Source organism: Anabrus simplex, chromosome 6 (assembly GCF_040414725.1).
Source record: "Anabrus simplex isolate iqAnaSimp1 chromosome 6, ASM4041472v1, whole genome shotgun sequence".
Classification (NCBI taxonomy): domain Eukaryota; kingdom Metazoa; phylum Arthropoda; class Insecta; order Orthoptera; family Tettigoniidae; genus Anabrus; species Anabrus simplex.
In genome coordinates, this window is record NC_090270.1 from 62,532,654 (window position 1) to 62,676,832 (window position 144,179).

Genomic DNA, 144,179 nt, shown 5'->3' on the forward strand with positions numbered 1-144,179 from the left:
TTGTGCTAACCATTATGCTGGTGGACATTCTTAACTATGAAACACAGACATATCGCACATCTGACATATGCTTGCAATGCACAGGTCATACAACAAAACTGTTTACCTATTTGCACAACATGATCGGAGCTGCAGTACGCTACGGAAGTGGACATGTCGTAACTATGAAACACAGACGTGACTTTGATGCAGGTTTTCATTGCGCAGGTTGGACGGACAAAACTATTCACAAATTTGTTACATTGTCAGAGCTGCAGTATGGCCTGTACCCACTTCAAAGCAGAATCGTTCTTCTCTGATGAATTACGTTGGAGGGATCTTATATGTGAGCCTCTTTGGTTTCATTTTCTTTGTCTCTAAAAACCAAGGGTGTCTAATACGTGAGGGGATCTAATACACGAGAAAATACGGTATAATACTTTGGTCAAGAAATTACCTAGGTTTCTGCATGAAAATGTCTGCGTGTTTGTACAATAACTGCTACCTTTTGCATAACATCTTACATTGCAGTGTGCATAGCATAGCTAGCACTGCTCTGCAGCAGAAACACTGAAACAGGTGAAGTGAGCACACTTTTTCTTTTCTGTATGCTTAAACAATTGGGTGGAGGGCTACCAGTGAAAACTAAAAATGTCAGTCCTTTAATGATGATCCCCATTGCATAATATGATAAGAATTTTACAGAATTGACCCAACTTAACTGTTTACTTCTTTTTGATAAATGTAAATGAATTATTTCTTTGGTCATGAAGCTACTGAATGTTTGTTTCCCCTTTATGAATCTTGTCACAACTTTGTAGATTGAAGTCAAGACCACACATACTGAGAGACCATAAGATAAGATAAATCATTTGGGTGAAATGGAAATATTACACACTGTAATATTCTGAGAATCTTATAATGACTGGGCGAGTTGGCCGTGTGGTTAGGGGCACTCGGCTCTGAGCTTCCATCTGGGAGATAGTGGTTCGAACCCCACTGTTGGAAGCCCTGAAGATGGTTTTCCATGGTTTGCCATTTTCACACCATGCAAATGCTGGGTTTGTGCCTTAATTAAGGCCACGACTGCTTTCCTCCCACTCCTAGGCCTTTCCTATCCCATCATCACCATAAGACCTATCTGTGATGTTGCGACGTAAAGAAAATTGTAATCTTATAATGTGTTTGATAATGATTTGAAAAGTTTCAGAAGTGCAATTTCAAAATAGTATTAGTTTATATTTTTATTGTTCTTCCTCTTCTGTGTCTTTTTTTTACCATTCAGGTGAGATTGATGTTTCCAGCAAGTCTTTTCAACCTGCCTGTCTCAAATATTGTTCCCTGTTAACTTCTTCTCCCTCAAATTTTCATGCTCACACACCAAGCAGATTGGCTGTACGGTTTGGGTCACATAGCTGTGAGCTTGGATTCAGGAGATAATGGGTTTAAATCTCATAGTTTTCTGTGGTTTCCCCATTTTCACACAAGGCAAATGCTGAAGCTGTACCTTAATTGAGGCCACAGTTGCTTCCCTTCCAGTCTTGTCCTATCCCATCATCAGCATAAGACCTTTCTACACCAGTCCAATGTAAAGCAAATAGCAAAGAGAGAAAAATCTGCATGCACACAATCCCTCAATCTTCCTCTCACTCTTCTACCTTCAGTCCAATTTGTTCTCTTCTCCACATGGTTGTCTTTTCTATGCATAATCTGACCATACCAGAGAGTTCTTCGCTCTTAAAATAACACAAAATAATTGTAATCACTATAACACTGCCTCTTATGATGTTCTTGATCAATCAATCCTCAAAACACCACTCATCCAGCACAGCACTTTCATATTGGTATCTTCACTGTTGCCCACGTCTTTGCTCCTTATATCACTGTGGGTCTCATAGTGCACTTACAGGCCCTTCCCTGTAGTTAAACATTAATTGTTCTATCACAGAAGATACCTTCAGCCAGCACTCTCCGAGTTATCTTTAAGACCTCTGATTTCTAGGGCATACAACCTCAACTCAAGGAAAAGCAGTCAGAGGGCAAGGTCAGCACATTCTGTGCTAGTGAGCAGATATCTAGAGACAGTTGTATACTAGCACTGCCTTCGTAATATACAGGCCGTACTGTAGAAAGCGTGCCAAGCCAATCAGCTGATCAATTGAGGCGAGCTAGCGAATGTTACAAATTGTACGTGTGAATGTAATACATAAGGATTGGTGGCATTCTTAGGATAATTGTGACCGTTGAGATACAAATATTTATATTTAACTATATTGCATGTTTTTTCTTTAAATTTATCACAGCAGGATATACATAAACAGCTGTTATGAAGATAATGAGACCTCATAGTTTAGGTTAGGCATGGTACCTTCACGTGTTGAGTAATGTAAAGTCAAGGGACGTAATACTTCTCGTGTAAATTAACTCTTATACGCTCAGCGAGCCGATCTATCGGCTTGGGTAGGGTATTGCTTAAAACACTCAGCGTGCCGATCTATCGGCTTTGTGTTCGGATGGCTGTATAAGTACCTTAATGGACCCCCAGATGTCAGGAAAATACATCAATAGTAGCTTTTGGATTTAGTTTACACTTTTCTCGAGAGATAGAGACACTAAGCTCACCTGTTTGGAACAAATGAAGTTATCAAACCGAGTATGTTCACCGCATGGCGAGTTGAAGTGTGCTGCTTGCGAGTACAGTCTCATTTAAGCTTCAAAATACGTGTTTTCCTTCGTTTTATTGTTTCCATTTTAATAATAGATTATTCTTGATTATATTTTGTTTATATTCTACATTTATCGGTGTTCTCAAGTGAATTTTAGTTTAACATTTCGTGTTATTAGATTTTCGTGCCACGAGTAGGCCTAATTTTTTTACATGGCTGGGCCAAGTTCAAGGCTAAATAATTCTGATGTTTTGAATTATTTAGATGCTTTAGACAATGACGGTGACGTTATAGCCAATGTTGATTCGTATTTCAGTCCGACTCATTGGCTGAATGATCAGCATTGAGGTCTTCGGTTCAGAGGGCCCGGGTTTGATTCGCGGCCAGGTCGGGAATTTTAATCGCCATTGATTAATTCTTCTGACCCGGGGCCTGTGTGTTTGTGTTTGTCCCAACACTTTCTTCTTCATATTCAGACAACACACTACACTACAAACTACCACGGTAACACGCGATAGAGATTACCCCCCCCCCATATAGGGTTGGCGTCAGCAAGGGCATCCGGCCATAAAACACGAGCCAAATCCACATGTGCGACACAGTTCGCAACCGCGACCCCACAGGTGTGGGAAAAGCTGTAGATAAAGAAGAAGTGATTCGGATTTTACAGGTACTGATGATAGGAGAATGTTTTCCAAAACACAAATGCTGACTCCGGAAGGTACGTGTACAGTTCTTTACGTCAGGGGCTATAACTCATGACTAAATAAGAATACAAAAAACAAAATTATAGCATGTTATAAAGAATTAAATGCTCTTATTTTCAGAATGTCTGAACAACAATATCACTAAAGAACATATTACTCTTTTAGTATTTAAAAACCGATTTTTATTTTTTGTAATATATTTTCAAATTTCAAAATTTATTTTGTAGTAAAATATGCCATGAACAATTTTGGGATATTTTTTTCCTAAAACTATATTAAATAGTATACTACTGTGATTCTTTTGTAACTGGGGATTTCTTTATACGGCAGTTTTTTTACATTTTAACATGCATAATCATGAAAAATGGCCTGAGTGTTTTGGGCTAGACTGGTGAAAATAGCCTGAGAGCAAAAGGGTTAATCATTTAATTGTCATCGTATAACACATTTTCGTGGAAATATAATGTGCTACAAATTTAAATACAGTGTGTGAAAATACGAATTTGCCACAATGCTAAGTACTTGTGCGTACCATGGTGAAAATACAACTATACAAGTAAACAGACATTAATATGGGAGTAAGTTACCTTTATGAAAAATGAAAATCCCAACCGAAAAAATACCTGTTACAAAGAATAAAGGTGTATGTTTCACTCATTTTCCAGAGCTGATGAGGAGTTCTGCTTTTGACATTTTTGTTACACATATTTACAGCAGAGTGTTTTATTGTTGACACAGAACATGTATAAAAGTGGACAATAACCAATGGAACGTACATATGGTATTTCTTGGGTCCGTAATGTTGAGTACACGCTGCCTTTTCTCTCCAAAATTGAGAGTAAAAACTGTTCCTCAGCAGTTTCCGTGAATGTGGGAAGTAACTAATAGATCTGGCCGATGAGTGCATTAATATTTGGGAAGACATGGGCTATTCTTAAACAAAAGTAATACAAATATTTGTATAGAAGAAAGGGTCTCATGAAAGTCTTTGAAGGATAGTGACAGAAGTCGCAACAACAATAATAAAAAGCCAAGAAAGCTATTGTATGTATGGCCATCTATAGGTATGGAAGTAAATTTTATTATTGCACGTTTGTTGTCTCTATATTTGTATTAAAACATAATAATTATTTGTTGGGTACATTGGTGAGCAAAACCCTCAAGCTTTGACTGCATAGATCGAACTTCAAACCTACTTCTCCTAAAATTACATAGACCTGACTTACGAGTTATGATGTGATTACAGATTTTAGTGATCCTACGTGTAATATTAATACAACATTTGTAAATATTTCATAATTACAAAATGTACAGATGCATCATGTCCTTGCATTACACGCATCGGACGGAGGAAACAGTTCGCCTCTTTGTGTGACGTCATCGGAGGTACAGTACGGCCTGTACATCACAAAGGCAGTGATACTAGAGTGCGGCAGCAGCAACTAGTGTGGTGTCACTTTGTGTATTATAATATGAAATAAAGAAGTGGAGTTCTAAAATTTACTACTTCACTGTATTCTGTTTTTCTTTTCCCCTTAATTTTAGAAACAAAAGATAGGTGGCTAGTATAATTGTAAGAATAAGAGTTGGGTAATTTAAAAGTTTAATAAGAGGTAAGAATGTTGAATTGTTAATGATGAAAATTTATATGTATATGTATATATATATATATATATATATACTAACACAAATGGCCAAAGACTCATAGAAATTTGCACAACCCATGGACTAATATCCAAACTTACATATTTTAAAAGAAAACCACGCAACTTGGAAACATCCCGATTGGACAAAAGGAGAATGGTAGCTAGACCATGTATGTATGGACAAATTCTTTCACAAGGAAATCCACAGTGTCGAAGTTCTAAGGAGAACTGACACTTGTTCAGATTAAATTTACTCCATTAAGAAGAAAAAGACAAAATAGAGTTGGAGAGAAAAGGACATACGACCCCTCATCAGTTAATCCAGAATGCCCAGTATTGGCAAAGAGCAGGAACTACAACACTAACAAACAATTTAGATGACCTAATACCAATTCTTAACAGAATGCAGAAGATCTAACTCCATTAAATCCAAGGAAAATACATGCCTGGTGGACCTCAGATTGTGATAGAATGCATAAAGAAAGACATCAAGCTTGGTTGAAATTTCAAGCCCACAAAACAAGAAAACGCCATGAACCTCAAGAATGTTAGAAAAGAATTCACCCAAACTATTAGAAGAATTCAGAGAAAATAACAAAAAGATTTTATAAACTCTATTGAGGAAAATTGTTACAAATCCAAGCCTTTGGTAAACAATTGCAAAAATACAACCCCCCCCACATTATTGTTGAAAAATAATTGAAAAATAGCTCATAACAATAAGGAAAACACAGAGATCATGGTGGAAGCATTTAAAAACTCTTGAACAGTGATGAACCTGAAAAGCTCTTATTAATTGATACACATACCCCAATAAAAACTAAACCAGAAAATATAAACCCACCTACAGCAAAAGAAGTTGAAACAGTGCTTAAAGAAATGAAGAACTACAAAGCGTGTGGAGAAGACCAGGTTTTTGCAAAGCTGTAGAAATATACTGGCTGTGCAACTCAGACATTCCTCCATGTGATATTACAGAAGATTTGGATATCAGAAAAATTCCCAGAACAATGAACAACAGCTATAATTAATCCATTTCATAAGAAAGGTGAAAGAAGTAATCCAGACAACTATAGAGGTATTTCCATCCTTGACTGCACGTGTAAGATTTTCTCTAAGATACTATATAATTGGATTAAAGAACAACTTGATCAAGAGTTACGTGACTGAATACCAGGGAGGCTTCAGACTTTGGAGAAGCTGCTCTGAACAAATAATAACTTTGAAGCTAGTCATGGCATATTACAGAAAATGAAACAAGCCCCTTTCAGTAACGTTTAAGATTTCAAGAAAGCTTACGACTCCATTCACAGACCATATTTATTAAAAATTGTAAGACATTTCGGACTTCACCCAAAGCTAATCAAATTGATTGAACGTACTCTAACTAATACAATTTCTAAAATTAAGTTCAGAGGAGAAATTTCTGAACCATTCTTGGTAACAACTGGTTTAAGACAAGGTGATGGATTGTCACCACTTCTTTTTAACTGTGCACTAGAGTACGTTAAGAGGGAATGGTACAAGAACAACTCAAAAAATATAAAAATTGGAGCCCAGAAAGATAACATACATTTGAATTGTCTAGGATTTGCTGCTGATCTAGCTCTTCTGGCCAATGATATTCAGGAAACAAAACAACAAATAAAATCTTTACAGGAAGTAGCTCAAAATATTGGTTTGAAAATTTCATTTGAAAAAACAGAAATTATGCTAACTCAACTTCCGCTTGCAAACAAAATTAAGCTGAGAGACCAAGAAATAAAACTTGTAGAAAAATTTTAATATTTAGGTGAAATAATCACATATAACCTGAACGAGAAACCAGCATGGCAAAATAGAATAGATAAACTGGTTACAGCACAACATGTTACCAAGAATACATATAATAAAAAGTGTCTCTCAATAGCAACCAAATTGAAACACTACAAAACAGTCACCCAGCTACAATTTACACATGCAAGTGAAACAATTCAAAACAACAAACACAGTTGCAATAGATAGAAGTTATAAAGGAGAATAGTGAGAACCTGTTTAAATAAAAATTATCAAGTAAACGGAGTCTGGAGACTAGCTTCCACTGAGACAGTTTATAAAGAAATAGAAGCTGTGACTAGCACAATGAAAAAGAAACAAATATCATTCTTAGGCCATCTAATATGGTCACCAGAAAATAAAATCAGTAGAAAAATAATAGAAAAATTATGGAAGAGTAAGAGTAAGAATAATATTAGATGGATCACAGAACTTAAAGAAAACATGAGAGAGTTGCATATTACAATAGAAGATTTAAAATACAAAACAAATCCACTCAACATATTGAAAGATAAACACACTAAACTACAGACAAAAATCAACAAGCAGAGAATAGGAAGAGTGATTCCAGAAACAGAAAGAAAATTACGTTCAGAAAGAATGAAACAGTATATTGCTGACAAAAAGAAGAAAAACCTTCATAAACCTGATCAAGTAGTCCTGTGTTGGCTAAAAAATTAAAATAAATAAATATTTTTTTTAAAGTATGTACCGGTATAAAAATAGTTGAATATGTTCTAAATACAGGGAGTATAATTTAAGACTTCGTAGAAGAGTACCGAGGCATAGAAGCGCAGATAAGTGATGACAGCGAGCACAGTGTCTGCAATGGTGAGCAGACATAATCGTCTCAAAGAAGTGGCATTGTTACTCCTATGGACACTAAACAAAACTGAACTCATCAGCTTATACATGCTCAGTACAAATAAATAAATTAAATAAATAAATAAATAAATAAATAAATAAATCTAACTCTAGCCTTCGATATCCCTTAAGGGCATTGGCCTCCTGCTAATCAGGGCTTCGCTTGGATAAACTTGTTAGGTGAGCAGTCCTAAAGAGTGTGAAAGCATCATGTGGTGCACTTTTCTTGCCTGTTAGTGACACATACATTTCTAACCTATACATCTTGTCTATTATTTATTCTTGTTCATATATCTAAGCACATACAAAATTTTAATTTACATATATACACTTAGAGGAGTTCTTCAAGGGTCTTCCATTCTTCTCTGTCTCTTGCTCTTCTTATCCATTGTGCACCAGCCATTTTCTTGAACGAATCAGCCCATCGGATCCTCTGCCTTCGTAGGTTTCTCTTGCCGATTCTAGGATCCCACAATGTTAGTCTGTGGTCCACCTCTTGTGCTCCATTCTTTCTATGTGGCCTCCCCATTTCCACTTCAATCTGTCTGCTATGTTAAGTACGTCTCTTACATAAATAATTAAATAAAACTAGTAAATAAAACTGAACTCATCATTGAATAAGTCTGGTAAAATAGTAAATGTAATAATTTTGTTGCAATACGAATGTGAAATACCAGTTTCCTGAGCTACTGTCCGAAGTGACTTATGTGGACTGACTTGCAGTCTTGCCTGTATATCTTCACACCTCTCCTGTGTGAGAGCTGTTCTCCTTACTAGTTACAGAATTAGCACTACACCACTTGTGAATGAGTTGTTGCACGTAATGTTTTGATGGTATTGGAGAACCGGGGAAACTGTCTACAGAATTTTCGAAGGCACCTTTTAACTGGTTTCTTCTTTCATGCAAATAACACTTGGCCAAAAATATTCTCTGCACTCTAGTGTACTTGACCATCATGATAATAACCTTATAACACACCTTAAAACTCTAGTAGTTACTAGCGAACTGCTGCGTCAGCTTTCAAGACTTCTTATCACGCCAACCTTGACACAAGCCATACGGCACTCGCAGCCTGTGAGCAGAAGTGTGAAGTCTTAAATTATACCCCCTGTATAATTGGTATAAAAGCAGTTATAAAATAATTAATTTGATTGATATTGAAAATATTTTGCTTGCAATCAATTTCATATATATGCTTCCAATATCCATGCATTAATTTAATAACTTAACCACCTTGAATAAATTTAATAGGGTTCTTTTTTTTTTAATAGGAAGTACACATCAGTTTATTCAAGGGAGAAGTTCAAAACCACTGCTGATTGAATTTTATGTACCACCTGTAAATTGACATGTTTTTTTTTTTTCTAAACAAGAACCATTAAACCATTAAATTCCAGGTGGGATATTTTGAAATGAATGTATGGTATACATACCTGCCAACCCTTCCGATTTACCTGGAAACTTTCTGTTTTTTAACTCTTCTTCCGATTTTCCAATTTATGTTTAGTTCTTCCTATTTTTGACCAATATAACTTCCAGTACGGTCAATACTCTTCCCCTAGGATGTAGGATAAATTCTTATGTGCTTGTGTAATTGACCCAATCTTATTTTTAAGCATATTTATTTGATGCTTTATTGCGATCGTCCATTGCATTCGTGTATTGTGTTTTCTACGTGCTTGAGAGGCTAGCACGCACTAGCGAATCAGTTAATTGGGATGAAAGAATGAGTTTCTTATCGTGTGGTTCGTGCACCATTAACATCGTTTCTGTGCGTAATTTCATTGGAGTTGTAGGCCACGTGTTTTTTCTAGCGGCTCTGTGCTTTTACCCGTGTCAAAGTTGTATTTTAATAATGTATGAGACATACTGATCTGTTTTATATGTGGTAGCTTCGCGTATTTCAGTACAGTTTTGTTCATTCCTACTTCATAATTGAGTTGAATGTATTTCAGGGAGTTGTGTCGGTGACAGTTTCTGGTATTTTCTCTTCACGTTATGGCCAAAAAATATAACAAACGTTATCTTCATGTGTTCAGAGATACCTATAAAATTAAATTTCTGTTCATTTTACAGTCTAATAAAGGAAACTATTATGCGCTTTGTTGCGTGTCGGTGTTACATAAATACAGTGGAACCTCGATATCTCAAATCACCTCGGGAGATAAATTTTGAGTTATCGAAATTTCGAGATATAGAGAATATCATATTTGAGCATGTATATCACATAATTGAATCATATGTATCTACAGGCTTTTACTGAATACGTTATTTTTAACAGTACTTAAAAATATACAAAGAAACTTATTTTACGGCATCACTTTACTTATAACACTTATTATAGTCACTTTTTAGAAGACGGGATACAGTACATACAGTAGTGAAACAAGAAACAGCTCCGTTTAACACCTTTGGAAAAAATCCGTTAGTTTCTTCTATTTGTTGTGGTTAACCTTTCCTCCACATTGAAACTTCTTGTCAATACTATGTAGCCAAGTTTCGTAAATGGAGCTTGTCATCCGCGACTTCTGGGCTTGCTTTCGTACGTGACCAGTAATTGACACCCGAGAAACAGCGAGCCTTTGCCGATTTTCCGATCACTAGAAGTTCGAGTTTTTCGGTTCTCGTCATATTAGTTCCCAGCTTCACTGCAACCCTTTCTTTACTTGTTAACTGTTCCTCATAAACCGCAAATGCCATTTTGCACAGTTAATGTTGCACAAAATTCGAGTTACAGAGTATATTTTGCTTCAAGGGAGGAAATGTTTGTTTCGAGAAATCGAGAAATGCGTGTAACCGAACTTCGAGTAATAGAGAATTAAATACATGTGAAGAATAGGACAAACAGCCGGAAAATTTAAGTTGCTTCAAGATACTGAAAATTTTAGTAATGGAGGTTCAAGATATCAAGGTTCGACTGTATTATTATTATTATTATTATTCGTATGTATCATAAATGAGAGTGATATAGGTGCATTTTCTTGTAATCATTTTTATGTTTTTTTAGTTTTAAGATTTTAAGTTTAATGGCCAATTCGCATCGTAACCGTATATATGTATACCTTTTATCCTGTCCTTTTTTCACTTAGACCATGGTGCTATGTATGTAGCGAAAGCTAAGAATTAAAAAATCTTCCGATTTTTTATTTCTAAAAGTTGGCAGCTGTGGGTATATTAATGTTAACATTAGTGTAAGGTTAATATGCTCTAATACGTACAACAATTATTGCAAATGCAATGGGTCAGTATGGAAGACTCTGTGGCTCAAGCGGCAACGCGCCAGCCTCTCACTGCTGGGTTCCGTGGTTCAAATCCTGGTCACTCCATGTGAGATTTGTGCTAGACAAAACAGAGGCGGGACAGGTTTTTCTCTGGGTACTTCGGTTTTCCCTGTCATCTTTCATTCCAACAACACTCTCATATTTCATTTCATCTGTCAGTCATTAATCATTGCCCCAGAAGAGTGCAACAAGCTTCGGCAGCCGGTACAGTTCATATCCTCGCCGCTAGATGAGGGCCGGTCAGATGACTAGAAACAGGCTGTGGATTTTCATTTCAGTGGGTCAGTACTACTAATGTTCTCATCCAAGCAGTGCCCGCTCCAGAATACCGGGCAGCAGGGCACTCTGTTATGACATCATAAGGCATTGAGTTGAGTGTGCCTGTTTGAGGGTTTTTTAAATACATTTTAATTTCTCTGATGAGTATGAAAAGTTAATGATGTGAAACTTCATACATTAAGTGGTAATGTGTGTGTACTAAATATTACAATCCCTTTACCAAGTATCTTGAATATGTGTGGGTCTGATGTTCTGTGTAATTGTGTGTTGTTTGTCAAGAGAATTAATTTTAATTTGTTTATTTTCAGATTGCGGTATCAATTTTGAAACTCCGCAGGATGTACTGCAGCACCGCAAACTGGAGCACTCAGGTCGGAGCGAGGCAGTCAAGGATAAGTTAGGGACTCAAGAACTTGCCACAGACCAGGGTTCTGTAGAACCTATAAAAAATATTGAAGATTCAATCCATCTTGGAAGATTTCATAAAATGAGCCAGATTCTTAGCAGTGTTACCAAGCATCTCTCTGAAGCAAATGAGGCCAAGCTGAAGAATGTTGAAGCTGGGAATGATAGTGGTACATCTTCGTTGAGTAACGAAGAATCAAGTATTCAAACAGCTGAAAGGTGTAGCAGCCAGGACCAGCCATTGCAAAACAACAAAACAGCAAATGTGGATGTTTCTGCACAGCTGATAAAAGACCTGTCCACTTCAAAAGAAAGTGTTTCAGATAGTGGGAAAGATCTGTCCACAGTTAGTGATGATCATCTGTCAAACCTAGTAGAAAGTTCCAAAAATGATAGCAATTTAAAAGATAAGGACGGTATTTGTGAAGGGAAAGTTATTGAACTAAGCAGTAGTGTTGAAATTCCTATCTTGGGTCATCCATCTGAATCCATATCAGCAGAAAAGAATGCTGCAGCAGTAAACGAGAAACTTGACAAAGATGCTGATGTTATGGCCTCTAGGGTAGAGAAGTCTCTTCCAACCTCCACCATGAAAGATAACTCTGCACCAAAGGGCACAGCAGCTGAAAGGACAACCAAAGGAACCGGCAGGGTAGGAAGGGGAAGATCAAGTGCTAGAAGCTTGGAAAAACAAATGGAATTGTGTGAAGATGGCACCACCATTCGTGCCAAGGCTGAAGCTGCATTGCGAGAACTTAACAGTCGAAAGAATCGGAGTAACACAAACCCAGCAAGCAAGTGGGGTCTCAAGTTTACTGTCTCTGATTCACCAAAAGAAAAACCCCCCAAAAAAGATGGTGAAGGGGCTCAGACTGATTATCCTAAGAAATCTGCCACAACTGATAGGTTCAACTTTCCTCTAGTTAGAAAACTACCCATTGGATCTACTAGGTTTGCATCTCTTGCAGAAAAGAAGAAGAAAGTGACTAACGTATCTACTGTTAAAAAGGTAATACCTGTAGCTGAAGAAGACAAAATGTTAGGAGTGGGTCTTGAATCTGAAGTGACAAAGCCACAAGCAGCAATGGCCTTTGATGTTTACGAATTTGAAGACGAGGACTCAGTACCAGTGGGAGAGCTTGGATTCAGACCACTGCACCAGCGGTCTTCAGATGAAAGACCAAAGGGCATTGAGGGGACAGATAAATCTGGAGAAAGTGATCCAAAGTCAGTCATGTTAGACCACACTGGTGAACAGCAGGAGAATAGCCAGGATAAAATGTTAAAGAATAATGAAGAACTTGCTACTGAAATTGCTGCCGAGATTCTTGAACACAGATGTGATCAAAGCAAATCTGATAAGCAGGCTGTACCAGCTGAAGATAGTCATCACAATCAAGAACCAAGCCATGATGTTGAGAAGAAAGAAGGCAAGCATGAAAAGTCAAAGGAATCATCAAAACATAAGAGAAGCAAAAAATCTAGCCATGAGAAAATTCGCAGACAATCTTGTCACGATGAATATCTGTTTGGAGAGCACAAAATTAAGTCTAATGAAGAAAGTCATAAGTCTCAATTTGTGCCGAGTGATTATATAAATAGTGAGGAAGACAATGATACTACTATTAAAAAATCTAGAAAGGAACGTGGCAAGAAAGAACACAGGAAGAAGAAGTCCCATAAGAGAAGTGAAGAGCACGTTCATTTGTCAACGGATCATTCTCAGAAACGGAAGTGTGAAAAGGACGGTAGTGTTAAGAAGCAAAGTAAGTTCAAAAAATCAAGTGAGAGCAATGATTTGGAGGGAACAATACACAGTGAAAGTGTGCCAGTGGAGGGTGGGGACAGTGTTAGCAAGAAAGAAAGTAGGAAGCATTCGAAAAAGAGACGATTACCTAGTGAAAACTCGAGTGACGAAATGAGTGACGTTGCACTGCATGAAAGTCGGAGAAGAACTTCTTCCAAACATGAACATTTAAAAAAGAGACATAAAAAGAGGAAACATCGGTATTCTATGTCATCAGTGAGTGGATTTATTGAAAAGCATAAAACCAACTATGACAGTGATGACGACAATAGCTTAATTCTTAGTGCTAAAGAGGTTAGCAGTGGTAGGAGGTATTTTGTCGATGATGACGATGATGAGACCACAATTTGTAGCAGTGATAAAGGTGAGGACTCAAGCGAACAGACCAAACGAGCCGCTGCTCGGAGACGAAGGACTAAATCTGATTTGTTGATTTCTGTTTTTGCCAAATCAAAACGTAATTGTCTCATAAATAACAGTGCTTTAAGGTCCAAAAGTTTCTTAACTATATCTTCGAAAGATCGTGATCAGACCTTATCAAGTAGTGATGAAAGTGATGTATGTGATAAACGGAGGTCTTTAAATTCGTCGGGACACAAAAATAGAACAGTTTCGTCATCTGAAGTAATTTGATGCTCTGCTTAGTGTGTAGATATTTTTGTTAAAGCAATTAATTTTACTGGCGGTATTGTTCAATTTGTCGTTTAGTTAATTATTTGTACGATTTATAGAGGAAACTTGAGAATTTTAATTGCTCAGTCGGTGAGTAATTATCACGTTTGTCAGACAGATTATTCAGTTATGTTCTATCGAAATGTTGCAGAAATTTGAACATACCCAAATAATTTTTCTGACAGAAGTTAAAGAATTACTGTATTGGCCCAAATATAAGACGACCCTGAATTTTTGGATAGTATTTACTAGAAAAATAATGAATATAATTACAACATATTCAAGCTCTCCTATAACTAAAATATTTAATATTATGCCCTAAAGTATATCTAAGAAAAAATATGAATATAAAATATTGTGTATTTTCCTAAGTTTTGTTATGAAACTCTGATAGGCGACGAAATTTATCGGTGTAATCTGTCAGTAGGCATTGTGCAATAGTAGTATGACATTGTAAATACAGTCCAAAACACTGCGTTATCTATTTGCATGACCCCAGGCTTGTCTTAAATTCATTTACTGGAACTTTTAACTCGCGTGCCATAGCTTCGCGATTAATGGGATAAACCTGATTTCATTTCTCATGTATGAATCCAGCAACAAGCCTATAAATTTCATTACATTTTCCAGTCTTTGATCCTTTGAATACTTCTTCTGATGTGCTGGTGCTCCTAAACTTTTCTTCACCTTTCCACCACCATCATATGTTACTCTTGGAAACACCCAACTTTTTCACAATTTGTGTTTTTTTTTAAAATTATTATTATTTACATTTTATGGCCTTCATTGGACCACTCTAGCCAACTTTATACAAAGAAATTTTCAGTTTCCTGTCAGCCCAGTACTTCTTCATTCTGATGTTATCCTTCTTTCTTCATCGGAAATCACCCTTCCTATTGTCTGTTTGTTGATTCTGATTTGCAGTCTGGTTTACTTGTCTGTGAGTTTCTTGATTTTGTCGGTTTTGTTTCTTAGGTCTTCCACTGTAATTTGTAGTCCATCCATATCTTCCTTGATTTCTGTAATCCACTTAATCTTACTATTCCATAATTTTTCTATTATTCTCCTGATCATCCTGTTCTCTGGTGTCCTGATTAGATGTCCAAAAAATGAAATGTGTTTCTTCCTGATTGTGCTCATTACTGGCTGAAGCTACTCTCCAGTGTCCATCATTTTGGTATGATTTGTTGATGCACGTTCTTATGATTCTTTTCTCTATCTTGAGTATTTTGTCTGTTTGTGCATTGTTAGTTGTTTTGAAGATGGTTTTGCTTGCGTATTTCTGGTTGAGTGACTGTTTTGTAATGTTTTAATTTTGTTGCGTTTATTAGTGTTTATTAGTACTTTTTACCTTGTGTAAAATGCACAGTTTGAAATTTGTATTAACCTCACTCTTCTTTATTTAACTGGAGTGACAAATATACACTCTTTTCCACGCGATCTGCCATTACTGGAATAGTGACCATGCATGCATTAACGTAATGATGTCAACCTAAACAACAACAGATCACAAGCCACAAATTGGAAAAATTGACAAAACTCGAGAAATTTTGATTTATTCATGACCTTAAGCTCAGCTGTGGTTCCCATCGCGCAAGACAGTTTAGTTGGGGAACATTAAACTACTGTGTTTTTTATTGGTACATTTTAACGTAAAAGGCAATGCCTGATATTGAGGCCAATACAGTACATTCTCAAGTTTCAGGATATATTGAAAATTCCTAAACTATTTGTTCAGTTCGAGCTGCATTGTGATTTTGAGTTTTTTAGTATGCATGAGTGAGTATGAGTAAGAAAGAAATCTTTATTCAGAATAGTTATCAATTTTCTTAAAAAGTATATATAGATATAAATATATAAATATTTAGAAGTAAGAGAACACGTTATTGTATCATGTTATATATGTTGTCTTTTGTATCATTTTACTGCCCTTCCAAAAGATATTTTAAACCTTACATATATTATTTTTCTATGTACAGATTAGTGTAATTTTCGTTGTTGATTAGTTTTCTGTGACAGCTTTACATGGACGTGTGGAGAAGTACAAGGTCTGCGAGATTAAGATCATTAAAGAGTTTCGATTGTATAAATATAATGGTGTATATTAGATAGATCTACTATCTGAAATAGACAAGGTTGTGTCTATAATGCAAAGCAACTTAACTGCCAAAATGTGCCTTTTTTCATATAGAGATTAATAATAAATACCATAAGTGATAGCATTGCACCACATAATGGGCTGTTTTCTTGAATTCTGCCAGTTATGACATTTGAGAGATCAAATGTATTTGTAATTTAAAAATTGATTTTCCTTGTATTTGCTGTCCATATTGACTGAATACATATATATATATTTGAAAATGTGAATAGGGGATATTACTTCACATGTAAAGTAAATATGTATTAATATATAAATATTGAAGAAGCAATTGTGTTTGTATCATTCAATGCCCAAGACCTGTGAAACTGATGAATTTTCCTTCTTAAATGTAAGCACATTTTTGATTTCTCAGTTTCTTTTGAACAGCTTTAACAAAATAAACAAGGAGTTTGACCTTAAAATAAACATTGGAAAAACAAAATTCACCAACACAAGAATGAGATCTGGATGTGAAAATCAGAACCAGAATCAACAAGAAGTGTCTCTGAAATGAAAACGTATTGTGGAAAACCGTGACTTCCAATTAGAAACTTGACGTATGTCCAGCACATATTCAGAAACAGTACGTAATTTTCTGAACGGCAGTATGTTTCTTTTAAGTGACTTACATTTTACTTCTTCTGAATTTTACAGTGTCTACCCGCGTCATTTTTATATTGCCTCTTGTACTGATCCGGAGTGAACTTGATCTTTTATTTTCTTTTTCCTATGCATTGTTTTTCATGTTTTAATCGGCTGATGATGACCTGGACTAGGGTCAAAACTGGTACCACTTCTACTTATTATTAAATAAGAATGTAATCACTGCATTTCTTATTCTTTTGTATTGAATAGGTTGAACCTCTTTATTTATTATTTCAATTTTAACTGTGTTACTTTTCAATATGGAACAATGAAATTTTTATCTTTAATTTAAAATTTATTCAGAAAAATGTGCGTAATTAAACTAAACAATAAAATAAGTATCCCAAATTTCACCTCCTTAGGCTACAAGGTCCCCTAAACTTGACGAATTCATTTTGTTTTACTTCCTCATCTGAAGGAAATCTAAATGAGGTAACATAACCATCCTTTTTGATGTCATAGTTGCTACGACACATAGGAACACAACATTTTCTGGGCATCTGCAAATGCACTAAATGTGTTATTAACAACCCAAATTCAGGCACGCCTTCACGTATTTCAATAATAGGTTCTACGTATGTTATTCAGTCACCTATCTTGTTATATTTACTCGAACATATCCATGAAAAATACAAACAAACACATCACAAAGTTCACTACACATCAACATGCACAGATAGCTCCCACACTTTTTGCCTTGGCCTCCACTGGATGTTGCCAAACTTACATGACTTCAGCTTGTAAAATGTAGACGGCTCTGAAGTAAATTCATAATTCCAATATAATTGGTCCGTTATTGGAAATAATACATTTTCCAGCTAACTCATTCTTGGCTGCCACTATTTCACCCCAGTGTGCTAATTTGGGCTCATCGGTTGGTAATTAGCATATCTACAAGATGCTAATGCATGTAGTGGCCTCTACTTTTTCTCCATTATGGTTGAGCTCTGTAGGCCAAGGCCTAATGGGAAATATGGGTCTGGTTCTAGGTGATTTCCGACAAAGGAGTAGTCTTACAAAATTATTGCAAACTTTGGGCTGAGAAGACTTGGGAGTAAGGAGACGAGTTGCTCGACCGAGCAGTCAATGGAGGGATGATGTGGCATGACATTAATAGACAAAGATTTGGTGGAGGTTTTAAAGTTGGGAAGATAAAATTGGAATTCAAGTGAATTGCAGCAATTTATCAAGGGAAATGTTCAATAAATTTCTAACTAATTTTGAAATTATTGAAGAAAAGACTAGGTAGCTACCTGAAGTACCAGTAAAATTGTATAAAAAACAAATGAAACCAAAAGACAAATAAAAACACAAAACAACGTGAAAGAGAACATGCCAGTAGAACTTAACTTGAAGATTATCACAGAGGAAAACATCACCAGCAATAATGTCAAATTAGAATTAACTAAAGTACAAAACGCCGTTCAGCAAATAAAAGAGAAGTACATGAAACCAGAGGAGAAAAAGAGAAAGTCATGGATGACAGATGAAATACTGAACCTAATGGAGAAAAGAAGAGTCAATAAAGGAAAACCTGCAGAATACAGAAAGATAAATGCAGACATCAGAAGAAAGATCAGGGAGGCAAAAGAAAAAGTGGAGCAATGTGAAGAGATTGAGTTATATCAAAGTAGGTATGACAGCTTCAATGTACACAGGAAAGTAAGAGAAGTAACAGGGAAATACAGGAATGGCACTGGTGGAAAGTTAATAGATGAAGCCGGGAACTTGATGGTGGATTTAGAAGACAAGAAAAAGATCTGGAAAAAATATATAGAAGATTTATTTTATGATAAGAGATGTGGTTTTACACAAAATACAAATGAAATAAGTGGCACAGATATATTAGAAGAAGAAGTTCAAACAGCCATCAATCAGATGAAGGACGAAAAGGCAGTGGGACCAGATAAAGTAGAAGCAGAGTTCTTAAAACTGATGGATGAACATCATGTAAAATGGTTGACCAAAATTTTCAATTGAATTTATGTATCCGGGAATATTCCATCGGAATGGCTCAAATCAGAGTTCATCACCTTGCCAAAAAAGCAAAACGCAAACCAATGTGGAGATTACCGCACAATAAGCTTGATGAGTCATCTCTTGAAAGTGTTCTTGAGAGTGATACACAGAAGAATATACAGACTGTGTGAAGATCAGATAGCCCCTAATTAATTTGGGTTTATTAAAGCAGTAGGTACGAGAGAAGCCTTGTTCAGTGTGCAGGTCCTCTTTCAGAGATGTAGAGATGTAAATAAGAATGTATTTGCTTGTTTAATAGACTACCAGAAAGCCTTTGACTGTGTAAAACATGAAAAATTGATGGATATTTTGAGAAATATTGGAATGGAGGAAAGAGATCAGCGAATCATCAAGACGCTGTAATGGAATCAAACAGCGGTGTTGCGTGTTGAAGGAGAACACACCGAAGCAGTCAAAATCCTGAGAGGAGTGAGGCAAGGATGTATCTTGTCACCTATACTATTTAATTTGTATTCAGAATACATATTTAGAGAAGCCTTGGAAGATATAGAAGAAGGAATTTTGATAAATGGAGTGAGATTAAACAACATCCGGTATGCTGATTATACAATTGTATTTGCTGATACTATCCAAGTGCTACAATCACTAATGGATAGAATTGTAAGAGTCAGCAGCCAATACGGGCTTGAAATAAACACCGCAAAGACAAAACTCATGGTTATAAGTAAGGAAAATATTTCCGGAATAAACTTGGTTATAAATCAAAAGAGTATAGAAAGGGTGAAACAATATACATACCTTGGAACCATAATAAATGAAGACGGGGATTGCTCACAAGAAGTCAAGGTACGCATTGGAAAAGCAAGAAGTGTGTTCCAGAAAATGAGTAATGTGTTTAAAAGCCACAATCTAACTTTAGGGACTAAAATCAGACTTCTGCACTGTTATGTATTTTCTGTTCTTTTATATGGTGTAGAGACATGGACCTTAAATAAAAACACAGAGAAGAAGCTGGAGGCTTTTGAAACATGGCTTTATAGGCGGATCCTGAGAATATCTTGGACCCAGAGAATTACAAACGTGGAAGTAATGAGAAGGATGAACACAACACCTCAGTTGATCAAGATAGTGAAATGCCGAAAGCTGCAGTATCTGGGACATATAATGCGCAACACAGATAGATACAACCTACTCCAAAAAATACTCCAGGGGAAAATCAACAGCAAAAGAGGTCCTGGAAGAAGAAGAATATCTTGGCTTGACAATCTTAGAGGCTGGTGCAATATGTCATCAGTTGAACTGTTCCGCTCTGCCACAAACAAGACGAAAATAGCCATCATGATCGCCAACATCCGAAACGGATAGGCACCGAAAGAAGAAGAATGGAAAAACATCCCATTAAAAAAATTGGCGGGTCTATATGACACACAAAAGGGGACAGTCCCATTAAAAATGGAACGTCTGGTGGAAAAGGAAAAGGCAACACTCCAAAGGACGTAAGCTGGAAACTCCATAATGGAAGAGGTCAAAGGAAATGTCCGTACAAGTGAAGGATTACAGCAACAATGTCATACTAGTTCAGAATTCTGCCACAAGATGGAAGCATAATGATAGGGAGAACTTCAAAGTTCAACAGGTCTGGCTGGTGTTAAGGAAACAATTGGAGCTTGGAAGTTTGGATATTCTGTACACAGTAGTGTGCCATGCAATGACAAGGAACTCATAATGAATGTGTGCAGCTAAATGACTGCGAGAGGTTCTGCATAGGGGGCCTCTGAGAAGAAGGTTGGTAATATAGGCAAACTGCCGAAAGATTGGGGTGACAGTACATCAATGTTCTCTGTGAAGGAAGAACAAAGGCACAGACCAGGTACAGAACAGCTCCTCGAATAGCGACTAGCCAATGCTTGACTGCCTTGGAATGTCTCATGGCTCTTCAAACGGCAAATCATGTCTATGTTTTTCTGCTTTTGAAACAAATACAGCCAATGGCCGTAGCCATGTTGAAACACTGGATCCCGTGAGATCTCCGAAGTTAAGCAACATTGGGCGTGGTCAGGAGTTGGATGGGTTGCCACACGCTGTTGGTGGGGGGTAAGGGAATGGAGGAGCGGAAAGAAACTGGCCACTCTACCGCACATAAACTCCGGCTCATGAACACCTCTGCAGAGGTTCAGACCTGCCTTCGGGCCGAATAACCCTTACCTTAAACAAATACACTGGGAACATATTATATAACATTACACTATATTTTCTGGGACTCCAGCAAATTACTCCTGGGCTTATGATATTCTTTTGATAGTAGATATCTGTGTGTGCTAAAAATTCTACACTCAATGAATTATGAACAGAAGAGCACAGATCTTTCTCATCCACCATAAATCGAAGGCTCAAATAAAATGATACATTCTGCAACCCTCCTTGTGGGCTGAGGTGAATCAGACCTCCTACCAATTTTCTTTCTGCTTGTACGTAGGTACAGACATCTTAGCTATTTCCAACGAATGGAAGACTGAACCACTTCTTGACTTGTACAGTATAGTTGACTGAGATGTCACAGTGTGTTACCATACTTAAGAAGCATGCTTACTCTTCTCGAGAAGATCATTGGGATGTTGAGAAGTTCTTAAGACATGCACTCTCATTGCCCGTCCTTACTTGATAGTATTCCCTCGTCCCATGCTGACATGTCGTTCTTTTGATCCTATTTATATGACTATTCGTAACCATTAAAGGCCAATTCATACATCACCGGGATGTGACAGTGTCATCCGTGACATGACGGCTGACAAATAAAATATCGTCGCCTTGTAAACAAAGTGAAGAGTTCCAACACTTTCCACGGCAGTATTCTCTGTCACGTTCAGTGCTTCTCCATGATCCGTGCTGGCAAAATGTTTTTGCTTGCTCATGATATTTTCTTGTTTACACAGATGTGGTATATCTCATCCTACTTCTCTGTTTCCTTCGTATGCTGCAATATTTGTGTGTATTTGTCACAAGAATTTGGGTGATAAATCAGTATAGGAAAATTACAGCTTCTTCAACATACAAGAACATTCATGATTTTGATTTCATTTTCCGTTCTTGTTTAACATATTTTTTCAATTTATCTCATTAATTTTGCATTTACCCTTTTTTTTTTTTTTTTTACAAAATATTGTACTTGTGTACATTCATGTTGCAATAAAAACTTATCGCGAACATGAATGTCATCGGCTGCTATTCATTTCCGAGAATACGTTTTTCTCCAGCAATTCTTCTTAAAGTCTGTTGGTTCAGTGCAGATGTTGCTGATGACTGATCAAGTTATTGTCCACATGAAATATGCGGCCACACAGGTCACATCTAAAGGTGAGTGGAAGACACGGTTGGATCTGACCTAGTAGGTATACTGCCATTCTTTCCATCGCCACAGTTGCAGGTCTCTGGAAGGTGTCTTTCTTTGCAACTTAACGTTCCATTTTCTTCAACAGCACACTGAATGTATTTCTGCTCATTTTATTTGACATACTTCAAACCTTTAAAGATAAAAATTTCATTGTTCCGTATTGAAAGTATTAACGTTAAAAATTAAATAATTGAAAAAGGGGTTCAACCTATTCAATACATAAGAGAAAGAAATGTAGTGATTATATTCTTATTTAATAGTAATTAGAAATGGGACCGGTTTCGACCTTAGTCCAGGTCATCGTCAGCCGTTCAAAACATAAAAAACATGAAAAACAATGCATATGAAAAAGATTAAATGAACTCTGGATCGGTAAAAGATGAAATATAAATTGATGATGGGGGTACAAATTGTGAGTCACTTAAAAGAAAACAGTACGTAATATTATGAATGGTAGTACGGCACACGCAATGATAGGTAAAGTTTCACAATGTTTATGAATAGTGGAGAATAGTCAAATGGGTCAGTTTTTACACTCTGTCAGGTACAAAGTCACAACACTATCGAACAACATATGAAGATCCATAAATATGTTGAAGTCACAGACGAATAGATTTATAGAAGCAAACTGCCAGCTCCCGGTGATCAGCGCGGTACGTTCAAGGTCATGCACTGTGGTCTCGAACGCCAAAGTAGAATGGAGAATATCCTGAAGATCCAGTATTTGCCTCGGTTGCGGGAAGTTAAGTACGTATATATAGAAATATACAACGCAATTCAGTATAATTGAATGAGTAATTGTGCTCCTGCTGAGTTCTTGGAAAACAGTTGACTTGAAAAAACAATTGTAAAGAGAAAAAAATATAGTAAAAAGCGCAATATCAGAAAACAAATGAAAGCATATATGCACAGTACGCTATTTTTTTAAATTGAAAAAATTTAGGTCATGATTGAAGTAGTCTAAGTTGGCGCAATACAAGAGTTATAATTTGAATAAGGAGAACCGAAATGAGGTAGGTTTTTTTTTTTTTTTTTAAGAGGAAGAGTGATAGTGAAATAAAAGAAGAATAAAAGAAATTGAAGTTAAATGGTGTTGAGGAAGGATAAGATAGGGAAAATGAAGGAGGGGTAGTTTAGGGTGGGTTATTGGAGGTATATTTTCATATAAATTGAACCTAGTGTTTCTTTTTTTCTTCATTCTCTTCATTCAGTATTATAGCTGTCCATGACAGTTTGTCAGGGAACAATTAACTACTGAGTTTTCTGAAGTATGAGAACAGACGTGGAAAATTCATGTCGGAAAGAAGGGCTACGGAAACAACACCAACACGTCCTGGGGATGTGTGAATCGACCTTAAGAATAGGGAAAATCCTAATGGAGCTGCGTCAGGATCATGGCCACAACTTTCGACATGGAATATCTACTGGGTGATAGGTACTGTCAAGGATCTGGTCAGTGTAGTTTTGAAATTTTATTGCTCTCATTTCTTTATACATTGAGTTGAGCCTCTATGGACTGCGTGGTAACAACCAACTTCATTTTAGTGTCTAGGTCTTGTTCTTGTTCTGGCTTTGACTTCCTACCAGTATCTTCTGAGCCCAGTGATGAGTGCCTGTTCATGCTCTTCAGACAAAGGTCCTTTCTGTCTTCTGGAAATTTATGCCATTTTGAAACCTTGATAGTTGTTCACCAATCTTCTGAAAGCGTTCCTGTCATGAATTTCTTGGTCTGAAATACCAATCTGCCTCAGATCTTTTTCGTGTTCCTGGAACCATTTCGGCCTTGTTGCCTTAGATTGAATAAAATTCCATATTCTTTTTGTTAGTCGATCATCAGTCTTCCTCAAGAGATGACCATAAAATAATAGCCGTCTCTTCTTAATTGACGCTGTGAGAGGTTCTGTCTTGCTGTACAAGTCCTCATTTGGTCTCATTCGCCATGATCCATCAACCCACCTATTACCTAGGATTTTTCTTAGTATCCTGCGCTCTCTTTTTTTCCAGCTCATTTTATTTATTTATTGTAAACAAATTTACACACCTTCAACACGAGTATCAAATCATTTTCCACCACTAGGCCAGTAGATGTGCTCGGCTAGGACTCCAGCAGCACAGATCTTACCTCACAACCCTCAGCCAACTTAACTTTGAGATACTCCTCATAAGCTTTTTGACACTTTACATTGGTGGATTTTGTTTTGTTTTGGAATCCTGATAAACTGCTCTATTTTCGATAATCTTTAAGTCATTTTATCCATACATCACAATATTTTATGAAAGAAGAACTTTTCTCTCACTTCTTCACACCACAATTTTCTCAAATGTTCACCGTTTCATTTTTCCATAAACTTGTAGACTCCACTGAGAGAAATCAAACGCCACTTCACACGATGTGTTACCACATCGGACTCCGTAGCTATGCTAAAATTTAGCCATAAGACGTGGCAATTTTGTACCTTAAGATGGCTGCACTATTGTATCACTGTCTGGCTCCATGGCCAAATGGTTAGCGTGCTGGCCTTCGGTCCAGGGGGTCCCAGGTTTGATTCCCGGCCAAGTTGAGGAGTCGGGGATTTTAACCTTCATTGATTAATTGAAATGGCTCAGAGGTTGGGTGTATGTGCCTTCTTCATCATTAGAATACATCCTCAGATGTGCAGGTCGCTTATATGGTGTCAACTCGAAAGACCTACACCTAGCCTCTTCGGAGACAACACGCCCTTATTTATTGTATCACCCAATGATGCCACACTGAGGTCAGACTCAGACTTGTTGCTAGATACAGTGGTCCTTCCTTTCTAAAATGAGATATGGAATACTGTTATTACACATGTGATCTAGAAGTTATTTTGATTTTAAAACTTTCATGTTTTCGTAACAACAACTGAAGTGTATGTCCGATCCCTGTACCATTTCTCTACGGAGTCAGGTATGAAGTGAGATGAATCTGCGTAGTGAGCTTTTGTACCTTAAGATAGCTGCACTATTGTATCACTGTCCGGCTCCATGGCCAAATGGTTAGCGTGCCCTTCCTGATGTCAACTTCATCAGAGGAGTTAATGAGATGAAATGAATGACGTGATGTACAGTGTGATAGTAGGACGGGAGAGGGTGAAACCTGGTGCTGGCGCATAGCCTACTCCTGTTGAATAGCACCAAGGGGTCTGCTCAAGGCTTTACGTCTCCATCGATGGACGAATCACTATCAACAGCATCATGCGCCCTCACTCCATATGAGCACTGTGGAGAGGTTTGAAATTTAATTCAGGCTTTTGCCACTCAATCTAGTGATTAAAGATTTTATACCCCCCCTACTCTGCCAGCCAATATTCTGATGGTAAAATGTGTTTCGACCAACAGGACTAGAACTGGCTAACCACGGTGTCAGACCATTTATAGACTTCATGCCTAAAAGAACATGGCCATCAGTCTGACTTGCTTATCAGTGCTTACCAGCTAAGTACTGTTCAGAAAATGCAGATGTATTCTATGTTAAAGAAGTTAAATTTGTATGACATTGTAAACTGGATACAGCAGATGAAATATGTCATAGTTAAAGAAAGAAAAGAAAAAAGAAAACATGTTGAGTGAAATTATAATCCAGTCAATAAATGAAGACCTTGCACTTAGGGAAAATATAAAAGACTGAGACGTGAAGCATGACATTTCTTTTCAGTTATCAAACTTTTATTTATCTTTGGACACTACCAGATGTAATCCATTTGTTCCCACTGTCAGCCATGCATATTCGAAGTGCCTCTTGGCACAGATGAAGATCCTTGTGAGGAGGACTGCCTATGGCATGCATCCTGTCAATGTAGGAAGAGAAGAGAGGAATGGCTGTTGTCGTATCTCCCTCGTCCATGGCATCCAGCCCTCTAGCATAGTCTTCTTCACACTCCTTCATGATTGCCAGTTGTTCTTCCACAGATATTTGCTTTTTACAAGATCTACACTTCACCATTAGTGTTGGCTTCTGCTTTCCTTTAGGTGGATTTTGATGTGGAATTGGTAACAGCTGTTTGCATCCAGCTGTAGTACACCTGAAACAAATTATATATTGTATGTTAACAATTCTGGGGAACGTGATTAGCTCAGCGGCTTAGCTGCTGGCTTCCCACCTGGGAGGCTGAGGTTCGAATTCCGGTCGATCTTTGGTTGAAATTTCATCTCTGAAATCACGTGGTGTCATGTGGCCTTAAAACCCAGCTAAAGCAAAATGAGCCTGGGTGGCTTCAGTGACCTCAGAAATATGAGGTAAGCAGAAAACAAATATTTTTCAAATATTAACATTTGAGGGGCATTTTTTCAAAACTCGACATTTGCAGCAAATATCGTTTTTCAGGAAATGTGTTTTTTTTTATTTTCACTTGGAAGCATATGCATGAAACATTTCAAATTTTCATCAATATTAGTTCCAATAGAGACAAGCACAGTACCTGAATAGAACTTGTTGAAACTTAAGGTGGATGAGGTAAGATTAGAAGATAATTTTCTCAAGTTTTTCAAAAGTCAATATATGCAAATATTCTGGTAAAATGAAACTTCACATTAATAATATAACTGAACGATATACTTTTGTTTATGGAATTATTTACTTATTTTTATTTTTGTTATTTTGTGAATAATATTTTTTAAAATATTTATTGATTTTGAGCTCCATTGTCATACATTTTATAATATAAGCTACTTTTTATTGCAAGATTACATATTATTAGATTCTAATATGCTTAGCATCAAGCAATGTAATATAAAACAAAATCAGGTATTAACCTATATTATCAATCCTATTGTAATGAATGAACACACATCACACAGGTTAAATTAAAATTAAGTCTTACAAAATAAAGTCTACTCAATTAATATTTAAGTACTCATCAAAACACATAGCCATCAGAAGGCTGTTACTTGTCTTCTAACACGACCCTGTAGAAATCCACAGTATCATCCGGTATTTCAAAAAATTTCACCATTCTTTGTTTTTTGCTCACCAGATTTTTCTTTGGTAAAACAGAAGATTTTAGCCATGCTTCATAGCTGGATTTCATTTTCTGAACTTCATCTTCCACTGGGTATGCAAAGTAGGTATCCTGTACTGATACGGAGACTCTCTTATGTCTCTTATTACATGTGATAACACGTTGACTATTCATTTTAAATGGCAACCTAGTTCGTAGTACCTTCTGTGAACTCTATTTTAGATCTTTGATTTCTCAGTCGCTGCTCAGAATTTTAAGGGTGCCATGCTTCTCTAAGATATCATAATATTGTTTGGGAGACAATATGTCTTCCCGTCTTCTGTAAGATTTCTCAGTACTACCGAACACTCTGTCTGGAGCCATGTAGCTGTGTTCCCGAATAGGGAAGAAATGGAAAATATTATTGGATAATGTGCTTTTTTCCAAGAAAGCAGAAAGTGTGGCCAGGATGACACTGTTTTTGTTTTGGCTGCTACAAGAGTCTGAGAATAAATGTATCGTGGTAGAGACATCTTTGTGCAGTTTCTTTTCTAGGTTAAAAAGAAAGTCCAATGAAGCCGAAGCAACTTGGTTGCAACCTCTTGAGGATTCTGTTTCTAGCCAAGTATAGAAAAATGTGTCTTCCTTTCTTTGCTCCTTTGAGTGAATCATGATGCAGAGCTTGTATAACCACACTTGTCTGGCATAGAAAACCTCACTCACTGATAACTTCGGAATTGGTTGATTCTGTTGCATGTCGAAACATATCTTGATGACACCTGGGTTTTCTTCTTTCATTATTTGATAAAACTGCTTTGCACAAAGTTTATGCAATCTATAACTTGTCCTTAATTCATTCTTCTTCTCGAGGCATGTTCCTGTCTTTATTTTCATCAGACTACTTGTAATTTTAAAGTGGAGCAGGTATCAGTGTGAGGAGTTTTGAACATATCGAAACACTTATAGAATATATACTTGTATTTTGACAGCGAGCACAGTTTCAATCCAGAACTTTTCCTTTCTTCACAGAATGTCTTCCACATCCTATTGACTGAGAGATATGATGGTAAATATCTCTTAGACTTTCCTCTGCCATGATGGCTCTCTCTGCATTTATACTTTTTGATGTGATTCTTAATGGCAACCGTTATGTCCTTGTGTTCCTTGCCTGTTCTGTCACCACCTCGATTTTCCTTAGGTAACTTCCCAGTATGATGAAACCTACTAGCCAGATAAGATAATGTGTCCTTTGACATGCCAGAAATTCCTTGAAAAGTTGCAGCACAGACAGGAAGTATTTTACCAGTTTTCGTCCTAATGCTGTATTTCACAGAAACATTTTTCTTCTTCCTAGCACTTTCAGTGTTCACTACCCTGCGCTGAGGTGTGGAAATGTGCATATACTTCAATAGAAACTTGTCTTGATCGATCTTGTTTAAAGAAGTCACATGGTGATGGAATTCGGTGATATCTTCATAGCAGAGTTCAGCAGCTTTGCATTGTATCATCATTTTAGTTTCTGTATTTGTGGGCAAGTGTTTGAGTCCATGAATGCATTAAATATTAGGTTCATTTTTAGTTCTAGCCAGCTTTCCAGGTACTCTCTTCTTCCACAGACACATTCACCGGCACGCCAGTTTCAGAATCATCAGATTCATTATTCATACTGTTGTAGAGTGAAATAGTTCCTCACACACTAACTTGTTTAAAACTTCTCAAGAAGTGAGTTTCATTTTGTCTACGACAATGAGACTCGATAGACTTGATCACGCGAACGAGACCGTTACTTTGAGAAAGCCAGGCCACTAGAGAGGACAACCACCTACTGCACACCATTAGAACTTCATTGACGGTTTCCACTAGATTACTACAATTTACTATGCATCTGTCTTCTACCTAACACAGCTTCTCATATTTTTATATGCGACCCTTCCGACCCCTCTATAATAAGGCAAAACACCAGCCAACATTATGAAACAATAATGAAGAAAGGGACCGCTAGATTGAGAAGATATTGAGAATGCTGCTATTTCTAAAGCCTTAAATTTCATGGTGTTTTTTCTCCTTGTCACAGGCTTTTCGCCTGCAGGTTAATTCAGGCTTGGTTTCTCTCAAAAATGTTTGCTCCCGCTCTCCTCCTGACCAATTTGATGTGATGGGTTTCCACTAGGATGATTTTGACAGCAATTTCAAACTGTCTTGTCATTTTTAAACCAATAATTTGTAAACTATGAGGTCCACAACCTCACCATGCGCTACTATTATTTGTTTCCATCTGCATCATTTGTTTTCTCATTCCCTTGTTTCTTAGGTTAACGCAGTTTTTAGTATCAATTATTATTTCAAATTAACACCTGTTTCACTGAATTTTGTCGCAGTAAGTTTTTTGCTCTGCATATTGATGTAAATATTGTATATTTGTGCTAATTTTGTTTTCCGTCTAAGCTCTCTTTTGTTTTTTTGTTTACTCTTTCATTATGTTTTTTAGCATTTTTTCAACTTATATTATGTAAATTATTCCAACCCGCCTAATTTTTTTCACTGAAGATGGCTCAAGCGAGCCGAAACATGTCTGAATCTGTTTGCTCCGTCTAATGACGGAATATATGATGTATTGAACAGGAGGATACCCTCATTTTTCGCCATTGTAAAATGAGGGCTAATCGCGGGAACATGTGGCATGCAGTTCCAAGAATACATCCTTTCAGTAACTGAGTCCGACATTCCATTGTTCCACAGAATAACACTTCTGATTATCCATGAGAATGCCACGTGATTAATAGTTAACTGCATTTATCGAGTTTTGCTTTAACTTTCCGAGAGCATATATCGACTTTTGCAAAACCCTAGTGATTTCAACCACTTCGATATATGGCAAATATCGACTTGTGCAAAAGATGATTGCGCACGATGGTGAGCAAGGACAAACTGATAACATTAGCGTGCATAACTCAATTTCAATTTTTTTTGGTATTTTATCGAGTTTTGAGAAAAACACTCCTCAATTCTAAACAAACATTTACATTTTTCTCCATTAGCCAACAGACTCCTGAATTTTAAAACAATATATTCCTTTCCTTTCCTTTTGTTTTTTACTGTGCTATAGTATTTATTTTCTTTACCTTGCTATACAGAATTTTGAGTTAATATTTTCCAATACATTCCATGAAACTTCTTATGGTACCACATCATGCACGCTAATTAAAAGGTAAGTTCTAAATAAACTCCTAATTTACTCAATTTACCTACCCTAATCAACATTTCCCTTTCCTCATAATTAGGAAATGATTTTCACTTAAATTCCAAATAGTCCAAAACACATTCCACGTTTCTCACAAATTGTGGGGCAGATGACCTAGAGGTTAGGCCCCTTTTAAACAACAAGCAAATTGTGTATTAGAGTTTGTAGTCTTATGGTGAGGCACACTTTGTAGTCACCTTCGTGGGACTTCACCAAGTGAAAGGGAATGTTGTATCCAAGGCATACGTGAAAATCATTTTCATTTTTTCATATTAGTATTTACCACAATTTTGTACAGAAATATGGAAGGTCTAGTGAAAAAGGCAAGCCGTATATACCTAAAAAGTTTTGTAATGTAGGTACAGTAATGCTATGTTATAAAAATAATACTTTTATATTAGGTAATACACTAGGTAAGAACACATGCCACAGTACAGTGGCTTGCTTCTGTATGCTGTGAGTCACTCCAGTCACAAGAGCAAGCTACCTGTTGTGACAAACACAGCACACCTGAACGAAGATCAGAGTAGTATAATGAATCACAACAAGCACGCAAACTGGTTACAGCATGTAACTTAAGAGTAATATTTACAAACACTTCCTGTGTGTCATATACACAGACACCAGTGCCATGGTCATTTTTTGGACTGTCACCCATGTGCAGCGAGTACATATGTGTTTGCAAACACTCGCCTCATGTAGGACGTAAAGCAAAAGGGAGAACATTCACTTTTGTCCTTCCGTACAATAACAGCTGTATAATATTGTAGCATATACACTTCCTATACACCCTTCACATTTTTGGTATAAGTTTACCTACAATATGAAAATGAACACATCATAGGATAAAAACAATAAGAGGTCAGTACCAAAACAGGGAGCAACAGAAAGAGGAGACAGGGACAAACAATGAAACCCAAAAGAAATGCATGCCGTCTTCAAATAGACAGGCTCTTTCTTCATTGTTCCCAGTTCTTCTATGTCTGTTTCTTCTCAGCCCTCATTTCTGCTTCTGCTCTGGCCTTCTGACCCCAACGTGGCAGGTTCGATCCTGGCTCAGTCCGGTGGTATTTGAAGGTGCTCAAATACGTCAGCCTCGTGTCGGTAGATTTACTGGCACGTAAGAGAACTCTGCAGGACTAAATTCCGGCACCTTGGCGTCTCCGAAAACCGAAAAAGTAGTTAGTGGGACGTAAAGCAAATAACATTATTATTATTCATTTCTGCTTTTCATCTTCATCAGGAGGGCAGGCATCAACACTCACTGAGGGGCTGACTTGACATATCTTCAGGCTTGATGTGGGATAAGATGAAAGTCAAATAAATCGAGGAATAGGATTTGTCACTGGTTTGTTCCTTTCCATTACTTATTTGACCTACTGGGATCCTTTTCTCCTTCTATGTTTGTCTTATGTTCCCATTCTGTTACCACTTGTATTCATCTTTACCTTCTTGTCCCTTTTTGTTTTCCTATCATCATCATCATCATCATCATCATCATCATCATCATCATCATCATCATCATCCATTTCTCTTGTCCACCTTTCACCAGGTTGGGATGTTTATGGCAACTTTCCGTCTTCTTCTATCCAACCACCATTGTCCCAGTTGCTGCACACCCTTCCCACCATTCATAGCGGAGAGTTTCAACAATACTTTCTCGCAGTCCACCAGTACACTCACTGTTCCACGTTAAATCCAATTACATGTGATTTATTTCAGACCTGCTCTTTTTCACTGCACGTGACCTGTCAAATTTTCCATTTTATGATGGATCCTGAAGAAGAGGACAGAATTAGGAAGCTCTTAGAAGGTGTAAAGAATGAAGAACACTACAGAAACAAAGTGCTTAGAGCTCAATAAGATGAAGTACAAGAAACAATTTATTACTGATAATAATCGTATGGCCTCAGCTACTGTGTGTAGACTTTTTAATTTGATGCCATCTGGCTGTCTGCTCATCAATTTCAATGTTCTGTTTTACTTTAGGCCTACTAGATGGTAGACAGAGTAAAATGGAACTCTCTTGGGTGCCTGTGGCTGAGATTTAATGAATTTTGACGGGTAAACACCAAATGTATCACCAGAGATCTTTCACATGCCGACATCATACAACATGGAATGTCAAATGGACTTTTTTTTGTCCTTCGAAAATCCCACTACCTCTGCGGGGTTTGAACCCACTATCTTGGGGTCCGGAGATCGACACTCTACCACTGATCCAAAGAGGCATTGATCCACTGATCCAAGGATATGAAGATGAGGATATGTAACATCAGGAAACGTGACCACCTAAGGTGGAATGTGAACAGCCTGCACCATCGAGGTGGAAAATGGGGCCTGGTCGTTGGTGTAAACACAGAAAGACCAAGACACAGTGCAGCACATGTCAGTCGTACATCTGGAAGGAGTGCACAGCTAAAACTCACGTTCCATATGTGACAAGGCTGAATGAGTAGGCCTATGCAGAACTGAAGTCTTCACAATATTGACATACCTTTTGTGTTATATTGTTATTACAGTTATCATTGTTATTAGATGTAGGTAATAAATTATCAGTACAATGAATATCCAGTGATTGAACTGAGATTTTCAGTCAGTTTTGCAATGTGTGAATTTTTATATTAGCAAAAACCAGAAGATTTCCATGTAAAATAACATTTAAAAATAAATCCTGGAGCAAAAAATACATTAGAAACAATAAAGAACTAGTAAAAAGTAGTACAATACAATATAGTAATGCATCATTTGAAACAACCTGGTCTATAAAAACCCAGTGCGACCTCTCACGTCCAAGGAGTGAATGCGAACTTTCCCGGGTTAACTGTGTTCCAATCCAGGTTTCATCTAATTATATCATTCTTGATCATTATCAGCCACCTTAGTCTAGATCTCCCTCTTGCCCTCCCTCCTCATATATGGGTTTTCATCATCCGCTTTAGCATCTTTCTCTCTTCTATCCATGTCCAAACAATCAAGTTTATGCCTCTCTGTTCCGTGGTAAAGCTTTTCCACTCTGATTTAATTTCTGACAACCTCATCCCTTACTCTGTCCTTTCTTGTCTTTCCTATCAGACTTCTTACAAATTTAATTTCACTGACCTGATTTTATTGTCCTTTCATTTAGTCAGTGTCCAGGTCTCTACTCCATAATGGTGGGCAGTATTACATCTTATACTGAACTCTTGAACTTATCGTTCCATCGTTGGTCGTTTGCCTCGGCTGCTTCAGTACAACAATATCATACTCTTGGATCTTGGGGTTGTTACGAGTTTTCTTCTGTCACTACATCGACCACCCAATGATAGGATTCAGAAAAGATCATAACTACTTGAAATGAGGAGCAAAAATGTGCTTACTAAAATACCTATTCAATTAAAATCATGATAAAAATATTTATTAATTTAGCCAGAAAAATAACTTAAAATTTTTACAACATGTTTCAACGCAGTCACAATACATAACATGAGTCTTATCTTTTTATTATCATTTAACATTACACTACGTTTTCATTCTTTGAAATATAAAGTTCGTGGACAGCAAAAATCAGAAAACAAGAATAAAACCTAAAAATCGGGCACCATTGATAAAAACGATAACTGAGAGTTAATCCACATGATCCGTGGAAAATCTGACCTTCAACAAGTAGAATCCTAGATTTAGATTTAATTAGGGTTATCCACCAGTCTACTATCCTATCGGATATTGGAACATCCCCCGAATGGACCCTTAATCGAACCAAATCGACTATCAGTTGCTTTGGATAGGTTGTGAAATATTACTAGAAAGTATGATGTTCATTACAAATTAACATCAATTATCACAATCAAAAATAAAATTCCACCGTGTATTATCATCACGTGACACCCTTAAGTTACAGAAAAATCCCAGTGCTGAAACATACATCACCCCAAACAGATGTTCAGAAGGAACCAACAACACTTGATCCGATGGGATCGTATGTTACGTCGTCCTGAAGAAACACAACTGCGAAATGCAGTAAAACATTAATTCATTATGCATTTAGAAGAAATGCCAAACATTGAAGTTAAAGAAAAGTGATAAATCACTTGAAAATGTTCTTACTAAACCAGCTTTCACGTTATAAAACAATTACGTCGTTAAGTTTGTTCAATTACAAGTCCGCAATGTAACACAAATATTCTATGACTATGACTACCATTACCAATCCGTCTATCTACACTTGTCCCATTAAACTACAAGTGATCGGTAGATCAACGTCTCACATAAAATAAAGTGAATAATAAAAAATGAAAATAAAATATATATATTAACAGCTGACAAATCGAAACTGCATTCGCAGTGTAAATCCTACATAAATCAACTAAGTGTCAACACATGACACTATCATAATATACCGGACATCCGACCAATAAATCTAAAAGTAAAGAAAAAATAAACAGAAAACAAAAGTTCATCGAACTTGAACACATGCGGCTAAGCAGTAATGATCAGTCTCCATTAGCTAAGGTTTCCATGTGGGACAACCCTTACATTCATGCTACTACGGATGCAAAGCTATTATGGAAGCACCTTTTGGCTAGTAAGAATTATGCTGAAACATGGCCTGAATAATACATGCTAATGCTTCTCACATTCATATCCACTACTGCAAAACTAACATTGTTCAAGTCGATTTGCAAAACTGACTAACCTATGTCTTGACTATATACAGACTACGCCCTAATCCTGTCGTTGAGCCCACGTTACAGTGCCTAATCATCCTTAAGTTATATAATACGCTTGACATCCTAAATCTATCGTTGGCATCTACATATTATTTATACTGTCAGGCAAAATCAAAACTTTATACACAATGCCCAGATATTTCAACCTAATCCTCATTAAAACTCTAACACAATGAAGTGAAATTCGCCACAGAATGAACTTGAACCTGGAAATATTACTGTCTATTTCCTACAATAAAGCGTGAAATCGAAATTAAACAACATGTCCAAATAGTTGAATCTATTCTTTAATACAATCTCAACACATGCAGTGAAGTTTTGCTAAATAAAAAGAAACTCAACTCTCCTTTAATATTACATAATATCACTGAAAACAATAGTCACTACTATCCCAATATTCACGATATAACTCGCATGTCGAACACTTTTCAAACAGGTACCACCGTAAGCTATCCAGTGAAGTCACATTTCATCAATCTACTCGAGCTAAAGTATCATTCTAATAAAATTCATTTTTCACACCCACAATGTCTTTAGTCAGCGATAATTTTATCTCATAAAGATACAGAATGGAATTCAATTTATTCCATTGAAGCTCAACTTGTAGGATTCCAGCAAGATATAGCAGATATCTTGGATTCAGGAGATCAAATGGACTGTGTCGCGATTGACCTGTCTAAAGCATTTGATAGGGTGGATCATGGGAGACTACTGGCAAAAATGAGTGCAGTTGGACTAGACAAAAGAGTGACTGAATGGGTTGCTATATTTCTAGAAAACAGATCTCAGAGAATTAGAGTAGGTGAAGCTTTATCTGACCCTGTAATAATTAAGAGGGGAATTCCTCAAGGCAGTATTATTGGACCTTTTCTTCTTCTTCTTGTCCGTTTCACCCTCTTTGGGGTACGATAGATCAATCAATGGTTAGTGAGTCGTGTTTTCCTATCCTCCCAGTACTTTTTCATTCTTTCAGATCTTGCCTTCCTCTCTTCTTCAGAAATTCTGTATAGTCGCTTGGGCTTCACCCTGTCCTGAAACCTCATTTTATCTTTGGTTGTTTTCTTTGCAGATCCATCTACAAGCATCTCTTCTGTAATTTGGAATTCTTGTAGGTCCTTCTCAGTTTCCTTAAACCAGTTCGGCTTGGTTTTCTTATAACGGAAATAGTCGAAGATTCTTTTAGTTATCCTTTTCGGATCCATTCTTAGGATGTGGCCATAGAAGTCAATTCTCCTTTTCCTTATTGTGTCGGAAATCCTTTCTGATTTCCTATACAGAGTTTCATTGCGGATGTGTGAAAGTTCGTTATTATGAAATTTGGGGCCTAGAATTTTTCGTAGAATTTTCCTTTCCTTTATCTCTAACTTTTCCATTGGACCATGCATAGTTATAGATAGAGTTTCTGCAGCATACAGGGCTTCAGGCTTGACTACTGTATTATAATGTCTGATCTTGGAATTCCAGGAGAGGAATTTTTTGTTGTAGGTGTCTTTCGTAAGCTGGAAGGCTGTTTCTAATTTGGTTCGCCGAGATTCCATTGCTTTCTTCTCAAGACCATTCCAACTGATCCATTCACCAAGGTATTTGAAATCTGTGATGATCTCTATTTTTTGTTCCCCCACTTTCAAATATTTTGGAGGATTCTTAATGTTGGTCATTATTTTGGTCTTTCCAAAGGCGATTTTGAGACCTATCTTCTCTGCTTGCTTCAGCAGTTCGAAGGACTGCTCCTTGGCTTCCTCCCACGTCTCAGCTAGTAAGGCCATGTCATCTGCGAAAGCTAAACATTTGATCTTGATACCCTTGTTTACCGATCCTTATTTTTTTTTTTATTTTTTTTGCTAGTTGCTTTACGTCGCATCGACACAGATAAGTCTTATGGCGACGATAGGACAGGAAAGGGCTAGGAGTGGGGAAGGAAGTGTCCGTGGCCTTAATTAAGGTATGCCCCAGCATTTGCCTGGTGTGAAAATGGGAAACCACGGAAAACTTCTTCAGGACTGCTGACAGTGGGGTTCGAACCCACTATCTCTCGAATACTGGATACTGGCCACACTTAAGTGACTGCAGCTATCGAGCTCGGTATATTGGACCTTTATGTATATATAAAAATGATATGAGAAAACAAGTGGAATCAGAGGTAAGGCTTTTTGCAGATGATGTTATTCTGTATAGAGTAATAAATAAGTTACAAGATAGTGATCAACTGCGAAATGACCTCAATAATATTGTGAGCTGGACAGTAGGCAATTGTATGTTGATAAACGGGGTTAAAAGTCAGGTTGTGAGTTTCACAAATAGGAAAAGTCCTCTCAGTTTTAATTACTGCGTTGATGGGGTGAAAGTTCCTTTTGAGGATCATTGTAAGTATCTAGGTGTTAATATAAGGAAAGATCTTCATTGGGGTAATCACATAAATGGGATTGTAAATAAAGGGTACAGATCTCTGCACATGGTTATGAGGGTGTTTAGGCGTTGTAGTAAGGATGTAAAGGAGAGGGCATGTAATTCTCTGGTAAGACCCCAACTAGAGTATGGTTCCAGCGTATGGGACCCTCACCAGGATTATCTGATTCAAGAACTGGAAAAAATCCTAAGAAAAGCAGCTTGATTTGTTCTGGGTATTTCTGACATAAGAGTAGCATTACAAAAATGTTGCAAAGTTTGGGCTGGGAAGAATTGGAAGAAAGAAGACGAGCTGCTTGACTAAGTGGTATGTTACATGTTGTAAATCTCATTATGATAACCGAATGTACAGAATGTAAAAAAGTTTCAAACACATTTATTAAAAACCACCATTCCAATAAAATGGGAATGTTTTGCTTAAGGTTTGTAAGCATCTTCAGCCACACTTAATCTAAAGCTAAGTCAGGGCCCTGAACTGGGTTCCTCATTAAAGTATAATACATGCATTAATACAAGATAAAACAGTCATAAAAATCTAGTCTGTAAAGAAAGCGATGCTTAAATGTAACTAAAATTCAATAATAAACTTGTCATAATATTATATGTACATGGAATGGATATTAGTGTTTGTCTAAAAATAGTATAAGTTGATTATTTGTAGAATGAGACATAGTCAGATTTTCTGAGCTGTCAGCGGAGAGATGGCATGGAATGACATTAGTAGACGAATAAGTTTGAGTGGCGTCTTTAAACAAGGAAAGGTCACGATATGAAGATAAAGTTGGAATTCAAGAGGACAAATTGGGGCAAATATTCATTTATAAATATGGGAGTTAAGTGTTGGAATAACTTACCAAGAGAGATGTTCAATAAATTTCCAATTTCTTTGAAATCATTTAAGAAAAGGCTAGAAAAACAACAGATAGGGAATTTTCCACCTGGGCGACTGCCCTAAATGCAGATCAATATTGATTGATTGATTGACTGAATAATCAAGTATTATCTTGACTAGGTGTCAGAATGTATTTCGTTCGTGAGGTCGGCTATCCCAAAATGCACTTTGCTGGTATCAAATAGAACCGTCACTTAACTGCCGTGGCCTACAGTCTCATATAAAATAGTAATCATGGGAGAACATCTACTTGTCCTTAAAATAGGCATTACAACATGCTCACTTAGTTTTTACAACCTTTACATTCATCATTCATCTTACACAGCCTGTCTCAGATATTACATCTTAACATACACCATGTCACAAAAACTCCTCTCCGTCAGAAACAGGGCCTCTTATTCTCAACCGCCTGCTCATTATACATCACTCAGAAAATACAGGCTTACTCTGCCTTTAACATCTTCCTAACTATTCTCATAATATTTCATTTCCATTACAATCCATTTCTTCTTGTTTGAAACTTTTTCAAATACAAGCAATCCCATGACCAAACAACTTTATAATAATTTCACAATTAACTTCTCTAAATTTTCCTGATCTCAAGAGCAAATTAGCATAGCATGATTTTCTTTATCACAAATACACGGCGTCAAAGAATTTAAATTTCCCAAAAATAAATGCCAACTTTATCAAACTTCACTGGATTTCAATATAAACTGCAAATATCGCTTGACATTACTGCTGAACACATAATTTATCATCTCAAATTTATCCTGACGTGAATATTATTATTATTGGACTAGCTGTTACCCACTGCTTCACTAGGATTTTGCAAGTTGATAAAAAAAAATTGTTCCTCGGTACTGCTCTAAGAACATTATCTGAAAATCCCTATAGTATGAAAACTTGCCAAAAACTTGCATTTCATTTATCCCAGGACCACTTTGTAACCCACGTTTGTGGCATTGCCTTTTAGGGCAAAGACGACCAAGCTACTGGTAGAGCTAAAGCTAGAACATGCGATATGTGAGAAACAGTCCTCTTTTAAGAGAGAGAAAAAAAAGTTTCTTTATTTCCAAAGGATATTCCAAATACCAATTTTCACATCTGTAACATGTTAGCTTTTGAGATATAAGTATCCACATAAAGAGAATTCAAATCCTTCTTCACTTATTTTCGATCTCCAGCTTAAGTTGATTTTCCAAAAACAGAAAAGGGCTTCTAGGTCAGAGAGGATGAGAAAGTTCTGGGAGAAGAAAAAGAAGAAATTAACTCAAATGTATTGATTTAAGTGCTCCAATGAGGGCATAAAATATGTAAATAATAAATAATTATGTTAGGCAAGGATAGCCTATAGGACTGCACAATGTATTAAACATTAAAATGAGTGCGGTCGCTTCCACCTTGAAAATAAGTGAATTGGGGGGGTCCAGAATATCCATGTATAATAGAAAGCTTAGTGAACACACCATTTTCACTAAGAACTTTTCAAGAAAAGAAAAACATAATTGAAAAAGGTAGTCAAGGAATAAAAAAGAACAGTACGATATTTTCATGACTCATGGTACATAAATCTGGAATGGTTATGTGGTTGTGCAAAAATGAATAAACTGTACTGTTGACCATGTATTCTATTTTCCTAAAAAGACAATTCTTGGAATAAAGACGGTGTGTACAATTTAGATAGTTTCAGAGTTTTAAAGAGATGCCGATATGATTGAGTTCGGAAGGTCCAGAATAGTGTTCTGTTTGAGTACAGCTTACAGAAAGAAAATTGACAAGCATAATGAGTTATTTAAAAATAACAGATATATTGTCAGCTCTTTTATAGTTACTGTGTGTTTTCTTTCAAAGCAAGGCTTACTTTTCAGGGGTCATCGAGAAACTGAAGAATCTAATATAGGGAGTTGTATGTGTGTATGTTGGGTATTAAGCCCAAAGACTGGTTTGCTCCTCCACAGTTCTACTAACAGTTGTCACTGATAGCCTGGGCGTCACTGAAGAGGCATACTAGGAAAATGAAGAGTGAGGTAGTTTCATGTTGCTTTCCTCGCTGAGCAAGACGTTGCTATTACATATCAGTCTGCCAAGCCCACCGAAATGCATGCACCAACTGACCCTATGAGTGATATTTTCACACCATTCATAACAGAGACTGGCTGCATAAGGAATGGTATTACTAGCATCGCCCATACCTTGGTGACCTTCATACTGTCAAAGCCAAGGATGAGACTGAGACAGGTCAATGAAAGTGACAAAGTTATTCCATCCCATACTAGAAGACATAGTGCACTGTAAACACTACATCTCGCTAGCAAAGGCATTACAGGGAGTTACTAGCATTAATTGCTAAGAAAGATGACGTATTTTGGCACCACTTACAAGGAAACGTCGGCAATGGTTAAATCGCCGATTGCGATGAAACTTGGAAAACACATTGAGCTACACGTAAAAATGATGTCGGCATCAATTTTGGGTGCCAACATTCATTAGGGCATTAACTACAGGGCCTAAAAGTTGCGACATTTCAAGTTCCGTGCGGTCAGCGATGAATACCTGCTGGCTAATGCTAAGCTGGCACACTCTGCGTGCCTGGAGCCACGCCTCTGCACCTCCTCTCCTCGCCGCTCCAACTGGTTCACCACAGCACATTTCCCTTCTCCCCGCACTTGCTGGCTGCTTAGCTGTTCAACGGGACCGGCTCTATACTTCGCTTCTTTTCGTACTATAATTATTGAAATCCATAATAATAATATTATTCGCTTTACGTCTCACTAACTACTCTTTTACGGTTTTTGGAGATGCCGAGGTGCCAGAATTTAGTCCCGCAGCAGTTCTTTTATGTGCCAGTAAATCTACCGACACGAGGCTGACGTATTTGAGCACCTTCAAATACCACCGGACTGAGCCAGGATCGAACCTGCCATGTTGGGGTCAGAAGGCCAGCACCTCAACCGTCTGAGCCACTCAGCCTGGCAGAAAAACTTTAAATAACGTTCCGTTTCACACAAAATGGTAATAAATAATCTACACTAATATACCCGTATTTTATTCAAATGTTATACCGTATTTTCATTCCTGCTAATTCCGGTGAGTTGTCACATTCGTGGGATGGGGTACCGCGTCCTATTATTTACTTCTAAAATGCCTTAAAGCTGTCGGTAGTGTCCTTTAGAGTGGACATACATATGGAATTAATTAAATTAAATCACCCACCACTAAATAAACCTCCTACCTTTAAACAACATTAAATACCTTTTTTTTTATGTAAAGAAATTACGAGCCCGTGTAGAGGATCTCAATGAATGTAATGAGATTCGGTACCTCGGGATATCAAAACCTGGTCATAGGTCCATATCTTCTTTTTATGTCCCCTTCCCCCCACCCATTTTGTGTATGCTATCAGTTGTGTCATAACGAAATGACATCACGGACGACAACAACAACAATTATAAACTCCGAGTTTGAAACTACTGGTATTTTCCGTATTGCATACTCTGGTATAAGGAATAGGCCTATAGGTAGAATGTTTTTATTTGTGCTTGTACTGAACGATTTATTTATGTTTTGCAGTGACAGGCACAACACATTTCAAGTGCAGAAATGGTTGTCGAATATAAATAAATGTAATGCATAGGCAACTTTGATATGGGTTTGACATGGAATGTAGTAACGTTTAATGTAATAAGAAAAGCCTTAAAAAATAAAAACGATGTGCATTTATATATGCAGTTGATATACAGTAATCACAGGCAGACCTATAGTCTTACTGTACCGGTACTTTTGCGTTATAGCTGACGAAGGTCTATGTATTCAACAAGTATTGATATTAAAGTATCACACTACAGTCTTCTGGGTATAATGGCAGTAAAATACGCAAAAAGTTAAATGGCTGTTGTACGAACTGGTACAACAACAAACAATAAAGAGGCAGCACAATAAATGACACCGTGTACATTACATCGGGCAAACTCCCCGTCAATAACCGATAGTAAACAAAAACGATCTTTGGTCTATTCGAAACATTAAAAAATAGTGAAAAGAAAACCGAAACAAAACACAATTAACAACAGGCACCATACTTTTTTTGCTAATTGCTTTACGTCGCACCGACACAGATAGGTCTTATGGCGACGATGGGATAGGAAAGGCCTAGGAGTTGGAAGGAATTGGCCGTGGCCTTAATTAAGGTACAACCCTGGTGTGAAAATGGGAAACCACGGAAAACCATCTTCAGGGTTGCCGGCAGTGGGAGTCGAACCCACTATCTCCCGGATGCCTCTAACCGCACAGCCAACTCGCTCGGTGCAAACGTTATCATAAACATTTCAGAAAACGTAAACTGACTAATACAATGTGGAAATCACAAAGGAGAGATATGAGGAAGGCTGATAGAGTACGCAAAGTGTAGCACAGGTTCTCTTCGACAGCTAAGGAGCCAGCAAGCGCGGGGAGAAGGGAAACGTGCTGCGGCGAACCAATTGGAGTGGGGAGGGGAGGAGGTGCAGAGTCGTGTCTCCTGCCACGCAGTGTGCCGGCTTAGCATTGTCCAGGAGGTATTCATCGCTGATCGCGCGGAATTTGAAATGTCGCAACTTTTAGGCCCCGTAGTTAACACCCTAATGAATGTTGGCTCCTAAAATTGATGCCGACATCTTTTTTACGTGTACCTCAATGTGTTTTCCAAGTTTCATTGCAATCGGCGACTTAACCATTGCCAATGTTCCCTTGTTAGAAACATCTACAGTTTTCTCAGGACTTGGACTTTCATCTGATATAAAAAATGATATTATTGAAGCGATAGCTACTTTTATGACCAGCGAAATTAAGGGCGAGATTAAGAAAGCAAACTTTATTTCCGTTATTTTGGATGAAAGTACAGACATTTCTAACAGAGCACAACTCTCGACTGTATTTAGATATGTTAGTCCCGAAGGTTAAATTCGAGAGGGATTTTTGAGGTTCAGTGATATACGCGGTGACCATTCTGCTGTTTCTCTCTCTAAACATCTCTTTGGAGTGTTACAAGAATTTCAGTGTGCTGAAAAGTTAGTAGCAGAAACATTTGATGGCACAGCAGTGATGGCAGGACAGCACAGTGGGTTGCAGAAGTTAATCATGGATAAATATGATCAGACTATATTTGTTCACTGCTATGATCATAGGCTCAACTTGGTATTACAGCAATCTTTTAACCACATCAAGGAATGTAAAGTATTTTTCAGACCTTGTCTGGGTTAGCAGGGTTTTTTTCAACATCCCCTAAAAGGGCCGCTGCTCTTGACAAAGTAATACAGAGACGATTACCAACAGTACCGCCTACCCGATGGATATATGCTGTTAGGCTGGTTGAAGTCTGTCCATACAGATCTCCTTGAATTCTTCAGAGAAATGAAAGACAAATGGGACGGTGGAACGAGAATTCAAGCTAAGGGTTACTGTGTTACCCTGCAAGACTTTGATTTCTAATTCCTATTAAATTTATTTGCTGAAGTGCTCCCTCAATCTGATATTCTGTATCAGATCCTTCAGAAGAAAATATGTAATGTTGCCTTCTGCTCCAAAGAGATCCAGCAGTTTAAAGCGTTTTTGCAGACAACCAGAAATAATTTTGAAACTATGTGGTCAAAGTTGCAAGACAATGGAGAGAGGCAAGATTACCCTCAAAAGCTCCAGAGAATTGCTTTACGTCACACTGACACAGATAGGTCTCATGGCGACGATGGGACAGGAAAGGGCTAGGAATGAGAAGGAAGTGGCCGTGGCCTTAATTAAGGTAGAGCCCCGGCATTTGCCTGATGTGAAAATGGGAAACCACAGAAAACCATCTTCAGGGCTGCCGACAGTGGGGTTCGAACCCACTATCTCCCGAATACTGGATAATGGCCGCACTTAAGCGGCTGCAGCTATCAAGCTCGGTGATTTTCTGATATTAACAAGCTGGAGTTCCTTCAGTTAATTGATACTGACCAGTTTAACAATTTCACTAAGAAGTTCCCGAACAGTGCCTATTTGTTAGTGAAGACCTATGGACGAAATTTTGACTGTATAAAGCTTAAAAGTGAACTGTCTGTCCTCTACATGAAGCCAGACCTTGTGAAAAATAATGCATATGACCTCTACCAATATTTGCACACCAGTGGTCTTAAAAAAAGCATATCCAGAAGCAACGAAATTGATTGACCTCATTCTCACCATCCCGGCAACTAGCGCTTCCGCTGAAAGAAGCTTCTCGGCCTTAGAAGGGATACACACCTTCCAAAGAAATTTTCAAGTACAGGACAGGCTCTCTGCACATTCTTTGATTGTGATTGAGAAGAAATTTCTGAGTGACTTATTGAAGAGGCCTAATTTCTACAATGCTGTGATAGACATTTTTGATGCCACAACATGCCGTCGTATCGACCTGAAGTACAAATAGGAAATACTGAGGTAAGACTTAAAGCTCCGTTAGACATTAATTTTAAACTTTATGTTTATAAGTGCATGAGTAGCCTGCCATACGTTTTGCATTATGTGAACTATTTTCAATTAGTGCATGATCGAGACTGCTAATTTCTATGATATTGATGCTCACGAGTGTTCAATATATTATGTACCATTTCATCATTTTCAAATGATGTTATCTTATACAAAAGTAATATCAATTATCCAGTCTTTCACTTTTACAATATGACATCTGTACTGCTCCTAAAAATGCTGTGGTGCAAGGAGTGTGGTAACACTTTTCAAAACATCATGCGTCGCCACAAGTACATCCAATATTCAAGGTAAGTCATTAATATTACACATATATACATGTTTATAGCTAGTGTTCGATAATTCTGGATAAGTTTTAGTTTGCCATATTTTCAGTCCACGTACAGACATACTGTAAAACACTTCCGCCCTCATAGGGTTAAGATACTTTAGCTATTTCTCAAGAAGGAAGGAAGCAATGGAGAAGATCACGGTAGAAGGGAAGGTAACAAGAGGGAGACCTCAAGGATGAGCGCCTACGAGAAGGGTTGATTGTACAAGGACACTTGTTGGAAAGTCCTTATTCTAGGCTTCACAGCTGGCCAAAACTTTCTAACTACTCCCGATGGATCACCACATGCTGCCAAGGGTAATAAAGGAAAAAGAGAGGGAGAGGAGAGGCTTATCAACAGTACTCAGAAAACTGGAACTGTAAACTGATGATCATGATAATGATGATGTTATAAAAGTAATCATAATTAAAATTCTACTAACTTCAGTCTGAAGCTGCTGTTGGTTTGGTTCTCAAACATCGGCCACTCCTCTCTGCATGCTTGACAGTCACAGTGGAACCAGTATCGTGAAAGCAGAGTCCTTTGTCTTGCTGCACGGGGTCGCTTCACGAATATTGGACCGTAATTTTCAGCTACAACTTGTCCTTGTTCGAGTGGCCTCAGAGCTCTGATTACAATACTTTTGCCCACAAAGTACCTGTACATACAAAAGAATAAGGATAGGATAGAATTATAATTAGTAGATTAGAATATCGATTATCAGAGTTAATGTAGATCAATACTACCTCAGATAGACAAAATCTCAGATCAAAATGGATGGTTACTGTAAAACTTGTTTTCAGTAGAAATTAGACAAACTATTTTCTCATTGGTCGAAATAGAATATAAACAAATCAGGTTAATATGAACTTTCACATTTTCTTTTTCTACTTGTCTGACCAACTGCTGACATAGTATTTACAATAATGACAAATCAAGCCATAAAACAGCAATTGGATGGTGGTCAGTGATACATAACTCATGCTGCAAAACAGTGGAGTCGTTAACGTTGTGCTTTCAATCTGATACTGATTAGAAGAGAGCAGTTAGACTCAAGCCATGAAACAATTTAATTATTTGGCATTGATGGAAATGCAATCTATATAACTTTATTTTTCTTTGACTGGGCTCAGATAACACAGAAGTTCAGTTAGTTGAGACTCAGATAATTGAGACTTTACTGTACATAGAGATGATTGATTTTAAGTCCTAGGAGATTCTGAACTCTTTATACTGTACACCAAAGATCTGTTATTATTATTACTATTATTAATATATTATTATTATTATTACTATTATTATTATTATTATTATTATTATTATTATTATTATTATTATTATTATTATTATTATTATTATTATTATTATTATTATTATTATTATTATTATTATTATTATTGAATTAAGGAGTCACTTGTAAGATATTATTTTTAAAGAAAATGCACAAAAATATCTAGAGGGGCTAAGACACTGCATAAATTTAGAGAATTTACTACAAATAAGAATATCCTAACCTACTTTCCAGACTTTTAAGTCAGAGTAACCTCCAGAGGGATTCATTAAGCGCTAATGCAAAAAGTGTGAAATGTTGTTCAGAAATTAAGTAGTGCAAATAGGGGGGAATATTTAAAAATTATGTGTGGTCATTAAAGTTGGGTTGGTTAGCTTTTTTTATAATGTGAATTTCAATAGCTTCCTTGATGTTCAATGATTCACTTTTATTTTTGATGTGTAAAATTTTTAGATCTGTGTTGATGTCTGTGAAATGCTATGACTTGCCATATACAGGCTCTCCGAAGGCTGAATATTGATTGTAACTGATCACATTTTTGTGCTCTTTGTATCTGGTGTGGAAATTCTGTTTTGTTTGGCCTATATATGTGGTGTTGCAGTTTGGTTCTTGACATTTAAGTTCATAAATTCCTGACTTGGAGAAAGGGTCTTTTATTATTTCTCTTTGTGGTGGGGCTATGTTTTTGCAAGCAATTTCTATGTTGGTGATTAGTTGCTTTAGGTTGTTTTTGGTATGACGTTCATGGTAGTTGAACTTGAAACTTTTTTTAGTAGATTTATTTCCTTAATTGAAAATGTAGTGTTTGATCTATTAATCATCTTGGTAAAAGTTAGTGAGTTTGTTGTGGTTATTTTTTTCTGGTTTAGTCTCTATATGTCTAAGTTTCTGATTTTGTTGTCAATGATGTTTTGTTTTTTGAATGCTTCTTTTTTAATAAAATAATCATGTAAAAAAGAAATCAGTACAGAAGAATATCCATTGAGTAGCGTGCCAAAAGTTGCTTAGGTTTAAATGGACGCATATAATTTGTTTGTTTGTTGATTTCAGGAAATTCAAAATAAGAATATCCTAACCCACATTCCAGACTTTTAAGTGTAAATGACAAATACACCTCCACTATTGATGTTGATGTCACCGAAAACATGCACAAGAAAATGACATAAGGAAAATTACCGGTCAACTAGCCATCCCATTAAATGTTCATTAAACAACCCCAATATATTTTCCAAAATAATAATAATAATAATAATAATAATAATAATAATAATTTGGCGTAGGGACGTGGCGCCCCCATCGCCCAGTGGGAAACCACTGCAATCAGCCACCCGAGTACCGGCGGGAGAACCGAGGCATGGGGTATGGAGGAAATGCCATCCCGAGTCGAACACCAGGCTCTCTCCAAGGCTTACAACCTTGGAAGTAACTTGGTCGATGTAAAACTACACCGACCCCAAACTACAAGTTTTCAGCTGCAAAGCATGGAGGAAAATTCAACAGGAAATTGTACCCCAGGTGGTAACCAATCCACCGTCACCTTGAGTGACGCAAGCAGGCCTTCGGATTCTGGGGAGCCTGCACCTACATGCAAGGAGGTATCGGAGACTCCTAGGAACAAAATCAGCCACAAACACCGAAATTTTTTTGCTACCTTCAATGCCAGCTCCCTCTTGAAAGTTGGTAAACTCAAACATCTTACGGATGTCCTCTCCCATCATGAAATCCTAATTACAGCAATTCAAGAGTCAAGGTTTACTGATGAACATGCGTTTGAATCACAAGGTTATAGAATCTTCAAAGGGAAAACTGGCAAACGTGTGATGAAAACTGTTCCGCACCTTGACACAGAATTTATTGTCAGCAGGAAAATTATTGATTCAGTCACTGATTTCAGCTCTCCTAACAGCAGGGTCTCAATGCTTAGCTTTCGGAGTATGAACAACGTACACACGCTTGTGAACGTATATGCGCCAATCAACCAGGCAAACAAGAAAGACCCAGAAGGAACAGACAAATTCTGGGAGGACCTGGAAGATGTTATATCAAAAATTCCTGACAAACACACAATCATTTTGCTTGGAGACTTCAATGCCCAGATTGGCAAAGAAAGGAAATTCCAAAATATCGCTGGAAACTATCCAGCCCACAGATGAACCAACCGAAATAGGGAAAGGCTTATATAGCTTTGTAAGGCATTCAATCTTGTTCTTAAGTCAACAGCCTTCAAACATCTACCGAGAAAACAAAAGATATGGATATCACCAAATCCTCACTCAGGAGAATTTCAAATAGATCATGTTGCCATTGCACGAAAAGCAACACAAGAGATCCAAAATGTTAAAGTCCTGAGAAGTGCTAACCTTGACTCAGATCACTATCTATCCAAGATCAAAATTAAGCTTCATCTAAGAAACACCAAAAGAGTTAAGATAAAGAAAACTAGTAAATTTTTATACAGAAAAGCTGAAAACCAGCGAAGAATTCACTCAGAAACTTCAGTCTTTGGACACAGAAAATTGGGAACAACTGAAAAATGCCATTGTTGAAACTGCTGAGGAGACAGTATTGCTAAAGAAACCAAAGAAGCATCCGTGGTGGACTCAAGAATGTGATGAAGCCATAACACAAAGACAAATCGCTTGGCAAAGATGGAATTCCCTGAAGAATCCAGAAAGATATGAAGACTTTCTGGAGGCTAGGAAACATGCAGCGAAAGTGATCCGCCAAGTAAAGCGCGCATTTGACAAAAACCAACTGACACAGATCAAACAGGACTTCAATAAGAATAATACTAGGGATTTCTATAGAACCTTCAAACGCAACCTCACCAAGTACACCCCACCAAGTCTACATTTCCGAGATCACAACGGAAAAGTTGCTTACAATGACAAGGATAACTGCCAAATCTTGGCTAAATATTTTGAATCTCTTCTTAACTGCGAAGTACCAGAATCAGAATTCACCTTTAAAGAATCCAGACATCCCAACCCAGACTCTTCTCCCCCCAAAAAAGAGGAAATCAAACAGATAATTACATCATTAAAGAACAAAAAAGCACCTGGAGAAGATGCGATAATTGCTGAACTCTGGAAGTCTGCAGGTGAAAAGGCGATTGATAAACTAACTGAGACCATTCGCGAGATCTGGGAAACAGAGAAGATCCCAAATGATTGGACAGCAGCCCTGATTCATCCCCTACATAATGAAGGTGACAAAACAGATGTAAACAACTATCGCGGCATCTCCCTTCTCTAGGTAACATACAAAATTCTCTCCAAAGCCCTTCAAACTCGGGCAGAAGAGCAACTTAATTTACAGTTGAGTGAATACCAACGAGGCTTTAGAAAAGGACGATCTTGTGCAGAGCAGATCATGAACCTTAAGTCTGTCCTGTCGTACCTAAAATCCAGGAATAAGAATTTTGTAGTTACTTTTGTTGACTTCCAAAAAGCCTACGATTCCATAGATCGACACACACTCCTCCGCATTCTGAAGGAAATGGGCTTAGACAACAAAACGAGAGCTATCATTCAACAGACCTTAACCAGCACTATGTCCAGGGTGAAATTCAGGGGAGAAATTTCGAACGTCTTCGAAATCAAGACTGGTGTTAGGCAAGGGGATGGAATATCACCGCTTCTCTTCAACTGCGTTCTGGAGAAAATCATTCGGGAATGGCGCAAGGAGATGTGCAAGGAAGAGGTTGAGAATGGCCTTAGAATAGGACATAAGAAAGATGATCTTATCATAGACTGCCTAGCTTTTGCAGATGACCTAGCGATCTTTTCTGACTCCCTAGATACTGCTGAAAAACAAATTAACCAACTGAGAATCCAAGCAGCAAAAGCTGGCCTCCAAATCTCGTTCCAAAAAACAGAGTTTATAACCAACATCAAGCCAGCTCCCAGAGAGCTCATTGTGGAACAGGGAAAAATCAAGCAGGTGGAAAAGTTTAAGTACTTAGGTGAGTGGATAGTACCTAACAACTCTGAGAAAGAAGCAATCATGTGCAGAATCAACAGGATGGAGGTGGCATATCAGCTGACTAGGAATGTCTACAACAAAAGATCAGTGTCCATCAACGCCAAGCTTAGGCATTATTGTTCAGTTGTACACCCGGAAGCACTGTTCACAGCAATGAACAGAAAAGGTCTGATGGAGAAGCTAGAAGCTAAAGAAAGAAAAATCCTGAGAAAGATTCTTGGACCAATCAAAGAAAATGGTGAGTACAGGAGACGACACAACAGCGATCTGTACCAGCATATGGAGAGGATAACGGACATGATTCGGAAAAGGAGGATTAATTTTTATGGCCATATAGCACGCATGAGCACACAGAGACGGACCATTAGGATCTTTTCCTACTTTCTTAACAAGAAAACCAAGGGACCCTGGTTTATCGAAGTTGAAAAAGACCTTCAAGAAATAGGAATCACACTCAAAGACATCCAGAAATGTGCTTCTCTCCAGAAAAAGGTCCAGGGAAACAAGAGGTTCCAAGAAAGGCCAAAGTTAAAAACAGGCAAGAAGTGGAGTGATGAAAGAAAGGAGGCTCACAGAACAAGAATGCGTGAGTACTGGGGAAGAATTAAAGCTCAAGGATGCAAACGGTTGAAATAACGTGGTCCACAGCAGGCCGAAATGAAGAAAGAATAATAATAATAATAATAATAATAATAATAATAATAATAATAATAATAATAATAATAATAATAATAATAATAATAATAAAGCTGAAAGTACAGTTCAAAGTAACCACCGAGTTCACTGCAGCATTACGTAATGGAAAGGTACCGTTAAGGTAGCCAGCTGGCCTCAAGCCAAGGACAGAGTAATGACCACCCACATTCCTGGTTAAACCGACAAGGAGATTGGATATACCACTGAGCACTTTACTAAGATAGGTGCTGAGCTCGATAGCTGAAGTTGCTTAAGTGCGGCCAGTATCCAGTATCTAGTATTCGGGAGATAGTGGGTTCAAACCCCACTGTTGGCAGCCCTGAAGATGGTTTTCCGTGGTTTCCCATTTTCACACCAGGCAAATGCTGGGGCTGTACCTTAATTAAGGCCATGGCTGCTTCCTTCCCACTCCTAGCCCTTTCCTGTCCCTTCATCGCCATAAGACCTATCTGTGTCAGTGTGATGTAAAAGCAAATTGTAAAAATAAAAAAAATAAAAAAAACTAAGATAGGTTATAATTTTCAATTTTCAGTGACTTTCTTAAGCAACCTTTTTCCTACATTTTTGTACCTTGCTTCCTGTACCCTACAAAATGATTTACAAGTTTTCTTCACTACCATTAAATTTTCTTCCTTGGTTTCTCCAATACTGATTCATTTATGGTTGCATGTCGTAATTGCAACTTATTGCACTTCCGCTGTTTTCTTTTGCAAATTCTATAACACTCAGCTTGAATAAGGCCATACAATGCGATTGTTCACTAATTTTCGCACAGCTGTAACTTTTGGCTTCTGCACTACGAAGGCCATCCGGAAAGTGGTAACCGTTTGCACAATAAAGACACGGGAGTAAATATTAACAAATATACGCATTTTTATTGGAAAGAGCATACTTTACTCTACTTCTCCACATAATCTCCAAGCAAATTTAAGCATTTGTCATAACGTGGGATGAGTTTTTGTATTCCAGCGTCATAGTCCTCCGCCGCCAGCATATTGAAATACGTAGTCACGGCTCGTTTAAGTTCTTCATCGCTGTCAAATCTTTTTCCCGCCAGAAAGTTTTTAAGCTTTGTAAAGAGATGAAAGTCCGGGCTATACGGGGGATGGACAAAGGTTTCCCACTTCAATTGTTGCAAAAGTTCTTGTGTTGCCGCAGCTGCATGAGGCCTGGCATTGTCATGAAGGAGAATGATGCCTGTATACAATAGACCTCGCCGTCGATTTTGTATTGCCCGCCGTAATTTCTTTAATGTTTCACAATACGCATTAGCATTAATTGTGTCACCACGGGCCATAAAATCAATGAGCAGTACACCTCAACGATCCCAGAAAATGCTTGCCATGAGTTTCCTGGTGGACAGAACTGTCTTGAATTTTTTTGGTTTGGTTGGTGAATGAGCATGATGCCGCTCCATTGACTGTCGTTTACTCTCAGGTGATGCATAACAAACCCATGTTTTGTCCCCAGTAATGATGCGAGTCAGGAAAGAGTCTCCTTCATCAGAATAACGTCCCAGAAACGTCAGTGCTGCAGCCATACGCTTGGTTTTGTGTTCCTCTGTAAGCATGCGAGGGACCCACCTTGCACAGATTTTTGAATAATGCAGATGGTCTTTGATAATTTCATGAACAATTATTCGAGACACATTAAGAAAATGTTCACAGAGTTCATCAATTGTGATGCGCTGATAGTTCCTCACGCATTCGTTTACTGCGCTCAGCAGTTGGTCTGTAATGACAGATGGTCTCCCTGAACGCTCCTCGTTGTGTGTATTTCCCCTCCCCAGGTTGAAGTTGCGACACCAGCGCCGAACAGACGACTTGTCCATGACATTGCCTCCAAACATCTCCGTTAATTGGCGATGAATATCACAAGGTCGAACGTTTCGTGCATTAAGAAATTTAATCACGGCCCTCACTTCACAACTGGCGGGGTTCTTAATTTGTTTAAACATTTTAAACGATCACAGACACAACACAGGCAATGCCAGCATCACGCAACCTTGCACAGAGCAGGCAGACAAGCCACTAACGCGGTCTGACCTTGCCCAGCGGCTACCCGAGTCATCAGTGCTTCATGCGGCGCTAACGGATACTACTTTCCGGATGGCCCTCGTACATGCGGCACTTCCGAATCATGCTCGCACACTATAGTTACTAATAGAAAATTCAGAAAACGACGGACGGTACATGGAGGAAAAGGAGAAATGAGGATCTCTACAAGTATTCCGAAAAGATCACGGACACAATGCGAAAACGAAGACTGAAATTTTATGGACATCTCTTCAGAATGAATGACACCCGCCTGACTAAAAGGATATTTAAATATATAATTGGATTGAGGAGAACAATGAAATGGGTGGAGGAGGTTAAGAAGGACGCAGAGGAAATTAAAATAACACCAGAATTGATCCTCAACAGAAAGAAGTTCAGAACTCGAGTAGATGACCACAAATTTCATGAAGAGCAGCGGAAGAACAGGCCCAAATTTGTAATATCTGAGGAGCAGAGAAAAATAAGGAGTGAACGAATGAAGAAGTTCTGGGAAGAGAAAAGAAGAAGATTGGCCGGAAAGCATTAAGTTTCACGCGGTCCACAGTTGGCCAAATTCGGAAGCAAGCAGAAGAAGACACATTTTTGCAGGCATGCAGTGATGATGGACGGGTAGGGTGGAAGAGGGAGAAGGAACACTGTTAACTGTGAATATGTTGTGATATAGGTGTAATGGACACTTGCATTTGTGGCCAATTTTATTCAAAGTTAAGGAAAAATATTTCAGGTACAAGTGAAAATGTTCTTCTTATATATCCCAAAAATTAAGCAGGGGTGTGTAATACTGCAGGTGATAGAGTTTTGTAGATGAGTAAATACAGTATCTCAAACAAACTTCTCTGATCCTTTGTTAAATACAATGGATTGGACATTTGAGGCATAGGAGTTGGTTTAATGTGCTGTATATCTTCATATTTCCTATGGTGGGAAAAAAAAAAAAAAAAAAAAAAAAAAACTTCAGTGTAGAATCTTGTTGATTAGGTCACCCCCTAGATTCGCTCTTACCTTGACATAAAAATTAACTTGATGTAACAAATGCTGGTGCTGATGATCTAGATGTTAGGCACTTTAATCTCAGGCATAATTCAAACCAACAAAAACAAAAAGTGAACTGATGATATAATTGCTAATGGTACAGTACCTAGAAACTGCAGGGTAACAGTCATGATTGAAGAGAGCAACCGTTGGATAGATTCCTACTCCAATATAGAGTGTACGAGCTCCTCGGAACTTCCCCGGTGCCTCCATCTTAGTCTCAAATATCTCGTGAGCATTGAACTGCAACAACTGTAAGTGGCGTAGCAGTAGAGATCCAATGAATGTCTCCTCATCGGTGAGTGAAGCTGTCAAAATAAGTATTATTATTATTATTATTATTATTATTATTATTATTATTATTATTAATCAAGTAACACAGTGTCACATTGCCTTTCTATAATAAAAAATACTCACTTTGATTATCAGACGTTGTTTTAAAAAATTTGGAACTTTTAAGTATCTTGAGCAAGAAGATGGCCATCAACGTCCTGTGGAGGAAATCTTCTGCAGGTCTTTTATCTGAGTGTGTAACAAGGTTGTATACAGCAGAGTAGCTGTCGCGAGATGGTGTCTTTCCTAGAAACAGTAAATCAGGTATAACTAATGCTTCTGATCAACATATGCTATAAAGATTCTGCAATTGAAACATAGACTGGTCTATAATTGTGAAGATTTTTCAGTCTGCCAAAACTAAATCAGGATAAATAAAATACCAGAAAAAGAAATTATTTAATAACAGATTATACCTGAAAAAGATATGATTACATGCTATGATATACATGAATTAGTTTTTTACAGACTGAAAAACCTCACAGTTATAGATTAAATATGTCATTTGGCTTCAACTATAACAAAAACCATTGACTGGCGTTGAGGAAATTGCATTATATGTACTACTATTACTACTAAAATTATTTTACTTCTGTACCCTGAAGGGGTATAGCAGGCCTCTTAGAAGGTGACTCCTTCACTCAGGCCAAGGAGATTTGAACTGGTGAAGGAAATGTACCATGAAGCTGAAGGGGTTAACAGCTATGGCGTATACTAGAAACTGTCTCGGCATTCCCTTTAGTGCAAGAGAATGGAAAACCTTTCTCGGGACAGCCGAGGGTGAGGATCAGCCCCTCTCCATCTCCTGAATGCAAAGGCGTAGAGCCACAGTAGATCCGTGGCCACAGGTCCTCTGTTCGGTTGGTCGATCAGAGTGCAGAGGTGTCAATCTACAAACCAGCCTTGACCACTTGTAGGCTGAAGCCTACTCTGTATCCACCAACCTTGTATGTATTGATCAGCATAAACTACATCACAACATACTGATATAATCATCCCCACAGCTTGGCCAGAGTTGCAACACTTTTTTCTTCAGGGCCTTCTTCAGTGGACTAAAGATGTTATAGTTGGATCTAAGGTAGGTAATCTGATAGACAGGGTGCAAAATCAGAAAGAAATGGTGGGGGGGGCAGTACCTGGTGGGGAAGGGGTATATAATTCCCCTGTAACTAAATCACCCCTCCCCCAGAAAAATGTAAATTTTAAATCTTTTTGTTTGAATTCTGTTGTTATAACAAGAATGATAAATATTGGAAAGTTATTTCTGTGTTTTAGATGGACTTGCCAGACTGAAACATGAAAATAGGCTGCATGTGCAGAGTTACCTCCACTACGTTGCTTTATTGCTCAAGTTCTGGCAGTCATTCTGTTATTCTATGCTATGTATATTTTGTGAGTTTCACAAATAGGAAAAATCCTCTGTTTTAATTACTGCATTGATGGGGTGAAAGTTCCCTTTGGGGATCACTGTAAGTACCTAGGTATTAATATAAGGAAAGATCTTCATTGGGGTAATCACATAAATATGATTGTAAATAAAGGGTACAGATCTCTGCACATGGTTATGAGAGTATTTAGGGGTTGTAGTAAGGATGTAAAGGAGAGAGCATATTTGTCTCTGGTGAGACAGTGGTTCCAGTGTATGGGACCCTTACCAGGATTACTTGATTCAGGAACTGGAAAAAATCCAAAGAAAAGCAGCTCGATTTGTTCTGGGCGATTTCCGACAAAAGAGTAGCGTTACAAAAATGTTGCAAAGTTTGGGCTGGGAAGACTTGGGAGAAAAGAGACGAGCTGCTCGATTAAGTGGTATGTTCCGAGCTGTCAGTGGAGAGATGGCGTGGGAGGACATCAGTAGACGAATAAGTTTGGATGGTGTCTTTAAAAGTAGGAAAGATCACAATTTGAAGATAAAGTTGGAATTCAAGAGGACAAATTGGGGCAAAAATTCGTTTATAGGAAGGGGAGTTAGGGATAGGAATAATTTACCAAGGGAGATGTTCAATAAATTTCCAATTTCTTTGCAATCATTTAATAAAGGCTAGGAAAACAACAGACAGGGAATCTGCCACCTGGGCGACTGCCCTAAATGCAGATCAGTAGTGATTGATTGATTGATTGATTGATTGATTGATTGATTGATTGATTGATTGATTGATTGATTGATTGATTGCTGATGTTATTAAAATATGCACAGTAAAATGCATTAATTTCAGTAAAATATGTGTTCTTTATTTTCCTCATTATTTCATAATGAAAGAATCCCCACCCCCTCCCTGGGCAATTTTAATGGGGAGGAACCTCTGCTCCCCGCGATTTCACACCTCGCTGGTAAACCCTGGAGAAAGCATCGCTGAGTGCCCATTGATGTGTTGATAAGGTGGGCAGCACAAGCACACCTCGTGACAGTTCTCCTAGCTGAAGCACCTTCTTTGTACTCGTTTGGACATATCCAATACACATGAATGTTGCTTCAAGGTTTCCCTCTACTCAGCAGACGCATGTCTCACACTGACCACGTTCTGAGCTGTTACTACAAACAGTGCTGCCGTGTCTTACGTGTATTGTCAATTATATGCATCTACATTTTAAGTGAACTATCCATGGGTGGCTCATGGATTTCCCTTTTGGTAGGGCTGCAGCTAACTTCACAATATGATTAATCTAAAGAATACACTTAAATTATCCTTATTATTTATTAAGCGTTTGATGAATCAAACACCACCGATTTCTAGTTTTCAAGTCTACAATAAATTGTAACATTATTTAATGCACAGAAATGATATACACTTAACTTAACAAAGCTGTTTCTTTATTCACTTTCACATTTACTTATACACAAAATCCATTCTCCTTTCTTTACATCAAGTGAATTTGTCAATCACTATGTTGTCGAAATTGATAATATTGTCCATCAGTTTCTTTTCTACACTAATAATTGCCAATGCTGAAAGTCATTCTTCTGACATTGTACTCCTTACAAACGTTTTCACTTGTTTTAAAATAGAGAAGCACCTTTCAGATTCAGCCGTTGCCATGGGTGTGGTCAGTATTGTTCGCAGCAGAGCGAATACTTCTGTGCAGCATTCATTAAGTCCAGTACTCAACATTGTCTCATACACCTTCATAAGTATGGAGATACTTTGGAACTCCTGTCCTTGATATAAAACAGTCAGTTCGGTCACCAGTCGCTCTTTGCAAAAAAACGGGTAGGCTTCAATAGTGACATCGAGCTCGCTGGATGGATTGTGTGAGTCAGGAGATCCTTCAAAAGGAGATGTACTGAACAACTTCACAGCAGACAAATGCTTAGTTAAAGCGTCGCAAATCTTTCTTTTGCCTGGGGGAAAATAGTGCCACGCTCCTCATTTACAACTATGTCCTCATTGTTTCCTTTCCTATTCCTCACGGGAGGAGGGTTTTCTTCAGGTTGATTGACTAATAATTCGATTTTGTTTCTCTCTATATTGATAGCGTGGAGAAATTCATTCACTGCCTTATGAATATTCAATGAGTTAGCAAAACGATGCTGTAGCTGGTTATACAATATGTCCACATGAGGCATGATACGGTGGAAAAGTGTAAGCCAGAAAATGAAGTCATGATCATTTATCATGCGTAAAAGCCCTGTGGCTGCTTGTACAGTTGCTTAATTCCTGTCATTTTGAAGTTCCTAGAAACACTCTTGAAGACACTCTTCATTTTCGCAGACTGTGTTAACGAGTCGGGCTATTAAAATTCCACCTGGTATTACATATGCATGGGATCGTTTAAGTTATTCCGTTCAACACGGCTAACCATGAAGGTGATGTGGAAAATAATGCTGCTATCGCGGCTAGACAGCTGAAGAAAATTCGGGCTTGTCGACTCTGTGATGTGGCTTTATCCATAATTTAAAATAATTGGTGTGCATGGCAATGCACAAAATGTGCATGTTGGTAAGACTTTTTCATTATTGTCTGTACACAACCTTTATCACCAGTCATTACCCCCACCCTGTCATATGTTTGCATGATAATTTTATCAGTTTTGCCATTCAAAACAATCCCTAACTGTTCTAAAATACACTGTGCAAGTCCTTCTGTATTCTGAGTTTCAGGATTAAAAAATCCCCAGAATCTCTTGTACACAGCACTATCTACTTCATACCGGAAAACCTGTTGAGTAAGTTCAGAAATATCCATCGTATAATCTGACATTAGAGCTAAAAATTTTGATCGTAAAATTTCATTTCGTATTTCTTCTTTACACACCTCAAGAACATGTACATTCTAGAAACTCATTCTGGATAACCTTGGATGTTTCCCTAAAGACGGTGGACTTTAATAAATGAGCTTTGAGAGAATAATCTAACTTTCCAGCAAATTCTAATAATCCTCGGAAAATGCCGGGAATTGATGAATGATCACTTTCATCATGGCCTCGTAGTGGAAGTTCAAATTTACCATACAATTTTATACAGTCAATTATTCTTGAGAGTATTTCTCAGCTTTTAAGCACTTTCTCATTATATCTGTTTGTTTCTTGTCTGTAGGCCACTTCCACTTATTATACACTGAAGAATTACACTTTCTCATGTAAGTTTGTTGTCTGCTTGACGATGGTTGACACAGAGACAAATCAGATGTAGGAAGACTGGCAATCTTCATCTCATTGTTCTTAACGAGCATTAATGGTGAAAATGAAATGTCTTGTAAATACCTAACAGTATTCTTTTCCATGCCTATTCATAAAATTTTAACTACAATTAACTGTCTTTTTGAGGCATTGAAACAGGTAAATGCACACTGTACAGTTTAAAATAAGTGACACTTTATAAATATTGATTGTTAGAAGGCGCAACGAACACGACACACTAGTTGCACTTCGAGAATGGCTGGAGGTTGGTCAGGCTGCATTCCGGCTGGCAGGCATCAATTTTTGGTAATGAGACAAAGTCTCTCATTGTGCATCGGCACTGCCGATGGCTCCAAATAGCCTACACATTGGCCTCCACGGTATGCACTAGCCATGCGTCTTGGTGGGTGTGCTAAGTACGAACTGATGAGCCCAACTTAGCACAAGGGGGCGAAACGCTGGCAACCAGGAATGAGTTAGCTGGAATATTTATAATGTCCAATAACGCACCATTTGTATTGGTATTATAAATTTACTCATTCGGGACAAATATTTCAGGTTCCCTATGGAATTAACATCTATATCATCTAATGGCCAAGCAGGCATCAATTTTGGTAATAAGACAAAGTCTGTCATTGTGCATCGGCACTGCCGGTGGCTCCAAATAGCCTACGCATTGGCCTCCACGGTATGCACTAGCCATGCGTCTTGGTGGGTGAGCTAAGTACCAACTGATGAGCCCAACTTAGCACACGGGGGCGAAATGTTGGAAACCAGGGTTGAGTTAGCTGGAAAATTTATAATGTCCAATAACGGACGATTTATATTGGTAATATAGAAACATATACGATTATTTCTGTTTAAAACCTTAAAAACTTGAAATTTGGAAATTATCTTAATGATGTCCTCACTTCTCTCTACTCTTGCATAGTAATTGTAAAAAGAAAACAAGGTCCATCAGCCCATTATAATTTATATACGTATCCCGCAGTTTATAGACAACCTAAAAATAGGCTTTGCTTTAATTAGCATAAATGAATTGCATAGTTATTAAAATGTAGATTTATTATGGAGAATGATGCAATATGAGATATGAAAACAGAATGTACAATATTACATCACACATTACACAATGGCCCAAAAATGATCATTCCTAGGTGATGGTTTTTACCAATAGGGTGTACTTTTTAAACATACATATTATACGGAAGGAGCAAATCATGAGGAAACATCACAGAACATATCTGTTTGTAACTTTATACAGGTCCTTAACCTATCGACGCCATCTTGAGAAGTTGGCTGCTAAGCTTAAAAGACTGACTGGTACCTCATGAGGCGCAGATGCGTGTACACTACGAACAACTGCTCTAGAAATAGTATATTCACCAGCTGAATATTGCTCTTCTGTATGGCTCAATAGCTCCCACACTAGTCTGGTTAATGTTCAGCTGCACCCCACAATGAGAATTATATCTGGTACATTGCGCTCCACTCCTTTTCAATGGTTACCGTTACTGAGCAACATTCAGCCTCCTCACATCAGATGGCAAAGTACCCTTGTTAGACTGTGGATCAGGATACTGAAGAACATTTACCTCCCAGGACATCAGGATGCAGATGAAAATGCGCTATTGAGACTGAAATCATGGAAACCTGCCTGGAAGACGGCAAAGGAATTACTTAATTCACATTTTAAACCTGATGAAACATGGAAACATGAATGGTCTTAATCACATCCTCACGCTATTGTCAACATCAGGGATCCAACTACAAAGTTGCCTGGATTCAACCTTCCTCATTCCATTTGGACCACGCTTAACAGGATATGGTGCGGAGTCAGAAGAAGTGCTTCTGCTCTGTGTCAGGGGGATGGAAAGATTCTCCAGCTTGTGACTGTGGTGCTGAAGTGCAAACCATCATGCACATTCTGAAGGACTGCCTTCTGTGAGCTTTTGTTGGTTCAATTGAGGACATACATCGTGTGAGCCCTGAGGCACTCTCTTGGTTGGAAGAGCTGGACATTCGTCTATAAGAGACTGAAATCCCTCCATATTAACTTTTTTAACAGAGAGTTAATTGTATATCTTTTATTTGTGCACGTCAAGAACTTGCACACAGAGTCGATTATCAACTGTAGCATCATACGCTAAATAATAATAAATAAATAATAATCACAGAACAACAAATTTAAGTTTTCTTCCTCAACAGTTATAGAACCCATGATAGCAGGTTCAAACCCAGCAGAGGTACTTGGACTTTTGAAGGGTGGAAAAAAAATCATCCATTTGGCACTCTACATCGTACAATGCCGACATGTAAGAGATCCCTGGTTACACATTCAGTATTTACCTAACAAAATTCATCAAAACTAAGCAATAGATCAATTTCTCTGTGATCTGGTAGAGTAAAACGTAATTGTAAAACTGACCCGCAGGCAGCCTACACAGCATCAAATAAAAAATGCTTGCACAGAATATTATATAATTATTAAGTTAAATTTCAGCCTGTTAAACTGTCTTTCTCTTCTCATCTGGTGACATTGATGGTAGCAGTTGACAACATGTTTTTTATTTATTTCTTTTTATTGTTTTTCAGTTTGCTTTAAATCGCACCGGCATAGATAGGTCTTAAGAGACCAAAGGGCTAGGAGCAGGAAGGAAGTGAATATGGCCTTAATTAAGGTGTGAAAATGGAAAATCACGGAAAAACCATTCAGGGCTACGAACAGTGAGGTTCGAACGCACTATCTCCCAAATACAAGCTGACAACTACATGACCCAAACCTCATAGCCACTTGCTCAGTACGTTGGTTTTTTTTTTAAATGCTGTTTATTTGGGGCGTCGACCTAAGCAGATCTTTTGCCCCTACTTTGCACCATATGTTGTGAACCTGCATGTATTTGGAAATGGTGGAATTGTAAAGTATTGAATGTGAAGAAAGGAACATTAAGGACGACACTAACACCCAGTCCCCAGGCCAGGGATATTCATAATTTACAATTAAAAACCCCTGACCCAGCCGGGAATCAAACCCAGCGCCACCAGGTGACAGGCGGACGCGTTCTCCCCTACACCGCGGGGCCGGACCTCAGTACAGTTATTCAGAACACGGACTTATATCACCAGACCTACCCTAGAGTGTAACTTTATTACCCACATGAAGCACACTCACCTGTTGTAGCAAGTGAATCCTTTATCTTCAGGAAATGTTCCAGGCCTGACTGAGTCACCATCCTGAGAGCCACATGACAGAGGATGCTCATTCCCGACCCAATGAGCATATCCATGTAATGACACTCATACTTGTGGTAGGATGCACAGGCCTCATCTCTGCAGGCTGGGCTGCAGAATGCGAGACTGCTGCAGTCAGGACAAGCGACAGGAGCCTTTACCCTGGAATATGAAACATCGAAACTTTTTCAAAAATGCATTCTTCCGCTGTGGGCGAAGCTCGTGTATTACGCACTTCTGTCATGAGGCGTGTATAGCGCAACTCATTGCCAGTTCAGTGTCACCTGTGTTGTCGACCTGGCTTCTTCTGTTCATCTGCAGTGATTGTTTTTGCTAGCGCTGTTTTGTTCTTGTTTTGGTTTGTTATGATGGCAAGTTTAAGAGAACAACGTGCAAACCTTTTATTGGGAAGTTTTAAGAAGATTGCACAACAGTGTTTGTCAAGAAAGACCCGATTTGTGGCAGACAGGAGACTGGTTCATCCACCACAACAACGCACCTGCACACACAGCCATCTCTGTTAGACAGTTTTTGGCTAAAAATGGCATGGTTCTGCTGCCCCACGCACCTTACCTGACCTGGCTCCGTGCAATTTTTTCTTATTTCCACACATGAAAAGGTGCATGAAAGGACGACGATTTGAAATCCTTGAAGAAACTGAGGGAGGAGTGTCAGCCATTTTTAAAGATGACTACAAAAAATGTTTCGAACAGTGGAAGCACCGGTGGGACAAATGTATTAGTTGTAATGGAAAGTATTTTCAAGGCGATAAGGTTGTTTTGTAAAAAATTTGAAAATATATAGCTTTTAAAAAATAATTCCCATCTTTTTAGGGTACCATCTCATATCTCATTTATGTGCGCTGTTCATCCATTCTGACTAAAAAAGGCATTCGACTGAGTCCAGCAAGAGAACATGATGACCACACTGAAAGTGACAGGTATAGATGGCAAATATAACTGCATAATTATAAACCTGTATCAGGGTGACCAGAATTTCAGACATAGAAACCAGGACCTATTCCTGAAAGTGGTCAAGAAAAACGTGCCATTTGCATTGTTATTATTCATACAGTAATAATTAGTATGACCGGGCGAGTTGGCCGTGCGCGTAGAGGCGCGCGGCTGTGAGCTTGCATCCGGGAGATAGTAGGTTCGAATCCCATTATCGGCAGCCCTGAAAATGGTTTTCCGTGGTTTCCCATTTTCACACCAGGGAAATGCTGGGGCTGTACCTTAATTAAGGCCACGGCCGCTTCCTTCCAACTCCTAGACCTTTCCTATCCCATCGTCGCCATAAGACCTATCTATGCCGATGCAACGTAAAGCCCCTAGCAAAAAAAAAAAAATAATAATAATAATCAGTATGAACACAAGGCAACTTTACAAATACAGTGTGTAATTTAAAAAATGAATGTATGCCTAACTATTAATAATAAGAAATAATGGAATCACATTATAAAAGAGTGTAAACATATTTATTATTCAAGTTCACAATTTTTGTAAGTGACACTACAGAAACACAGTAGAGCATGATTATTCCTCAATAATCAGTGAACCAATTTCATCTTGTTCCATCACATTTGTATACGGAGTTTCTGGGTCAGGCAGTGTATCACTCACCTTCATTTTGCCCTTTTTAATGTATTGCTTCCAAGGAAGTTGCAAAATTAAGTATTGTTATAATTCAAATTACATTTTGTGATCAATGTATCAGAATTGAGAATACATTTGCCTTCAAATTTTAGCATAGTCATGATCACTCTCAGATCACACCAGATTTACTCTCTACTCTGTCATGGCTTGCAAATAGATGATTTTAATGAAAATCAAAATAAGAAATATTTCATATTCCATCTTCACCATAGAGAATACATAAAATGGTAGTTCATGGTTTTGATACTTTATTAAATTTCATGGAGGTCAAGAGAATTCCCAGGACTTTTAACAGGATATTAAAGTTGTTCAATACTTTACGCAGACTGTAGGTTAGGCATTTAAAAAAAGGAGTATGCTGCGTAAAGCAGAACATTTGGTCATCCTAACCTGTATTGGAAATAGAAGGCCTGTATTTTAGTGGGACAGCGACTCACAGATGAAGTCATAATCAAGTGAGGCAAGGCTGTTCTCTAACCCTGTCCTGTTCAACTTGTACTTGAAGACCTGCTTTAGGGATACGGATGGTGGTATCAAAGTAAATTTGTCACCTTGTACCTGACACCGCAGCAGATGCTGCAAAGCAATGACCATGAAATTACTATTTTTACAGTCATCAAGGATATGGAGAAGGAACAGATTTTATAGTATTGCAACTTGCTGGGCATGTGACAAATTGGACCCTGATATCATCATCATCATCATCTTCCTTCCAAGTATTGGGCCATGTGTCCCGTTACGGTCTTGCATTTTTCTTTTTGCAAGACTTGAAAGCAATCAAATGTCCTTCCGACGGGTTGTTAGCCTGAAGGAAGTAAGACCATTGGTGGGGCTGCCACCTATCAGCTAATGGACTAGCTGAAATTACAGCATTTCCTCCGTAATTGATGTGACGGTTATACCGTCGTGACTCGGTCGACAGGGCCTCGTCTGTAGGAACAGGTTTGTTCATCCCAGGAAGGTGAGGTTGGCATTTGGGCAGGAGAGGTTATATCATCATCTCATCATCATCACCTTTCCAAGTATTTGGCCACGTGGCCCATTACGATTTTGCATTTTCTTTCCACCGCTTCATTGGACGTCCTATAGATCTCTGACCTCTTGGTTGATAGCGTAGGATCTCCTTTAGTAGTCTTCCAGATTCCATCCTTTGAACATGATGTTTCCAGTTTTCTTGGTAATCATAGATGTAATTGATTACTGGTTTCACATTCAGTCCCTTAAGCACATCTTCATTTCTTATACAATCCCATTTTATACAGCCTGATGTTCTTGGTAATCATAGATGTAATTGATTACTGGTTTCACATTCAGTCCCTTAAGCACATCTTCATTTCTTATACAATCCCATTTTATACAGCCTGCTGTTCTGTGCCTGAATGTCATTTCACGTGCTGTAATTCTGGAAATGTCTTGAGTTCATATTGTCCATGCCTCACTGCCGTAGCAAAGAGTTGGTCTGGCTAAAGTGTTATAAAGGCGTAAGCAAGTGTGTTTTTGGACAAGAGATGGCTTCATGATATGATTTATGATCCCTGTTGTTCTGGTAAATTTGGTTATTTTTGCAGAGATATCAATTTCCCCTTGGTAAGAAAAATTGTATCTCAGATAATTGAATTTGTTGACTCTTTCCAAAATTTTATTATCTAAACAGATTTTACTGGGGATAGGGTCCTTCCCCTTAAAGGTCATTTTGTTTTTCTGTGGTGAAATGATCATGTCGAATTTTGAAGAGACTTTCTGGAGATTAAATACTGACCACTGAAGATCATCTTCTGATGATGCTACCAATGCAACATAATCAGCAAAGAGTATGACATCTAGATGTGTGAGATATCTGCTGACTGGGATTGATCCATGCCTTTCAAACCTAACTCTGCAATGTCATCAACAGTGAGACGCCACTTGCCTCGATTCAACTCATCCTCAAGGACTACAACAATGTCTCTCACTTTGCGTGGTTGTTGTCCTGGATGTTCTTTGACACTAAGGGAAGAGCATCCCTCAAGGAAATGTTCTCACCCTACGTGCACTTGTGCCAGGCTTTCATCTCTGTATGCATCCGCTTGCATCCAACACCTTTCTTCGTCAAAAATACTGTGCGGGCAGGCTACTTGGTTTGGGTCCCATACCATGAGCTTGAATTTGGGAGATAGTGGGTTTGAATCCCATTATCGAGCCATGAAGATGGTTTCCGTGGTTTTCCCTTTTCAAATCAGGTACATGCTGGGTTGTACCTTAACCCTTTGAGTGCCAAGGAGTGCATATGCTGACTCTTGTTAAAATTACAAGGAGCTTGATTGTGCTTGATTGTGTTTGATTGTGTTGTGAGAAAAAGGAGTGTGCCGGAGGGACTGGTGAGGAAAGTTCAGATGCTGTATGAGAACTGTACCAGCTGTATGCGATTGGGTGACGGACATTCATCCTGGTTCCAGACCAAACGTGGAGTCCAGCAAGGCAGTGCACTATCCCCATTATTGTTTATCACCATCATGGATGACATAATGAAGAACATCAAGAAAACCTCTGGTGAACTAAATGAAATGGCTTTTGTTGATGATGTTATCATCTCGATAGAAACTGAGGAACAAGTACAATTGAGACTCAATGAATGGAAAGTTAAGTTCCAGGAGTTCAATCTCAAATTAAGTGAACCCAAAACAGTAGCAATGGCAATAAACTGAGAGGGACAACCAGCGAACATCATGCTAGGAAACCATCCACTAGAAAGTGTGGAAAGCTTTACATATCTCGACAGTGTAATATCCCGAGATACACTAGCGACGAAGGAGGTGGCAAATAGGGTGCAGAAGAGCTCTCACTTTTACCAGCAAGTACTAACACTCCTCTGGGATCCCAAAGTACAAACAAAATCAAAGCTGTCGCTAAGGAGGACTCATGAAGGTTTGAAGCATCTGAGATGAAGTTCCTTAGGTTCACAATTCAAAAAACCAAACTGGACAAGTTAAGGAATGATGTGGTTAAGAAGGAAGCTGGGATTGTTATATCATTGTTAGATCGGGTCAGCATGTCTAGATTGAAGTGGTTTGGGCATGTAATGAGGATGGAGCCAACAAGGACAGCATATGTTATCCTGGAGAGACATGTGGCAGGAAAACGGATTGTGGGAAGACCAAGAACCCACTGGATGGACACTGCAGATCAGGGAAGGATACCAGAGGATGTTATTAACAACAGAACCTATCTCGATAAGACAGAATGGAAGAAGCTTGCCAACAGTACCCAGGAAACTGGAACTGTAAAATGATGATGATTTTTGATTGTGTTTCTACTGCAGGTGCCTAATTAAGCACTGATTACCGAGTATTGTTTTGTTAATGGGAGTCCAAGCTGGTTGTTGCAGGTCAAGAAAGATGGTTGATTTCCATCATTGCCTATAGCTTGTCACTACACATTGTTATTCTGGAGTATCCAATGCCTGAATGCGGTGTACAACTGGTGTATCTGATTGTTATGAAAGGTGTGACTTATAGGGTCAGTCATCCTGCAATAGCACTTTTTGGCCCAGTGAGGAAGACATATGTCTCACTGGCAGTTTTTGCGGTTTCACTATAACTGCTATGCTGCTTGCTCCTTATCCTCTATCAAGACTGAAGATAAAGAACAGATTCCTCTGATGTGGCTGGGAAACAGAAAAAAGATCACTGAGGTTTGAGAGGAGATGGCTCTGGATGAGAGTGGACTGATAAGAAGATAGACAACATTATGTGAAGGGGTAGATTCGTCCCTCTCATTGTGTGTTATTCCTCTCATAGTTACTAACCTCTTGAAGCAGTGATGACAGTGAGAACCAAAATACTCTGTAAGAAGACAGGCTGCATATGGACCTTCCACAACGATAGTGTCTCCACTCTTGATGGTAGTACTGGCCACAGCAAACCTGCCAGCTCCCTCAGAACTTTCTATCTTCACTCTGCTAGAGGCTGCAGGTAGCTCTGGGTTGGATACTCCTGTCACTTCAGGTAGCACAGCTGGAAAATACAAATTAAGTCTAGAACAGTCAAAATTATTTTATGGGGATTATAAAAGGTGGTATTGGTAAAAAAAAAAATAATATATATATATATATATATATATATATATATATATATATATATATATATATATTCTACTGATTAATTATTACTTGGAGTTTCCTCTTTAATTTGATGTATGCTTCATTGATTTTGGATCACTACAAGTATTCATAAATTTAAAAAATATATGTTACTGCACAAGGTATTTCTCCAGGTTTTGTGAGCAGTTGTTCAGTTAAGAAAAGATATACCCCCTGTGGGTGGGGGACGCAGATGAAGAATACACCCACGGTATCCCCGGCCTGTCGTAAGAGGTGACGAAAAGGGGCAACCAAGGGATGATTGAACTGGAACCATGAAACTACTTGTGATTAGTACCATCACGCAGGGAACACCATGGGTCACCTTCACTTGCGAGTAGTACCACTATGTTAGGTATACAATAGGTTTGTGATTAGTAGCAACAGAGGGTGAATCAGTATGGGTTTTACAGTACCTATGATTAGTATCATTGTGAGAAACACCATGGGTCTGGGCATTGCCTGTGGTTAGTACCACTATATGAGCGACACTGTGGGTCTGCGTTGCCTGTGATTGGTACCCACTATGTGAGGTACACCACTGGAATACCAGCGCCTGTGATTAGTACACCTAGGTGAGGAACACCAGTCCCTCACCTGTACCCACCTGTATTTTTTTAAATGTTATTGGCCAGTGAAAAATGTGAGAAACACCATAGGTCTGTGTTACCTGTGCGATGTTCAATATTTGTGAGTAGTACCATAATATGTGGAACACCATGAGTCTATGCTACTTTTGATTAGTAGTGCAACATGACAAATACCATGGTTCTACTTTACTAGTGATGTGGTGCCGTTGACCTGGATTTTGGATTTCTTTAGACAACAAGCATCCTCGATGCAGGATTGTGCTTTAGAAGCAGTCCCTTGATCAGTAATACTATTGTTTATAATAGTTTCTGAAAAAAGTGGGGCACTGCTGGTCGGATCCACTGATTGTTTTAAATTCATATCCATCCATTTATTTTTCATCATCATGTTGTTTATTCTGGTCAGTGGATGATTTTGAACTTTTAAACTGTCATTACATTTTGTCCCATTTCGTACCATTAGGGGCCGATGACCTAGATGTTAGGCCCCATTAAACAACAAGCATCATCATCATCAAAGAATACCTATATTTTTAAAATTTCTATTTCAAGTTGGATGGACATGTTGAGACAATAGCGGTCTCGAACTGAAGAGTAAAGATGGGAGTTCTTTAAAACTGCTGCTAGCAGCTTTGCTTGACTTTGACCGGGTGATTTAACCCTCACTAGCTCATCTACATGTGTACTGTGTAGCCATGTCGGTAAACTGTGGACCGCCCAACAGAAAGCTGAATGTGTGATTTGTTTTTCCTCAGATACAATGAATCAAACAAGAAACCAGTGTCAGTATATTATTTTCATGCATGATGGGGTGCTGCCGCATTTCAAGCCAAATGTATGCAATGCACTAAATCTGAATCATTGGACTGGTAGAGGTGGTCATATTCCCTGGGCGTGTAGATACCTCGATGACACTCCAATGGATTTTTTCTTCTTCTGGGGATACATTAAGAACATTGATTACGGTGAGAATATACATGACTTAGTGCATCATAGACAAAGGATCACTGCTGTCATTGCAATTGCCAATCCATACTTGCTCCAGTGTAAGAGGCAAGAAACTAATTATCAATTTGATGTCTGCCATGCCACTAAAGGGGATGTATAGAAATTTATTATGGTATTTAAAAGAACTCCCATCTTTCCTCTTCAGTTTAAGAGCGTAATCATCCCAATATATTTATCGTACTTCAAGCAGCAATATTTTTAAATGTGTTTCCTTCTTGATGGCCATGTATTGAAGTTTTAGTTTGGTAAAGTGTGAACTCATGTTGCTGTCCGGCCATGAATACAGGCTGCAGAGACTTGCAGCCACTACTGTGTCCATGGGAAATCAAAACCTGTATACCGTACCCTATATAACCTTTCTTTAAAATTGTAACTGGATTAGATCATGAAAGGTACTTTATACAGTTACTCACGGTCTGCTTTCTGTGGATCTTTATAAGGTTCTTTGATCTCTTCACTAGCTGAGATGTTGGACAACTCCTGGTTGAGTGTTATGGCGTAAGACGTACTATCTTTACCGATTTCAACTTGATACTGCGCTATGATCTTTAATGCTACCTGAAATGAAACACGGGCTTTAGCAACCTGACCCATGTTTCTGTAGCATCGTCCCATGCGCCAGTATAACTGGAACCTGGAAAAAGGAATAATAAATGATAGAATTTGGAATGAAATGGAAAATCAGTTTTTTTTTCATGACTGATATTCCAGGAGCTCAAAGAGAATTGCATCACAATCTGACAAGAACATTTGGATCATACTAGTGAGAATGACATATTACTTAAAACAAAACCAGTGTCAAAAGGTTGGTGTACAAGTAAGATGCTGAAACCAAAGTTCAAGTAATACGGTATACATAGAGACAGGAACTGGAGAAAGAACACATAATACAGTGAAAACTCATTAGTCCCTTCCAAATTAACATGTTTTCTCGCTTAACACGTCATAAATTTGAAGTCCCGATTCCCATACTATTAAATCCATATATAAATACCTCACTGAATGTTCTTTGTCATCCCTGTGAAAGGAACATGATTTCCACCACACATAAGAGCCCTCGCCAGAGGAGACAGGTAGAGGAAAATTGCGCAATAACGGGAAAAGGTCTTGAATTTCTGAAGTTCACAGGTTAAGTTGTACCTTTGGGAGCAAGCCGTTAACCTCAGGAATGTACAGTTTTGCTTGCAGGTTAGCAGTGAGATTGCTGAATGATCCAGTGAGCCTGTTTGTGCTTGTATTTTGCATTCCATTCAGAAGTTGGAAATTTATTCTGTGTTGAGTGGCAAAGTGAAGGGTAACAAATATTTGTCACATGACAGCTTGCCTAAGGATTAGGAATATAAGGCTTCAAATAACATTTGTTATAGAAAGAGTGAACTCTGCAATAATACCTTGCATGGTGCATAGGTATTTATCTCATGATAGCCTCTTTATGGATGTGGGCAAAGTTGTGAAATTGCTTACTTCTGAAGACAAGATTAAATCCTTCAGTAAATGAACTTGCATCTACATGTGTAACCACATAGAGGTAGCACGAATGTTGAAACTCACACCTTTGATTTTCGACTCAAGTCGGTCAAAGTTTGGCCACATCCAAACTGGCAGCCTAACTATAATTATATATATAGTAGTTGGTCTTGGTCAAGTGTAACCTCAGAATAATTCATGGTCGAAGAGTGTAACCAGAAAACAATATTTTCTGTAACCCGAAATATAGGGCTTCAAATAACATTTGTTATAGAAAGTGTGTACCCTGCAATAATACGTTTTCTGCAAAAGCTTTCATTTTTGTTGACTGGTGTTTTTCACACCTTTTAATACTCATTGCTCATCTGTAGAAATGGCAGATATAGCTTACACTGTACCCGCACATATATGATGTAAAATTCACTGATGTTGAAAAAAATAATCGGGTGTTTCCATATCCCTGTTGGATAAGTTTCTATTTGTGTATTCAATAGTATGTTTTCTCACTTAACACATTCTCTTTCCTCGTCCCCTGCAGAAATGTATTAACAAGGTTTTACTGTAGGACAAACAAAATGGCAAATCAGTGTGGGCGAAGGAAGCAGCAGATAGAGGAGACAAAGTACAAACACAAAAACACAAAGGACAAGGACAAGCTCACATCTTCATATGCTCCCGTTTTCGACTAGATAGGTTTTTCCCACATCAATCCGAGTTCTTCTACGTCCACCTCTTCTTAGCTCCTGACAAGCTTGTTTCTGATTCACAGCTTCATCAGGAAGGCAGCCATCAACACTCGTTGACTTGACGGATCTTCAGTCCTTGATGCAGGAAGTGTAGGGTGAGAAGAAAGCCAGATAAGTACAGTTGTTTGTTCTTTTACAATACTTGTATTATCCCGTCAGAACCCTCTCCTCTTCTTATGTTTGTCTTGCATTCACAATCTTTTTACACCTGTATTTACCATTATCTTAGACTTCTTCCCTTTTCCTGAAACCGAAGGTCAGTGGTCATATTAGGCACGAAAATATCTCAGTAATCTGATGTCAAAGGCTGTTTGGGTGGTCAGATCGAATTTGAAAGTCATGATCTTTTATTTTATTCTACATTCAAGAGGTTCTTTATTCACTATTGTATGCCCAAGGAACAAACTGATAATCAATGGCAGTATCTGAATGTGTTGCAATGTCTCAGAGAAAATATGAGGAGGAAATGGTCTGTACTCTGAAGAAATAACAGGTAATGACTCGACCTCAGATATTTAGGTTCTAAAAATGTTATTTTAGGTGCCTAAAATAGGCTCTCAAATATGAAAAAAATAGGTTCTAAAAATATGTTTTAGACAGCTTCGATTTTATATATTTTATTAATATTCATCAATCAAAATACCATATTTCTTTTGCTAAATTGATAACAACTCTTTAGGGGAAATACAAAAGCAAATTTCACTCAACTCTTTTCTGCAAACGTCACTTCTGTTTTTCTTTAATTACTGGTATCCTTTTCAGGTATAATCTGTCAATAAATGTTTTTTTTTTTTTTTTTTTTTTGTTAGTGGCTTTACGTCGCAACGACACAGCTAAGTCTTATGGCGACGATGGGATAGGAAAAGCTTAGGAGTTGGAAGGAAGGTGCCAACAGTGGTATTCGAACCCACTATCTCCCGGATGCAAGCTCACAGCTGCGCGCCCCTAACCGCATGGCCAGCTCGCCCAGTAAATAATAAACGTTTATTGTTGAGGTACTGTATTTCCTAAATTTATGTTATACCAAATTAGTTTTGACAGACTGAAGAAAGTCACAGTTATAAATTCATTATAGTGCTGCAAAGTGCACAGAGTACACACAATCAAGAAAATTAAGCTTAAGGCCCGGCAAGGAGAGGTTGCATCATTGTGTTAAATTTATCGTTGTGAAATTTAGCTGAGGCCTTGAAGACTTGGGAGAAAGAAGACGAGCTGCTCGACTAAGTGGTATGTTACACGTTATAATTCTCATGTTAGGTCCGTATTGAAATGTACATAAATACAAAGTATGTTACAAGTGTTATTATTTCTTAATATCCACCTATTCAATACAAAGAGATCTTGTTTAGAAATTAAATATTATTATAAAATGTTAAGGGACATGTTTTACCCATATTAAGGGCATCATCAGCCTCAAACTCAAACCTGTATGGTGAAAAATCAGGAGCCCAAATTGGCATCTTTAACAGTCTATCAGCTTTGCTTTTTCTTATCCTCTAACAGGAGTATTCAAGGAGGCACAAGTTTTTTGGGCGCATTTACTCAACGCTCTGGAAAGTATAATCGTGTGAACTTTTGACACGCAGCTTGATACTGCGATTTTAGCCAAGGACATTCTAATAATTTTTATGTTTGGACAGACACCTACATTGATATCCTCTTTTTATAACTTGTAAGAGCAATCAGGATCCTGATTTTTTGGTATGTTCCGAGTTGTCAGCGGAGAGACATAGCGTGGAATGGCATTAGTAGATGAATAAGTTTGAGTGGTGTCTTTAAAAGTAGGAAAGATCAGAATATGAAGATAAAGTTGGAATTTGAGAGGACAAATTGGGGCAAATATCCGTTTGTACGAAGGGGAGTTAGTTATTGGAATAACTTACCAAGGGAGATGTTCAATAAATTTCCAATTTCTTTGAAATCATTTAAGAAAAGGCTAGGAAAACAACAGATAGGGAATCTGCCACCTGGGTGACTGCCCTAAATGCAGATCAGTATTGATTGATTTTTGATATTTACCTAGTGATACTGAAATTGTCAATTAGGCCTGTCTTCACAAATGTCAGTTGTTTATTGCTGTTATCTTATGCCAGAAACAGGCTCATTTTTCTAATGCCAACTGCCCATGCATGCAGGCCTGTGGAGCGAGAAACTGCCACATTGAAAATTAAATTCTGTAAACTTTTGAACGGGTTTATACAAAATGCTAGTATTCCAAATAGACCAATTTCTTCAAAATTTTCTCCTTATTTATATCCTCTCAAACGTTTTATCCATACAATTTCTTCTAAGACATACCTGCGTTGTTCAGGAAAGCCTTCCTTCATAGCAAGTTGAATATCTGCTATGCAGAGTTCATATTCCCGTAGCTCCAACAGCACTTCTGATCTTGCAGCTAGTCCAAGTGGCAAGCTCAAGCCATCATCCACAGTCTTGTCAACTCCTGGAAAGAATAGTTGTACAAATGACTGAATACCACAATTGGTCATACACCCACTTCTTTCTGCTTGAGGTTTAAATCTACTCCCAGTTCATTCTGTTGTCATTTAAGAATGTTTAAATAAGTAACCACTTTGACTATCACAGTTGGAATCTAACTTGTGAACTTTGGACCAGGAGTCGGACACACTACTAAAAATCCACCGTGGCAACCGATAAGGAAATGAAATTTAACAGTTTTGACAAAAGTTTGTGCCATGAAAAACTTTTACTCTCCCCTGCCATCGTTTGTTTGTTCCATGTGCCTTATAATGCTTGCAAGTTGTCTTGTGTATTGTGAACTTGTTGGATGTATTTTAAATGTATTCTTTATTTTCCTATGGGTTTTCCCTTAAAATAACAAATCATTGCCCTTGTTCCCCTGCATGGCTTCAGAGAAATTGAGAATGTTCTCACTCTAAAGCGCCGCCCCTTGGATTGAGGTCCCCCTCTCTTCGCTTCACGGCCCTTCCCCTTCCTCCTCGCCCCTCTGGGCGAGTTGCGTCAGACTTGACCTTGGTCGCTGCTTGCGGTGGTTTCTCTGCCTGGTGCGAATTGCCTGCTGACACTTGGGCTGTGAGCTCCCTTGTCGGGCTCTTTTCCCTGGCCCTTCGTCCCCGGTCACGAAGCATGAAGGTAAGAGAGTGGAACTTTGTTCCTTTTCTTGGAATGTCACCGTATGGGATAGGCCTGAGGTATTAGAAAATGCCTTTTATTAACATGTATCCATTGTAAACTTGTAATGTTTTAGCTTCTCTTTGAGAGCTCTAAGGGTGTAGACCTGCTGGTGTTTAGAAATAGCTTGAATTATTTTGTCATGATGTTTTCCCCTTCAGGGAAGTGCCTGTACTCTGGGCGATCTGAAACCTCCGTATGTAGAGGAATAAGCTTCTGCCAAGTCGTGCAAATATTTGAAGGTTGTATCTAGCATTGCATGTTAATGGTGCTGTAAATTTATTTGTGGGCATTTCTTAACATGTCTTTGAGAATTGATTTTGAAATACGGAGGCCATTAACTAATTCGGTGCAAACTCTGGTTTCCCTTTGGTATTAGATTTGTTTAAGTGTTCTCTGCTTATTCTGGAGAGTGTTTAAATTTAAATTTTAATGTTTATTGTGGGCAGGTAGCCTGGTTTTGCTCTAGGTGTTTGGAGTAAGAAACTTGTTCTATTTGTAAAATGAAGTTTTGGGCATATTTTAATTTAAGGTGCCTTATTATCCAGCCCCTAGGCCTACCACTTTTTATAACACTGCTATTGGACGAATATTTGCTGGAACAACGTTCATTTGGAGTACATTACTACAAGGAAGTGAGAGTTGGAAAATTGCTGAAAAGGAAAGAAAACAACTAGAAAAAGTTGTAAATATGGATATGGCAGAGGATGATACAAAAAAGAAGTAATAAAGGAGGTTATACAGAGAAAATTACTGGACATAATCCACCTCTGTAGTGTAATGGTTAGCGCTTATTAGCTGCCATCCTCACAGGGTCTCTGAGCGTTTGATTCCTGGTACTGGCAGAAATTTAAGATTGACAGGAGGGCTAGAATGTAGTTAGAAAGAAAGGTGTATGATCACTAAGTCGTCAAGTCTTTAGCGTCTGACACTAGGTCCTGCCTTTGGAACAATAATTCCAAGAAAGGCTAAAACATGGGTGTCCCCAAACCCAATGTTAGGTGAGTTTCATTGGAGCATGTAGCTATTTCTCAAAAAAGTATTAAGGAAATTATGAATGTTAAAGTAATAAGAAGTGGGGAGTTTGACTCTGATCACTACCTCTCTAAAATTAAGCTAAAGCTTCTATCTTGCAGGAATCAAAGAAGGCTGAGAAAATTAATGAAATACAACATAGATAGGCTCAACATTACACAAGCAACTATAGAAAACTTTCAGGAAGAAATTAAAATAACTCAGCATGGCAAATGGCCAGAATTATCTAAATAGATTAATAGTGAAGCAAAGAAAGTATTTTGATCAGTTAAAACTAAAAAGAAAGTATGGTGGAATGACGTATGTGAGGAAGCACTAATCGAAAGAACGAAAAAGTGGGAAAAAATGGAAATGTTCCAGAAAGAATGAACACTACGAGCTATTTAAACTACAAAGAAAAGAAAAAACAATAATAATAAGGCAGGTTAAAAAAATCTTTTGAAAAATCGCAGCTAGTAGAAATTGAGAATAATTTTGTAAGAAATAACTCCCAAAATTTCTATCAGACCTTTAAGAATAACCTGAAAGGTTATCAATCCCCAAGTATTTGCTTCAGAGATGAAAATGGTAAATTTGGCCTTAACAGTACCAAGAATTGTGAGATTCTAGCAAAACATTTCGAACACCTGCTGAACTGCTCTGAGCCAAATCATAAATTAAATTTTCAGAAATTCACGAAAATCAAGAAGCTGATTCACCTCCAACAGCAGAAGAAATTAAGGAAGCATTAAAAAATCTTAAAAATAACAAAGCTAGTGGGGAAGACTCCATAACAGCTGAACTTTTAAAATGGGCTGAACCAAAAATTGGATGGAGACGTTATGCACTGAGCAAACTCCTTGGTGCTATTCAACACACTCTCGCTACCACAACAGTAAAGATCCCAGAGGATTGGAAAGTGGCTCTAATACACCCATTACACAAGAAGGGTAACAAGCAAGATGTCAACAACTACAGAGGTATATCTCTCTTGCTAGTTGCTTACAAGATATTCTCAACAATACTACTAAACAAAGCAAAATCGACACTGGACAGTCAATTGGGTGAATATCAAGGTGGATTTAGAGAGGGAAGATCTTGCTCCGAACAGATTTTCAACCTGAAATCTATAATTCGACACAGATTAATAAACTCCAAAGACATAGTTGTAACATTTATTGACTGTAAAAAAGCGTTTGACTCTGCTGATAGAGAAACCCTAGATAAAGTAATCCGTGAATTTGGAGTTTAAACTAAATTGGCAAACCTAATTCGTGAAACCCTTACAGACACTATCTCAAAAGTAAAATTTATGGGTGAAATATCTCGACCTTTCAAAATAAATACAGGTGTCAGGCAGGGTGATGGTTTACCTCCACTCCTTTTCAATTGTGTCATGGAAAAAATTGTAAGAATTTGGAATGAAAAACTGAAAGAATCCAAAATATTGCCACTCGTGCTGGGGAAAAAGAACAAAGGTGTTGCAATAAATTGCCTAGCATTTGCAGATGACTTTGCCTTACTTTCAGAAAGCCTTATAGATGCAGCAATGCAAGTCAATCTCCTTGAAAAGACAGCCAACTTGACAGGCTCCCCCCTCCCGCCGCCATTGCTAACCGCATGTGCGTATTACCGACTGAGCCTCCTTCATAGTCCACCAATACTCATCAACAATTACCTCTCAGCGACACATCAGATAACTTCCACTTCATACAATACAACTTTCAACAACACGCCGGAACCCAGTGCACATCGGCACGAATATGGCGTGCCACTACGGCTCCTCTTCGCAGTCAGAATGAGAAGATGCCTCACCCCAGCTACAACGCTCTGACTCTGCAGTTGCCGTACACATTCTAATCTCTCCACCGCAGTTCACAACACAAGCAACTCTATTCTATCTCACCAGACCAGTAAAAAACAATAACTTCATCCTGAAGTCCGCCATACTTTATTCCACGGAACAATATCAATTTGTCTCACCGGCATCTCACACCGATGTCTTCACATCACATTCGATGCTACAGAAGTCAACTAAAAGAATAAGCGAAAGTTTCAACCCGCAACATTTTCCTAATTAGCAATTACCCACTAATAACTGTCACCATTGTTGCCATTCAAACGCACAGAATACCCATGAATCTCCATCCACACTGACCAGTCTCCGTACCGATCTCGGTGCTACAACCAGACAACTTTCAACTTGATGCCTATAAAACCTCATTTGGCTATGAAATATTTCCCTACCCCCGGTGATTTTATCTAAAATAAACCGCTCTACATATTTCTGAAATGTCAATGCTAATTCCTTCTTCCAACCTCTAAAACATCAGGACGCACTTGGTACTAGAATTTATTATCCTTGCGCACCAAGCTGCTCTTGTGTAATTATATATATAATTGTAAATTCTCAACTGTTCAATTAGATAATGTAATTACTATATAGTTACCAACCATTGACATTATTTTTTATTACAAACATTTACGCTGAATGTTATAATGTAAATATTTTTTAAAACTTTATCTCAACTGTTCAATTGAACAACGTAAATACTGTATAGTTACCAACCTTTGACATTAATTTTGGTTACAAACATTGACGCAGAACACTACACCTTTTCTCCCTTAATTGTTATAATGTATATTTTTAAACTTTATATTTTCCAATGATAGCGTCAACTGTTCTCCAGAGCACCACTGCTGAACTCTACTTTTTTAATTTTACGCATTGGTGCTGACTTTTCATCTATAAACCTATATGTTCAACCATCACTTTTGTACAACTATTTCCCATACTTAATTTTTGTATGTGTATTAATAATATGTATTAATTTGTGCATGTCAACTACTAACCAGGTACCTGATTTTTTGCCTTGAGGTGATACTTTGACTGATGATGCCCTCAATGAAGGGCGAAACATGTCTCAAGTGGAATCAATAATAAATTCCTAATTTATAAAATTTATATGAATTGAATAGGTGATAAAACAAACCTTTTAGCATCCTACATTGAGAATCTCTGCCGAGAAAACAAAATTTTTGATGAATATAAAATGTTCCCTGAAGATTTTAGTAACGGATATTGGTCAAATAGAAAAAGTAAAGAAATTCAAATATTTGGGTGAGACAATTCAAGAAAATGGTTTAGAAAAATCTGCTATAGAGGAGAGGATACAAAAGATGGAAAGAGCTTACGGTATAATTAAGAATACTTACAACAAAAAGTGCTTATCAACAAAACTTAAAATAAAGCACTACAACACAGTAGTGAAACCAGACTGCCTGTATGCCAGCGAATGTCGAGCACTGAACTACAAGCTTGATAAATTAGAAATATTAGAAAGAAGAATTATAAGGAAAATATTAGGTCCTCTAAGAATTGCAGAGTTTGGGAAATTAAGAAGTAACAATGAAATTTACCAGAACATAGAAAACATATCAGAAACAATAAGAAAAAGGAGATTGCTATTTCTTGGACACATTTATAGAATGGATGACAATAGACTAACTAAACGAATCCTCAAGTACCTTTGGGAAAATAAATCAACCACCACCTGGATTCAAGAAGTCAAGAAAGACCTGGAAAGGAACAACATTCGAGAAAGAAGAATTATTGGAAAGAAAGATTTTTAGGAAGAAAGTCTTACAAATGGAAGGATTCCAAGGGAGGAAGGAAAAGAAAACAGGCACAAAGTGGACTGAAGACAGGAAAAAGAAGCACAGTGAAACAATGAAAGAATACTGGAAGAAAAGGAAAGAACAACTAAGAAGGAAGAATTGAAATTGTAACGTGGTCCTTAGAAGGCCGGAACGCAAGAAGAAGAACCAAGTAACTATCATCGCATCGGTCTCCCTCTGTTACTCTTACTCCCTCATGGCTGAGACCATTATGCCCCTAGGTAACCTATTCTCCTCAATTCACCTCCCACAACCTCATTGAGGAAGCGGGTTTATGTATACAGCTTAATCTATCACATTTGTTCCTAACTTAGCCATTATCTCCTCATTTTGACTATCCTCCTGGCATTGTTCCCACCTATTTGTAACAGCAATCATTCTCACTACTATCTTCTAACTTACCAGTACCCAGCTTCTACTCCTGTACAGAAATGTAAGATTAATAGGAGGGCTGGTATGTGGTGAAAAGGGAACACACATCTCACCTCCACTGCAGATGTGCCTAAAAAGTGATGCACCATTTTGCATGCTCCAAGATATCAGATTGCAGCCTTTCAGCAATGTTATGCATTACGTATCTAAATTTAAAGTAGTTCCAAAACAACATTCAAATTTCTGACATTGCCAGGAAGAGCCTTAAATTCATAGAATACCTTATAGAATACATACCTTTTGTAGGTGCTCGTATAATGCTCTGACTAGAAAGCACCAGTGCTTGTTGCAGTCTTCCTGCGTCTAACTCCCGTCTTGCCTCCAGCCGCTTCTGCCGAGAGACCGCTGCAGACTTTTGTCTGTACAATTCTTGAATGTGCTGTAGTGTGCCATGGACAGCTTCATATACCTTATGTAACAGAAAACAGAGAATTCTTTTAAGGAACACAATGCTATTTGTTGTGAATATTGGGATTTAGGGGGATGTCTGGAAAAGGTTACCTACCAACAACTCAATGCTGAGTAAAGGGCAGTGGTAAATAACCTGACTGGTCTAAAGGGGCCAACAAATTCAGACGGAGGAGCTCCTTTGGTTGGGTGATGGAATCCCTGTAGAGGAAATCCCTCTGAAATCCAGTAGTCAGCATATGTTCTCCAAGTAAGAGGTGGCCGGAAAGGCAAAATGGAGGCCAGTGATCCAGAGGGAAAACAGGAAAACAGATTAAAATGTGGAAAGCATCTGGCGCACTTCCTGACACCTTAAATACTTGTGTAACCACCCTCAGTGGGCATACAAGCTGCTAATATGGCTGGTAACCTTTAATACAAATGCCAAATATCTGTCTGCAACATGTTATCTAACACTTGTACATTGTGGCATATCTGGGCGATGATCATTGCTAGAGCTGGAAAAGATATATATACATTTTTTTTTCAGATGAGGCCTTAGTTAAAGTACAGGCCCAGCATTTGCCTGGTGTGAAAATGCAAAACCATGGAAAACTGTCTTCAGGGCTGCCGATGGTGGAATTTGAACCCACCATCTCCCAAATGCAGGCTCACAGCTATGCCATCCTAACCTCAGCTGGAAAAGAGGTGCAGTACTTCCCATTGCATCCCACACATGTTCTGCAGAGCTGAGGATGGCAAATTACCACTACTAAGGACCAAGAATCATTGGCAACAACTTCAGATTGTGATGTCATGGAGGTACTTCAAAATAATGCCTGGATTTGTTCACAGCCTGATGCACTTCATACTTGGGTAAAATGGCCATCAATATCCTGGTGAAACCCTGAGATTTTAGCCTTCACGCTGCATTTGAGTTCCCTCATTTTCTGACTGTTCTCAATATTCTCATATTATACTGGCAGAACAGTTCAGGTAGCAGCCAATTTGCCAAAATGACCATCCTTCCCTGTGCAGCCGAATGACTCTTTCATTTTCTCAGATACTGTCTTCGATAACAACTGTTTTATTGGAAGTTACCCCTTGACACCTTTCCTTAAGATGTAACATATTAATTCACTCTCTCACTCACTCTCACTCACTCTGTATGTTGTCAATTAGATTCAAAGTAATTTTGACCATGCCTGGCAGATGTCTCCATATTTCATATTCAGTGAGTGGTTGTCTCATGTGTTGACTGTCCTAGTTAAGACATGTGTCCAGAAAGCAAGACATGGGATTTTGACAAGTTCCAAAGATTCAGTTGTAATTGAAATTTATGTTCTCATTCCAAGGTGATGCACATCCTCATTGGAGGCAGACTGCGTCCACCTTCTTAAGTAAATACCAGTCTTCCTGACAAAGGGTCGGCTGATGCACAGTGTGTTTCGGCCCACATGTACCCATGGCTGGTCCGTGGTCTGACAGCTCTGCAAGCCATTCGGCCAACCGAGCAGAAGAAGAGTGGCCACAGCTCCACTGTGGCTCTATGCCTCTGTATTTGAGAGACGGAGAGGGGCTGGACCCCACCATCGGCTGTTCTGAGAATGGTTTTCCATGGTTTTCCATTCTCCTGTGCTAAGGCGAATGTCGGGACAGTTCCTAGTATAGGCCAAGGCCGCCAACCCTCTCGCCTTCTCTGCACACCTCCTTCTCCGATACAAATCCCCTGGCCTGAGAGACGGCTTCACGGTCTAGGAGGCCCGCCCCCCTTCACGGAAGGAATAAAAACATTGAGTAGTAGTAGTAGTTCCCGACAATCTGAAATTTCTGACAATACTGGGAATCAAACTCAGGCTTATGAGGATGGTAGGTAATTGCGGCAACCATTAAACTGTGGGGGATGACACATTTTCAATTATTTCATCTTAGATAAACCAACAGTAGTTGTGATTTGCTTTTTGTACTGACCAGCAATCCATTGCTTAATAAGATAAAGCCTTTTATTCATATCTGATTGTTTTTTCTGCTTTCTCTTAATAACACTGTGGTGATTAATTATCTTCATAGCTACTAACATATTTTACAGTAATACAGTGTTGACTTTTTTAGTTGAACTTCATAACTAATGAGGACATTACCGAAGAAGGAATGTAATTTCATCAAGAATTTTATATCATAGTTTTTGTGTTGTGTGTAAAGTTTTTAAGTTGACACCAGTATTGTAGCTGAGGATGGTACAATAGTGGATGGAAACTAGTCCTACTTTTAATGAGGTAGAATAAAAATTCAATCATATTTGTACAATGTGGATTAGGTGGAAAGTCCTAATAAAGTTCTGGTTACTGAAACTGGGAAATCAACACAGAAAATGAAAATCATAAATTATGATGCCTGAACTCCTGTGGGAGTTGATCATACACACTTTTTCTTTTGTATACATGCAGGGAAATAATTAAATGTGTTTCAATGGATATGCAGCTATCTATTGAAAACATATTAATACATATAATGTGCCAACAAACCACTACTTACTTATTTATTTATCCTAGCCCTAAACATCAAAGTATCATTTTGATATTATAAGGCTGTTTACTTCTGTTTTAATAAATGTTTCTTGACATAAAATATATTCTTTTCAAATGGTAAAATTCCAGCATAAATGACATAATAGCAAAAAATAAATTATGCAAATCTTACCTCATATTACTTCTACTTGCACCATGTGATATGAGAGTGAGGTATTCATTATGAATACCAGGAACACACCAACCCGCCCTTAGAAATACATTTGCTGTTATAACCTAATATTGTAAATCGCACAGTATTTTCCATACCTCCTGCGGCTAACACTCCTAAAGAATGTCTTTGATGCTAGGCCAATGGTCACTCCCTTCAAGAGCCTCTATGCCGTGCAACCTAAGTTTGTTACATCAATGGGTTTTGTCGCTAGCCATGACATGTGCAGACCAATGAAGACAGAGCACTTGAATAGCTTAGAACAATTGGCAACAATTTGTAGGAAGTAAACTAAGCCACCAGAAACAAAATATAATCATAATGTAATGGGATCATCTATCAACTAGCCTGTGGAGACGATAATTGAAATTACTCATACCTTGGGACTGCTATAGCAGGCTCTGATTCTCTCCTCATCAGTTTTCAACTTCGCAAACACATTGTTGAGCCACTTGGTGCCAAGTGTCTCCAATACGTGTTCAGCATAAGCTAAGAAGAAGCCTTGCTTGTTGGACTGTAACGTGACAGAACTGCACAGTGATGTGTAGAATGGGTCAGGATCTTCTTCATTCATTTTGTCTTATTTGCTGAGACAAAGAAACAAACTAAAATATTAGTACAGTAATTTAAGTTGTATATAGAAAGATATGAACACATGACAAGATAAACACACTGACAGGTCAGTGTAAAAAGAGTGAGAAATAGAAAGAAAGAAAGAAAGAAAGAAAGAAAGAAAACACAAAAGGAGAAAGACAATCTCCACATCTTCATACACCAACTAACCAAATCCCATAATGCTGTAGTCTAATGGGCTGTGGCCTACCAAGCAACCGCTACTCAGTCTAAAGGCCTGCAGATTACGAGATGATGCTTCAATGGGAAGGTGGGCTTCAACACTCATTGTGGATCTATCTTGACAGGTCTTAAGTACTGGGAATCATGGGATAAGAAGAAACCTGGGAAAAGGATAAACAAAAAAAGATAAAGATGAATACAGTTGATAAAAGATTAGGAACACAGGGCAAACACTTACAATCACAGGCCAGTGTAGGAAGATGGAGCAAAAGAAGGGGAAGACAAGGACAAACATGAAAACAGAAAAAGAAAAGACATGATATAGGCTTTTTGGGCATATACCGTGTCAAGAAAATAAGGTGAAATTCTTTATGTTTCACAGAGAACTTTGCTCTGCATCTTCAGAAGAAAATCTTGACTGTTCATGAGGAAGACTTCTCCAAGAATGAAAGATTGAATTTAGACGTTAGTAACAGAAGTAGAAGTGCAATATGCCAGTCCATTGGTACTCATATCAAGGAACACAAACAAAATATTCGTCTCAACCAGCCAGACAAATCACTAATCAGCAATAGCTGAGTACACTCTATCGTCAGGTCATGATGTCGTATTCCAATATGCTCTTACTCACACTAGACACTACAGGTCCAGGATTATTTGGGAAGTTGTGGAAATATGTAGAAATCCTAACAGTTTCAACAAGGACACTGGCCATCAATTAAGAAATACATTGTTGCCAGCCATTGAGGATTTACATAGGTCCCTTCACTACTGTTATTTTGTTTCGGAGTTTTCCAAATTCGTACGTTCCTCATCACCAAATGTTTCATTCCAGGCTTGTGTCAGTGTCATACTTTCATATGTGTGTACACCCATTATGTAATGTGACCCTCTCAGACTCTGTCTGATGGTGCTGTCAGCTTCCACTTCGAATGCTAGCGCTGTACTGTGCACCATCTGTGAGCCATCTGGTGATGAATGAACTTACCACTTCCACTTCTATTAGTAATGTATAAATTCAAACTTTCATTTTTGGAGACATCTTCCTCGTGAACAGTCGATATTTTCTTCTGAAGACACAGAGCAAAGTTCTCTGCGAAACGTAAAGAATTTCACCTTATTTTCTTGACATGGCATAAGCCCAAAAAGCCTATATCTTGTCTATAAGTACGGGCCGTGAAAGCATCAATGGTAACAGAGAAAATGACATAGACAATTTCCAGATAGTAATACCATGACGAATATAAGAACCAAGTGTGATGACTCAACTGTTACAGCGTGGTAGTTTGTGGATCCGCCACTGCAAGCACTGCAAACGTCGGTGTCCAACACGTACTTCAATAGACCGGCAAACCATGTGTTGGAAAAGGGCAGGAGATGTTATCATACGAGATATTTCAAGTCAACAAGTTGAATTTCCTTTGCTTTCAGTTCCTAAACTCAGTTCATTGTGTGTTGTGCACTTAAAGCACGTGTGTTAGTGGCCTGATTAAATTAATAGTTCAACATGCCGTACTGTTTTGTGCTTGGCTGTAAGTCGGGCTATGGTAGAGTAGTTAATGGTATAAAATTATTTTCACCACCGAAGGATAGAAATAAATTTGAAAAATGGGCCAGAGCTGTTCCACGAAAGGATATTGTGTTAACGCGTAATAGTAGAATTTGTCAAGTTCATTTCTCTGATGATTTGAGAGTAAAATCAGATAACTTTATAGTGAATGGTGAAAAAGTGGTTATGCCTCACGAGAGATGGAAATTACGTCCAGGAGCAGTTTTTTTTAAATTTCGTGTGGCTATTTCTAGCCGAGTGCAGCCCTTGTAAGGCAGACCCTCCGATGAGGGTGGGCGGCATCTGCCATATGTAGGTAACTGCGTGTTATTGTGGTGGAGGATAGTGTTATGTGTGGTGTGTGAGTTGCAGGGATGTTGGAGACAGCACAAACGCCCGTCTCCCGGGCCACTGGAATTAACCAATTAAGGTTAAAATCCCCGACCTGGCCGGGAATCAAACCCGGGACCCTCTGAACCGAAGGCCAGTACGCTGATCATTCAGCCAACGAGTCGGACTCCAGGAGCAGTGCCTCACATTTTCCCTAATTTGCCAAAATACCTTTCAAGTGAGATTAAGTCCCGTGAAACTCCCAACAAGAAAAAAGAATCTAGACACCACTAGGAGACGAAGAAAGACGGGAGTGTAGCAGCAAATAGAGAATTAAAAGGTCAGTCTAATGTTGATAAAAATTTGGGTTATTCTAGTGTGCTTTCTGATGCTGAAAAGACAATATTATCGCTCAAAAGGCGCCTAAAAATGCTAATCGAAATTTAATTCGAGCTAGATCCAGTCTAAACTCAGCAAAATCGAGAATTAATTTATTGGAGAAGCAGGTTAGAAATACACAGTTCGAAACTCTTCGATTGAGAAGTGTTTAGTGAACCATTTGGCTGGGTACGTTCTTAAGCACTCTTCTAAATTTATTAAGTGTTCGCCCTGTGCCCATTCTCTACGTGATAATAATCATAGTACATTTTCAGTTCTCTCCGAAATAAAAGACTACGGTTCAAGCAATAATGAAGTGTTTTTAACACGCCCTTCAAAAAGTATAAGTGACATTCTTTTCCAGGCCGAGAAAGTATTTAGTGAAAAACTGAACTCAAAATCGATGTGGAACGAAATATTTTTTGATTTTATCAATTCTATAGACAAAATTTCAGTTGATCTCTCAGGTGCTGGCTGTTGTCTTCAACATGTTATGGATATAATCCCCAGCCTTGTTTATCATTATCTGAAGTGCCGATTTTTCTTCAGAGTGAAAGAAATCCGGCGAGATTTACAATCTCGAACATCCGCCAAATCTTCACGCAAGCTTTCGAAAGTCCAGTAACCGACAAACTGAGATGGTAAGTAGAGTATTAAATACTTCATGGGTGTTTTTTTAATATGCTGGGAGTTTTGTCATTTATGTATATGTACACTCGAGTACCTTGTGCTTTTCGCAACATGTGATGAAAGTCGTAGCTCTTATTTCCGTGTATGATATTTTTCCATTGTTCTCTGCCATGGTATTTTAATTGTAATCTCTCTTTTTTTATATATATATAAAAGATAGTGTATTATACTGATCAGTTATGGAGTAATACATTTCCTGTGTCACCATTCCTAAGACCAGCTGATAGGTATTGTGGAGCTACCAAACTCTAGCGCTGCCTGGCGGGGCGCGCCTGAACTCGATGAGTCATCACACTTGGTTCTTATATTTGTCATGGTAATACACTGCCTTCTGCACATAGCTAGGTTCTCTCCTTTGCCAATTCCAGTTCTTCAATCTTGCGGTTACACCGTGTAGCTATGAACTTGCAATTGGGAGATGGGTTCGGATTGCACCATTGGCAGTCCTGAAGATGGTTTTTCGTGGTTTCATACCAGGAAAATGCTGGGGTTGTACCTTAATTAAAGCCATGGCCGCTACCTTCCCTATCCTAGCCCTTTCCTATCCTTGGGTGGCTGAAAACCTTGGGCATGTTAATGCGACGTTAAACCACTAGCCACAAAGATAAATCACTTTCTCAACATTCATTTCTTCTTAGCCTCTGACATGACTTTGTTTTTAATGTTATTTTTTCGGGGCATCGACCTATAGAGATCCTTTGCCCCTACTTGCACCATGTGATATGAACCTGCGTGTAATTGGAATGGAGGAAGTGTAGAGTGTTGAATGTGAGGAAAGGAATGTTAAGGACGACACAAACACCCAGTCCCCAGACCAGGGATATTAATCATGTACAACTAAAAAACCCTGACCCAGCCGGGAAACGAACCCGGGGCTGCCATGTGACAGGCAGACGCGTTGCCCCCTACACCACAGGGCCGGACTGACATGATTTGATACTGCACTTATTCTTTCTATTACTTATATTGGCCCAATGGCAGCCTTCTCTCCTTTTGTGTTTGTTCCATATCTACCAGTTGTACGGATCTTATATTGTTTCTCTTCCCTTCTCCTGTCAATTACTGGTTCTCTTCTTATCCTACACTTTCAACATTAAGAATGGAGATCTTTCGAGTCAATCCCTTGATGAGTGTCAACGCCCATCCTCCTGATGAAATTGGAATTAGAAATGAGCTCCTCTGGGTCTGAGAATAACTAGATACAGGAGAATTGTGCTTGATAAGGAGAATACCCATCTACATAAAGATGGCAGTGTATGAAGATGTAAAGAATGTCCATGTCCTTTCATTTTTTCATGTTTGTCCTTGTGTCTTCTTTCTGCTACTCCTCCTTTCCACACTTAATAATGGCATGTGGCCTCCAAAGAGGCCTGGTACAGGTCTTTTGAGTTGATGCCATATAGGCCTGCCCTTGTGTTTTTTCCTGTTGCGTGTTTATATATATATGATTTGATTTGTCACTTCCTTGTTCCTTTCCGTTATTAGTATACCAATTTATACAGAATGTCCCAGGAGGAATAGTCAATATTCAGGGATATGACAGAAACGATCATTTGAAGCAAAAATCTTCATATGGATACATGTCCTATTCCAAATGGTTTTTGAGATAGAACACATTTAATGTATGTTTATTTTTGGGCTAGCGGTGCGCACGTTTGTGTCTTTCCCACCCAACCTCTTTGATGTTTTGAAATGGATACAAGTTTTCCGCATGTAATGTTCACCATACCCATGTTGTGGGACATTAATACGTGCAGAAAGTTGCCGTTCTCTGGTAGTAGGACTATGCTGCAGCATTTCAACAATGTGTTACTGTTCCTGCACAGGTTACTGAACTATACGTTCAGAAGAAAAATGGGTGCTTGGAAGAATACCTGTTTCACGGAATGTGCTGAAAACTCTGGTAAACACTCTACGATTAGGAATTTGACGTGTTGGAAAGTGCCAACAGTATTCCTCTACAGCAGCAGGAGCATTACCTTCGCAGAAGCTGTAAACATACATCATATCTGCGTTATTCTTCATTAGTGTAGATGTGTGGCAGTTTAGCCAGCACGTGTACAAACACAGAAATGATTATTTTCACCATGTTGGTTAATCCTGTCTGTATTGACTTATATTCAAATTTCTTTATAACCCTTTTCCCGCCTTGTCAAAACTTTACATATTTTATTATACCAAACTACCATACATGTTTCAAGAGCTAACTACTCTCTTTTCAGCGGTGCCAAAACTTCAATAATCTTTGGACTTGGTACATTGGTACAAATATACTTATCAACAATTTATATATATCTTAAAATTGTTAAAATCTTTCTTTGTGTTTCAATTTTTACTTACTATATCATTTATTACAGACTTTAAAATATAAATTTTCAAATCATAAATGAATAAAATCTATTAAATTAGTCACTATATATGCTAAAATTTTAAATCTGCTCTGCTCTTGAAACTTACGTCCTTATTTACATCTAAAAAAGAAATAAAATATTTCTTTCTGTCTAAATTTACATTTACTTTGTAATTTTATAAAACACTTGAAATAGAATAATTTTTGATTCATAAATAAATAAATAACACCTATTAAGTTAGTCACTATGTTGAACTTAAAATATTTTCTGCTCTCTTCTTGAAATTTCTCCTCTCCTTAAGTCTGCATATTTCTGCGACCTCTCATATAAATCGGAATTTCCTCCTTTTAATCCCATCCGATGATGCTAGCCATTTTAACTGCCAATTCTTCAGTTTCAGCTAGATTTATCCACAAATTCAAATGACATAACACTGCTCTGAACCAAACAATATGTCCTCATATAGTGACTAATTTAATAGATTTTATTCATTCATGATTTGAAAATTTCTATTTTAAAGTCTGTAATAAATGACATACACTAGTAAGTAAAAGTTGAAACACAAAGAAAGATTTTAACAATTTCAAGATTTATATATAATTGTTGATAAGTATATTTGTACCAATGTCATCATCATCATCATTGACCAACTCCAGTTTCCCAGATGTGGTGCACGAGCCCCTTCCATTTTGTTCTGTCCATGAATCATTCTTCGTTCATAATCCGCTCCCAATCCTGACCTCTCTCCTCTACATCCTTCTTCACTAAGTCTGTCCATTTTTCTCTAGGTCTGCCCACTGGTCTCTTTCCCCTGATTTCTCTTTCATACTCCTTTCTTGCAGACCTGTTGGCACTCATTCTTTTCACATGACCAAACCACTTCAGTCTTGCCTTTTGGATCTTCTGGAGTAAGGAGTCTTCTAGTCCTGCGTCTTCTCTGACTTTTTCATTCCTGATTTTATCCCTCCTGGTCTTCTGGATCATGGTGTGTAGGAACTTCATTTCTGCTGCTTGGGGTTTAAAGTTGTCCTTTCTTGTTAATGTAGCGGTTTCCAGGCTGTATGTGAGGATAGGGGTGTAGTGTCATTTATACAGTGTCATCTTGTTTTTGAGTGGTACTTGTTTATCCTATAGTAGCTGTCTTACTTGGAGGTAAAAATGTATTGCTTTGCTGATTCAACTATTTACTTCATATTTAGCTAAGTTATCCTTGGACATTATACTACCCAAGTACTTAAATTCTGTGACAAACACTGTCCAGCTTAATGCCATTTAGTATGATTGGCTGATTGTCACCCTTCTGTACCTTCAACACCACCGTTTTAGCCTTGTTGATGTTTAATCCATATCTCTTAAAATCCTGACTCCACCCCTGCAGTCTCTCTTTTACATCTTTCTCTGAGTTACCCCAAATTACTACATCATCTGCAAATGCAAAAGCTTTTAAGTCTTGTTGCCCCTTTTCTTTTAGCGCCTTTAATATGGTATCCACTACAATGATAAATAATAGGGGTGACAAAGCACTACCTTGTTGTACTCCTCTTTTTGTCTCAAACCAGTCTGACAGTTCAGAACTGACTTGTACACAGCTTCTGGTTTTCTCGTAAAGCACGTTAACTTTTGAAATTAGACTGGTACCAATGTACCAAGTCCAAAGATTATTGATGTTTTGGCATTGCTGAAGAAGAGAGCAGTTAGCTCTCGAAACATGTACGGTAATTAGGTATAATAAAATAGGTAAAGTATTGACAAGGCGGGAAAGTGTTATATAGAAATGTATACAAACACAATTACCTAACCAATGCTTCTATCTGATAACACTCTCAATCCCTCGGACTACTTCACTCACAATACACCATGGACAACTGCAAGTTCAATGGGCTATTTTAATGGCAGGAAAATATCCCGAGCAAAGAGGTTGAAAGCAACGAGGTAGGTTGGACTACGAGGATGGTTTGAAAAGTTCTCGGAATCACCGCTAGATGTCAGTGCTAGAGCAACGAGGTTCCCGCGTAATAATCACATATCCTTTGTGAGAGAACACGTGGCGTGTCAGTGCTCTAGCTGCAGCAGTGTAGTAGTGACGACTCTTTGTTGTTGTTCCCGCGTAGTGATTTGTGACAATGGAAAAAACTGAAATTCGAGCAGTGATTAAATACTTTGTAAAGAAAGGTATGAAAGCAAAGGAATTTCATGCTGACTTTCAGAACACACTAGGGGACTCTGCTCCTTCATTTTCAACTGTTGCCAAGTGGACCAGCGAATTTAAATTTGGTCGGGAGAGCTTGGATGATGATCCGCGTAGTGGACGGCCAAAAAGTGTTACGACCCCAGATTTTATCGCAAAAGTGCATAAAATGGTCATGGAGGATCATCGACTGAAATTGCGGGAGATTGCTGAAGCTGTAGGGATGTCTTCTGAATGGGTATATTATATTTTAACCGAATAATTGGGTATGAAAAAATTTTTCGCAAGATGGGTGCCGCGGCTCTTGACATTGGACAATAAACGCACCAGATTGGAAATGTCCGAACAAAGTGCAACCAACAAGATTTTTTGTGCCGGTTTGTGAGTACAGATGAAACTTGGGTCCACTACTATACCCCAGAGACAAAACAGAAGTCAAAGCAGTGGTAACATGCTGATTCACCACCACCAAAGAAAGCAAAGGCAGTGCGTTCGGCCGGAAAGGTCATGGCCTCAGTTTTCTGGGATGCAAAAGGCATTCTGCTGATAGATTATCTTCCTACTGGCCAAACAATTACGGGGAAATACTATGCAAACCTCCTAGACCAACTACAGGAAAAGATACACGAAACAAGGCCTGGTTTGGCAAGGAAAAAGATCATCTTTCATCAGGACAATGCTCCGCCGCACACAAGTGTTATTGCCATGGCAAAACTTCATGAACTGGGGTACGGATTGTTGCCACATCCACCTTATTCACCTGATTTGGCACCATCAGACTTTCATCTATTCCCCAAGCTGAAAATTTTCCTCGGTGGACGGAGATTTTCTACAAGGGAAGAACTGACAGCCGAATTGGAGAGGTATTTTGCAGGCCTGGAGGAATCTCATTTTCGAGATGGGATCAAGGCATTGGAACATCACTGGACCAAATGCATTAGTCTACAGGGAGACTATGTTGAAAAATAAAGGCAGTTTCACCGAGGTAAGATAATTCTAGTACATTCTGAGAACTTTTCAAACCACCTACGTACAATAAAATGTCAAAGATGTTGGGTGGGTAAGACACACACGTAAACGCCACTAGCGCAAAAACAAAAACAAAAACAAAAACAAATGTAGGGGTTGATGACCTTTGGTGTTAGTCACCTTTAAACAACAAGCATCATCATCATCAAAACAAATGTACATTAAATGTGTTCTATCTCGGAAACCATTCAGAATAGGGCATATGTTCAAATGAAGATTCTTGCTCCAAATGACCATTCGTGTCATACCCCTGAATATTGACCATTCCTCCTGGGATACCCTATATAATTACTACTTCTTGTGGGGTCAGACATAGAGTTTTTTAATATTTAAAAAATTGAACATTGGTGTGGTTACTGCACGGTAATAGCAAGGCTGAAAGAAATCAGGTCTGCACAACTATAACAATGAAATCAAAAAAATTAAGAGGTTGAAAATAATAAATAAGCGTGTACAGGAAGGGTTTGTGCAGGAATTGAAACAATGAATACTAAGATTAGAGACTGGTAATATTGAAGAGGAATGAGAGGACATTGGAGTCCATTTGTTAACACTGAAAAAGGATTATGTGGTCGAGCATCAGGAGAATTAAGACAGAAAGTGATACCATGGCAGAATGACAGATTGAAAAACAAAAAGTATTATGGAAAAGAAGACATGTGGAGAGAATGAAAAGGAAAAAAAAAAAAAAAACAAGGAAAGAAGAAATTAATTAGGAGTTAAAACAATATGTAAAAATGTGATTGCTACAGAAAATAAGAGGTGAAATTTATTCAAAAATATAACAAATGATCTGAATAGGAAAACAAACTATTATATGCAACTATTAAAAACAGAGAATGCGAATTGGGTTATTACTATATTTGTTCAAGACAAAGGTGGAGAAATATTAATAAGCCCAGAAAAAATGTAAAGCAGATAGAAAGAGCATTTTTGTGACTTGCTTAATATAGAGGCATGCAGAATATAAAGGAGGATATCAAACTGATAGAATTGAAAATAGACCAGATGAACGTGGAGAAATCTTTGGGAACAGATGAAGATGCAGTAGAAATGATAAATGCACCTGGACCTTTGGAATGCAGTGAACATACAGACTGCTCAATAGTATGTAAAATGAGATACAAATTCCAAAAAATTGGCAAAATTAATTATAATAGAGATGGACCACAGTAACAGTGCAACTTGTGATCGTTATTGTGCAAAGGAGACATCTGGTAAAAGAAAGAGACATGCTGTGTGGAATAGCCAAGCCTGTGCCTTACTGTGCCTTTGAGTGATCACTCTGCAGGCCTCTGTCATCGTTCTCATTACAGTGGGGCACAGAAAGTGCAGAAATGCTATGCAAAGCTAGATAGCAGCCAACTGAGAGTCCTGACATGTACCAGCTCGCTGAAATCTGAACTGATATTTTTGCGATTAGTTGTAGCGGTGGCCTCCAATGTAACATGATTACACAGTTACTGTGCCCATCTCTACCTATTTTAAAGGAAGAGATATAAAGGTAAGCAATAATAAGATTAACAATATATGGCAAATTCTGGCCCCATAGCTGAATGGTCAACATCATGGCATTTGGTTACAGGGCTCCAGGTTTGATTCCCAGCCAGGCTGGGGTTTTAACTGGGTGTGGTTAATTCATCTGTATCAAGCCCTGGGTGTTTGTGTTCATCTTAATACACTTCTTTTTATCCACATACAACACACTACACTATTAACCGCTACAAAAAAGGAAATAATGAATATATCCCTCCACACAGGGCCAAATCTTCTTGAAGTGCAAACCAGTACTGGGTAAAAGACCAGGAAGAAGAAGAAGAAATCTTATTGTGTAAAGAATTAGAATGAAGGATTACAGAAAAGGTGGAAATATAAATTCAGAAGCCCAATTTGATTTCAATCAATCAATCAATCAATCAATCAATCAATCAATCAATCAATCAATCAATCAATCAATCAATCAATCAATCAATCAATCAATCAATCAATCACTTATCTGAATTTAGGGCTGTTGCCCAATTGGTGGATTGCTTGTTTTGAAGCGGAAAGCCACAAATGAAATCTACATAAAATATGGAAGTGTATTGAGCGGGTTAAGGATATGATAATAAAATGTGGCGTTTAAAGAAGGGATTATGATAGAAACAAAGATGGGAAAATCTGGCTAAAAAGTTATTAGAAAAGAAAAAATTAAGATTGGTAGAACAATACACTTAAAACGCTGCTGTTGTGGATAAAACAGGATGTTTGGAAATAAAATCAAGATAGGGAAGTGTACCAGAACCATTTATATTTATGATGAAAATCATGTGGGAAACAAAAGTCATTTTATTATTATTATTAAAATGAGTAATTTAAAATTTCCACTTCTGAAATAGTATGTGTATCATTCATGAATGGAGAAAGAGGATGAATTATAAAAGAAATTTTATTAAATCCTGTTACAGTTCTGAAGTAGTTTCCAGCAGAGTCTTAGAATACATCACCTTGGTATATGGTACTCTTCAGATAGTTATTCCACATGGACAGACACAAAAATAACACATTACATTGTTTGCAGCCTCTGTTCCAAGTGGCAGCATGTGGGACACTAAATATAGCAGAGTCTTCTTACTTCTTTTAATAGAATCAGCCAGTTGTAGAGATTGTTCAAACTGCCTGATCAGTGACAGAATATTCTTAAGTATAGTAACTGCCTTGTAAACTCATACACAACTACAAAGTTTGTGCAAGAGGTTACTATAGCAGTAATGTACTGCAATTTAAAAACAACGAAAGAGTTTGCTAAATCTGTCATTTGGAGTGTAGGCCTACTCTTGCAGTAAAATGATTGTTGAACTCAAGGAAATGAAGGAGGAAACTGCACTAAAGTCACAGATGTAATACAACTTGAAGAATGTTGAAGATATAATAGAAATTTAACATAAAAATGTTGAAGGTGATTGACTGATGGTCGCTCTGTAGATAATTGACCTAAAGTCACTGATATAAATAAAATTATAATTTAGTCTATATACTTCAATGTTTTGCCTCACACTACCTACATTTTTATCTCTGATTCATCATCATCATCAATTAATCCCTCTTATAGCTCTGCAGTAGTTTCCATCAGTACCGTACCTTAAAATGAGTACCAGAAAACCTTGAACAAAATAATGTGACAGCGTGGAGAACTTATCATATCATTTGGAATTATGTAATGTAATAGTACAATGTGGCCCCGTGGTGTAGGGGTAGTGTGCCTGCCTCTTACCCAGAGGCCCCGGGTTCGATTCCCGGCCAGGTCAGGGATTTTTACCTGCATCTGAGGGCTGGTTCGAGGTTCACTCAGCCTACGTTATTAAAATTGAGGAGCTATCTGACAGTGAGATGGCAGCCCCCATCTTGAAAGCGAAGAATAACGACCGAGAGGATTCGTCGTGCTGACCACACGACACCTCATAATATGCAGGCCTTCAGGCTGAGCAGCGGTCGCTTGGTAGGTCATGGCCCTTCGGGGCTGTTGTGCCATGGGGTTTGGTCTGGTTTTTAATTATACAATGTACTGAAACAACCCATAATCACATAAGCAATGATATAGTTACAATTATAGTCAATTAATAAGAAAGCGATGCAGGACCATGGTGGAAAATGCTTATATTCCTTAAATAATTATACTGTAATCATCATCAGTCATTTTATTCATTCTGGAGTGTCATAACCCCATCATATTACATGTTTTGTTATTTTCTGCCACCCTTGATGGTTTTTAGCTTTTCTAAAAAGCCTCTGAAAAGGCAGACGTGATAATTTTTATTTCATCTAACCATTTGCTGGCTATCCTTCCAAGTGGCCTTTTACTGTTAACTTTTCCCTTTGACTTTTCCTTGTATCACCATTTGTATCTCTTTTAACAACAGGGCCAAAAACCTAAAGGGTCCTCTGGTTGACGTGAGAAGATAGGCGTCTGGAGATGTTGAGGTCTGCAATGCTGGACGAATTTGTTCTTCTTTTTTTCCAGGGCACACGCAGCATTATGCACCAACACCACATCTCAAAGGCATCAATACGAGCTTAGTCACTATCCTTGAGGGTCCATGTCTCACATGCATATTTTAAAACAGAAAATACAAGTGTTTCTACCAGGCGGACATTTGTACTCTTCGTAATTGCCCTATTTCTCCAGATCCTCGTAAGCTTATTCATGGCAACTCATCCTAATGTGATCAATCTCCTTATCTCATCATCAGAGCTTCTTGTAACAGAAATCTTAGATATAGTCCTTAACAACCTCCAGTTCCCTTATACAACCTGTGAGTTGGACCTGTGCTGCCCATATATTAACTTTGGACTTGCCTAGGTTGATCATCAGTCCATATACACAATTATTATTATTATTATTATTATTATTATTATTATTATTATTATTATTATTATTATTATTATTATTATTATTATTATTATTATTATTATTATTATTATTATTATTATTATTATTCAATGTTGTTGTTGTTATTATTATTATTATTATTATTATTATTATTATTATTATTATTATTATTATTATTATTATTATTATTATTATTATTCAAATAGGACATATGAAAGTGAATAGCCCTGACTCAAGTATACAGGGAAACAATGCCAGGAATCAGCTAAGGGCCCCATATTTGCCTACTCACACTCCCAATTAAGAGTCCCTGAGGCACCATTTAGTCACTTCTTACGACAGGCAGGGGATACCATGGGTGTGATTCTACTGCCCCCACCCACAGAGGGTTAAGGTACAGCAACCTGATGTGAAAATGGGAAACCAAGGAAAACTATCTATCTGGTTTGTCGACAATGAGATTCAAACCCACTATCTCCTGAATGCAAGAAAAAAGCCACACCCTAAGAACCACGTAGCCAACTCACTCAGTGGTTGTGTTGATGTGGGACTAAAAGTCCTGATATTGCTCTGCATCATTAACAGAGGTGATGAAGTGACTACTAAATAAAAAAAACATTGTTGGTTTGGTGCAGGCCAGCAAGCATCTTGTTCATTATACATTTATCTTTGAGATGCCATAAACCTGAGAAACTGTGCTCTGCAGGATACCCTGTAATAGACAATTATATATATATAAACGGTATATATATATATATATTCGGTCGCAAAGCTCGCTGCGAAGATTCTACTCACTTCATATCCGACCCCGCAGAGAAACGGGACAGGGGTTGGACCTACAATGCTATTGGTTTTTCGTCCTACCAACTACTTTTACGGTGTCCGGGGGCGGCAGGGAGCCGAAATTTTGTCCCGCAGGAGTTCTTTTATTTGCCGGTAAATCTAAACACACAGGACTGACGTATTTGCGAACCTTCAAGTACCACTGAATTGCGTCAGGATCGAACCTGCCAACTTGGGCTCAGAAAGCCAGCGCTCTACTGTCTGAGCCACTCAGCCCGGCAGGACACCGTGTATCACGTTTCATTGTTCCGTCAGTTCCTTATTTTTCAAAGGGAACCGACAAGAAAAGTAGGCCACTGCACACATGCTGGATTATGTTACAAACGCAGGCAACATAACTATACTAATCATCAAAAAACGGTGTAATTCACAAAAAAAAAAAAAAAAAAAATCTTATTTGAAATATTATATAGGATCCTTTGTGTTTTTTCAACGGTTTATACAGTTCTATGCCGCACTCACAGACGGCATAACTTATGCAGGTTATTTCTTCGATCTATTGTATTAAATGTAATGCACAATAAATGAACGAAACTGAAGGGCGCGCTTTAAAAGTATGGCGTCGTTATTTCATCCTGGTACCACCCAGAGCGCTGTAGCATACATATAGCACCGATCTGTCTAGGGAGGTCAAGACACGAATGGTACTTAAGAAGCCGCCATGTTGAGTCTTTACCTGTTCCTGACTAACACAACCTCTGGTCTTTTTCCAGCCCACATCCTTGCATGTGCTATCAAAAGATGTCAGGTTTTACATGTAGGCTCTTTCTTCTTTCTGCCTATGTGGTTTTCCCCTGACCCTTCAATACCATACTTCAACACCACATACCTAACAAATCTCGCCTGGTAGCGTGTCTGACATGGAAACAGGCAGATACTCCTTGTATCACTTCCCACTCCTCCCTGCTATCTCTTTCTTCTTCTTAGAAATAATAGCATGTCGGAGGCCATGTAGATTGAGTCGATGGTCACGCGGGGGGAGCGGGCTTCGCCCCCCCCCCCGAAAAAAATAAAAAATAAAATAAAAAAAGAGTCTTTAAGTGAGCGTAACCAAAGGCAAGTGTATTCGAATTTAAAGGATTTAGGTACCAAACATTCAAATACAAACAAACGAACAACTATTTCTCATTTAGAATTTAATTGTTCGTCTATTGTTCATGTATATATAACTGTATAACACATTAATGGCATGAATACATACACAGCTATTGGAATAGGAAGATAATTAACAGAACCTATATATATATATTGAGAGCAGAAATTCTTTCACTTCTATACAACTCGGTATTACTGTGTTCCTAATTAATACAAATACAGTAGAGACAATACGCGACACTCAGCCAGATATTCATTCATTCATTCATTCATTCATTTATTTCAATTAATTCCAACGGGCCTGCAGGCTCGTACACATAATTGTACAGAATATTACATACTGGCGGGCACTTACACATCAAAATATAGTTTGTGTATATAAGATTATTAGTAAATGGTTGAGCATATAAACACATACAATATATAAAATATACATCATCAATATGAGGATTACAGAGAATTATTTCTGACTGTATTTACATTTACATAACAAGAAAGTTGCAAAGGTATAATAATAGATTACAGAGTATTTTCATTTACATAACATAAGAGTTGCAGAAGTACAAGAATAGATTTCAGATTATTTACAATTACATAACATAAAAGTTGCAGACGTACAAGAATTGATTACAGAGTATTTACAGTACATATACATAACACAGATTTGCAGAGGTACAAGAACAGATTACAGAGTACGGTATTTACATTTATATAACATAAAAGTTGCAGAAGTACAAGAATAGTTCCGGACAGTTTGCAAGATTGTTTGGGAGAATGACTTAAATGACAACTGATATTTTGATTTAAAGAGCACTGTACCTTTCCCAAAAATAATGCTTGACTCTTTGTTTGAATTTTGCCAAAGTTGGTGCTGTTTTTATCTCCACAAGGATGTTATTAAATAACTGGATCGCAGAGAACTTCAAGCTGTTTATACCATATTTATAAGAGCGAACATTGTATAAGGCAAAGTCATTCGCGTGCCTAGTACTATGTAGATGGTTGTCAGAATTCAGAGTATATGCAGTGTTATGGTGTATAAATTTATGTTTTATTTTATACATTAGTACAGCTGTATTGAATTCTGTACTCATGCTTAGGGGTGGTATTTTAGCACTTAGGTATAGATATTTTATTGGCGTTAGGTAGGGAAGATTAAGTATATTTCTAACAGCTCTATTTTGTACTACCATTAGCTCATTCAAGTCAGACTTCATACAGCGCATCCAGATTACATTCAAATATTGTAGGTGACTATGAATTAAAGAGTAGTAGATCTGTTTTAGAAGATGTTGTGGGATAAGATAACTAAGTTTCTTTAAAATTCCTGCAACAGGTGTGATATTTTTAGTAATGTATTCAACATGGTCTGTCCAGTTCAAGTTCCTATCAATAACCAACCCAAGATATTTGACAGTACTAACTAGTTTTATTTCAGTATTCTGCATATATATTTTACTGTGTGGGATTTCATTCTGACCTTGTTTTGTCATTATCATATAATTAGTCTTTTGCACATTAATTGTTAATTTATTTGCTTGAAACCACAAGGACAGAGTATTGAGGTCTTCCTGCATATCTTTAATAATGGAGTCTATATTGCAACCAGTATAGAACAAGTTTGCGTCGTCGGCATATAGTGTAATACGTCCTTTCAAACGAGGGACAGCTATTAGAACTCTCTCTAGAGGGTAGACCTGACAACTACTGATTCTTTCATAAAAGCGCGTGTATTTGTGTGTGAATTTTTTGGTGTTATTTATGCGTTTTCAGTGAGTTGACATAATTAAATAGTAGCGTGTGTCATTCCTTGATATCTCCTCTCAACATGAGGGCAAAGGTATGTGCTGTAGTAACTATGAAGTAGAGAATAATGCGCGGTTTTTCTTCCACAATACACATATTTTATTGTATAGTGCAGCAGTTTACCTTCAATGCCGATGTGTTGTTGTAGGTGTGATCTGCGGATTTTAAAAAGTCACAGAAGTGATTTGGATAAGGTGTACAAGAAAGAAGGGACATTACGCTAATGTAAGAATTATAAGATCTGTTCAGATCATTTCTAGGCCAGCGACTTTAGAAATCCTCGACTATACAGCCAAGGGTATGTTACATTTTTAGTCTAATTGTACGTAAATATTCCTCAAAGCATAATTATCGACAACATTTTCATACTTTTCTTTCTTTTATCCCTCTTCTCAGAATAAAGCCGGGATTTTATAGATTTTCTTTCTGTTAGTAGGCTTCATGTTAAGAGGAAAATTGTCCAGCTTTTAAATGTTGATTCATTGCATCATGTGTGTAAGGAATGTTCCGATATTTTTATTGAAACGTGTCTTAATGTGATGATACAATGTTTTCTAAATGAGAAAAAGACAAATCTAACCGTAAAAGTTCACGCAGGAATGCTAAAGCAAAAAAAGTAATGCATAAATGAAAAATCAAGCCATTTCACAGCAGTCCATTTCACATTTTGTTTATATGTCTAATTTCAGTCTTTAAATAATAACCTTTTAGATAATTCTTCACTCATTTATCCAGAATTGCTTTAGCAACTTCGAAGTTAATATCTCAATAATACGTTCTTTCTAGACGTAATTTATTTATCCATTTTCGTATATGCATTTCCATTGATATTTGAATTTAGCGCGACTTTTCAGGTCAAGTCACTAGGAGCGCCACCTTCGAATTGTCTCCCATTTTAGCAAGGCTAAATCCGTAAGTGTCGCGTATTGCCTCTACTCTATTTGATTAATATCATCTGTCAAAATATATAACCTCATTGGCAGAAACATAGAAAACTGTAGGGTACCTCTGTTATATGAATACATGAAATATTGAACTTAAGGACAGTTGTAATAAATTAACTTCAGCATTTCCTTAAGAAAGTAGTTAACGGTAATGCGTTTCTAATAGGTTACTTCAGCATGTTGACAAACACTGCATGCCTCCTGAGTTGAGCGCATTCAATGATGTTTGCTAACTGTTGTTATCCTTTCGTGTGGTAACTACTTTGCGTTCTGAGGCAAAAATAATCTTCTCATTTATAGCCTAAAAAGAGTGACGTTCTTAGCTGCTCTAATTAGTTTATGGATAACCCATGCAGATAAGCAGTACAAAGTGGTGGTGGTGATTATTATTTTAAAAGGAAGTGCAACTGGGCAACCATCCACTATTAGAACCAATCAGAGGGCAAAATCTGAAGGGATCAGACACTTCAAAAATGAAGGTATCGGCCAAAGAAATACAAAGGCCACGAAGTTAGTGAAAATTAAAAACTCACTAGGCTTCGACTACTCTAATACCATTAGGGTCAGAAAAGAACAAGAGTGGACCAAGGGAGGTCAGATACGATAGAAAAAGTGCGAAGCCTGGTACAAGTAAGTGGAAGCAATGTCAGGATACAGCTAAGGACCCCGTGACCACCAACCCACGCTCCCTAGTTAAGAGTGTCTGGGTCGCAATTTAGTCGCCTTTTACGACACGCAGGGGATACCGTGGATGCATTCTACCGTCCCCACAAAATTGTACAAAACCGACATCAGTATTATGTTTATGTCAACGTCATTTGGAAACTTGTGATTATTATTTGTAAGGCTACAGTGTTCAGTTGACTTTTGTTAAAAAATACGAGGAAATAATCATAATCATCATCATCATCAAAAGAAGAAGACCGAGCAAGTGGCTGTGCAGTTTGGTTCACGTAAGTATCAATTTGCATTCGGGAGATAGTGGGTCGAATCCCACTGTTGGCAGCCCTGAAGATGGTTTTCCGTCGTTTCCCCATTGTTCACACCTGGCATTCCTTAATTACGGGGCCACGGTCGCTTCCTTCCCACTCCTAGCCCTTGCTTATTCCGTCATCACCATAAGACATATGTGTCGGTGCAACGTAAAGCATATTGTAAAAACAAAAAAAGAATAATAATATAATTAGGCATTATGTGAATATTGGGCTACACATATCATTCGAATCACATGAGGGTGAGGGTGGTAGAAATAACGCCCGTGCCTGTCGTAAGAGGTTACTAAATGAGGCCCCAGGTTCTCTTAACTTGGAAGTCCGGATTGGTGACTACGGGGCCTTTAGCTGAGTTCTGGGTTTTTCTGTCACTTGGCGTACTTGTGCCAGCCTCCTTACTTCAATTTTTCCTAAACGACCTACCTTGAGTAGTTAACTTGGAAAATAAAACACTAATATTATTATACAGTTCCTATTACCCTTGCTGCATCTTTTTAAAAAAAATTGTTTGGAAGCTTTCCTGGAATGTTTGAAAGACTTGGGTGGATTAGGAACATTTTTTGGATAGAATTCCACTTGAGTGTTTCTGTCCATCTGCACTCTTCTGTTCAAACTGCGATTCATCAAAATATTACCAGAAGAACATACATTGCGGAACCCACAAATACAAAAATCGTGCATGTGAGCATATGATTTCTCAGGAATAATTTCATTGTAATAACTTATTAACCTCGAGCAAGACGGAATTATAAGTGGGTTGCCAACTGTCACGCCTGTATTTTTTTTACCGTATCCACTGAACTCACCATTCCTTATCAAAGGAAAGCGAAACACTCTAATCCTTCCAATTGACTTATTCTGACAATCTGGTGTAGCGCAGCATCCCATTTTCCTTCAAACGCAAATATATTTCACATAATCACATCGGGCTCGCCCACTTCACAACGATGCTCAAGACTCAATATGGCCGTCACTGCAATGGATTGTGGTAGCGTGACCATACCTTCCTATACTGAATTTGTATAGCACAAGGTCAGTCTAGGAAGGTAAGGCACATATGTTATTTATAGTACCGCCATGTTGAATCTATAAGTGAGTGTAACCAAAGGCAAGTGTGTTCGAAGTTAGAGGATTTAGGTACCAACCATTGGAGTAAAAGCTAACAACTATTTTTCATGTAGAATTTAAATGGGCATCTATTGTTCATTTATACATAACAGTATTCTTCGTAAATGGGATGAATACATTCACAGCCATTAGAGTAGGAAAATCATTAACATAACCTATTTTTCCTTTAGAAATAAGAATCAGAAGAGGTGCTCATGTAGACTCCTTTACTTCTGTACAACTAGGTCTCCACTGATTACCATTTAACAACGACATGTTCAAAATGACATAGCCCGCCTGGCGGCCATGGTCGTTAAGGCTATGTAGTCTATACGGTGTGACACCGTGGTTAGCCGGTTCGAGTCCCGTTGGTCTAAAATATTATACCATCAGAATGTTCACTATATTCCAAACCTCTCCGTAGTGCTCATGTGAAGTGAGGGTATATGACGCTATTGATGTTGATTCGTCCGTCGGATGGATGACTTATTTGAGCACCTTCAAATGCCACCGGACTGAAACAGGATTGAAATTGCCTCAACCGTCTCAGCCACACAGCCCGGCTTATACGGTTTTACCATACCGACTATGATAATAGAACTCATGAATTTAGACTTTTTGTTGGTTAGTCTGTATCAACGCTGAGCATTGCTAATGTGGAATATTGTTTAATCGTGTTAACTAGCGATGGTTTTTGTCATGATCGTCTTAAGGTGTAAAACCGCACGGTCATCGGTCCATATCGACAAAGAAAACTAACTGTGAATATTACGCCCTTCCTGCGTCCAGGGCGGGAACGTAAAAAAATGTTGACTGTGGCTATGGCAACATTTTACTGCAGAAGTTTTCGACAGTTGTTTGCTTCATCTGTATAACTTGGTGGTGTACCCAGTACGGCTACAATGCGGACCATCTAACCCAGGTTTTGTAACATTATAAGGAAGTAGAAATATTAATTAAATCTTACTTGGAAAGAGTGTCAGAGGAGACACGTGTTCATCGCAATGTCCAGGAACACACCATCCCGCTCCCAGAAGTACGGTACATTTACTTTTATAACCTAATGAAGAGCATTACATGCCATTTTCCATTGCATATCAGATGTAAGGCTTTTCAGGCGTTTGCTCTATTAACCAGCGTTTCGTGTTAGGTCTGACACTAGACTCGTCAGAGTGGGATGTGTCAGACCCTACCCACTGACGCTGGGTGTATGCAGGTGATAACATCATCATCATAAGGTTGGTTCATTCCCACTCCTCAATAGAGGAGGGGGCGGGCCACCAGCTCAACTAAGGAGCTCTTTGGCCAGTGAGAAAAGAAAAGAAATAGAGATAGATATCATTAAAGAAGGTATGTATTGTACATACCGAAAAGGAGATTATGAAAGAAGTGGCGCAAGGGGACCGGGACGACAAGGCGGGACCCAATGGAGACCCGCAAAGCACCACGCACGAAGAAAACCCCCGCGAACACCGGAGGAAAATGAGACAAGGAGTTTTTTTTATTGGAAATTATCCCGGGCGCGTATGTGAATAAGATGGTACATAGTATTACAAAAGTACATTGCAGATATTGAGCCGTAGGAAGAGACGGGTTCATTGAAATATGGGAGGAAGAAACGGGATAGTAGTGTTGTAGGAAATAGTAAAGAGTTGTAGACAAATTGGTAACGGATGTGGCAAGTAAACGAAGGAGATCCAATATCGGGAAAGGTGGTAAGGTGAAAATTGGATATGAAACAGGGATAGTAGTTGGTGGCGGTGGCGGGGGTGGGGTGGGTGGCGGGGCGAGTGGAGGGTTAGAGGGAAGGGTGGTGGTAGAAGAACGAACAGGACGGGGTGGAGAACGAGAGTGTTCCACTCGATGAGTTCTGCTGCGAAGACGGATGCCTGTGGTAATGAGCTGGTCTACGTCGGCATGAGGCGGAAGTTGAAGACTTACCATAAACGTCGGGCCGTAGTCATTGAAGATACGGATGGCTCGCAGGGCCGGGACACCTGCCAGTTGGAGTTCTTGTAGTATAGTCTGTTCTGGGATGGCCGGGTCAATGCCACGTACCACACAACTGAGAGTCGGAGATTGCTGTTGGGTCGTCCGTTCTGGTGTTCGGCCAGTGGAGGATGACTGAACCGAGCTGGTAGTTGCCATGCAGGAAGCAAGAGAGCGGGAGGGTTCAGATGAAACGGGAGTTGTGGACATGATGGGGGAGGGGTGGCTAACCGTGGTAGAAAGGGCCGTGGTAGACGGAGAACTGGTTGGAGAAGAAGTAAAGGTGGAAGTAGTAGTGGGGGCAATAGTAGTAGGGGTAGGAGAAGTAATAGAGAGGACATTAGTAGTAGGGGATACATGGATAGTAGCGGTAGGTGCGGAGTGACGGGATTTACGAGAGGGATAAACAGTAACAGGGTTAGGATCCATGAGCGATGGTTCGAGGAGATTTTTAGGAGTAGGAAGCACTTTGTGCAGTTTGCGTCGATGGCCAGACCGTGATTGATGAAGCCAGTGTAGATTCAGCATCTGGAAGGAAGACCAAAACCTGCTTGGCGGGTGGATCCTGGGGTCGAGGCCCAGTGTGAAGGCGGACAAACTTCTAGATTCCATAACTGGAGAGAGCCGCTGCAAGGTATTGTTCACTATAGGCGAGGTCCACGCCCTCAACCATACAGGTAAACATGTTGGGGTGGGAAGGCGACAGCCAACAAGGCGTCTGCCTAATTATTATTGATTGGGCCGGCTGAGACAGCGACGAGAAGAGGGCCACCCAGCCGCAAAATTGGTGAGGCGGGACGTAGTATTCGTGGATGCAGGTCAACTAACTAACTACAAATGCTTTCATTCCCCTCCCCGAAGGGGAGGGGCGGGCCACCCTGAAGGTAACGCCTTCACTCTGGCCAGGAGTTTCGGCAGGTTGGAGAAGCGATGTTATGGGGAGGAGGGTAATTTGATGTATGGGATTAGGAGGTGTGTGCGGATAGTATTATAGGTATCAGGGATGTGTGCAAGGATTAAATATTCAGAGGGGAGTGCAAGGGTGGTCGGGGAAAAGGTGAAGTGCAAAAATGGGAAAGATGAAGGTTAGAAGAGAGGTCTTGGGTGGAGATGCAGGGTGAGGAGATGGAGGGTGGCTGTGATATTAGAAAGAGAAGTGATAAGAAAACGTAGAAGGTGGAATATCGGAAGGGGTGGGGAATGAAACGAGGTGGGGGAGGGGGTTGACAGACTTGTGGAAAAGGTGGAACAGGAGGAGCGGCTGGCCGGGGGCGACGATGTGAATTAGCTGAAGGGAAGCGAACAGGTTGGGGTGGAGAACGGGAGGGCTCCACTTTGTGGCGGTGGCCGTTGATACGAGCGCCGGTACGGATGAGATGTTGAACGTCTTCGGCACTGGGAAGCTGGAGCCGCACCATATAAGTAGGGCCGTTGGCGTTGTGGATGCGAATCGCGCGTCGGGCGGGAACGCCGTCCGCGTGGAGTTCCTGGAGGACCGCCCGTTCGGAGATGTCAGGTGGAATCCCGCGTAGGACGCAACTAAACGTGGCATGGAAGGATGGCGGTTGCTGCTGCGGCGATGGTGGCGGGTCTTCGGCTGCTGCGGAGGTGTTTTGTAGAGGCGGCGATGAAGAAGCAGCGGTGGTTGAAGTACGCGGTGGAAGAGTGTGGCGGGGTTGTGGTAGTCGTGAGTAGTGGGAGAGATGAGGACATTACTGGTGAAGGGTGACATGTTGTGACAGTGGTGATGGGGAGAATTGGTATATGCGGTCGTCATAGTGGTCGTGGGAGTAGGAGTTGTTGAGAAGAAGGGTGATGGTGGCTGAGGCAATGTCCGGGGAAGAGACGCGTTGAAGACTGGAACAATAGTTGGATCCGCAGAGAGCTGGTCGTGGATGGACGGCGGAGTTGGCACCACTGCGTAGGTCTTATGGCGAATGGTCGCTCCGGAGGCGAAGAGGCGTTGCAGGTCGTCCTCTCCCGGGAGATGTACCAAAATCTGCGATGTTGGAGTGAAAGTTATGTCATCCATCAATCGGTAGGCGTTATAAGCTGGGACGCCGACTGTACGTAGGTCGTGGTAGATGGCATCTTCAGAGATAGTTGGATCTATTCCGGGGATTAGGCAGTAAGACATGGTGGGTGGGGGAGGCCGACTGCGAACGAGGCGTCAGCCTATATGCTATTTGAAGTCGGCTGGGTAGCAAGTAAAGTTGAGGGCCACCCGGAGTTTCCCATGCACCAGGCGAGAAACGTTGTGATGTGATGTGTCGATGCAGGTGACTACTACTACTATTCTCGTTTTCATTCCCTACCCTGAAGAGGTGGGGCGGGCCACCTAGAGGGTTACGCCCTTGCTCTGGCCAAGCCGATGCAGGTGACTTACTTTACTTTACTCGTTTTCATTCCCAACCCTGAAGGGGTGGGGCGAGCCACCTAGAGGGTGACGCCCTCGCTCTGGCCAAGAGTTGCGGGCGGGTTGGGGAGGTTTGATGGATGAGGGAGGTGGGTAGGAGGATGTGAGAAATAGAGGGGATGGTAGTGGGTTGGGCCTCTTTATTGAGCTTTATTGAATGTGCTTTTCCAAAAGTTACAGAGAAGAATTTATAAACAAAAACAATATTTTTCATTATTAGATAATTTTAAAGGGTTTAAGGGGTGTTTCTTTTTTTTCATCCTTCGCCTGATGCTATACAAAATATTACGCTATAAATACATCTAAGAAGAAGGACGTTTGCATTACAAGAATTCGGTGGTTCTAATAGCATGCCGTTCTGAAGTGATTCTGGATCTTGTGCATTACAATGCGTCATTAAGATATGATGCTATTGTCAGTTTCTTGATGCTGAGAGGAGGTTGAGGGGATTTATACGAGAGTTTCTAAGGGTTTGAAGTTAAAATGAGTGTTTAAGCCTGAATGGGTAGTGAGAAAATGGAGATTGAGGGTCTGATTAGCTGCAGCCTGGAGGTGTGCGAGAACCAGGGGTCTATTGTATGGATGGATATTTAACAAGGAAAGTGTAACAAATCTGACAAGATCTTCAATTGTAGGGTGGGGAAAAAGTGAACGGGTGGGCGTGGTTGGTGGGTCAATAGTGCGAATCGGGGCTATGAATTCTGGGTGATTTGAGGGAGGTGTCGGACGTCCTCGACAGCGGCGAGAATAGACTGGATGGCTGCCCCCGCAAGTGTTACAGCGGCCGGGGTGTAGGGTGTTGGGGCACTTGGTCGTGACATGATGCTGAGTGCAATGACCACAGATTGGATGATTTCCTTTGCAGGGAGCCGTTGTGTGATTGTTATAGAGGAGGCATCTTTCACATCTGATTGACTGTGGCGGTGGAGCACGAGAAGGTTCGACTTTGTGATGGTGTCGATGTATCGATACACCACTGGCAAGCAGTCTGTCCACATCAGCTGGTGTTGGCAGAAGAATCCGCACCAGGAATGTTGGACCCTCCGCATTCCGGATGCGAAAGGCCTTCCGAGCAGGCACTCCCTCCGCACTGAGCTCGGCAACAATCGTCTCTTCTGAAAGTGAAGGATCCACACCACGGATGACGTAACTTAGTAGATTATAGCGTGATGGTGGAGGTGGTGGTGGAGCGGGTGGTGGTGAGAGGAGTTGAAGAGGGATAGTTGATCCGAACGGAGTTGATCCTATTGTGGTGGCGAGTTGGTGTGCTGCTACTTCCCCGTTGATTTGAATGATGATTCCTTTTGAAGTCTTCCTGATATCAGCGATGTCCTCTCGGCGCATGTTGTAGCGAAGAAGCGTGCAGAAGATGGCCTGAGGTGTCCGATATTCTGGAGAAGGGTTAAGGAGGAGAAATGCATGTGTGCCGGAAGGCGTTTGCTGGAGAAATCGGAGATGGTTGATGGGTCGTCTAGTGCCAGACGTGGAGGAATATTCGATTCGAGAGGAGGTGGGTGTAGTGATGGTAGTAGATGGGGATATATGCTGTATGGTGGTGTACTTTGGAAGAGATGTAGCGGCTGCTGTAGAAGTCCGTGGGGCAGGTTCCGAGTCCACTGCCAGGTAAGGCGGAGCACGCGCTCCCTCGGGGGCCGATTGATGCGTCATCCTCTGGTACTGAGTCCGCAGGTTGTCCGGATGCGTAGCTGGATTTGCTGGCAGAAAGCGTGCGGCGTGATTCGGAGTTGCATAACTGGACAGGAGAGTCGTGTGGAAGGCTACGGCGGCGGTGTCTACGGCGAATGGTCAGAAGCTGGAGGTGGTGGTGCAGGTGGCAGCTGTGGTATTAGCAGGAGAATATGGCTTGTAGGGGAACATGGTTGTGATTTGCTTCAGACCCCAGAGCGGCGTAAATAAGTAAGCCTTGGTAGACTCGGATTTGGGCTAAGCTGCTGACGATTCTCGTATGTGCAGTGCTACCGATGGGCACGTCCTGAGGTGAGACCTCACTGGTTTGCGTTCGTCCACCTGGCTAGTCCACAATTTTTAAGAAGCAATAAACCTCCGTGGCTGCTTTTGGTGTTGCAAACAGGCGGACGGCGAAGGATGATGCAGGTGAGCTTATCAGAAGCCTATATATAGGCACAGTCTGATAACTGCATACGGGAGATAAATCTTCACAATGGAATTATTGCCCGCCTAGCAATTCCGAATGGAAAATTCTAAATTCCCATGGAGGGAATTAGATATTTTTCACCAATAGAGCATGTCAAAAAACATATCAGATGTAATGGCCTTTACATTGCTACAGTAGCTAACTGCATTCATATTGGCCAACGCAAAGTAGCTCGTGACGTCAATCCCTTCCTTCTTGATAATTAGATCCTGTTACCAATTGGCAGAATAAAAGCACAGAATTATACAACCGACAGTCGTTCCGCGCGTACGTGTATGCGTTGAAAGTTGGATATCGAAGGAGATAGTATTGATAAAAGACCAATGGCGCGTAGATTATATTATTGCTATTGTATTATTTGCTATTCAGTTCATTTGACGCTGTAGATATTTCTTTTTCCGATGTTTTTCTTCTAAGATATGAAATTAAAAATGCGTCTCTAGCTTCTTGGATGAAATGCGTTCGCTCTCTACGCTGGTTTGTTCATTTGTCAATTTACAATAGTGCTGTTTTTAACATTTCTACGTCTTTTCTTGTCTTAGCCATTTCCATGTTGATTTTGACTATTTCTACTTCGCGCTATACCGCATCTCCTTGATATATTATCGAGTTTTTGCGTTCAGTTCAAATTCGTTTTCGGCAATTGCGACCATCTTAACTCCACTGAATTCTATTCTCAGAACAGTGAAACGGCACAATATAATTTAAAAAATCGTAAAGGATCGATCGCTCGAAGGATGAGACAAGACAGAGTAATGAAAGAAGGAAGATTTCCCTTTACATTAGATGCCCTAATATCACAGAGACAGAAGGAAACTAAATGTGAAGGCCTACAATATCGAAAGCTCATAAAAAATAAAATAAAAAATAACATTAAATTGATCATTTTTGTGATGTTATATGTCTCTTCTACTGCCACTCATCTCTGATAGATTCATTCGTTCATTCATTCATTCATTTATTCATTTCAATTAATTCCAACATTAATATAATAATTAAGGGTGGAAGGAGTATAGAGAGAATGAACATTGAGGAAGTTCAGTGTGTCAGGTATTTTGGTGAATTACAACGCGGTAAGGGGGAAGAACGGTGGAGAGGGACGGGGAAGTTGTAATATGGAGGAATAGGAGAGTGGCAAATTATGAACTGGACAAGGAAATTACAAGGGAAGAAACCTTGAGAGTGATAAGAAGAATCGGGGGCAAGTCGGCGGGGGGATGTAATGGGATAAATAACAAGTTTTGGAATGAAATTAGCAAAAATGAGACAATGATAGAGGGCATAGTTAAACTATTCAATAAGATCTATGAGGGGGGGAAGTACCCGAAGGAATGGGAAATAGGAATCGTATGTCCAATATATAAGAGAAAGGGTAGTAAGAACCGTTTGAACAATTATAGAGGAATATCTCTGTTAGACTCCTTAAGTAAAATTTACACGGGGGTGTTGGCGAATAGGTTAAGTGAATGGGCCGAAAGAAACAAAATATTGACAGATTACAGGGAGGATTTAGAAAAAGAAAGGTACATTGGATAATATAATGATAGTAAAGACAGTTTTAGAGAAGTATAGGAGCCTGTCTAGAAGTAAAGTACATGTGGCAGCAATTGATTTTGAAAGAGCTTTTGATAAGGTGAATAGAAAGTCTCTATTGGAGAAATTGTGTAGGTTGGGGGTTTCGGAAAAGATGATGAGAGCAGTGGAGGGAATATATAGGGTGGGATTTCATTCTGACCTTGTTTAGTCATTATCATATAATTAGTCTTTTGCACATTAATTTTTAATGTATTTGCTTGAAACCAAAAGCACAGATTATTGAGGTCTTCCTGCAAATCTTTATCAATGGAGTCTATACTGCAACCAGTACAGAACATGTTTGTGTCGTCGGCATATAGTGTGATACGTCCTTTCAAACGGCAAGTTGCAATGTCGTTGATGTAGACTAGAAAGAGTATCGGCCCTAATACCAACCCCTGTGGAACGCCATGTGTTACCCTAATTGCTGAGCTCCTACAGTTATTCAGTACTAGATACTGTTTTCTATCAGACAGATAATTATCAAACCACTTCAAAGCAACACCGCGAACTCTTGCTCTCTCTAATTTAACTAACACTCTTTCATGGTCCACTGTATCAAAAGCCTTCTTTAGATCTATAAACAACCCACCAGCAAAAATATTAAAATCTACTGACTGTTGCATCAGATTTACGAGATCTACGGTTCCTATTTCAGTGTTAGTGTTCTCACGAAAGCCATATTGTGCATTGTAAAAGAAATTATTTTTGTTTAAAAAGTGAAAAGTCTCTTTTTAACAATAGTTTCTAATATCTTGGAGATTATGGAGAGAATAGAGATAGGACTATAGTTACTAGGATTCCTGGGGTTACTGCCGCGCCCAGAGTAAAACAACATGCCTGACTCTTGGCGGAAAGCAGCTGGGGAGTCAACAACGGGTAGGCAACTGCAGCTAGTAAATACTGTACATATATTTGAACCATAAATGAAAAGAGAGAAACTGAAATGAAGAATGTTACTAGTGCTTGAAATAATCCAGGGTTATCAAATTATGTGCAAGACAGGGTTGCATTGCAGTGGTAACAGAAATAGGTTTCAGACCCACTCGTGAAATGACAAATTAAAGATGAACGAACGTGTAACGGGTTACTTAGAGGGGATTTACACCAATGAAAACAGGAAAATAATTGTATTGAATTAGTTGTAAGTATTTAAATGTCTCAATATACTACTGCGTATATGAAAAAAAATGCAAAATCAGAAGGGCAAGAAGGCTGTACGCCATAGCTACAGCAAAACCTTAGAATTATTTTGCTGTGTTGCTGTAAATCAAGGTTTGATCGAGTATTATTTTAAAATAGTTTTGTCAGTTACAGTTGGTTTCTATACCTATATAAATAACGTTGTAGGCGGTCCGCTGTCTGTAATATCGGTTTATTTTGCCAATTCTTCAGATATTTTTCTGATTTAGGTCAGCTCAAACCGTATCAGATTTTTAGCTTTCGTATCCGTTTCTCCGTCTGTCTGTCGTCTGTTCCACCATCACGGCGAATCGGCTGGATAGATCTCGGCCAAACTTCATATTTAGAGTGGACTAATTCAGGAGCAGGTACAGATATGCATGTGATTTAAAAATCACAGAATAGATTGGGTTTTATAGGAAGAGCAGGACAAGTTCTTTTCAATTTTCTCTTATACTATTTATTTTCTGTAAAACCCGTAAACTATATGTGAAACGTACTTTCGTAAACAACTTTGTATGTCCATTATTTCGCTTACTCTTCAAATGACGGATAAAATTATTATTTTCTGCGGGTTTCACGCTCTGCATTGACTGACTGACAACAAACCACCGGCTACCATGGCAACATGTCTGGCTACTTGCCAGCGAGGAAGTAATGTAATGCCGTTTTCGTTGCCATTTCTGTAAACTCGTGGTTGTTCGTTGGGTAGAAGGCAAGAGAAACACCAAGCTGCCATCCTGCTGTGTATTTCCCTCTTTATATTGAAAACTCTTCATCTCCATTGTGAATGGCATTATGCAAGTGAGCCTGCCGTTAGAGTAGAAATTCTCGACCTCGATTGTGAACAGCAGTAGGAAACGGAGCCTGCTATTATCATCAAAACTTCCCAACGCACAGCGTACATCGGAAGCAATGTATGCGGTCGTCCCCGAAGTTTTTCTCCGACAACGCTGAGAGACATGCAATTTAATATAATCTCTCTCACTGCGTGTACATTAATTTACGTGGAAGTTCGTACACAATATAGAATACCGTAGCGAAGCACGGGCACATTTGACATTCCATTCTAAATTTATTTTTTCCTGTGTTATCCTATAGTCTATATCAGTTTAAATGAATGTACAACTCTCCTACATTTTATTCATTCTTATTTTACTGTTAGCTCAATGCAAATGCGATTTTTAGTTTCACGTTGATTTAAAAATCACAGAACAGACTGGGTTTTATAGGAAGAGTAGGACAAGTTTTTCAATTTTCTCTTATACTATTGATTTTCTGTAAAATCCGTAGACTGTATGTGAAACGTACCTTCATTTTAAACAACTTCTTTTATGTCCATTATTTCGCTTACTCTTCAAATGACGGAGAAAATTACTATTTTCTGCGGGTTGGATAAATGAACTGATATTTTCTGTCTTTCTTCAGAACGCTATATAAAGCTCAAAAACCTACAAACGCAAAAAAATGCTAAATTTAAGACTTCAAAACACAAATATATTATCAACCCTGCACATAATCTTTCCTGTAGATCTTGAATAGTTGTCGGTCTACCAGCAAAATAATGGAACAAAGAATTGACGATGTTAACTATTTTCGTGTTCTTGTGGTGGTGACTATTGTTTTAAGAGGAATAACACTAGGAGTTTACCAAGGGTGGTCGGAGCCTGGCACAAGTAAGTGGAAACAATGCCAGGACACAAAAGGGTCCCGTGGTCGCCAACCCACGCTCCCAAGTTAAGATCCCCTGGGGTATTGATGTTCTTGTATAACAATACGATTCACAGGTTCTTACTGAAAGGAATATATTAATTTACGGCTACTGAATGATTATTGAAATTAAACGTAAAAAGGAAGAACTCAAGCCTGTACATATTATGGTAAAATGACTTTAAATTGAACATGTTGTTTATGATTGCTTCTGATATAACGTGAGATGGGGAAATTTTATGTAGCTATGTAAGGAGTATTCAGATTTTATGGGACATGCATGTGGACTCTCGGGTCGGTGAAAGCCTAGAGACGGCCTGTATATCACGAAGGAAGTGCTCTGAATAACTGGAAATAATATTAAGGTTCATTTTTTGTAAGCTTGATATGGAGGACTTGTTTCTAAGGAAACGTACAATTTTATTATTGCCACAAAAATGTGTTAATGTAGGAAGAAATGGTAGCTTGTAATACATGCGATACATAGTAATCATATGAGCGTGGTACACCATCTAGAGGATTGAGGTATTGACACTACTACAGTATTTGATATCCTTAAAGGAATATGTGTACAGAATAAAATGTGAGAGCAGGAGTTTCACAGCCCAGTTCAACAATCCTCTGGTAAGAAACATTATAATATACGAGAGAAACGGAGTTCATTCTTCTTACGACCTTCTTCCTCAGTGTAACATAATTGTAAGATCTGGTTGGAAATAATGGGATTGAGAGAAGACTTCATTCTGCTCCATAGTCACAACACATTCGGTGCACGGTCAACACCAAGACACGACAGAAACATACTATTGTTGAACAGGTGGTTTACTGTGCAGTCCGCATTTAGTTAATATAAGAAGGGTAAGAAAGGTTTTCGCTATTCCCCGTTCATCCAGCACGCGTCCGTAAGGATTCCGGGGGCGATCAAGCGTGCTGACTCTCTGGATGGTTGCCACGGGTGATGGCGGGGAGGGGCCATCACTACGGGGAAGCCTGCTGCGATCGCAGTTGGTACTCCCCCACTGTACTTGTTAATATCGTCGAGGTGAGAGCCGAACTCGGCACGAGGTCACTGCTCCTCAGAACAGGGTTTTTCTGTGTTTGGGGATTCAGTCCCGAGTATCGGGAACGACTAACACTTTGGGGATATTAGCAAATACTCGGGATGAGGTGCGCGTCCGAAAGGATTCCGGGGGCGACAAAGCGCATCGGCTTACTGGATGGTCGCCACGGGTGATGGCGGGGAGGGGCCATCACCTCTACGAAAGCTTCCTGCGTTAGATCAAGGAAGCAAGACACCCTCATCGTATTTGGTGGTGTCCGTCGGGTGACAGCCGAACTCCAGACGAGGTCAAGGACTGTTGATCTGTTTTGAGGATCAGTCTGCCTCGGAGGCATCAGCAAATAAGTGTTGGGTACGGTGCGCGTCGGAAAGGAAACAAAGCGCACCCCCTCCCCAATTATCTGAACGGTAGCCGCCTTTGCAACTTGCTGCATTAGTCATTTAGGTACAGACTGAACGAATTCCCGTTTGTTGATTAGTTATGTCCTCATAATTTACTTCCTTTGGCGTCGAGGCCTCTGGTGACTTCCAGCTTCCTCCTAAATTCCAAATTGGCGTTCGGAAAATATTTTGGGGAAAAAACTCTGAATCTTAAATCTCTAGATCATCTCCACGGGTAACGGCGTAGACCACCCTCACAATGCAAACAGATATCAGAGTACCTTTCTTTTTTTGCAATCTGATTTATGTCGCACCGATACAGATAGGTCTTATGGCAACGATATGATAGGCCTACGAGTGGGAAGGAAGCGGACGCGGCCTTAACAAAGGTACAGCCCCAGCCTTTTCCTGGTGTGAAAATGGTAAACCACGGAAAGCCATCTTCTTGGGCTACCGACAGTGGGGTTTGAACCCATTATCTCCCGGATGCAACCTCACAGCTGCGCGCCCCTAACCGCACGGCCAGCTCGGCGGGTTGTACCTTTCTTTGACAGCTTCTAGGTAGATCTGCTGAAAGGTGTTCGATAAAATGTTTTCTCAATGCTTTTCTCTGCTCTAGTTGTTGCTGCTGCTGCTGCTTCTGCTCTTCGCGAATTTATCACATACCACAGATGCTACAGATGGGCTAAGAAGTTCTACCCACTATCTGACAAGAGAAAAGAAACGTTCGGTGAATCGAAAAAGTGACGCATGTTCAGTTGCTGTGAAGAGCTTCAATTGTAAGTTTTGGTATCAATGGATAGTCATTAAATCTATGTACGAATAATTTTGTGTATCCCTATGACACTCGCTAAATAAAATTCAACATCACTGTTCTTAACTGCTGTATTCTTTAATATCCAATCAAATATAGAAGACTAAATGTATTTACACTATCTGTACTACCCGTAGCTGATGAATTATAAACACACAACCATAGGGTTAGCAGGAGATTTAAGATAATACCCAGCTCCCATAATCATGGAAACCATAGATCCGGGAGAGGGTATTGATTATTTTAATCTTAATTTTCGACAAATGCTCGTTTACAAAACTGAATATAGCATAACTGAAAAACATGCAGCAAAAACACAAATAAAGAATAAGCTGTCCGAAAAATATCATGAATAAAAATTGAACATCTGTAAGTGATTTTGGAATTGAACATAGAAAGAATTGACTGAAAAGTGTGTTGCAAACATCATTGTAATAAATTAAACTTCCCGGTCATGCTATTGAGGTTCATCAGATACCCCGCAAACATGACCCCCCCCCCCCCCCGAAATAAGTCACCAGAGTAGTCATCCTCAGTCCCTCCTTATCATGTCCTGAAATGAATATTAATATTAACTATCGAAAGAAAAACAAAAAACAAAAAGCAGCTACCGTGTTAAACGAATTATATGCTGTAACTATAATCTACGTACCTAACTGCTCTAGACTTCAACGGAGTTATATTTTCTAGGCTGCCTGATGCACAGTTCTGTTACTAACTAGCACGTACCACTTCTTTTCCTTCCATCAATTTACTACTCCACATTCCCTTAATAATGATGAATAATTTTTGCAAATCTTCCCGGATGCATCCATTCTCTGTTCAATAACTTTACAATCGTATACAGATTATTTTCGTTAACACTTTCTCTCATATCCTCGTCATCTACAAATTTCTCTCTTATTTCCCTTGTCTCTAAACAATTTTTATAAGGTATAACCATCCTGTTTCTTCAGAACATAGTAAGCATTTATTTTCACCTCTAATTTTTCTGTATGCTATACTTTTTCATATTCCCATTAACCACCATTTTATGCCCTCATTTTCTTATTTGTTATATTATCTATATTTATCCTCTGGTGACCTCTTATTTTTACATAGTGCAGCAATTTTTTGTTTTCCAATACCATTAACTCTCAGAACTATCTTTTTTACATATACTTAGCTGCTCTTTGCTATCTTTTTCCCAACAGTATCCCATTCCTATCGTTTCCAAAATGTTCCATGGCCCATCCACCCAGTATCCTTTGTTCTGATATTTCATTTGGTGTTGATAGACTATCTGTAACACTTCACCACCTGATCCCAACTTCAGTCTGCTTTATTTGATTATATTTGTAACAATATATGCCTGTAGACTTACATCACTGCACATCATTCTCACTCAACAGTTAGCTGGACAACTGGGTAGTCCTATAATTATTTCAGCAAATATACTGGTAATTGTATCAAGTGTATAAACTTTCCCTTCAACACACAAGATCTCTGCTCCGTACAACACCCTAGATTTAACTAATGCATTAAAAGTATTTTTACTCACTCTGTAATCAGTGTTGGGCATCTTCTTATTCGTAATGTTAAAAGCTGTCAATGAACTAGTTAAACTCTTTTTATTTGTTCTGAAAATTTTCTATTTCCACTTAATATCATACCAAAATATTCTACTTTCTTGACGACTTCTAATATCGTCTCACCCATCCAATATTTTTCATTCTTTGATAATTTATATCTTTTTTCTGTACATTAATTTTTAATTCTACTATTTACAGTAATTTACCACTTCATTTATAGTTCTCTGCATGGTAGCTGGAGTCAATGTGAGCAGAAGGATGTCTTCCGCAAAAATGAGACCTGGAATATCCTGATTCTCATGACTTCGGTAATCCCCTGACCCAAAGCCGTTCGATTGAAAAATATAATTTATCTATAAATAAAGTTCTAGGGGATCCGATGTCTGTAACTTCATTTATTTTGCCGATATTTCAGATATTTATGCGTTTTAAGTCATCTAAAGAGCATATTAGTGGTTAACTTTCGTGCTGTCTGTCTGTCTGTCTGTCTGTCTGTCTGTCTGTCTGTCTGTCTGTCTGTCTGTCTGTCTGTCTGTCTGTCTGTCTGTCTGTCTGTCTGTCTGTCTGTCTGTTCCGCCATCACGGCAAACGGCTGGATAGATCTCGACCAAATTTCATACACGTATTTAGAGTATACACATCCAGGAGCTGGTTTTGATATGCACATGATTTAAAATCACGGGATAAATGGAGATTTATAGGAAAATCAAGTTGTTTGATATTTTATCATACACTATTGAGTTTCTTTAAAATCTGTAGACCAGATGTGAAACATCCCTTCATTTTCCATATTTTTGTAATCTCCATAATTTCACTTACTCTTTAAATGACGGAAAAAATACTATTTTCTGCGGTCTTCGCGCTCTGTCACAGACCGATAACGAACCTATCTGTTACCATGGCAACGTCCCTGGCTGATTAGCAGCAGGGAAATAACGTAATGCCCTTTTCGTCATCATTCCTGTAAACTCGTGCTTGTTCGTTGGGTAGAAGGCAAGAGAGAGGTGAAGCTGCCATTCTTTGGGATACTTCCGGAATACCGTTGTAGGTAATAATTAGGGCCCGGATTTTTAAAAATGCACATGCGCATATGCAAATGCATATTTCGAACGTTACTGCATATTTTGAGCGTTAGTGCATATACGGACATATTTTTTCTCTTATGTGTGCTCGATTACCTAAGATTTCTGAACGAAATGAAAAATTGAATAACCTTTGTATGTTGTACATCCTTTGACAACATAAGAAGCCTTCCCTGATCAAGGAAAACGCTTTCAGTGTCGCAATACAAGCTGGTAGACGGATAATGTCGCTTTTCACAATAGCTATTTCCTTCTTTCTGACATTACTCTTTCCTTCTCCTTACAGTAGCCTCCCGAGATTTGCTTAAACAAGTGCGTTCATCTGTTAACTTGCTCTTCGTCTGTTTCAGTGTTTCACCTGATTAAACTGTAAAAATGCCTAAATTTTTACCAGAAGAATGTTCTGACAATCAGTGCCAATGCTCAAGTATTATCCATTTACGTCCGTCGACGTAGAAGGATAATTTTCAGCGTAAATTAATTCTTGCCGACAACAGAAATTTATTGACTCCTGAAAACATTGAAAAACTGTTGGAACTTAATGACATGCATCATTTTGCAAGGAATTAAACATGTTTATCAATTTAACACAGAGTTAAAATTAAATAATGCGTCTGCTAATTGTATTTTATTTTATTTTTAGTGCATATTTTAGTGCATATTTAAAACATTTTCAGTGGATATGAGCATGCATATTTTCGGCGTTTTTAGTGCATACGAATCCGGGCCCTAGTAATAATCGTCTTCAAAGAGCACTAAAGGTGGCTGTCAATATTTCAACAGTACCGCAGAGTGAAGCCCATTGGCACAAACAGTGGCCATATGCCAACCAAAGTTTATCATCCCAGCTGCCGCACACAGTAAGTATGCGAAAAATAAAGCAATGTGTGAAAACTGTACATAAATTTCCCCTCATTCATAGTTTCTAACTCAGTCAAACGTATAAATAGAGAAGATAAGAGAAAATGTTATAGGACCAACCACGTAGACCACTAAAAAAGAGTCTGATCATCAAAACTTACCAGCGCGCATCTTACATCGGAAAGAAGGTATGGGGACCTCCACGTGTTGTTTCTCAAATAACGCTAAGAGATGTACAATTTAATAAAATCTTACTTTCTGCGTGTACAGTAATTTACGTAGATATCCGTATACAGTGTAGAATACAGTAGCGAAGCACGGGTACATTTGCTAGTTAAGACATATTTGCCACTAGTACTGTCAATTAGTTATTATATGTGCATCTTACTAATTTTAGTATTATCTGGTAAGTAGTAATAATAATAATAATAATAATAATAATAATAATAATAATAATAATAATAATAATAATAATAATAATAATAATAATAACAATAATAATAATAATAATAATAATAATAATGGTATATTTCAAGGAGTTTCGTTAAGTCCTCTGTGGTTTTGCCTTGCAGTGAATCCCCTATCCAATCTCCTAAAAGCTACTGGTTTTGGATTTTATATTAAATATAACAATAGGGAACAAATAATATCCCATTTGTTTTATATGGATGATCTGCAAATGTGTGCCCACAACGGAACACAAATGTACGCATTGCTGAATATAATAGACTCATCTAGTCATTTGATATGGGAATGACGTTGGGAGTAAAGAAGTTTAACCTGCTAACAATTGAAGGTGGTCGGTACGCAAACTCCTAACAATATGAGCTTCATACCGGATCTTTAACTGAGGGAATGACATAATCAGAGACCTACAAGTATCTTGGATTTGCTCAGAATACAATTCTAGAGCATAAGAAATTCAAATAGGAACTCACTGAAAAATAACCATCGAGGTTGCATGAGATTTTGCGCAGCTACCTTAATGCCAAGAACAAAATTAAAGCAATAAGCACATACTCTATTTCACCTTTTGTTTATTCGTTCGGAATTCTGAAATGGTCTGCTACAGAAATAGACAGAATACATAGAAAGACGAGAACTTTGCTCACCACCTCTAGATTACATAATCCAAATTCATGCATGGTAAGGGTCACTCTTCCACGAAAATCGAGAGGCCGAGGAGAACTGGATCTTCAAGTTATGCTCCTGAATAAGATAAAGAACCTAAGAATACACGTCCATAAAAAGCAAGAAAACAGCCTTCTCCATAAAGCTGTAATACTTGTTCACAAGTACACTGTACTGTATCCATATAATGCCCCTGACCCTCATACAAATCACCAGTATACAAATTACTAAGTATCCCTGCAGGAGAAAGAAAGGTCCAGGGGAGAGAAGACCATCCACGGAAAATACTACAGCAATGTAAACCAATACAGCATAAACAAGAATGCGTCATGCATGTGGTTACAAAGTGGCCGCTTATTTGGGGAGACAGAGAGATTTTCAGTTGCTATACAAGACCAAGTAATTGCTACAAACAATTACAAAAAGCACATAAGCAAAGATACCAGCGTACTCTCCGACAAATGCAGACGATGCTCCGTTCATCTCGAGACCATCAACCATATCTCTGCAGGCTGACCAGTACCGGTACTTGCCTCCGTAGAATACACGAGACGGGTCAGTCATGTCTCGGGAATTATACACCGGGCACTTGCTCAGGAAAACCAATTAACTCAGGAGCGTATCCCTTATTACAAGTACCATCCAACACCACTCCTGGAGAAAGAGTCGATTAAGCTTTATTGGGACACTGCTGTAGTGACAGAAAAAACCGTCAACCTTAACAGACGAGACATCATACTGGTAAACAAGAAAACTGGGACAATTTTCATTATTGACATCTCAATCCCCAATAACACCAACATCGATAGGAACTACCAAAAAAAAATCTGCAAGTACAAAGAACTTGCAGAAGAGATCAAGAGTATCTGGAAGGTGAAGCTCGTACGGATAGTCCCTGTGATTCTGTCAGTCAACGGCCTCATTCTGCACACACTTCACAAGAGTCTGCAAGAATTGGGTCTTCCACCAAACAACTACAACATTATGCAACATTCTGTCCCCCTGTCAACATGCAACACTGTGCGATCGTTCCTCTGCAAGAATGAAGATCCCGTGATTTAGAGTTTTGTATACACCTGTATATCAATGTTTGTATTATAATGTGTAAATACACTGACTGACAGAGCAAATGCAACACCAAGAAGGAGTGGTTCGAAAGGGATGAAAGTTGTTGAAAAAACAGAGACGGCACGGACGAATAATTGATGTTTATTTCAAACCAATATGCAGGTTACACAATGCGCACGGCATCGACTCAGTAGGATGTAGGACCACCGCGAGCGGCGATGCACGCAGAAACACGTCGAGGTACAGAGTCAATAAGAGTGCGGATGGTGTCCTGAGGGATGGTTCTCCATTCTCTGTCAACCATTTGCCACAGTTGGTCGTCCGTACGAGGCTGGGGTAGAGATTGCAAACGGCGTCCAATGAGATCCCACACGTGTTCGATTGGTGAGAGATCCGGAGAGTACGCTGGCCACGGAAGCATCTGTACACCTCGTAGAGCCTGTTGGGAGATGCGAGCAGTGTGTGGGTGGGCATTATCCTGCTGAAACAGAGCATTGGGCAGCCCCTGAAGGTACGGGAGTGCCACCGGCCGCAGCACATGCTGCACGTAGCGGTGGGCATTTAACGTGCCTTGAATACGCACTAGAGGTGACGTGGAATCATACGCAATAGCGCCCCAAACCATGATGCCGCGTTGTCTAGCGGTAGGGCGCTCCACATTTAATTCCGGATTTGACCTTTCTCCACGCCGACGCCACACTCGTCTGCGGTGACTATCACTGACAGAACAGAAGCGTGACTCATCGGAGAACACGACGTTCCGCCATTCCCTCATCCAAGTCGCTCTAGCCTGGCACCATGCCAGGCGTGCACGTCTATGCTGTGGAGTCTTCTGAGCGGACGCCGGGAGTGCAGGCCTCCTTCAACCAATCGACGGGAAATTGTTCTGGTCGATATTGGAACAGCCAGGGTGTCTTGCACATGCTGAAGAATGGCGGTTGACGTGGCGTGCGGGGCTGCCACCGCTTGGCGGCGGATGCGCCGATCCTCGCGTGCTGACGTCACTCGGGCTGCGCCTGAACCCCTCGCACGTGCCACATGTCCCTGCGCCAACCATCTTCGCCACAGGCGCTGCACCGTGGACACATCCCTATGGGTATCGGCTGCGATTTGACGAAGCGACCAACCTGCCCTTCTCAGCCAGATCACCATACCCCTCGTAAAGTCGTCTGTCTGCTGGAAATGCCTCCGTTGACGGCGGCCTGGCATTCTTAGCTATACACGTGTCCTGTGGCACACGACAACACGTTCTACAATGACTGTCGGCTGAGAAATCACGGTACGAAGTGGGCCATTCGCCAACGCCGTGTCCCATTTATCGTTCGCTACGTGCGCAGCACAGCGGCGCATTTCACATCATGAGCATACCTCAGTGACGTCAGTCTACCCTGTAATTGGCATAAAGTTCTGACCACTCCTTCTTGGTGTTGCATTTGCTCTGTCAGTCAGTGTACATTAATTATTGTAAAGCATTCGGTTCATCCCGTGTCCCGTTACTACCCATATTTCATGTGGTGAAGTGTATGTAATAATAATAATAATAATAATAATAATAATAATAATAATAATAATAATAATAATAATAATAATAATAATAATAATAATAATAATAATAATAATAGTACCGGTTGGTACACCTATACGCCGCACATTTCAATTTTCCGCCTTCAAGTACTCCTCTACTGCTAAAATTGTGAACTTTAAAACTGAATTAATTCAACCGTTTATCAGAAGATGTCACTGTGTTAATTTCGAATTGTGTTTGTTTACTAATTATCAAGAAGTGTGGACATTCTCTCACAGATGTCTCTACGATAAACTATGATCATGCACCCTAGTGCGAAGTGATGGAACTTTTCTTGAAGATGTTTTATACTCATAAGTTTTCCTATAACTAAATTTCGTTCTTTCATTTGTAGGTCGGCAACATTAATCTTTCTTTCCGCCAGTTTTGAACTTAGCCAATCCCGAATTTCTTTAATTAATTATGGACCAATCGTGTCCTTCTTCTTCACATTTGATGTGTAAACTTTAGCCGACCAATAAACGCATGTGGGTGTGTCTTATTTATTCATGAAAGGTCTCGAATCTTCCACGAGGGTATAAAAACTGCTGATTTTCTTGTCTCTCGGCCACTCGTACAACATCTAGCTTAGTGTATGGAAGTATAGCAGGAGGCGGGAAGCGCCTCTTTCATCCGCCAGCAGCTCTTCAACAAGGTAATGGCCGTTTAACATCTTTCTTTTTTCCTCGCTAGGTCAGCAGTTTAACCCGCGGGGCAGGTCCGAAACCTTTAATATGTAACCTATAACTTAAAATATGTAATTTTTTTTCATCTTTGTAAGACTTCAAATATCTTTAAATGTAAATCGGGGATAGAGAGTGCTTTACCCTCTCGAGCTCCCCTTCATTTTTGAGTTGAGGTGACTATGTTTTCGTAACTTATTTTCTACTCTTCCCTAATGTGTTAATTTTTTTTATACGAGTCACCTCTATAGTATGGGAATAACCCCTGTGTATCAGCTTAGCGCCACTTAGGTTTTAACAAGCTTTCATGTAGGAGTGCAAGTACACGCCTCCATTCATCTTGATGTTTTTGGGCCATTTAATTAATCTGTTCCTTTTCCACGAAGGCCCTGTAGATTGGGTACAAGATACCCCTGTTTCTTCGTAGGTGTGCCTTGAGGGCAGTTGATAGTAATGTTGGTTGTTGCCTTTGATAGGATCAGAAAATTGAGAGCGGGTTAGCTCTTTCATTTGTGGTAAATGTGCCTAAGAGAGGCTTGAGATTTAAAGGTGGAAGCAAGCGCTCCATTGTATTGAGGGAATTTCTGCCCTTTGGTAATATGTTGGTTGTGAGCTGAGAGCTCAGGAATTGTAAAAATGAGGGCTTATGGTCCAGATTGTTAAAGTCTATCTAAATCTCGGCTGTCTTGGTCTTGTATCTAATTTGCCTTGTTGATATTTGTTAAAATCTGAAATTTTAATGTGAAAATTGTTAAGTTTTGAAAATATAACCTTTATTGAAATTTTAATTCATCTTTCGGCCTTGTAGTTAGACCCATTCCAGCCCGCACCTTCTTTCACCTCTGCTGATCCACCAAAACACGGTAACAATAATAATAATTGTTACGGAGTTTTCCGTGGTAGTTAGAGGTGAAAGAAGGTGCGGGGTGGTGAATAGGTCTCAGGCTACGAAATTAAAGTGAATTTAAAATTTAACAAGGTTATATTTTCTTTTCAAAATCACGAAATAACAAACATGGCAGGTACAGAGTAGCAAGGCAACAAAAGTACAATTACAATATTTACAGGATTTGGGCTTCGAGCCCCGCGATCACAATCCTTGAGCAATCAGCTCAGTTTTACCTCAAACACAAGTTTCAACAGAGGGGCAGAAAACCCCATTCATGCCTAGGAGCACTTGCTCCAAAATACACAAGTAAGGCCTCCTTAAGGCGCGCAGAAAACAAAATTTTCGGGAAAAAAGCAACTTGCTCTCAAAATTCAGGCCTGTCAAAGGCCACACCTAATTCCACTTTCAACCTGCCCTCAAAGGACATATACACAGGGGTAAAATACCCAACCTACTGAGGTCTATTAAATAAGAAGAAGGTTAATTACATGACCTCTAAAGCAACAATTTGAGAGGAGGCGATTTGCACTCCTAAAGTATTTGTTTTAAAACCTAATTTGGCTCTAGGCCACTGATGCAAGGGCTAATCCCATACTACGGAGGTGACTTTAGAAAAGAAACAAATTTACATAATGTTAAGGAAGAATAGGTTGAGAAAATAAGTTCACCTCAAAACAATATGAGTGGGAGCTCGAGAGGGTTAAGCACTCTCTATCCCAATATGTAGTTTAAAAGATAGAATAGATACAAGTTTCTTTACATTTAAGGAAGGTTACATAATGGAAAAACTTCGGACCCGCCCCGAGAGTTAAACTGCTGATCTAGCAAAGAAAGAAGTTATTAATTGGCCATTACCTTGTTGTTGACCGCCGCCGAAGGAAGAGGCGCTTCCCGCCCCCTGCTATGTACTTTACGCACTGAAAGATGGGACAGAAGTGGCCCAGAGACCCAAAAATCAGCAGTTTATATACTCTCGCGGAAGGTTCGAGGCGTTAGGGGAATGAGAACACCCTCCCAAAAGGATTTTATTGGTTCATCAAGAAACCCCCTACACAATACGAAGAAGAAACATATTATTGGTTGAAAATTAATTAAAGAAATTCGGGATTGGCTAGATACAAAACAAGGGGAAAGAAAGGGTTAATATTGCCAACTTAAACAATGACTGAAAGAAATTTAGCAAAGAACAAACTTTTGAAATGGAATTTTCTCCAAAAAAAAACAGTTCTTTCACTCCGCACTAGGGTGCACTATTGTTGATCTTCAGTAGTGTCCTCTAGAAGAGAAAGTTCACACTCCTTACTACAAGCAAAACAAAATACGTCGAAAATGACACAGTTCAAAAACTCCAAAATTTCCATGTAGTGACATCTTCTGAGAAACTCGAAAATTAATACCGTCGATAAAGTTCAGACTTCCTCCAGCAGAGGAGTTTCTACTGGCGCACATTTTGAATTAGCGGCGTGGAGGTGTACCGCCCGGTACAGACCTCCCCCCCCCCCCAAAAGTTCCTCCAGGGGTGACACATGAAATTTGTTTGTAAACCAGGTCCAAGTTATGAGGTTGATATGGAGAGTAATTGCAGTAGCATTTATTGAAATTGTTCAAATTTGGTTTGATTCAGTTTCGAATACTTGTAGTAATTTTTGAAGTAATGTCTTTAAGTTGGTAGAAGTCGAATTCAGACGGAAAAACTTTAGTCTTTAAAGTTGAGGAAAAATTTTGCAAGGTCCACCAAATATTGCTGTTGAATTCCCAAGTGTAGTAATTGCTAATAGTAACTGTCCATGTAGTTGATGTTGATAAAGTTGGATGGCCAGACCAGCCGTTGCAGCTTGCGTCCAAAGGCGGCCGCTCGGACCCCACAAGTACCCTGAGATACCGCTCGCCCGCACTATGAGGGGAGCAGTGGTATTGAAGCACGCCGCGCCCGCGGTGAACATATACAGGCTGAGGGCAAGTAGCAGGTCGTGCGCCGCACATCAGCCTTGGCCGGGAGGAGAGCTCCGGCTCGCCGTGCACATGTCGTCCTCGCTGGGGTCGAGGGGGCCCTTCCTCTACCCCAGTCGCGGCACGGCGCCGCGCGGCTGCGGGGGCACTGAAACATTAAAACTAGGCGGCAGAATTTGTTGGACCATAATCTTTTTTGAGGGCACAGGCTTGTGGAGAGGTTGAGGGGCCAGCGGCGTGCAAATATTCATGGCATTAATTAAGCCACTGAGTAGAGTGGAGCAGGAGACGGGAGCGTGGTAATGGCCGTGGCAAGGACAGGATGGCAGTTTAATGGTTCGGGGCGGGTTTCACAAAAATGCTTACATTTAATACAAAATCTTATAGAAGGGGCAGAATGCCTTAAAAGTGAAAACTCAAAAAAAATATAACCTTCATATTCTTTTCAAAATAATATGAGGCAAGTTAGCACAAAAATTATACAGGTTTCACCTGTGACAAGTGAACCCTAAATATCCTCTCGGTGGCTGGATTGCTTAATAACAACGTAACCGGCGTAAGGAAATCGAGAATGACACACGGCCCATGGAATCTGGGGGCAAGCTTGCCCGCGGGAACAAAATTCTTGACCATTACTTGGTCACCTACCTTCAAAGGGGTGGGTCTCCGTCCACGATCATACCTTTCCCTAACTTTTTCATGAGACACTTTAAGATTGGCTTTAGCCTTCTTCCAAAGATCTTTAATGTTGTCCGGATCTATTGTCTCGGGTAGAATGTCACTCAGAGACCAGAGGTTAGAGAGCGGCGTGTTGGGAACAAACTTGAACATCAAAGAGGCTGGAGTAAATTTATGTGATTCATGAACCGCCAAATTCAAAGCAAAAGCTAACCAATGCAGGGACGTGTCCCACCTGGAATGATCTTCATGATGATAGGCAATAAGCGCGGACCTAAGATTACGGTTAACCCGTTCAGCCAGAGATGGTTGAGGGTAATAAGCAGAAGTAGTTACGTGAGAGATGGACAAGTCAAAACAGAATTTACGAAAAAGATTTGATGTGAACGCCTTAGCATTATCAGACACAATATATTGGCACGGACCAAAAGAGGCAAAGATAGAATTTAAGCAAGTAATGGTAGACTGAGCGGTAGCCAGCTTAGTCGGAAATAACCAGGAAAATCTAGTAAAGCCATCTACGCATACAAAGATAAACTTGTTAGCATTTCCCTTAGACTGGGGGAAGGGTCCTACATAATCAATATACAGGCGTTCCATGGGGCGCGACGCTTGATGGGAAGACAAAAGGCCTACCTTGGTGGACATGGTTGGTTTACTGAGCAAACAAGATTTACAAGCTTTTACTAGTTCACGGATTTCACCGTCCATACCCTTCCAGATGAACCTTTCACGAATCATTTCACGAGTTTTAAAGATTCCAAGATGCCCTCCTAATGGGGTCTCATGATAATACTTGAAGATCATAGGTACAAGAACAGCTGGAACGACAACTTTCATCATCTTATCATGCCTTGAAGGGCAACATAAAACACCATTCCTCAGAACGTAAGGGACGACATGTTCCCCAGAAGAAAGGGTTTCCATTATCGGAGCCAGCGTCGGATCTTCACGTTGGTATTTCTCGATATCCCTAAAGAGCATGGGAGCATCTGTTAAGATGGCATTAACACCAGATAGTATGGACTCGGGAGGTGATGAACTGTCGACCGATTCGTGGGTCTCGACGTCGTTGTAAAACATACGGCTGAGTCCATCAGCAACAACATTTTCGGTACCTCTGATATGCCGGACATCGAATTGGAAGGCAGAAATACGGATGGCCCAACGGGCTATACGACCAGTACGACGCGGCCTACCTAAGACCCAGCTTAAGGCTTGATTATCTGTCTCCAGGTCGAATTTGACATGTTCCAGATAGAGACGGAACTTTTCTAAGGCAAATAAGACTGCCAAACCTTCGAGCTCATAGATAGAATACTTGGCTTCTTGAGCCGATAGAGTCCTAGATGCATAGGCGACGGGTCGCCTCCCTAGTTCAGTCTCTTGAAGAAGGACTGCAGCTACTGCTGACGACGACGCGTCGGTTTGGACGATGAATTTCTTCGAGAAATCAGGCATAGCAAGGACAGGGGCATTACAGAGAGCTAATTTAAGATCTTCAAAAGCGGCTTGTTGAGAAGGTCCCCACTCGAATTTGATGCCTTTCCTACGAAGAAAGTTTAAGGGCGCCGCTCTATTAGCGAAGTTAGGAATAAACTTCCTGAAGAAATTCACCATACCAATGAACCTGGCGATACCTTTAATGTCCTTGGGAGGTTTAAAGTCACGGATGGCCTGTGTTCTAGAATGATCGACTGCTACACCATCAGGTGACACAATATGCCCTAGGAATGACATAGAGGGCTGAGCAAAGGCAACCTTGGACAACTTGACAGTTAACCCAGCCTTACGAAGGCGATCGAGAACTTCTCGCAGATGATCTAGATGTTCTTCAAAAGTCTCTGAAAATACGACGACATCATCCAAGTAGTGATACAAGTACTCAAATTTGATGTCGGAGAAGACCCTATCTAGCAGCCTAGTGAGTACAGCTGCTCCCGTGGGGAGCCCGAAAGGCACGCGGTTGTATTCGTATAAATTCCAGTCCGTGGCAAACGCTGTAAGATGTTTAGACTCTTCGGCAAGGGGAATTTGATTATAGGCCTGATTCAAGTCCAAGATAGTAAAGAACTTGGCCTTACGAAACCATGAAAAACAAGAATGAAGGTCAGGAAGGGGCACGGATTGCAACACCACCTTCCGATTGAGAGCCCTATAATCAATGACAGGCCTGAAGCCTCCTTGGGGTTTCGGGACTAGAAAAATAGCCGAGGAATACGCCGACTTAGAGGGCCTAATAATACCATCCTTCAACATTTGATCGATGATTTCTTTCAGAGCCTTCATTTTAGGTGGAGATAGCCTATATGGTGGAAAACGGACAGGAATCGAATCCGTGACCTCAATTTTGTATTCGATAAGGTCAGTAACACCAAGAGTATCAGAGAACACCTCTGGAAACGACTGACACAACTTACGAATACTCTCAGCCTGCTCCTCAGGTAGATGTCTAAGGTCTAACAACATCTCATCCTGGGTAGGCGAAATAGATTAACATGATACAGAATTACATTTCAATAATGGGATTTTACAATTAAACGCAAATTTGAAAGAGCACGACCTGCTCTGGAGATCGAGCACAAGACCAGTGTAGGAAATGAAGTCAGCTCCCAATATAATGGGGCAATACAAGTGCTTGGCCACAAACAATTTAATTTTCCAAGTAAATTTAAAAATACGAATTTTGACATGTAAAGAACCTAGAATTTCTAATGGAGATGAATTAGCCGAAACATATTGAACAGGAGATGAGACATAGTCAGGTAGTTTACAAACAGATTTCAATTTAGAATACCATTCAGCCGAAATAATCGAACAAACACTGCCTGAATCTAAGAGAGCTGTTACAGGTTCATTATTTAACTCAATCTTAAGAAAAGGAACAGGTGCGGGGGAACCCGCCGCGATCCTAAGACACTCTTTAGGGCATTCAAAAGATGAATTTGAAGACTGATCGTTCCCTGAATTTACAACCTGTTTACCAGGGGCTGAGTCTCGGGAAGATGGATTAGTTGACTCAGCCGAAGACACTAGTCACTTTTGATTGTTGTTGGAAGTTGCACCAGAATTTGAGCAGGAGGGGGTGCTATTTGAATTTGGGCAATTCTTGGCAATATGTGAGAAAGCCCCACATTTAAAGCAGCCTTGTGATGAACCCGCTCCATTCCTTGTCCCACTAGACTTGAGCAATGGGCACTTGTTCCGAAGATGGTCGGGCGACCCGCAAGCGTAACATTTACGAGGTGTGACTGATCGGCGAGGTGGAGGCCGAGTATTACTAAAAGAAGGCGGGGGTTCTTTCGCGACACGCAAGGAATCGGCGTATCTGACCCCTTCCGCTGAAACGGCCAATGCTTCAAGTTACGAGAAGGTTTGCGGGCACGCCGCGAAACACAAATATGACCTATAGGATGGTGAGATACCTTCCACAATGGCTTGTACAATCTGATCCTCAGGGAAGTGAAGAGCAAACACCCTAGTATAAAACTTAATGTCCTGTATGAAATCAGCCATGTTTTCATCCAAGCGCTGTACACGATAATAGTACTTCTGAATCAGAGATGACCTCGCGCGGGCGGGAATAAAATTTGCAAGCAAGTGTGCGTGAAAATCTTCAATAGATGACTGTTCGGCTATGGCTCTTACTATTTTGTTAGAGAGAATACCAATTGCATAAGGATAGATGATTTGCAAAATTTGACACGGAGAAAGAGAAAAAACAAGGGCATGATCCTGAAATTCAACTAAAAATCTTAAAAATGAAATTACTTCACTGGTGGTATTAACGGAAAACTTCGATATACCTCTGAGCAACATTGCCAATGGATGAGGCAAGCTGCTGAACCCGGGTGACATAGTAGGTAAAGGTTTCAGTGGCAAGGAAGTTAATTCAGAACGTATGTTATTCAATGAGTTACGGCGTTCAGACTCGTTGTCCAATGGGGCAGAGATAGTTTGAGCAGCAACGGTTATCATATTGACTTCTCCCTTAGGAGGCTCTTCCTCGCTACCTACATTCATCGTGGCGGGTTGATCAGTTTTGGGAGGAACCTCCCCAGTTAACAATTGAGTGACCTTGCAAGATAATTCAGAAATATTTTCAAGCAGCGTACTAGCTTCCTTCTTCTGAACATCATTCAACTTTAGAGACAACAGATCGTTAACTCTATTCGAAAAATGAAACAGCCTGGCTTGCACACGCTTAATTTGATTAGGAGAAGGATCATTTTCATCAAAAAAACTAACTACAGATGCTAGCCCAGTAATATTCTCGACGATCGTGGAAAGAGAGTCATCAATTTCTTTCTCTCCCAAGGTGGGGATGGAAATGGGCAAATCAAGGGACTCTAAGCTTATTTGTGTCTACTGCAACCGTGCCTCCAGATTGCACATTTCTGATAGTTAACTCATATATCAACTCCTCTTTGCGCAAATAGTTAAGATGGAGAACATCGCGAGGGCCGGGCATGATGACAGAACAATTTTGAAAAACTCAAAAAATTCCAGCAACTGAGAAAATAGTTAAAGTTGTAATCAAAGCAATGTTTAGCCGTCAAAAGGGGCTAAGTTGAGACCCATTCAACCACGCTCTGCTACCACTTGTTACGGAGTTTTCCGTGGTAGTTAGAGGTGAAAGAACGTGCGGGGTGGTGAATAGGTCTCAGGCTACGAAATTAAAGTGAATTTAAAATTTAACAAGGTTATATTTTCTTTTCAAAATCACGAAATAACAAACATGGCAGGTACAGAGTAGCAAGGCAACAAAAGTACAATTACAATATTTACAGGATTTGGGCTTCGAGCCCCGCGATCACAATCCTTGAGCAATCAGCTCAGTTTTACCTCAAACACAAGTTTCAACAGAGGGGCAGAAAACCCCATTCATGCCTAGGAGCACTTGCTCCAAAATACACAAGTAAGGCCTCCTTAAGGCGCGCAGAAAACAAAATTTTCGGGAAAAAAGCAACTTGCTCTCAAAATTCAGGCCTGTCAAAGGCCACACCTAATTCCACTTTCAACCTGCCCTCAAAGGACATATACACAGGGGTAAAATACCCAATCTACTGAGGTCTATTAAATAAGAAGAAGGTTAATTACATGACCTCTAAAGCAACAATTTGAGAGGAGGCGATTTGCACTCCTAAAGTATTTGTTTTAAAACCTAATTTGGCTCTAGGCCACTGATGCAAGGGCTAATCCCATACTACGGAGGTGACTTTATAAAAGAAACAAATTTACATAATGTTAAGGAAGAATAGGTTGAGAAAATAAGTTCACCTCAAAACAATATGAGTGGGAGCTCGAGAGGGTTAAGCACTCTCTATCCCAATATGTAGTTTAAAAGATAGAATAGATACAAGTTTCTTTACATTTAAGGAAGGTTACATAATGGAAAAACTTCGGACCCGCCCCGAGAGTTAAACTGCTGATCTAGCAAAGAAAGAAGTTATTAATTGGCCATTACCTTGTTGTTGACCGCCGCCGAAGGAAGAGGCGCTTCCCGCCCCCTGCTATGTACTTTACGCACTGAAAGATGGGACAGAAGTGGTCCAGAGACCCAAAAATCAGCAGTTTATATACTCTCGCGGAAGGTTCGAGGCGTTAGGGGAATGAGAACACCCTCCCAATAGGATTTTATTGGTTCATCAAGAAACCCCCTACACAATACGAAGAAGAAACATATTATTGGTTGAAAATTAATTAAAGAAATTCGGGATTGGCTAGATACAAAACAAGGGGAAAGAAAGGGTTAATATTGCCAACTTAAACAATGACTGAAAGAAATTTAGCAAAGAACAAACTTTTGAAATGGAATTTTCTCCAAAAAAAAACAGTTCTTTCACTCCGCACTAGGGTGCACTATTGTTGATCTTCAGTAGTGTCCTCTAGAAGAGAAAGTTCACACTCCTTACTACAAGCAAAACAAAATACGTCGAAAATGACACAGTACAAAAACTCCAAAATTTCCATGTAGTGACATCTTCTGAGAAACTTGAAAATTAATACCGTCGATAAAGTTCAGACTTCCTCCAGCAGAGGAGTTTCTACTGGCGCACATTTTGAATTAGCGGCGTGGAGGTGTACCGCCCGGTACAATAATAATAATAATAATGATAATAATAATAATAATATTAATAATAGTAATAATAATAATAATGATAATAATAATAATAAAATAGCAAAACATTAATGAAGGTATTTTTCAAATTCACATAAAAGTTCAATACCAACTTGACTGACCTAGAATATAGTTCTACATCACATAAAATAGCACAGAACAGCATAAAAGCCGCCGAGTATTTGTCATAATACTTTATATGAAAAATATTAACAAACGACTATAAAATGCAAACAGGCACAGTCAAAAGAGCTTATGGAGAATCTTGTATCTATAATTTTCTTAAAGCTGAGGCTGTCTCGTTTTAGTGTCCGCCCTATGTTTTATTCTTGTACATAAGGTGTTGGATCCTACAGAACTCGTGGCTCGAATAAGTTGACGAACATCAAACTAGGCATATATTCAATCACGAGACGGTTCTTTGATGGTGTCATTATGACATTCAAAGTGCTAACTCCCCTTCCACGTTCAGCGCTGGTTATGGGCAATGCTGATATAGCCAGTCTCACTTTATTCGAACTGGCTTTTACATATTTACCATCACTGTTTAGGAAATCCCTCAGGTCTTCACGAACGATGTCGAATGGCATGCAGAACCTTTCACACAGTAGTGCATTTTGTTCTCTCATTCAAGCCATGGAATATCTACATCTAATAGCCAGGTAGAAGGTTCCATTACTTGATTTGTTCAATCAATGCATTGAACTCCGATGTATTGGCAGCACTTTGGGAATTACAGTAGTGCTAAATTATAAACGAACTCATGTGAACAAATAAAATGGCAGCGAACTTTATACATAAAATGCGCTTTAAAACTGTAATTCCATTATGAGATGTTCTTACAGAGTTCTGTAATTCAGCTGCTCTTCTAGCTACGTAGCGCACGAACATTATTCTCCCTACTTTTGCAGTCCTAGGTCGTCTACCTGCAGTTGATACTGATTTTTTTGGTATCTGTATATAGTACAATGAATAAATTTTATCCATGGAAATCTAAAATTCATTTACTCCAGACAGGGAGTTTAGGGTTTTACCAACACTCAGTTCTATTCTATGACACAGAGTGCACCACTTGCTAATAGTAGGATACTTCAGACCGTTGCCTACGTTATAATACAAGGCCTGGAAATAGAGCCCGTAAAACGCTATGGAAGTGGTTACACTGAAGTTCAATGCCGGGGCGCTAGGATCGCTGTCTTGCCCCCTGTCTACAAGGCTCGCGCCTTTAAACGTGTTCATTAACTGAGTTGGTTGTGTAAATATTTGTATGATATTAAGCATTCGCAGTTCCAGTCATAGTTTTTTCACGAGAAATTAAAGGTAGTGGAATTTCGTTTCACAATTTCCAGTGAATATTCAATGTTCGAAACCTTATACAGAGGAAGTATTACGCATGAGATACGAATTCACGCTGATCGAAGTAGACCTCTGTTCCTAAGTTTTGATCCGAGTTACGTCATAAGAATCGGGCGATCCCAAAATTTATCACTGGACTTTTTTAAAACTCTGCTACCGTGACCGGCAATCATTTGAGAGGCATCTTCAAACTCAGAAATCTTAAATTAGGAAACCAACGAGGAAAATAATTTGCCCAATAAATTTCACGAAAATGAATGTAGCAAGAGCTAAAAATATTGTATTTCCCCCCGAAACAATCTCTGGTTTGAAAAGTATGGAGGTGGTTTTGTCCCGAGAACATTAAATACAGTTTAAAATAAACCATCTGTTTTATGGAGCATTTTATTAAATTGTTCAATGCGCATAACGTCTGCAACACCTCACATGGGACATATTCAGGAACGAGAACAAACGAGCAGCTTTTAACCGGGCGAGTTGGTCGTACGGTTAGGGGCGCGTGGCTGTGAGCTTGCATCCGGGAGATAGTGGGTTCGAATCCCACTGTCCGCAGCCCTGAAGATGGTTTTCCGTGGTTTCCCATTTTGACACCAGGCAAATGCTGGGGCTGTACATTAATTAAGGCCACGGCCGCTTCCTTCCAACTCCTAGGCCTTTCCTATCCCATCGTCGCGATAATACCTATCTGTGTCCGATCGATGTAAAGCCACTAGGAAAAAAAATATTTTGGTACTGAAGATGAACTCCTCAGTTGGTTAATTAATGATTTCCTGTCATATATTAAGAAACTTAAAATGCATTCAGAGAAAGTAAGAAAGAATCATGAGAGAAATGTATCAGGCATAGATCTTGACTACCCAGTCCACTGTGGCCTGCGTAAAATACCTCATAAGTATACATTTGTATTATGCATTGAAGAGGAACCTAACGAGTTATGACATCGAGGTCTTCTTCAGCTACCTAAGACGCCAAGCGGAATGGTTTGTGACCGTGAGGCCACAAATGAGTGAACAGGTGTTGGTGCGGCTTGTGTTCGCTTGTTGGCGAGATGGGGTGCGCGCGACCTTGGACAAGGGCGAGAACGAGTTTTTTTGTGCGGAGAGCGGCCGGCTGGCTAACGGAATAAAAATTAAAAAAATGAAGGTTGGCGAGTGAAAGAAGGAGGCCAGCGCGTGTCACCTGTAATTGCGAGGAACGATATGAATGAAATATTTGTAATATCTTTGGTGGCGACGTGCATAATTACGGAAGGCTCAAGGGTTAAAGTAAAATAAACTGGATAAAAGAATAGCACATTTGGAGGATATAAATTAAAAAACTGAAATTTTGAAATAATTTGCACGACCTTGTGGCTAAAATGGTGGTGAAGTTGTAGATTCGTACAGTAGAAGAATTTAGTGTCTAAATTGACTTTACTTCCGTGCATGTGCACCAGACATGATATTTAAGTCATGTGATACGCATACTCATTCTCACACACTGGCGTGTTCCTGGACTATCACCTTCAGTCGCTCAGCGTGGAACGTCGTGAATACTGGCTTCACTCCTGTGCTCTACACCTCTGATAATTGGATACAATTTAGAACAGTGCTGTGATCAGACGTCGAATGTGCGGATATTAATCCCTTGAGTACGTGTCATTTCCAAAATACAGTTACGTGTGTGTTTGGAGCCTACTCTAAAGCATTTTGTGTAAGTTTCAGCTTTCTTACGAGTGGACGCGGAAGACGTGGACGTGAATATTTCCAGAAGAGGATGGAACTTCACATCATGGATTACCAGTGCTTCACCATGAAGTTCTAAACCTTTGACCATCGTCAGCGGCGTCGGGATGCAGATTCTTTCATCCTGGCATGGCTGATTGAGAACCCAGACTTCCAGACATGAAGATTTCTCTATAAGTTAAGTCGATTACGTCTCATTTATATCTGTTCTATGTAGTTTTGTTCTATTCTTTCTTTCTTCTTAGTAAGCTATTTTGACACTTTTTATGGTTGTTTATTTGCTCGAATACGTCGTAAAACTGACACGTGTGATTACTTAATGACCATGTGGCCATGAATTTGACAGTGAGGGTTCTGATAGAGTTATCCATGTGTTATCGACACCATCTTTGCTTATTGAGTAAATTTCGTCACGAATATGAATTAATTTATGTCCGATGGATTTAATGGTAGGATATTTCGTCCACATTTTCTATATTTTCCTTGTAATGGAACTTCTACTTGTACCTCGTGTCTGAGACAACGTGTCATCGGGATATTGAGTCCGAATTCTATGTACGAATTTAAGGTGAACATGTGCATTGGGAGCATGTGATAATTAGTTGGAGTAATTAATCATCGAGACACTTTTAAGTGGATATTATGTATTTGTAGGACGTTGGTAGGTCCTGATATTTCATGACTACACATATTTGAGATTAGGATGCGACAAGTTAGGGTCGTCATTGTCGTACACTGTACGTGTAGAGTATATGGAATAATTGTGCATGGCACAAATCTTCGTGAAACTGAGCTTTTCACATGTTAATGGATTATTCGCGATAAATGCAGTGTAGTCTAATGTTAGTGTCTTCAGATGAAGAAAATGAAAGTCCATGTTAATTGATGTACTTTTTAATTCGTGGGAATATCCCAAATTTTCTCAAGTAATCCAGTAATTGCAAGCTCAAGGTACAGATGAATGTTCGAGAAGGCCTTAGGTCTGAAGAACAGGTCTTCGACGAAATATCTAAATAATATCTGATTCGTGACTATATCAGCTCATTCGTTGATGCAAATTTTTCGCTCTCATGTGATAACTCAATCTTGTTGTAACTCAATAAATTCGTTAACAGGAGAGTAATACGGTTGATCGACACTCGTCGACGTGTACATAGTGTAGATATTTTCTTCTTGGTACTTACAGTCTTCTTGACAATTTCCGTAGTTAGTTGTAGAAGTAGTAATTTGTTAGTATTTAGAGGATTACTTTTTATGTGTTCTGTTCTGAAATATGTGACACTGATATTATCGATTGATAGTGGACAGGATTTCCACATGGATGGTATTCTCCCCATTTACTTACGTTTGCAAGCCCAGAAGGCGTTTTATTTTGTTTAATTATTGGTCAAACACTTAACGTTCAGTATAAATTCTCACGAAAAGAGATGTGAGACGACGTGAACAGGTATATCCGACGTCTCGGATTAACTTAGAGAAAACCAAGGCAAATTCAACTTTTCATTTAATTGTTAGATAACGACTGTAAATTTTATTTTTTGCTACGAGTGTTGACTTTTTGAATCTTGGATATTTCTTTATTATACTCGTTCTTGCAATTACTGCATTTTTTCCAGATTATCGATGAAGGCTTGGCCCAGACCTCATTTTTTTCTGAATGAAAATTTTTAATTCAACTTTAAACAAATAACTTAATAACTTTAAAGACGAAATAAAAAAAAATTTTCACAATGTAAATACTCTGTTAGAATGTCAGGGAAATAACTGTCGTGTACCATCCCATTTGATTGTGCCTAGGTTTGTTACATCAAGAGCCATATTAAATTCCATAACGTAACGATCATAATCATAATCACAGATTTCAGGATGGCCAATATTGCATTTAATTAAATAAAAGTGTCATATATGTTCTATACCTGGAACGTGCTTATTTGATGAACCCTATGATAATCCTGCCACATTCATTTATTTTATAAGCCTACAGCCACCGAACTGAGCACCCCTGGGGTGTCTCGTGTTCGCAGACTGACTAGGACGGGCACAGGTTAGTGTGGCAAAAGAAAAAACAGACTGTAAAGGCTGTTTAGAACATATCTGTTCTCCAGCTACTCAAAGTCCAACATTATGTCTTATTCGTTTTCAAGATCGAGGAGCCCTCAGAGAACGAAAATCATCGTCTGTGGCACTTCTGCAGTGAACGACGGAATTTGTCACTTCCGTTACGCAGTACTTGTCCCGAAGAGAGTTACTAAACGGTGTACGTTTATTTTTTCGAAAGACATGTTCAACAGTGAAATTAAGTGTAGAAAGTGTAAAGGCGACAAACCACCTCTTTTTCTAATATGAAAATGTCTCAGACCTCTGTTAGACAACATTGCTTTGAGCCACTCAAGTAGAAGAGAAAAAGTTTTGAAACTTGATAAGAAGCCCCTCAAAAGGAAAGTTTTGAAACTTCAATGACATATCCAAGCCAATGCAACACCGCTCTATAAATAAAGTACTGTCAATACTCTCAAAAACATTCAGTTCTTTTTATTTAGGATATACTTTACTTATTATCATATACGGCCATGCGAATACAAGGGGGCAAGCCCGCGATCCTAGCGGCTGAATGGTGAACTAGGAAGCAACCCGTTTCCAGGAGTACATTTCAAGGCCTTGTATTATAGCGTAGGCAACGCTTCAGACGCAGGCATTTTAGCCCACCAGACATTTTCACGTCATAGAGCTGGCACCATCTTTACATACACTAATCAAGTGTTTTGCTGAAAATTAATGTGAGAGGCCACTAGAATACAATAAATTAACAAATGGCACGTCTGGACGAAACTCTGCATAATGCACACGGCCTAACCACCCAAAAGCTGGTTCTATTCCTGTGATTTTAAAGGTATTCAGTATACTCTCAGAAGAAGCAGACTCCAATTACTGTATAGCAATTTCAAGAAAAATATTATTGTTTCGTCACCAGTGAAATATACACGGATATATATTATTAAAAGGATTTTTGGTGATATCGTTATCTATTCATGTATAATAACCGACAATTTAGAATTAACTGCAACTATTTCCTCGCCTTATATTAATACAATTAATTATACTGGAGGCTGGTGTAGGACTCTGGGACGCCTTTACCATTTTCCAGTTCACTGGTTACCTATAGATCTATTAAATCAGGGAATTTGTGATATCATCTGAAATGCAATATTTTGCTGCACTGTATGCTGTACGAAAAACCTTATTGGTGTCTGCATGCTGAGTACTGAGTTGTTAACAAAAAATTGTTGTAATTTCTGCTTCTCTGCAAGATAAATTTTATTCGTGATTATTCTGTTTGCCTTGGCTTTTTGTGATTAAAATATTTTCTTCCTCTTTCTTGCTTCCATAATACGTAACCTCAATGTTTTCCCTTATAGAGGTCTGAATCTCTTTCAACACCCACAACCAATTTCCATTCCCTTTGGGCAAACATATAACAAACTAGCTGATGTACCCGTGCTTCGCTACGGGATTCTCAGGAAGACTGACTTTGTGGTTTTCTTAACTGAAATCAACATAGGTCATTACAAAAACGTAAGTATCAATGTAGCGATTAAAAGCAATGCTATCATATAAAATACTCGATCAAATGGAAAGCCGCACGTTTTATCACTTTTAACGAACAGTGCTGCGGTTAGATTGCGGTGCCAATCGAATAGCCCAAAGTTCCAGAGCTGGGATGACCAGGCCTCAGATTGCCATGAACACTCATCTGCCATTATTCCGCTAAATATGCACACTGTTCATTCCAATCAGTGCCTCAGAGTAGGGATTGAATAGCCCAAATGCTATGATGATCCAGTGTGTTACGTACCAGTAGTATCAGAAAATTTATAAACCAGGGGAATGGCATGCTAAAGAAGAAAGTTATCTAACTCCCCAGTTACTTCTCATCATTATTCAGGCAGGCTGTTACACTCTGTACGACTGGGCAAGTTGACCGCGTGGTTAGCGGTGCGCAGCTGTGAGCTTGCATCCGAGAGATAGTGGATTTGAACCCCATTGTCGGCAGCGCTGAAGATGGTATTCCGTGGTTCCCTACTTTCACACCAATCAAATGCTGGGCCTGTACCTTAATCAAGGCCTAAGGCACTCCTAGCCCTTTCCTATCCCATCGTCGCCATAAAAGCTATCTATGTCGGTGCGACGTAAATCAGATAAAAAGTACTCTGTACGCAGCAGTAGTTCTATCTACCGGATATGAGGGGCAACAGAAGACAAAGCACATCACGACAAACAATGGTCAAAGTAATGTTATTGTTGATCAATGTTAGGAGCTTCCTATATTGTAGGCCTTCACATTTAGTTTTCTTTCGACTCTGTGATTTGTAAAATATTTTATACCGTAAAATGTAGTTTCTTATTCTCCGACTTACATAGCGATTTCCATTCAATACTCTTTACCCATTTTCTCGTTACTCGGCGCTAATATGGACTTAGTAACAAAAATCCAAATTCATGAACATGTTTGTGATCAAAGCCAGTACGGTAACAATGTATAAGACATGAATAATAGGAAATGTAATACTATATAACCTTAGTTATGTAGCATTCATCGATTACACCTCTAATAAGAAGTATTTGATAATTACATTTTAGGCCTTCCCGAATAAAATAATTTACAGCCTAGACTATAGCGACTTATTTCCTGACTTTGCATACCGATTTTCATCAAGATAGGACTACTAATAATAACAATATTTGAGAATTAAATTTTAGGCCTTCCCCTAAACTACCATTTTTCTCAGCGTGAATACAATTATTGATAGCCTAGATTGTAGCAACTTATTCCCCAACTTTGCATACCCATTTTATTTAAAATACGACCATTAATAACATAAATAGTTGAGAATTCCATTTTAGGCCTTCCCCTAAACTACCATTTCACTCAGCGTGAGCAAAATGATTTATAGCCTAGATTGTAGAGGCTCATCCCCCGACTTTACATACCGATTTTCATTAGACCACTAATAACACAAATAGTTGAGAATTCAATTTTAGGCCTTCCCCTAAACTACCATTTCACTCAGCGTGAGTAAAATGATCTATAGCCTAGATTGTAGAGGCTCATCCCCCGATTTCACATACCGATTTTCATTAAATTCTCTTCAACCGTTTTCTCGTGATGCGTGTACATACATACATACATACATACATACATACATACACTGACTGACAGAGCAAATGCAACACCAAGAAGGAGTGGTCAGAACTTTATGGCAATTGCAGGGTAGACTGGCGTCACTGAGGTATGCTCATGATGTGAAATGCGCCGCTGTGCTGCGCACGTAGCGAACGATAAATGGGACATGGCGTTGGCGAATGGCCCACTTCGTACCGTGATTTCTCAGCCGACAGTCATTGTAGAACGTGTTGTCGTGTGCCACAGGACACGTGTATAGCTAAGAATGCCAGGCCGCCGTCAACGGAGGCATTTCCAGCAGACAGACGACTTTACGAGGGGTATGGTGATCGGGCTGAGAAGGGCAGGTTGGTCGCTTCGTCAAATCGCAGCCGATACCCATAGGGATGTGTCCACGGTGCAGCGCCTGTGGCGAAGATGGTTGGCGCAGGGACATGTGGCACGTGCGAGGGGTCCAGGCGCAGCCCGAGTGACGTCAGCACGCGAGGATCGGCGCATCCGCCGCCAAGCGGTGGCAGCCCCGCACGCCACGTCAACCGCCATTCTTCAGCATGTGCAAGACACCCTGGCTGTTCCAATATCGACCAGAACAATTTCCCGTCGATTGGTTGAAGGAGGCCTGCACTCCCGGCGTCCGCTCAGAAGACTCCACAGCATAGACGTGCACGCCTGGCATGGTGCCAGGCTAGAGCGACTTGGATGAGGGAATGGCGGAACGTCGTGTTCTCCGATGAGTCACGCTTCTGTTCTGTCAGTGATAGTCACCGCAGACGAGTGTGGCGTCGGCGTGGAGAAAGGTCAAATCCGGCAGTAACTGTGGAGCGCCCTACCGCTAGACAACGCGGCATCATGGTTTGGGGCGCTATTGCGTATGATTCCACGTCACCTCTAGTGCGTATTCAAGGCACGTTAAATGCCCACCGCTACGTGCAGCATGTGCTGCGGCCGGTGGCACTCCCGTACCTTCAGGGGCTGCCCAATGCTCTGTTTCAGCAGGATAATGCCCACCCACACACTGCTCGCATCTCCCAACAGGCTCTACGAGGTG

General features: G+C 39.2%; 1 protein-coding gene across 1 annotated transcript; it reads right to left on the reverse strand.

Annotated features, from left to right (window-relative positions):
• Positions 1 to 25,943: 25,943 nt before the first annotated feature.
• Positions 25,944 to 95,413, reverse strand: Smyd4-2 (SET and MYND domain containing, class 4, member 2). The gene is made up of 11 exons (XM_067149007.2): positions 95,299 to 95,413; positions 83,882 to 84,089; positions 80,614 to 80,785; positions 74,398 to 74,542; positions 70,300 to 70,520; positions 67,956 to 68,163; positions 62,458 to 62,678; positions 54,753 to 54,914; positions 54,442 to 54,643; positions 45,718 to 45,933; positions 25,944 to 26,321 (listed from the first exon to the last, which is right to left on the reverse strand). The coding sequence occupies exons 2-11, from the start codon at positions 84,074 to 84,076 to the stop codon at positions 25,970 to 25,972; spliced, it is 2,094 nt and encodes a 697-aa protein (XP_067005108.2). The 5' UTR covers positions 84,077 to 84,089; positions 95,299 to 95,413; the 3' UTR covers positions 25,944 to 25,969.
• Positions 95,414 to 144,179: the final 48,766 nt, after the last annotated feature.

What these genes read in the sequence shown, in the direction of transcription:
- Smyd4-2 (XM_067149007.2), bottom strand. Translation starts at nt 84,076, where the DNA reads ATGAATGAAGAAGATCCTGACCCATTCTACACATCACTGTGCAGTTCT. An exon ending in AGATCCACAGAAAGCAGACC is followed by an intron (nt 68,164 to 70,299) that starts GTGAGTAACTGT and finishes TGTATTTTCCAG; the next exon opens with CTGTGCTACCTGAAGTGACA. An exon ending in AACAGCAGCTTCAGACTGAA is followed by an intron (nt 26,322 to 45,717) that starts GTTAGTAGAATT and finishes AATTTGTTTCAG; the next exon opens with GTGTACTACAGCTGGATGCA.